The sequence below is a fragment of the Macrobrachium rosenbergii genome, chromosome 45, assembly GCF_040412425.1.
Source record: "Macrobrachium rosenbergii isolate ZJJX-2024 chromosome 45, ASM4041242v1, whole genome shotgun sequence".
Lineage (NCBI taxonomy): Eukaryota > Metazoa > Arthropoda > Malacostraca > Decapoda > Palaemonidae > Macrobrachium > Macrobrachium rosenbergii.
The window spans coordinates 32614385-32758563 of record NC_089785.1 but is presented as its reverse complement, the minus strand read 5'-3'; the positions used below and the strand labels follow the sequence as shown (position 1 = coordinate 32758563).

Sequence of the window (144179 nt, the reverse complement as noted above, 5' to 3'; positions counted from 1 at the left end):
GCCTGTAACTTTGTAGATTCAGCCGGCCTTGTGCTGGCACAGGCTCTTGCTCTTCAGCAGCCTGTAACTTTATAGATTCAGCCAGCCTTGTGCTGCTTTGAGCTCTGCTCTTCAGCAGCCTGTAACTTTGTAGATTCAGCCAGCCTTGTGCTGGCACAGGCTCTGCTCTTCAGCAGCCTGTAACTTTTATAGATTCAGCCAGCCTTGTGCTTGCACAGGCTCTGCTCTTCAGCAGCCTGTAACTTTATAGATTCAGCCAGCCTAGTGTTGCACAGGCTCTGCTCTTCAGCAGCCTGTAACTTTGTATTCAGATTCAGCCAGGCTCTGCCCCTTGTAGATGCAGCTGGCCTCAGCACAGGCTCTTCAGCAGCCTGTAACTTTATAGATTCAGCCAGCCTAGTGTTGCACAGGCTCTGCTCTTCAGCAGCCTGTAACTTTGTAGATTCAGCCGGCCTTGTGCTGGCACAGACTCTTGCTCTTCAGCAGCCTGTAACTTTGTAGATTCAGCCAGCTTGTGCTGGCACAGGCTCTGCTCTTCAGCAGCCTGTAACTTTGTAGATTCAGCTGGCCTTGTGCTAGCACACAGGCTCTTGCTCTTCAGCAGCCCTTTATGATTCAGCCAGCCTTGTGCTGCACAGGCTCTTGCTCTTCAGCAGCCTGTAACTTTGTAGATTCAGCCAGCCTTGTGCTGGCACAGGCTCTTGCTCTTCAGCAGCCTGTAACTTTGTAGATTCAGCCTTGTGCTGCACACAGGCTCTGCTCTTCAGCAGCCTGTAACTTTGTAGATTCAGCCAGCCTTGTGCTGGCACAGACTCTTGCTCTTCAGCAGCCTGTAACTTTGTAGATTCAGCCAGCCTTGTGCTGGCACAGGCTCTTGCTCTTCAGCAGCCTGTAACTTTATAGATTCAGCCGGCCTTGTGCTTGCACAGGCTCTTGCTCTTCAGCAGCCTGTAACTTTGTAGATTCAGCCAGCCTTGTGCTGCACAGGCTCTTGCTCTTCAGCACCCTGTACTTTATAGATTCAGCCGGCCTTAGATTCAGCTAGATTGCCTTTCAGCAGCCTGTAACTTTGCACATAGATTTGTGCTGGCACAGGCTCTTGCTCTTCAGCAGCCTGTAACTTTGTAGATTCAGCCGGCCTTGTGCTAGCACAGGCTCTTGCTCTTCAGCAGCCTGTAACTTTGTAGATTTCAGCCAGCCTTCAGCAGCCTGTAACTTTGTAGATTCAGCCGGCCTTGTGCTGGCACAGCTCTTGCTCTTCAGCAGCCTGTAACTTTGTAGATTCAGCCGGCCTTGTGCTGGCACAGGCTCTGCTCTTGGCAGCCTGTAACTTTGTAGATTCAGCCGGCCTTGTGTTGCACAGGCTCTTGCTCTTCAGCAGCCCTGTAACTTTGGAGGCCTTTCAGACTCTTGCTCTTCAGCAGCCTGTAACTTTGTAGATTCAGCCAACCTAGTGCTGGCACAGCTCTTGCTCTTCAGCAGCCTGTAACTTTATAGATTCAAACCAGCCAGCTCTTCCTCTTCAGCAGCCCTTTGATTCAACCAGCCTAGTGTTGCACAGGCTCTTGCTCTTCAGCATCCTGCTAAGGCTCTTTATAGATTCAGCCAGCCTTGTGCTGCACAGCTCTTGCTCTTGCTCTTCAGCAGCCTGTAGCCCGGCCTTTGTAGATTCAGCCGGCCTTGTGCTTCAGGCTCTTGCCCTTCAGCAAGCCTGCAACTTTGTAATTCAGCCAGCCTTGTGTTGCAGGCTCTTGCCTCTTCAGCAGCCTGTAACTGGAATTCAGCCAGCCTGAGTGTTGCACAGCTCTGCTCTTCAGCAGCCTGTAACTTTGTGATTCAGCCAGCCTTGTGCTGGCACCAGACTATTCAGCTCTTCAGCAGCCTGTAACTTTGTAGATTCAACCGACCTTGTGCTGGCACAGACTATGCTCTTCCTTGGCCTGCTAACTGTGGGTCAGCCGGCCTTGTGCTGGCAGGCTCTTGCTCATCAGCGCCTGTAACTTTATAAATTCAGCTAGCCTAGTGTTGCTGACTCTCTTGCTCTTCGGCAACCCTGTAACTTTATAATCAACCGGCCTTGTGTTACAGACTCTTGCTCTTCAGCAGCCTGTAACTTTTGTGAGATTCAGCCAGCCCTAGTGCTGGCACAGGCTCTCTTGCCCTTTATAGATTCAGCAGCCTGTAACTTTGTAGCTTTGTAGATTCAGCCGGCCTTGTGCTGGCACAGGCTCTAACTCTGTAGATTCAGCGGCTCAGCAAGCCTGTAATTCAGATTCAGCCAGCCTTGTGTTGCACAGGCTCTTGCCCTTCAGCAGCCTGTAACTTTTGTAAATTTGGCCTTGTAGATCTCTTCTTGGCGGCCTTGTGCTGGCACAGACTCAGCCGGCCTTTGCTCTTCTTGCCCTTCAGCCTGTACGCTTTGTGATTCAGCCAGCCTAATGTTGCTACAGGCTCTTGCTCTTCAGCGGCCACAGCATTTTAACTGTGATTCCAGCCGGCCTTGTGCTGCTTCGGAACTATGCTCTTCAGCGGCCTGTAACTTTGTGGAATTCAGCCGTTATGCTGGCACAGACTAATGCTCTTCAGCGGCCTGCTTCTTTATAGATTCAGCCGGCCTAGTGTTGCACGAGGCTCTTGCCCTTCAGCAGCCTTGCTCTTAACCTGTATTTATGGAATTCAGCCAGCCTAGTGTTGCACAGGCTCTTGCTCTTCAGCAACCTGTAACTTTACCAGATTCAGCGGCCCTTGTGCTTGCACAGGCTATCTTCAGCAGCCTGTAACTGTGGATTCAGCCGGCCTTGTGCTGTGCTACTTTGACTCTTGCCCTTCAGCAGCCTGTAACTGATTCAATACGACCTTGTGCTGCGCTAGGCTCTTGCCTTCGCAACTGTAACTATCGTTCAGCCAACCTAGTGTTGCTGGGCTCTTATCAACAGCCTGTAACTTTGTAGATTCAACAATGGCCTTGTGCTGCTTTGACTCTGCTCTTCAGCAGCCTGTAACTTTATGATTCAGCCGAAGCATGTGCTGGCTGAACTATTAACTCTTCAGCAGCCTGTAACTTTATGCGTTCAGCCGGCCTTGTGCTGCTTCAAGGCTCCCTTGCGCTCAGCAGCCTGTAACTTTATGATTCAGCCAGCCTGGTATTTGCACGAGCTCTTGCTCTTCAACAGCCTGTAACTTTGTGGAATTCAGCCGGCCTTGTGCTGGCTGAACTAATATCTTCAAGCCTGCAACTGTGATTCTGGCCAGCCTTATTTGCTTTGAGTCTTGCCCTTCAGCAGCCTGTAACTGTAGATTCAGCCGGCCTTGTGCTGGCACAGACCTGTGCTCTTCAGCGGCCTGTAACTTTGTAGATTCAGCCGGCCTTGTGCTGCACAGGCTCTTGCTCTTCAGCAGCCTGTCAGATTCAGCCAGCCTTGTGCTGGCACAGGCTCTTGCTCTTCAGCAGCCTGTAACTTTGTAGATTCAGCCAGCCTTGTGCTGGCACAGGCTCTTGCTCTTCAGCAGCCTGTAACTTTGTAGATTCAGCCAGCCTTGTGCTGGCACAGGCTCTTGCTCTTCAGCAGCCTGTAACTTTATAGATTCAGCCAGCCTTGTGCTGCACAGGCTCTGCTCTTCAGCAGCCTGTAACTTTGTAGATTCAGCCGGCCTTGTGCTGGCACAGGCTCTTGCTCTTCAGCAGCCTGTAACTTTATAGATTCAGCCAGCCTTGTGCTTGCACAGGCTCTTGCTCTTCAGCAGCCTGTAACTTTATAGATTCAGCCAGCCTTGTGCTGGCACAGGCTCTTGCTCTATAGATTCAGCCGGCCTTGTGCTGGCACAGGCTCTGCTCTTCAGCAGCCTGTAACTTTATAGATTCAGCCGGCCTTGTGCTGGCACAGGCTCTGCTCTTCAGCAGCCTGTAACTTTATAGATTCAGCCAGCCTTGTGCTTGCACAGGCTCTTGCTCTTCAGCAGCCTGTAACTTTATAGATTCAGCCAGCCTAGTGTTGCACAGGCTCTGCTCAAAGCAGGTAACTTTACAGCTCTTGCTCTTCAGCAGCCTGTAACTTTATAGATTCAGCCAGCCTAGTGTGCACAGGCTCTGCTCTTCAGCAGCCTGTAACTTTATAGATTCAGCCAGCCTTGTGCTTGCTCTTCAGCAGCCTGTAACTTTTAGATTCAGCCAGCCTTGTGCTGGCACAGGCTCTTGCTCTTCAGCAGCCTGTAACTTTATAGATTCAGCCAGCACAGGCTCTTGCTCTTCAGCAGCCTGTGCTTTATGGATTCAGCCGGCCTTGTGCTGCACAGGCTCTTGCTCTTCAGCAGCCTGTAACTTTATAGATTCAGCCAGCCTTGTGCTCAGCAGCCTGCTTTATAGATTCAGCCAGCTCTTGCTCTTCAGCAGCCTGTAACTTTATAGATTCAGCCAGCCTTGTGCTTTGCTCTGCTCTTCAGCAGCCTGTAACTTTATAGATTCAGCCAGCCTTGTGCTGGCACAGGCTCTGCTCTTCAGCAGCCTGTAACTTTATAGATTCAGCCAGCCTTGTGCTGGCACAGGCTCTTGCTCTTCAGCAGCCTGTAACTTTATAGATTCAGCCAGCCTTGTGCTGGCACAGGCTCTTGCTCTTCAGCAGCCTGTAACTTTATAGATTCAGCCAGCCTTGTGCTGGCACAGGCTCTTGCTCTTCAGCAGCCTGTAACTTCAGCAGCCTGTAGATTCAGCCAGCCTTGTGCTGGCACAGGCTCTGCTCTTCAGCAGCCTGTAACTTTATAGATTCAGCCAGCCTTGTGTTGGCACAGGCTCTTGCTCTTCAGCAGCCTGTAACTTTATAGATTCAGCCAGCCTTGTGCTTGCACAGGCTCTTGCTCTTCAGCAGCCTGTAACTTTATAGATTCAGCTCTTCAGCAGCCTGTAACTTTATAGATTCAGCCAGCCTTGTGCTGGCACAGGCTCTGCTCTTCAGCAGCCTGTAACTTTATAGATTCAGCCAGCCTTGTGCTGGCACAGGCTCTTGCTCTTCAGCAGCCTGTAACTATAGATTCAGCCAGCCTTGTGCTGGCACACAGGCTCTTGCTCTTCAGCAGCCTGTAACTTTATAGATTCAGCCAGCCTTGTGCTGGCACAGGCTCTTGCTCTTCAGCAGCCTGTAACTTTATAGATTCAGCCAGCCTTGTGTTGGCACAGGCTCTTGCTCTTCAGCAGCCTGTAACTTTATAGATTCAGCCAGCCTTGTGCTGGCACAGGCTCTTGCTCTTCAGCAGCCTGTAACTTTATAGATTCAGCCAGCCTTGTGCTGGCACAGGCTCTGCTCTTCAGCAGCCTCTTTGTAGATTCAGCCAGCCTTGTGCTAGGCTCTGCTCTTCAGCAGCCTGTAACTTTATAGATTCAGCCAGCCTTGTGCTCTTCAGCAGCCTGTAACTTTATAGATTCAGCCGGCCAGCTGTGCTGGCACAGGCTCTGCCTTCAGCAGCCTGTAACTTGTAGATTCAGCCGGCCTTGTGCTGGCACAGGCTCTGCTCTTCAGCAGCCCTGTAGCCTATAGATTCAGCCAGCCCTAGTGTTGCACAGGCTCTGCTCTTCAGCAGCCTGTAACTTTCAGCCAGCCAGCCTTGTGCTGGCACAGGCTCTTGCTCTTCAGCAGCCTGTAACTGTAGATTCAGCCGGCCTTGTGCTGGCACAGGCTCTGCTCTTCAGCAGCCTGTAACTTTGTAGATTCAGCCGGCCTTGTGCTGGCACAGGCTCTTGCTCTTCAGCAGCCTGTAACTTTATAGATTCAGCCAGCCTTGTGCTGGCACAGGCTCTTGCTCTTCAGCAGCCTGTAACTTTATAGATTCAGCCGGCCTTGTGCTGGCACAGGCTCTGCTCTTCAGCAGCCTGTAACTTTATAGATTCAGCCTCTTCTGGCCAGCCTGCTCTTCAGCAGCCTGTCTTTGCAGCCTCTTCAGCTCTTCAGCCAGCCTTGTGCTGGCACAGGCTCTGCTCTTCAGCAGCCTGTAACTTTATAGATTCAGCCAGCCTTGTGCTGGCACAGGCTCTTGCTCTTCAGCAGCCTGCTTTATAGATTCAGCCAGCCTTGTGTGGCACAGGCTCTGCTCTTCAGCAGCCTGTAACTTTGTAGATTCAGCCGGCCTTGTGCTGGCACAGGCTCTGCTCTTCAGCAGCCTGTAACTTTATAGATTCAGCCAGCCTTGTGCTGGCACAGGCTCTTGCTCTTCAGCAGCCTGTAACTTTGTAGATTCAGCCAGCCTTGTGCTGGCACAGGCTCTGCTCTTCAGCAGCCTGTAACTTTATCAGCCAGATTCAGCCAGCAGCCTGCTTGAGATTCACAGGCTCTGCTCTTCAGCAGCCTGTAACTTTGTAGATTCAGCCAGCCTTGTGCTGGCACAGGCTCTGCTCTTCAGCAGCCTGTAACTTTATAGATTCAGCCAGCCTTGTGCTGCACAGGCTCTGCTCTTCAGCAGCCTGTAACTTTATAGATTCAGCCGGCCTTGTGCTGGCACAGGCTCTTGCTCTTCAGCAGCCTGTAACTTTATAGATTCAGCCAGCCTAGTGTTGCACAGGCTCTTGCTCTTCAGCAGCCTGTAACTTTGGAGATTCAGCCAGCCTTGTGCTGGCACAGGCTCTTGCTCTTCAGCAGCCTGTAACTTTGTAGATTCAGCCCAGCCTTGTGCTCACAGGCTCTTGCTCTTCAGCAGCCTGTAACTTTGTAGATTCAGCCAGCCTTGTGCTGGCACAGGCTCTTGCTCTTCAGCAGCCTGTAACTTTGTAGATTCAGCTGGCCTTGTGCTGGCACAGACTCTTGCTCTTCAGCAGCCTGCTCTTCAGTGTTGCACAGGCTCTTGCTCTCAGCTGTAACTTTGAGATTCAGCCAGCCTTGTGTTGCACAGGCTCTGCTCAGCAGCCTTCAGATTCAGCAGCCCTTTATAGATTCAGCCAGCCTAGTGTTGCACAGGCTCTTGCTCTTCAGCAGCCTGTAACTTTATAGATTCAGCCGGCCTTGTGCTGGCACAGGCTCTGCTCTTCAGCAGCCTGTAACTCAGATTCAGCCGGCCTTGTGGCTCTTGCCCTTCAGCAGCCTGTAACCTTGTCAGCCAGCCTGTTGCACAGGCTCTTGCTCTTCAGCAGCCTGTAACTTTGTAGATTCAGCCAGCCTTGTGCTGGCACAGGTCTTGCTCTTCAGCAGCCTGTAACGCTTGTAGATTCAGCCGGCCTTGTGCTGGCACAGGCTCTTGCTCTTCAGCAGCCTGTAACTTTGTAGATTCAGCCGGCCTTGTGCTAGCACAGGCTCTTGCTCTTCAGCAGCCTGTAACTTTGTAGATTCAGCCGGCCTTGTGCTAGCACAGGCTCTTGCTCTTCAGCAGCCTGTAATCTTTGTAGATTCAGCCGGCCTGCTGCTCTTCAGCAGCCTGTAACTTTATAGATTCAGCCAGCCTAGTGTTGCACAGGCTCTTGCTTCAGCAGCCTGTAACTTTATAGATTCAGCCAGCCTTTGTGCTGGCACAGGCTCTTGCTCTTCAGCAGCCTGTAACTTTATAGATTCAGCTGGCCTTGTGCTTGCACAGGCTATTGCTCTTCAGCAGCCTGTAACTTTATAGATTCAGCCAGCCTTGTTGCACAGGCTCTTGCTCTTCAGCAGCCTGTAACTTTATAGATTCAGCCAGCCTAGTGTTGCACAGGCTCTTGCTTCAGCAGCCTGTAACTTTGTAGATTCAGCCGGCCTTGTGCTTGCTCTGCTTCAGCAGCCTGTAACTTTGTAGATTCAGCCGGCCTTGTGCTAGCACAGGCTCTTGCTCTTCAGCAGCCTGTAACTTTGATTCAGCCAGCCTAGTTCAGGCTTGCTTCAGCAGCCTGCCTTGCGGCCTTGTGCACAGGCTCTTGCTCTTCAGCAGCCTGTAACTTTTAGATTAGATTCAGCCAGCAGCCTTGTGCTGTGTTGCACAGGCTCTGCTCTTCAGCAGCCTGTAACTTTGTAGATTCAGCCTGCCTTGTGCTGGCACAGGCTCTGCTCTTCAGCAGCCTGTAACTTTGTAGATTCAGCCGGCCTTGTGCTGGCACAGGCTCATTGCTCTTCAGCAGCCTGTAACTTTATAGATTCAGCCAGCCTTGTGTTGCACAGGCTCTGCCTCTTCAGCAGCCTGTAACTTTGTAGATTCAGCCGGCCTTGTGCTGGCACAGACTCTTGCTCTTCAGCAGCCTGTAACTTTGCCGGCCTTGTGCTGGCACAGACTCTGCTCTTCAGCAGCCTGTAACTTTGTAGATTCAGCCGGCCTTGTGCTGGCACAGGCTCTTGCCTCTTCAGCAGCCTGTAACTAGATTCAGCCGGCCTTGTTGCCCCTTGCTGTAATTTGGAGATTCAGCCGGCCTCTTGCTCTTCAGCAGCCTGTAACTTTGTAGATCTCAGCCGGCCTTGTCAGACTATTGCTCTTCAGCAGCCTGTAACTTTGTAGATTCAGCCAGCTTGTGCTAGCACAGGCTCTTGCTCTTCAGCAGCCTGTAACTTCATAGATTCAGCCAGCCTTGTGTTGCACAGGCTCTTGCTCTTCAGCAGCCTGTAACTTTGTAGATTCAGCCGGCCTGTGCTGGCACAGGCTCTTGCTCTTCAGCAGCCTGTAACTTTATAGATTCAGCCGGCCTTGTGCTGGCACAGACTATTGCTCTTCAGCAGCCTGTAACTTTGTAGATTCAGCTGCCTTGTTCAGCACAGGCTCTTGCTCTTCAGCAGCCTGTAACTTTATAGATTCAGCCGGCCTTGTGCTGGCACAGACTCTTGCTCTTCAGCAGCCTGTAACTTTGTAGATTCAGCTGGCCTTGTGCTGGCACAGGCTCTTGCTCTTCAGCAGCCTGTAACTTTGTAGATTCAGCCGGTCTTGTGCACACTGGCTCTACCTTCAGCAGCCTGTAACTTTATAGATTCAGCCAGCCTTGTGCTGCACAGGCTCTTGCTCTTCAGCAGCCTGTAACTTTGTAGATTCAGCCAGCCTTGTGCTGCACAGGCTCTGCTCTTCAGCAGCCTGTAACTTTATAGATTCAGCCAGCCCTAGTAAATTTGCACAGGCTCTTGCTCTTCAGCAGCCTGTAACTTTATAGATTCAACCAGGCTCTGCTTGTGCTGGCAATGACAGTGCTGCTCTCTGCTCTTCAGCGGCCTGTAACTTTATAGATTCAGCCGGCCTTGTGCTGGCACTGCTGGCTCTGCTCTTCAGCCGGCCTGTAGCTCTTTCATAGATTCAGCCCGGCCTTGTGCTGGCACAGGCTCTTAACTCTTCCAGCGGCCTGTAACTTTATGGAATTCCCAGCCAGCTGGTATTTGCACGAATGCTTGCTCTTCAGCAGCCTGTAACTGGAGATTCAGCCGGCAGCGGTAACAGCGCGAGCTCTTGCTCTTGGCAGCCTGTAACTTTGTAAAATTCAGCCAGCCTTGTGCTGGAGCTCTTATCTTCAGCATCCATAGCAACTTTGCGATTCAGCCGGCCTTGTGCTGGCACGGTGTCTGCTCTTCAACGTACAGCAGCTTTGTAGATTCAGCCAGCCTTGTGCTGGCACAGACTATTAACTCTTCAACGTATAACTGGAGTTAAGCCAGCCTGAGTATTTGCACAGGCTCTTGCTCTTCAGCAGCCTGTGACTTTATAGATTCAGCCAGCCTAGTATTTTACAGGCTCTTGCTCTTCAGCAGCCTGTAACTATGAATTCAATGGCCTAGTGTTGCCTGGCTCTTGCTCTTCAGCAGCCTGTAACTTTACGATTTAAACCAGCCTAGTGTTGCACAGGCTCTTGCTCTTCAGCCTTTGGCCACGCTTTGTAGATTCAGCCGGCCTTGGCCTTAGCACAGGCTCTTGCCCATGTTACGCTTTGTAGATTCAGCCGGCCTTGTGCTGCTGGGCTCTTGCCTTCAACGCCTGTAACTTTATAGATTCAGCCAGCCTTGTGCTGGCACAGGCTCTGCTCTTCAGCAGCCTGTAACTTTATAGATTCAGCCAGCCTTGTTGCACAGGCTCTTGCTCTTCAGCAGCCTGTAACTTTATAGATTCAGCCAGCCTTGTGCTTGCACAGGCTCTGCTCTTCAGCAGCCTGTACTTTATAGATTCAGCCAGCCTTGTGCTTGCACAGGCTCTTGCTCTTCAGCAGCCTGTAACTTTGTAGATTCAGCCAGCCTTGTGCTGGCACAGGCTCTTGCTCTTCAGCAGCCTGTAACTTTATAGATTCAGCCAGCCTTGTGCTGCACAGGCTCTTGCTCTTCAGCAGCCTGTAACTTTATAGATTCAGCCGGCCTTGTGTGGCACAGGCTCTGCTCTTCAGCAGCCTGTAACTTTGTAGATTCAGCCGGCCTTGTGCTGGCTCTGCTCTTGCTGTCTTCAGCCAGCCTGTATTTGCACAGGCTATAGATTCAGCCAGCCTGTAACTTTGTAGGCCGGCCTTGTGCTGCACAGGCTCTTGCTCTTCAGCAGCCTGTAACTTTATAGATTCAGCCGGCCTTGTGCTGGCACAGGCTCTGCTCTTCAGCAGCCTGTAACTTTGTAGATTCAGCCGGCCTTGTGCTGGCACAGGCTCTTGCTCTTCAGCAGCCTGTAACTTTATAGATTCAGCCAGCCTTGTGCTGGCACAGGCTCTTGCTCTTCAGCAGCCTGTAACTTTGGAGATTCAGCCAGCCTTGTGCTGGCACAGGCTCTTGCTCTTCAGCAGCCTGTAACTTTATAGATTCAGCCAGCCTTGTGCTGGCACAGGCTCTGCTCTTCAGCAGCCTGTAACTTTGGAAATTCAGCCCGGCCTTGTGCTGGCACAGGCTCTGCTCTTCAGCAGCCTGTAACTTTAGATTCAGCCAGCCTTGTGCTGGCACAGGCTCTTGCTCTTCAGCAGCCTGTAACTTTATAGATTCAGCCAGCCTTGTGCTGGCACAGGCTCTGCTCTTCAGCAGCCTGTAACTTTATAGATTCAGCCAGCCTTGTGCTGGCACAGGCTCTTGCTCTTCAGCCAGCCTGTAACTTTATAGATTCAGCCAGCCTTGTGCTGGCACAGGCTCTTGCTCTTCAGCAGCCTGTAACTTTATAGATTCAGCCAGCCTTGTGCTGGCACAGGCTCTTGCTCTTCAGCAGCCTGTAACTTTGTAGATTCAGCCAGCCTTGTGCTGGCACAGGCTCTGCTCTTCAGCAGCCTGTAACTTTGTAGATTCAACCCAGCCAGCCTTGTGCTGGCACTTGTAGATTCAGCCGGCCTTGGCTCTCTTGCTCTTCAGCAGCCTGTAACTTTGTAGATTCAGCCAGCCTTGTGCTGGCACAGGCTCTTGCTCTTCAGCAGCCTGTAACTTTATAGATTCAGCCAGCCTTGTGCTGGCACAGGCTCTTTGCTCTTCAGCAGCCCTTTATAGATTCAGCCAGCCTTGTTATCTTGCTCTTCCAGCAGCCTGTAACTGCTTTATAGATTCAGCCTTGTGCTGGCACAGGCTCTTGCTCTTCAGCAGCCTGTAACTTTGTAGATGTAACTTTGTAGATTCAGCCGGCCTTGTGCTGGCACAGGCTCTGCTCTTCAGCAGCCTGTAACTTTATAGATTCAGCCAGCCTTGCACAGGCTCTTTGCACAGCCAGCCTAGTGTTGCACAGGCTCTTGCTCAGCAGCCTGTAACTTTATAGATTCAGCCAGCCTAGTGTTGCACAGGCTCTTGCTCTTCAGCAGCCTGTAACTTTATAGATTCAGCCAGCCTTGTGCTGTTGCACAGGCTCTGCTCTTCAGCAGCCTGTAACTTTATAGATTCAGCCAGCCTTGTGCTGGCACAGGCTCTGCTCTTCAGCAGCCTGTAACTTTATAGATTCAGCCAGCCTTGTGCTGGCACAGGCTCTTGCTCTTCAGCAGCCTGCTGGATTCAGGCCTTGTGACTGGCTCTGCTCAGCAGCCTGTAACTTTGTAGATTCAGCCAGCCTTGTGCTGGCACAGGCTCTTGCTCTTCAGCAGCCTGTAACTTTGTAGATTCAGCCAGCCTTGTGCTGGCACAGGCTCTTGCTCTTCAGCAGCCTGTAACTTTGTAGATTCAGCCGGCCTTGTGCTGGCACAGGCTCTTGCTCTTCAGCAGCCTGTAACTTTGTAGATTCAGCCAGCCTTGTGCTGGCACAGGCTCTTGCTCTTCAGCAGCCTGTAACTTTATAGATTCAGCCAGCCTTGTGCTTGCACAGGCTCTTGCTCTTCAGCAGCCTGTAACTTTATAGATTCAGCCAGCCTTGTGCTGGCACAGGCTCTTGCTCTTCAGCAGCCTGTAACTTTATAGATTCAGCCGGCCTTGTGCTGGCACAGGCTCTTGCTCTTCAGCAGCCTGTAACTTTATAGATTCAGCCAGCCTTGTGCTGGCACAGGCTCTTGCTCTTCAGCAGCCTGTAACTTTATAGATTCAGCCAGCCTTGTGCTGCACAGGCTCTTGCTCTTCAGCAGCCTGTAACTTTATAGATTCAGCCAGCCTTGTGCTGGCACAGGCTCTTGCTCTTCAGCCAGCCTGTAACTGTAGATTCAGCCAGCCTAGTGTGGCACAGGCTCTTGCTCTTCAGCAGCCTGTAACTATAGATTCAGCCAGCCTTGTGTTGCACAGGCTCTTGCTCTTCAGCAGCCTGTAACTATAGATTCAGCCAGCCTTGTGCTGGCACAGGCTCTGCTCTTCAGCAGCCTGTAACTTTGTAGATTCAGCCGGCCTTGTGCTGGCACAGGCTCTTGCCTGTAACTTCAGCAGCCCTGGCTTTTGAGATTCAGCCGGCCTTGTGCTGGCACAGGCTCTTGCTCTTCAGCAGCCTGTAACTTTGTAGATTCAGCCAGCCTTGTGCTGGCACAGGCTCTTGCTCTTCAGCCTGTAACTTTATAGATTCAGCCAGCCTTGTGCTGGCTGAGCTCTTGCTCTTCAGCAGCCTGTAACTTTGTAGATTCAGCCGGCCTTGTGCTGGCACAGGCTCTTGCCTTTCAGCAGCCTGTAACTTTATAGATTCAGCCAGCCTTGTGTTGCACAGGCTCTTGCTCTTCAGCAGCCTGTAACTTTTGTAGATTCAGCCAGCCTTGTGCTGGCACTGTAACTGTAGATTCTCTTTGCTAGCACAGGCTCTTGCCCAGCAGCCCTGATTCAGCCAGCCTTGTGCTGCAGGCTCTTGCCCTTCAGCCTGTAGCTTTAGATTCAGCCAGCCTTGTGCTGGCACAGGCTCTTGCTCTTCAGCAGCCTGTAACTGTAGATTCAGCCGGCCTTGTGCTGGCACAGGCTCTGCTCTTCAGCAGCCTGTAACTTTGTAGATTCAGCCAGCTTGGCTGCTGGCACAGGCTCTTGCTCTTCAGCAGCCTGTAACTTTATAGATTCAGCAGCCTTGTGCTGGCACAGGCTCTTGCTCTTCAGCAGCCTGTCTTTATAGATTCAGCCAGCCTAGTGTTGCACAGGCTCTTGCTCTTCAGCAGCCTGTAACTTTGAGATCCAGCCAGCCTAGTGCTGGCACAGGCTCTCTTGCTCTTCAGCAGCCCTGTAACTTTGTTTAGCTCTTGCCTTAGATTGCCAACCTAGTGTTGCTTGCCTTCAAAGCATCCTGTAACTTTTTATAGATTCAGCCGGTCTGTGCTGGCACAGACTATTGCTCTTCAGCAGCCTGTAACTTTAGATTCAGCCGGCCTTGTGCTGCACAACTATTGCTCTTCAGCAGCCTGTAACTTTATAGATTCAGCCAGCCTTGTGCTGCACAGGCTCTGCTCTTCAGCAGCCTGTAACTTTATAGATTCAGCCAGCCTGTGTTGCACAGCTCTTGCTCTTCAGCAGCCTGTAACTTTGTAGAATTCAGCCAGCCTTGTGATTCTTGCACAGGCTCTTGCCCTTCAGCAGCCTGTAACTTTGTAGATTCAGCCAGCCTTGTGCTTGCACAGGCCTTTGCTCTTCAGCAGCCTGTAACTTTGTAGATTCAGCCGGCCTTGTGCTGCTAGCACAGGCTCTGCCCTTCAGCAGCCTGTAACTAGATTCAGCCGGCCTTGTGCTAGCACAGACTCTTGCTCTTCAGCAGCCTGTAACTGTAGATTCAGCCGGCCTTGTCTTTGGCAGGCTCTGCTCTTCAGCAGCCTGTAACTTTGTAGATTCAGCCGGCCTTGTGCTGGCACAGACTATTGCTCTCAGCAGCCTGCTTTGTAGATTCAGCTGGCCTTGTTGGCACACAGACTATTGCTCTTCAGCAGCCTGTAACTTTGGAGATTCAGCCGGCCTTGTGCTAGCACAGGCTCTGCCTCTTCAGCAGCCTGTAACTTTATAGATTCAGCCAGCCTTGTGTGGCCAGGCTCTGCTCTTCAGCAGCCTGTAACTAAATTGTAGATTCAGCCGGCCTTGTGCTGGCACAGACTATTGCTCTTCAGCAGCCTGTAACTTTGTAGATTCAGCCAGCCTTGTGCTAGCACAGGCTCTTGCCCTTCAGCAGCCTGTAACTTTGTAGATTCAGCCGGCCTTGTGCTGGCACAGACTATTGCTCTTCAGCAGCCTGTAACTTTATAGATTCAGCCAGCCTAGTGTTGCACAGGCTCTTGCTCTTCAGCAGCCTGTAACTTTTATAGATTCAGCCAGCCTAGTGCTTGCACAGGCTCTTGCTCAGCAGCCTGTAACTTTGACTTTATAGATTCAGCCAGCCTTGTGCTGGCACAGGCTCTTGCTCTTCAGCAGCCACCAACTTTATAAGGTCAGCCAGCCTTGTGCTGGCTCAGGCTCTTGCTCTTCAGCAGCCTGTAACTTTATAGATTCAGCCAGCCTTGTGCTGGCACAGGCTCTTGCTCTTCAGCAGCCTGTAACTTTATAGATTCAGCCAGCCTAGTGTTGCACAGGCTCTTGCTCTTCAGCAGCCTGTAACTTTATAGATTCAGCCAGCCTAGTGTTGCACAGGCTCTTGCTCTTCAGCAGCCTGTAACTTTATAGATTCAGCCAGCCTAGTGTTGCACAGGCTCTTGCTCTTCAGCAGCCTGTAACTTTGTAGATTCAGCCAGCCTTGTGCTGGCACAGACTCTTGCTCTTCAGCAGCCTGTAACTTTATAATTCAGCCGGCCTTGTGCTGGCACGAGCTCTTGCTCTTCAGCATTTTCTTAACTTTATGAATTCCAGCCGGCCTTGTGCTGGCACAGGCTCTTAACTCTTCAGCAGCCTGTAACTTTATAGATTCAGCCAGCCTAGTGTTGCGCAGGCTCTTGCTCTTCAGCAGCCTGTAACTATAGATTCAGCCAGCCTAGTGTTACTGAGCTCTTGCTCTTCAGCAGCCTGTAACTTTATAGATTCAGCCGGCCTTGTGCTGGCACAGGCTCTTGCTCTTCAGCAGCCTGTAACTTTGTAGATTCAGCCAGCCTTGTGCTGGCACAGGCTCTTGCTCTTCAGCAGCCTGTAACTTTGTAGATTCAGCCAGCCTTGTGCTGGCACAGGCTCTTGCTCTTCAGCAGCCTGTAACTTTGGAGATTCAGCCAGCCTTGTGCTGGCACGGCCTCTTGCTCTTCAGCAGCCAGTAACTTTATAGATTCCAGCCAGCCTTGTGCTGGCTGAGCCTCTTGCTCTTCAGCAGCCTGTAACTGTGGAATTCAGTCGGCGCTTGTGCTGGCACAGGCTCTTGCTCTTCAGCGGCCTGTAACATAGATTCAGCCAGCCTTGTGGCACAACGAATGCTAATAATGTAAACCATCGTGGCTTTATAGATTCAGCCGGCCTTGTGCTGTGAATATCTGCTCTTCAGCGGCCTGTAACTTTATAGATTCAGCCGGCCTTGTGCTGGCACAGGCTCTTGCTCTTCAGCAGCCTGTAACTTTATAGATTCAGCCAGCCTTGTGCTGGCACAGGCCTCTGCTCTTCAGCAGCCTGTAACTTTATAGATTCAGCCAGCGGTGCTGGCACGAATCTGCTCGCCAACCCAGCGCTACGACTTATAGATTCAGCCAGCGCTTGTGCTGGCACGAATCTTTGCTCTTCGGCGGCCTGTAACTTTATAGATTCAAACTGGCCTTGTGCTGGCACAGGCTCTTGCTCTTCAGCGGCCTGTAACTATAAGTCGACCCGGCCTTGTGCAGCACAGGCTCTGCTCTTCAGCGGCCTGTAGCTTTATAGATTCGGCCAGCCTTGTTGCTGACGCAGTCTTAACAAACTGAGCAAGCGTAACCTCTTCAGCCCAGCCTTGTGCTGGCACAGGCTCTTTCTTCAACGGCACATAACTTTATAGATTCAACCGACCTTGTGCTGGCACAGGCTCTGCTCTTCAGCAGCCTGTAACTTTTAGGTCAGCCAGCCTAGTGTTGCACAGGCTCTTGCTTCAACGGCACCAACTTTATAGATTCAGCCAGCCTGGTGTTGCACAGGCTCTTGCTCTTCAGCAGCCTGTAACTTTATAGATTCAGCCGACCTTGTGCTGGCACGAGTGCTGCTACTGGCCAGCCTGTAACTTTGTAGATTCAGCCAGCCTTGTGCTGGCACAGATCTGCTCTTCAGCCAGCCTGTAACTGTGGAATTCGAATGACCTTGTGCTGGCACAGGCTCTGCTCTTCAGCAGCCTGTAACTGTAGATTCAGCCAGCCTTGTGCTGGCACAAATCTTGCTCTTCAACAGCCTGTAACTGCCAGGTCAGCCAGCCTTGTGCTGGCACTGGTGGCCTCTGCTCTTCAGCAGCCTGTAACTTTGTAGATTCAGCCGGCCTTGTGCTGGCTGTGCCTTCTTCAACAACAGCAACTGTAGATTCAGCCGGCCTTGTGCTGGCACAGGCTCTTGCTCTTCAGCAACCTGTAACTTGCTATAGATTCAGCCAGCCTAGTGTTGCACAGGCTCTTGCTCTTCAACAGCCTGTAACTTTGGAGATTCAGCCAGCCTTGTGCTGCTGGAAAGCTCTGCTCTTCAGCAGCCTGTAACTTTGTATAGATTCAGCCTGACCTTGTGCTGGCTGGAGGCTCTTGCTCTTCAGCAGCCTGTAACTGCCAGATCAGCCCGGCCTTTGTGCTGGCACAGACTCTTGCTCTTCAGCAGACCTGTAACTTTATAGATTCAGCCAGCCTAGTGTTGCACAGGCTCTTGCTCAGCAACCTGTAACTTTGTAGATTCAGCCGGCCTTGTGCTGGCACAGGCTCTTGCTCTTCAGCAGCCTGTAGCAACTTTGCCCCTCAGTGTGGCCTGGTGTTTTGGCTCTTGCTCTTCAGCAGCCTGTAACTTTGTAGATTCAGCCGGCCTTGAGCTGGCACAGGCTCTTATCTTCAGCAGCCTGTAACTGTAGTTCAGCCAGCCTAGTGTTGCACAGGCTCTTGCTCTTCGGCAGCCTGTAGCTTTGGAGATTCCAGCCAACCTTGTGCTGGCACAGATCTGCTCTTCAGCAGCCACCTGTAACTTTGTAGATTCAGCCGGCCTTGTGCTGGCACGAACTCTTGCTCTTCAACTTGGCCTGTAGCTTTGGAAATTCAGCCAGCCTTGTGCTGGCACAGTCTGCTCTTCAGCAGCCTGTAACTGTAGATTCAGCCGGCCTTGTGCTGGCACAGGCTCTTGCTCTTCAGCAGCCTGTAACTTTATAGATTCAGCCAGCCTAGTGTTGCACAGGCTCTTCTCTTCAGCAGCCTGTAACTTTGGAGATTCAGCCAGCCTTGTGCTGGCACAGGCTCTTGCTCTTCAGCACCCTGTAACTTTGTAGATTCAACCGACGCGGTAACTGGCACAGGCTCTGCTCTTCAGCAGCCTGTAACTGTGAGATTCAGCCGGCCTTGTGCTGGCACAGGCGCTCTGCTCTTCAGCCTGTAACTTTGTAGATTCAGCCAGCCTTGTGCTGGCACAGGCTCTTGCTCTTCAGCAGCCTGTAACTGTAGATTCAGCCGACCTTGTGCTGGCACAGGCTCTGCTCTTCAGCGACCTGTAACTTTATAGATTCAGCCAGCCTGGTGTTGCACGAATGTTGCTCTTCAGCAGCCTGTAACTTTGGAGATTCAGCCAGCCTTGTGCTGGCACAGGCTCTTGCTCTTCAGCAGCCTGTAACTTTGTAGATTCAGCCAGCCTTGTGCTGGCACAGGCTCTTGCTCTTCAGCATCCTGTAACTTTATAGATTCAGCCGGCCTTGTGCTGGCACAGACTATTGCTCTTCAGCAGCCTGTAACTTTGTAGATTCAGCCACGACTGTGTGCTGGCACAGACTATGCTCTTCAGCAGCCTGGCTTTATAGATTCAGCCAGCCTAGTGTTGCACAGGCTCTTGCTCTTCAGCAGCCTGTAACTTTATAGATTCAGCAGCCTAGTGTTGCACAGGCTCTTGCTCTTCAGCAGCCTGTAACTTTATAGATTCAGCCAACCTAGTGTTGCACAGGCTCTTGCTCTTCAACAGCCTGTAACTTTATAGATTCAGCCAGCCTAGTGTTGCAACAGGCTCTTGCTCTTCAGCAGCCTGTAACTTTGTGGAATTCAGCCGACACTTGTGCTAGCACAGGCTCTTGCCCTTCAGCAGCCTGTAACTGTGAATTCAGCCGGCCTTGTGCTGCTGAGCTCTTGCCCTTCAGCAACCTGTAACTTTATAGATTCAGCCAGCTAAGTGTTGCACAGGCTCTTGCTCTTCAGCAACCTGTAACTTTGTAGATTCTTGACCTGTGCTGGCACAGTGTGTCTTCAGCAGCCTGCGCACTGTAGATTCAGCCATTGTGCTGGCACAGACTATTGCTCTTCAGCAGCCTGTAACTTTGTAGATTCAGCCGGCCTTGTGCTAGCACAGGCTCTTGCCCTTCAGCAGCCTGTAACTTTGTAGATTCAGCCAGCCTAATGTTGCACAGGCTCTTGCTCTTCAGCAGCCTGTAACTGTAGGTCAACCGGCCTTGTGCTGGCACAGACTGTGCTCTTCAGCAGCCTGTAACTTTGTAGATTATTCAGCCGGCCTTGTGCTGGCACAGACTATGCTCTTCAACGGCCTGTAACTTTATAGATTCAGCCAGCCCTGAGTGTTGCACAGGCTCTTGCTCTTCAGCAGCCTGTAACTTTATAGGTCAGCCAGCTAGTGTTGCACAGGCTCTTGCTCTTCAGCAGCCTGTAACTTTATAGATTCAATAATCAAGTGTTGCACAAACTGCTGCTCTTCAGCAGCCTGTAACTATGGAATTCAGCCAGCCTAGTGTTGCACAGGCTCTTGCTCTTCAGCAGCCTGTAACTGTAGATTCAGCCGGCCTTGTGCTAGCACAGGCTCTTGCCCTTCAGCAGCCTGTAACTGTAGATTCAGCCGGCCTTGTGCTAGCACGGGCTCTTGCCCTTCGGCCGCAGCGCTTTATAGATTCAGCCAGCCTAGTGTTGCACAGGCTCTTGCTCTTCAGCAGCCTGTAACTTTGTAGATTCAGCCGGCCTTGTGCTGGCACAGACTATTGCTCTTCAGCAGCCTGTAACTTTGTAGATTCAGCCGGCCTTGTGCTGGCGAGACCTGTGCTCTTCGGCGGCCTGTAACTGTAGATTCAGCCGACCTTGTGCTAACAGGCATCTTGCCCTTCAGCAGCCTGTAACTTTTATAGATTCAGCCAGCCTGGTGTTGCTGAGCTCTTGCTCTTCAGCAGCCTGTAACTGTGGATTCAGCCGGCCTTGTGCTGGCACAGACTATGCTCTTCAGCAGCCACTGTAACACTAGCCGAATTAGCCAACCTTGTGCTGGTGCAGGCTCTTGCCCTTCAGCAGCCACCTGTAGCTTTGTAGATTCAGCGGCCTTGTGCTGGCTGAACTAATAACCTTCAGCAGCCTACCAACAACTTTGTAGACAATTCAGCCGGCCTTGTGCTTGCTTTGAGCGCTCTTGCCTTCAGCAGCCTGTAACTTTATAGATTCAGCCGGCCTTGTGCTGGCACAGACCTTGCTCTTCAGCAGCCTGTAACTGTAGATTCAATAGATGTGCTGCTGAGCTCTGCCCTTCAGCAGCCTGTAATTTTATAGATTCAGCCGACCTTGTGCTGGCACGAACTGTGCTCTTCAGCAGCCACCAGCAGCTTTATTAATTCTGTGACGCCGTGCTGCTTTGAACTATATGGCAATATAACTTTGTAGATTCAGCCGGCCTTGTGCTAACACAGGCTCTGCCCTTCAGCAGCCTGTAACTTTATAGATTCAGCCAGCCTAGTGTTGCACAGGCTCTTGCTCTTCGGCAGCCTGTAACTGTGAGTTCAATGACACTTATGCTCTTACGAATATATATTCAGCAGCCTGTAACTTTGTGGGTTCAATCAGCCTTGTGCTGGCACAGACTATTGCTCTTCAGCAGCCTGTAACTGTAGATTCAGCCCGATTGCTGCTGGGCTCTTGCCCTTCAGCAGCCTGTAACTTTGTAGATTCAGCCGGCCTTGTGCTGGCACAGACTATTGCTCTTCAGCAGCCTGTGGCTTTGTAGGTCAGCCGACCTTGTGCTAGCACAGGCTCTTGCCCTTCAGCAGCCTGTAACTTTATACATTCATCTAGTCTTGTGCTGACACTGGCTCTACTCTTTAGCAGCCTGTAACTTTATATACATTCAGCTAGCCTGGTGCTGGCACAGGCTATTGCTCTTCAGCTATATTTCTATTGGCCTTTTGCTGGCACAGGCTCTTACATTTCAGCAGTCTGTAACTTTATAGATTTAGTCCAACCTTCTGATGGCACGGGCTCCTCTATAATGTGTAACTATACATTCAGCCAGCCTTGTGCTGACACTCACTTGCTCTTCAGCAGCTGTAAAAAGAAAATTATAGGCACTGAAATGTGTTTCTCCAATATCACCAGATCCATTTTATTTTATAATGTAGTTGAAAAAATTGCGTGTGGTCAATTTACTGTTTTTAAATACAGGTTTATTTTATGTCCTAAAATTGATGAGAATGTAGTTATATATATTTCTTGCATAAAATTATGTTATATAGTGTTATGGATAATTTCAGTGGATGACTCCGTCTAACTCCACATTCCCTACAAATTTTCCATAGAGAAATAATGGCCTTTATGGCGGGATACGTTTGAGTTGCTTTTGAGTTTCCTCAATAATTTTCCATTAACTATCTTAATTATCAGTAATTAGCTCTGATCTTCTCTTGGGTGATTATCATAATTCTCTCAAGGTTGCAGAAGTCTCTCCCTCAGACTCCCCGTCCTCAGCCCAGCGTACAGAAGTGACTTATTATCTAACACTGTACTTGGAACTGTTATATCCAGTTTCAACCCCTATAGTGATTAATCATCAGCGGAGATGTAATTTGAAAGGAACACTTGTGAACGGGCTCCATCTATGATGATTCTGGATGTTTTGCGATTTAAACCGTTCCGCCTGCATTTACAAACGATTTATGAAAGTCTGGTCTAAGTTTTTACTTTGCAAACAGAGGTTAGGAAAGTTATATGACAGCCTGAGTCAAGATATGTGTACTTTGTTATTGGGCTTGTTCATGTGACCAAAAGTAATTTCTTGAATGTCCAAGAAACTACCGGTAAAACTGAACTATTCTGTAAAGATTTAGTATTTGTAAAACCGCCTTTAATTTTATTGAAATAAATTTGGTTCAAGGGAACTTTGTAATGAATTTTGTTTGTGTTCAGATGACTAAAAACAATATGTTTGTGCAGAGAAATGCTTGTAATGAAATTATTTCTCCCCAATTACTGTATGTGTAAATACACAAAATATAGTAGATATTTTATAAATTGATATCATGGCTAAAGATTTTTTTTTTAAAGAAAATGCTGATTAAAAAAAATGATCTGGCAGCAACACTGCTTCGTGGCCAAATCTATATATTCCGCTTTCAGTTTCTCCATTAGCACTCTAATTACAGTAATTAGATGATGTATATAGTGAATTAAAGATATAATAATCCTGGACTAATTCTTCTTAGGAGACTCCAGTCGCTATATAAATAGTGCAGACACATTGGCTAGCTAGATGTACATTTAGGACTTCATGATTCTGGATGTTTTTATGCAAGAATCCTTTTATAGTTATGACCTAGTCATCCGTTTTTATTGCCAGAATAGGAAATTATTGCTATTGCATCAAAGCCATATCCATTTTGAGTTCTGTAAAGATGCCATTTTAAAGGGCATTGAAATAAATTCGGTTCAAGGAAAATGAATCACAAAAATGCAAATATTATCGACGTGAAAAACAATATGTTTGTAGAGAAATGCCATAATGAAATTAATAGCGACGAGTATTAGAAATAAAAGGCACATCTAATTGCAATGTTATATATATATGCCTTCCCACTTGACGCATGTGCAGATCGGCCCTCCTTCAGCTGCATTGTGTAGATTTGTTAAGTCTCCGCTGAGCAAGTTTTCTGTGACGTCCCGATCTTGAATAAAGTAGGTCACGCCTAACGTGCCAGGTCACGCGAATTTTAATTTAAACTGTGTATATTTTGTTCACATGTTGTCAGTTGTGTATCTTGTATTTCTTGTTCACAGGCATCAAAATTATATCCATTTAAGTTCTGTCTATTTTTACATTGTAAATACTCGTTCGCTGTAATTATTGTTAATTATTATCGACCTCAGGAAGATATCTCAATCATTGTCTTTATCATTCAGTCAATTTATCAACTGCCTGGATCTTGAATAAAGTAGCAGTTCTCTTTTACCTGCTGGTTTTTTTGCACCTCTTACAGATTTTTGTACCTAACGATAATCAGTAAGCAAATGGATAGTGTTAAAAAACTGACATTATGCTTGAAGATAATTTATCATTCCAATTTATCAAATAAAAATTGATCTGCCTTAAGTAATGACCTCAGCAGTGTCCGTATAATTAATAAGACTGCTATAATTTTGCATATATAGCAGAAAGTATATCATAGGGCCATGAAATTAATTGATGGGCTATATGTAGGCCTACAACCATTGCAGTGGGAGTACAAGGTTGGGTGGAGAAGACATAGAGTAGACAAGTTCAAGTACTTGGGGTCTAAAGTAGAGGCTGGTGGAAGAACGGGTGAGGAAGTAAAACATTGGATACAAGCAGGTTGGAACAATTGGAGGGCTGCCTCTGGAGTCCTTTGTGACAAAATTGTGCCATTAAGACTAAAGGGCAACTTCCAAAGGCGCAGAATAAGAAAATGAATGCATTAGAGATTTGAACGTTAAGATGGATGTCTGGCGTAAGGAGGGGAGATAGGATTAATTAGGAATGAGTATATCAGAGAGTCAACAAAGGTGGATGTAAATGTCAAAGAAAGCGCAGGAAGTTGAGACAGATGGTACAGACACCTACTGAGAAGGGAGGAAGACCATATTGGAAGGCATGCTATGGAGATGGGAGTGTAGGGTAGAAGATGGAGGGACCGTGTGAGGGAGGACTAGAAAGAAGGGACTTGATGAAGCAGAAGAGCTCCACAGAGGTAGATGGAAGCAGCTCACCCAAAACACGAACCCCGTAAATAAATGGGACTAAGCTAAGCAGACTGATCTACACGAGAGGCTTCAGGGCACCTGTGGAAGGTCTGAGCCAAAGAAATACCCAACTGGAGCTCTGTCCATTGATTGTGAATTAAGGGGTTTCCAGCAAATTCTTTTGAGTCTGATCTGATATTATGCCAGCAGAACTCACTCTTAATGCCTCACAAGTTTGTCATCATTTACATTATTGTTTTCTTAATTCATCATTTTGTGATTCTTACCAAATCCTGGACTGTCTGCCCTGAGGAAAACGAGGACACATCCCTTGAGTGGCACTGGGGATCAACTTCAGTCTCTCTACCCTCGGGAGTTGTCTTGAATTAGGATTTTGGAACGAAGGTTCTTTTTTTTCCCCTACATGACCAAATCAAAAACATATTCCTCTTTTGATGGTTCGCCATTCACATTCTAGTTGAAGGTAAACGAGTGAGCTGAATTAGGCTGCCCGCACACAGGATGCTTTTAGTGCAAAGTGGCTGGCCACTAAAATATAAAAAGGGAACATGTGTCGGTAAGAAAGACCGCAGACGAACCACTAAAAGTGGACAACACTAAAATTAGAGTGGATACAAGTGGCTAAAGGTCTATCTCTTGGCCACACAGCTGTACAACCTGATATTATCAGCTTCCCACTAAGTGGGTGATCATGACCACTTAGTGGCAAGATAATCACTGAGTGCGGGTGACCAATGACCACTTAGTGGCCATCCACTTTCCACTGAAAGTGTCCCATGTTTGCCTGATACTTAAACCTATGTAATTTGAGGTCTAGGAGACTTAAGTCTTTATTTAAAAACCCTGAAATACGCCAAGTATTGACTATTACTACTACCTAGGTTCAGCCAGCTTTGTGCTAAGCTCAGGGTTTTGCTCTTCAGCAGAATGCAACTTTATAGATTCAGCCAGCTTTGAGATGGCACAGGCTCTTGCTCTTCAGCAGCCTGTAACCTTAAAGATATAGCCAGCCTTGTGCTGGGCACAGGCTCTTGCTCTTCAGCAGCCTGTAACCTTAAAGATATAGCCAGCCTTGTGCTGGGCACAGGCTCTTGCTCTTCAGCAGCCTGTAACCTTATAGATCCAGCCAGCCTTGTGCTGGGCACAGGCTCTTGCTCTTCAGCAGCCTGTAACTTTACAGATTCTGCCAGCCTTGTGCTGGGCACAGGCTCTTGCTCTTCAGCAGCCTGTAACTTTACAGATTCTGCCAGCCTTGTGCTGGGCACAGGCTCTTGCTCTTCAGCAGCCTGTAACTTTACAGATTCTGCCAACCTTGTGCTGGGCACAGGCTCTTGCTCTTCAGCAGCCTGTAACTTTACAGATTCTGCCAGCCTTGTGCTGGCACAGGCTCTGCTCTTCAGCAGCCTGTAACTTTACAGATTCTGCCAACCTTGTGCTGGGCACAGGCTCTTGCTCTTCAGCAGCCTGTAACTTTACAGATTCTGCCAGCCTTGTGCTGGGCACAGGCTCTTGCTCTTCAGCAGCCTGTAACCTTAAAGATTCTGCCAACCTTGTGCTGGGCACAGGCTCTTGCTCTTCAGCAGCCTGTAACTTTACAGATTCTGCCAGCCTTGTGCTGGGCACAGGCTCTTGCTCTTCAGCAGCCTGTAACTTTACAGATTCTGCCAACCTTGTGCTGGGCACAGGCTCTTGCTCTTCAGCAGCCTGTAACTTTACAGATTCTGCCAGCCTTGTGCTGGCACAGGCTCTTGCTCTTCAGCAGCCTGTAACTTTACAGATTCTGCCAACCTTGTGCTGGGCACAGGCTCTTGCTCTTCAGCAGCCTGTAACTTTACAGATTCTGCCAACCTTGTGCTGGGCACAGGCTCTTGCTCTTCAGCAGCCTGTAACTTTACAGATTCTGCCAGCCTTGTGCTGGCACAGGCTCTGCTCTTCAGCAGCCTGTAACTTTACAGATTCTGCCAACCTTGTGCTGGGCACAGGCTCTTGCTCTTCAGCAGCCTGTAACTTTACAGATTCTGCCAGCCTTGTGCTGGCACAGGCTCTTGCTCTTCAGCAGCCTGTAACTTTACAGATTCTGCCAACCTTGTGCTGGACACAGGCTCTTGCTCTTCAGCAGCCTGTAACTTTACAGATTCTGCCAGCCTTGTGCTGGCACAGGCTCTGCTCTTCAGCAGCCTGTAACTTTACAGATTCTGCCAACCTTGTGCTGGGCACAGGCTCTTGCTCTTCAGCAGCCTGTAACTTTACAGATTCTGCCAGCCTTGTGCTGGGCACAGGCTCTTGCTCTTCAGCAGCCTGTAACTTTACAGATTCTGCCAACCTTGTGCTGGGCACAGGCTCTTGCTCTTCAGCAGCCTGTAACTTTATAGATTCAGCCAGCCTTGTGCTGGCATTGGCTCCTGCTCTTCGGCAGCCTGCAACCTTGCAGACTCAGCCAGCCTTGTGCTGGCACGGGCTCTTGCTCTTCGGCAGCCTGTAACCTTGCAGATTCAGCCAGCCTTGTGCTGGCACGGGCTCTTGCTCTTCGGCAGCCTGTAACCTTGCAGATTCAGCCAGCCTTGTGCTGGCACGGGCTCTTGCTCTTCGACAGCCTGTAACTTCATAGGTTCAGCCAGCCTTGTGCTTGCTCTTCAGTAGCCTGTAATATTATAGATTCAGCCAGTCTTGTACTGGCACTGGTACTTGCTCTTGAACACCCTGCAAAAGAGAATCTTTTTTTCTAATAATACCACCAGATCCTTTTTATTTCACTTTTGGTGATGAAAAAAAATTGCAGTGAAATTAATTTGTTATTTTTAAATAAAGTTTTTATTTTATGACCGAAAATTGTTGAGAATGAAATTATGTAAATATGGCTTGCATAAAAATGTGTAGAATAGTGTCCTGAATAATTACAACGAGGGAGTGTATTCTAACTCCAGATTTTTTAAATTTTCCCCTAAATAATGGCCTTTATGGCGGGATACGTTTGAGTTTCCTGAACAATTTAAATTGACAATGTTACATAATTTAGTTGAAAGAATCATTGTCGTGCTCTTCTTCTCTTGGGAGATTATCATAATTCTCTCAAGGTTGCAAAAGGACTCTCCGCCCAGTGGGGTCGTGAGGGTTGCTGGCGCCCGGGGGCAAAGTCTTTTATGGCGCCCCCAAAGAGGGGGTTGGGTCCCGGGGCGAGGACTATTTTCATTTGAGTGTGCTAATCTTGGCAGGAAATGTTTGCCTTCATTATTTCAGATGTATTGTGTTGAAAACAAAACATTCTAATTTGCATAATAATATTCTGGAATGATAGAACACAAACCGAATTTGCAAACTGAAATAGTTTATTTTACATATAAAAGATATATGTAAAATAAACCATTTACAATTATTTACATAATTACCACTATTCATCTATTGATGAGTATTTTAAAGGGATAATCCTCATTTATAATTGCATTTAATGTTTGTCTGAAAAATGGAAATATTGTGAAAATCTGGTATATGCGCTAAACCTGTCCGATGGATTTTTATACGCTAGATTTGAAACCAGTACTCTGGATCTGGTGCAAAAAGTTAAGTATACCTTAGTTTTACCAGACCACTGAGCTGATTAACAGCTCTCCTAGGGCTGGCCCGAAGGATTAGACTTATTTTACGTGGCTAAGAGCCAATTGGTTACTTAGCAACGGGGCCTACAGCTTATTGTGGAATCCGAACCGCATTATAGCGAGAAATGAATTTCTATCACCAGAAATAAATACCTCTAACTTTTCATCAGCCGGCCACAGGAATTGAACTCCGGCCCATCGAGTAACAGTCTGAAGCTCAACCGACTCTGCCAACAAAGGGCTAGGACCTGGTTCAAAATGCGGTAATATGGCAACACTGTTTAAGTCAGAATCGAAATAGACTTAAGAACCAAGTATCAATTTCTAGGAGACTCAATTGTTCCTCCCAAAAAGACTAAAGAAACGCGACTTCAACCATACATTACATTGTGTGGTCCTATGACCTAATTCGTTAAAATCATTGAGATCATAATTTAAAATATTTTTATACAAGAATTGATATAGAATTTTGACTTAGTCATAATGTGTTTAAGGCAGAAGAGAAATTCAAAGTTCTAATTCATATGAACATTTTGTTTTATTAATTTTGCTATTGTTTGTCGAGCCATGAAGACATTGAGAAGAATTCTCCAGAGACGCCATCCGTAAAGGGACGCCGCTTGAAATAAATTCGGTTCGAGGAGAAATGAATAACGAAAATGCAAATAGGTGACGTGATAAACAAGATTTTTGTACAGAAATGCCATGATGAAATAAATAGCGACGGGTGTTAGAAAGGAAAGGCACTGTGTAGATTTTTTGGGTAAAACTGAAAACAACTACCGCGCCCGTATAGATTCGGAAACTATACCAGTTTATGAGCAAAATAAGCACCGTGTTTAGTACCAACCTGTTGAGGATGAGCGTAAAAACACAAAAAAGACGGTAAATATCATAAACTTAAAAAAAAAAAAAAAAAAAAAGCATAAATAAAAGGCCGTAAATATTCCGATCAGTGACTGGCTGGGAGCAGGCCGCGGTAGTAGTTCTCAGTTTCACCAAATAATGACCCAAAGAATGCCCACCAAATTAGTAAGACTGACATTACTGTGCATGTGTATGAGGTAGTTTCTTATACGGCCATGAAATCTCTTATTTTAAATTGTCTGTAGAACTATGTAGTAGCTCCGCGTCGGCGACTGCCTCTAACTTGACTTTTTCTACAGGTTTTTGGTTGCTAATTATGAATTTACCTTTAATTTTTTTGGCGCTCGAGTGTAATTAACCCCTGAAGTCCATCCAACAAGAGGTTTCCATACGCGAACTTCACAAGGCAGAGCACGGTTCATATCCCGTCCTGCAAGTGCAATAACTTATTAACGTATGGGTACCCAAACACCTCCTCCCCCTGGGCCAGTACTAAACACGGCGAAGGGACATTCCATTTGGCCGACAACAAACAGATGCACCGCCAGTATCAGAACCCCTAAAAGTGTAGAAAAAAACAATTGAAAAGGAAAAAACAGTCGCGGAGCTAATATATAGAATTACCAAATTGCCTTCATTTAATCTGTCATATTAAATATTATTTACCAAAGTGACGTGTCTAAGCAGCTCAAGTAATTAGAATAAATTTGTTGTCAAAAGTAATTTATGTAATATAAAAAAGTTTTTCTTGTATCATATTTGATAAAGTAAATATTAATAAAGCATTGTCTCAATTCTAATTCTTTTCTATGATCAAGAGCCTATGCTAGCATATGGCCAACTTAATACCCTTATCTTGAATATAGGAAGCCTTATGGACAGAAATCAACTCGTTAGCAACTTTTGGGGGGAATTTCAAGTTTCGTGGAAAAAGGAAGCTTGGAGTTAATGATCTCATCAACTTTTGTCAAAGAATCAAAATCATTAAATGTGAGGGTGTCTAAAGTGGTTTGGCCATAGCCTCTAGTTCTGTGTCCGATTAAAGTACAGGGAGGGGGGGGGGGAATGTTTTGTAATCTTGTAAACAGGACAGGTGAGATCAGTCTTATATTCCACAAAAAATAACATTTTAAATACAGATTGCTAGATTATGTCCTAACCAAGTGAGCCTTATTTTACAGAATATTTCTAAAGGCAACTGACCGGGAATGGAAGTACAGCAAGCACCGGAAAATCGATAACTTAATGACTTTCCATTTAACATTCTAACATGTTTCTAAACAATTCAAGCGTTTTTTTTATCATGTGATAAAGTAAAATGGCCTTTTTACATGTAGCTTGAGAACCGGAGACCAAGTTTAGTCCAGTTCCTTAATCTTCAAATGTAAAAAGGGATAAGATCATTTCTACTTTAGTATACGGTGTGTTTGAATCCTAATCCTATGTAAAATCATCTTGTGCACAGTAATATAATTTTGTTTCTTTTTCCATTGGGATTTATGGCGTAGAAAGATGTCACTAACAAATTAAATAACAAAATGCAAAGAAAAGGAAGCCGTTAGATAGGTTAGCCGTTGAACTTCTGACGTTCAAGAGTCAAGATTGAATTTCATAGAAGAAGAAAAGTAAACATTGGTGACCAACGTGATTTCTCGTTGCTTCAAAAGTCTGCAAGACTCGTTCCTTTTCCCGGCAATTAATTTGCAATTCGTCGCTGGATCAAACTCACGTGCATTCTGATATCGATAACTTTATGTTGGTAGATGTAAGTAATAGATACGCGTCGCGAATTTAGCGTAAAATGGCAGTTTCTTATCGTACTTTGGTTCCTGATCTTCACGAGACGGAGCACGGGTATATTAAATCCGCGCCTGATTTTACCTTTTCAACTGGTCTCTTCTACACTTTTACGGGTTCTGATACTGCGATGCATCTGTTTGTTGTCGGCCAAATGAAATGTCCCTTCGCCGTGTTTAGTACTGGCTCTGGGGGGCGGGTACCCATACGTTAACAAGTTATTGCACTTGCTGGACGGGGTATGATCCGTTCCACACAGACGTACCCGTGCTCTGCCTTGTGAAGGTCGGGTATGGAAACCCCTTGTTGAATGGACTTCAGGGGTTAATTACAGGTTAATTACACCCGAGCGCCGAAAATTAAAGGTAAATTTATAGTTAGCAACCAGAAATCTGTAGAAAAAGTTAAGTTAGAAGGCAGTCGCCACCGCGGAGCTACTATGTAGTTCTATGGGAAAACCAAGCAAATATATGCTAGAGTAAGGGGACAAGACTACTTCCTTAACCTATCCTAACCTCAGATGCCGTTTCTTGCCCTGGGCGGGGGACTTTGCCTCACCTTCTCCCCCCCCCCATAGCGTAAGTTATGACCCTGTATTCGGCATTTTCCCCGAAAAAGGATGTGAAATATAAGAGCTTGATGTGACTTAGGTGGCCGTCTCCTTACATAGTAGCCAAGTTAACTTCACCAACCTTGACATTCTCCACTCCTAACCTGACCTATGTATAGTTAGGTCTTAGTAGTAGCTCTGGGGTGGTAATTTCCTTCTAACTTGACTTTTTATACAGTTTTTTGGTTGCTAATTATGGATTTACCTTCAATTTTTGTCGCATGAATGTAATTAACCTGTAATTAACCCCTGAGTCCATCCAACAAGGGGTTTCCATACACGATCTTCACAAGACAGAGCACGGGTACGTCTGTGTGGAACGGATCATACCCCGTTCAGCAAGTGCAGTAATTTGTTAATGTATGGGTAACCCCCCCCCCCCGGGGCCAGTACTAAACACGGCGAAGGGACATTCCATTTGACCGACAACAGACAAATGCACCGCCAGTATCAGAAGCCCTAAAAGTGTAGAAAAAACCAGTTGAAAAGGAAAAAACAGGCACGGAGCTAATACTTAGAATTGCCTGTGTAAAATTGCAGGCTACTAACGCAGCCCTCTAGCTTGGGTACTACCAGTTCACGTGCAAAATGGGCACCATTTTTAGCACCAATCCCTTCGGATGAATGTAAAAACATAAACAGAAGACAGTAAGGATTATATACATGAACAAAAGACCTAAACATAAACAAAAGTCAGTAAGTAGTACAGTTTTACAGGGATGGTAAATATCAGCTAAAGCAAAAGGCATTAACATAAATAAAAGACTATAAATATCTTGGTTGGTGGGTGGCAGGCCATGGTAGTAGCCCACAGTTTTACCAGACTTTAAGAGCTGGGTTCTTACCTAGACAGGCAGGGTGGCTGTGCCCCACCTGGATCCCCCACTTTGTCTAACTTAGTGCTAAGTCTTTACCAGGCTTTGTCACCCTGCATCCCCACATATAAGCTGTGGTATAGGGTCTTTACCAAGCCTGGGAGGCTTCACTTCTCCTCCCCCGGGTCTCTCACCTAACCTAACCTAGGATGCTTGGTCCTTACCTAGTTTGGGGTCTAACCCCACCACATTACCTAACCTACGGTAATGTAAATTAAAATAAATGTCATTGCAACCTAGCCTAACCACACCTATCCTAGTATAGGGCATCAGGCCTTCGCCTGTCCCAACATTAACCAAATCTAGGTTACCAGTTCCTTACTCAACTATTGTGTGATGTCTTTTTACAAACCTGTAACTAGCCTTACCTTAATCACAATCAAAACATGCAAGTATCATGGATGTATTTGGTGACATCTTTCTATTTCACTCTTATATTTTCCCCCCTACTCAAAAGCTGCACTTTCCTACTGTGGTCTCCATAATTGTAGGATATAAGAGGGACCAATATCTCGAAAAGTAGGCTGAGCCTAATAATTGGCTACCAAAATGAACATCAGAAGCATTCTAAACACAAACAGGATCATATTTTAAACTTCGGAATATAATTAGGGTTTACAGTAAGAATGTACCAATTGTTCAGTAATTCTTACTTGTTCAGAATCAGATTAGACTACAGCCTGTATTTCACTCTTTGTATTTTCCCCCCACCCTGAAACCCCAGTTTCCCACTCCCCCTTAATGGGAGGGTATAAGGGGTTCCATTATCTGTACATGACTAATACATTTTGTTCAAAATAGTAAAAAGAAAGAAGTTATAAAAAAAAATCAATAAACAGGATTTATATTTCTTCACCAAACAAATAATGACTGTGAACTGGACTGGTTTTTTATCAAGTAATGCCTGACTTACAAAATCCAACTTAATTGGTAAAGCTTAAAACAAAAGAACCAATCAGGTTTCAGCATTGTTCATGCACCCATAACACTTGGGGACATACAAAATCTGATCTGGGGCTCCATTTGCATGACTATGAAAAATATACACAAAGAACATAGAAAAAATCAAAGGTCACATTAGTAAATATATTGGTAACAGTAAATTTGCAATAGATTTTAGTATGATATTTGCTTTAGGCATGTTAAGCAGACTGAAGAGTCCAACATAAAACCTCCAGTATCCAAATGTGGTGTTAAATAAGGTAATAATACCCCAGTGGATATATACATACCTAAGATATAGTGTTCTTGAAAACACCAGTTTTAGTCATGCACAAAGCTAGCCATCTTTCTTGATTGTCAAGAGGATAAACAATGAAAGTTAAGCAGTAAAATATGTTCGTATTCTAACTCAAGGTATAATTGTGAGGAAAGTTTGGGATATGGTATTATTTTACTTTAGTACCAATTCTTACCATTGGGTTTTTTGTTTTGTTCTTAGGTCTCTTTAATATGCTTAATACAAAAAGCATACTAAATTGTAATGCAAATTTATCATAATCGAGATTTGCCCTCTTTCTTTCAATATTCATACCCATGGGGCTGGTACCAAACATGGCATTTGTGCAAGTGGGCCTAGTATTAAAGTAAAAATTTACCAAACTTTGTATCTTTACTCCAAAACTGTTTAATCTCATTGCTGTGGTTGATGTACAATAGGCCTAAGCTAACCGAAATAAACTTGGAAACTAGTTTAACAGCATCCCAGTATCAGAAGTTGATTTGGAAAGTAAATTGGAATGAAGTATTGCTTGAGTTCATAGCTTGATTTAAAAGCATATGAATAGGCAAGTTCTAGCTGTACAATTAAAGTAATATACTGGGAAGTATTCCTGGTACCAAGTTATAGACAGTCGACCCCTGGCATTCACGGGGAATGCGTACCACTACCCCCCTGCGAATAGCTCAATTCTGCAAATACTTAAACTTCTAAAAACACTTATAACTGCCTATTTTGATAGTTCAAAACACCAAAAAACCCTCTAAAAATGCTTATGCCTGAATATTTTAATAGTTTTATCATGAAAATTGCTTTTAGTCATGAAAATTATATGAAAATACAGTAATTTGTGAATATTTCTCTATGAAAAATACTGCGAATAATGTGTACATATGTTCCACTGAGAAATCCGTGAATCCAGAACATGAATAGGCGGGGGTCCACTGTATACAGTGTTTGTCCCTCAAATTCAGTTAACAGTTGTATACTGCCCCAAACCAATTGTAGTTCCTGAACATCCTTTAGGAGGGTGTGGGTGTCTATCTTTTAGATGTGGCTGCTTCAAGCCTGTGGTGTCAGGAAGAAAAGGTCAATATACGTCATCTGGAACTGACGGCATTATGTTGCTTCCTTAGTCACTTTTGGGTCACCTGTCCAACAGGTGGCTTACTTATGAAATGAAAGTGGGACCACATCTTCAGCAGTGTCCCATCTGACAGCACATAAAATGTTGGCTGAGAACTATGGGTACTAACATGGTGAGCCGGCAAGACCAGCATGCTCTGGAAGCTGCCTGCGGGAACAGATGAATTACTGAACATGTATATCACACATCCCTAGTCTTTCATATTACTGTTCCAGGATTTCTTGTGCTTATTGCCACTGAGTGGGCTCAATTTCACATAGGATTTGTTTTTTTGTTTTTTTCCTGGGAAAGCTTACTTATATTTTTGGTGGACTGTCATGTTTTTAACAAGTTCCTTTTGCACAGTACTAACCAATTCAATCCACCTTGTGATTGTGACACAAACTTGATTGTATGTCTTGCTTATACTGTAACTTGATATTTTTGGTTTTATTGTTAGTGTATAACTTTGTTTTGTCCTCTTTCAGGTTTCCGATAAGTTAAAAGCCGATTTGAAATGGTAGCTAAAATGCCAAAGGTTAATGGCACAATGAAAAAGATGCCGTACATGAAAACATTGACTAAAACAACATTAAAAAAGAAGAAGAATAAAATTGCTGGTGTTCCCAAAGAAGCCTCTCTCAAAGTTGTCAAAAAGAAGAAAATGAAAGACGTCAAGAAGAAGATCATAACTGAAGGGACTGTTGTGAAAAGTGTCAAGGCTAAACTTAAGGCCAAGACACTGAAAGTAAAGAAAAAAAAAACCAACATAAAGACAGGCCTATCTTCACCAATTCTTAATGAAGATCTGATGAGTTCTCCTCACGCTGTATCTAAAGAAGAAAGCTCATCGGATATGTTCAAAACATCAGGAGGCTTTGAAGGGTAAGATGTCACTTTTTTTTTTTTTATCAGCAACTTTAAAATGCATCTTACATTCAGATGATGCTGCTTTGTTTTGTTAATGCCTCGAAGTTACGCGAGGTTAAGTCCCAGAACCCCTCGTGTTAAGCGAAGATTCATGTAAGTTTGGTACGGTCACTAGAAAATGCTAATACAAACAGTAAATGCTTATTTCTAGATTTGAAACCGTAAGTATGGCAAAATCATGTTAACAAAGCATTTTAATTTCATTTAAAAGTTAGCTTAATATCATACTGTAATTCATATTTCATTACAGTACAGAGAGAGAGAGAGAGAGTGATAGGGGTTGTCTTTACTTAAATATCAAGAGAGTGAAATTATTTATGAATTATTACAGAGACAGAATAACATGAGAGAGAGAGAGAGAGAGAGAGAGAGAGAGAGAGAGAGAGAGAGAGAGAGAGACGGTGTTCTTATATATCAAGAGGGAAGTTATTCATGATTCATGACAAAGAAAGGGAGAATAACTTTGGAAAGAGAGAGAGAGAAATTGTTCTTATGTTAGATATCAAAAGATGGAAATTCATGATTTATGAAGGAAAAAGAAAGAGAGATTTTTCAGTATCCCTATGACCATCTGTGGGCAACACTTTCTCCCCTTTGCTGCCAATATGTCAAGATAATTGACAGTCAGTTACACCCCCCCCCTCGCTCCGAAGAATCCAAGAAAAGACTGGGAACTGATATTTATTTGTTTCAAATTTTAAATACCCGTTATTTACTATACAAGTGCAAAAAGTTGTGATTATAGCATGGAAAATATGAAAAAAATTAATAACAAAGTAACATCATGTTTATCTATAAAACTACAGTATACAAAACAAACAAACATACATGTTGCATATGCATAAAAAATCTCTCTCTTATCTCGGTGAGAGAGAGAGAGAGAGAGAACAAAAATACAACGTATACGTCAAAGCAAACACTAAAGTACCAAGAGAGAGAGATGTTTTCATTGACAGCTGTTTTGTGATTTTGATTGATTTTAGTGTATTTTAAGTAAGGTATGCTAGTATCATACAGTATTTATGTACAAAAATAAAAATAATACAAATTTTACCCATGAAAGCATGAAAACTTATAAATTACAGTACTTCAAAATTAAACAGAACCACTTCTGCAGTGTTTCTTGAAGATTTTGCAAATGTCGCCTATCTGTGAAAAAACCACGTATGCCAATTAGTTAGGTTCCAGTGAAAAGTTCGCGTGGCTGTGAATTCATGCAACTCGAAGCGCGTAAGATCGAGGTATTACTGTATCAACCTAAAATCCCATTGGCTCGGTCTTCATCTGTGCCATTTTTCCATACTTGTCTGGACCTAGGTAATTATTGTTCTTCATCCTGCTACCATACTCCAACATCAGCTAGTTTGATTAAGGGAGCCTTACCCCTTTTCATCACAAGCCCAAACCATCCAGTTGCTCAAGATATCAGTCAGTTCTTTGGTCTCTTTCTCAAATGGGATTTGCTTTACATTTTTGTGGAATGTTTGTATCACAGTCGATAATTGTAGCTGTGCTTTATTACATGTTTAAACCATGTGATCCATATATACTGTATACAGTATAGCTTAATGAAAGATTGCAGTGTTAATTTTTGTTCTTATAGAAATTTCATGTTTATTCAAAAGCAAGTGATTGCCTTCTGACCTAAGAGTTCTTTTATATTTTGAAAAAGATTTGTAAACAGAACCACTTGCATCCAGCTTCATTCATTGCTTTCCAAATAATTGTTTTGCTTCTTTGCCTTGCTCAAATTTGTCTTACCTCTAAGGACAAATACCTTAACTTAACATTATGAGAATATGGAGATAATTCAGTTGGTAGGATAAATAATTATCAAATAATTGTGGCTCTTTTTCCTTACAGGGAGAACATATTAGAAATGAAACCTGTGGAAAGTAAAGCAAGTAAGGTAGAGTTTGAAGTCCCAGCTGAAAAGTGTGTTGTTCATCAGTTGCCAGACTTTTCCAGTGAAAATTTAAAGATGCTGGAAAAAAAGAAAGATAAGGACTCTAAGATAAATCTTGAGAAGAAGAAGAAGAAAGGAAAGAAAAACATTAGAAATAAGAAGCTTTCTGTAAAGGGCTTGTCTGCTCTTCAAGGACCACACACAGGAGATAGTAAAATTAATAGTGGTAGCAATGTGCAAGAAAATATTCCTTTGAAGGCAGATAAATTAGAAGAAAGGTATGTTTTCTCTCTCTCTGTCAATATACATAGCCCTTGAGACTAAATGTGTATGGCTTTAGTGAGGCAGCACAATTTACTGTAGACATTCCCAGAGGTATGCTGCTTCTTATTTGGTCCTGCATTGCTTTGTATCTTTTCACTTTTCTTCCATTCACTCTTGGTCTCTTTCTACTGGGCTGTCCAAATTCATTTCCTTTGTGTTCCCCATTATTCAGAATAAGTTCCAAGGTCTAACCCCTTAAGCCACCTTATTATTGTCGTATAACTCATAGGTATTATTAAACTACTATATAATGAATTGTCTTTCTTAATTTTTTCAGTACTGCTGTTAAGAAAGGGAAGACAAAAAAGAAGAAGAAAATTCAAGGATCTAAGATAAAGGCTCAAGTAAATAAAAAAAATAGCTTAAAGCAAACTGGAGATGCAGGAACTAAGAAGAAAATGAAGAAGAACCTTAAGAAAAAAGCCAAAGGGACTAATATGGACTCAGAGCAGAGATGTGAAAGCCTTGCAGATGCTGAGGATGATCATGAGAGCAGAAACTCTACTTCACAAGAAAATGTGGAACAGCCCTTTGAGGAGTTGCCTCCACTGAGTATAGTTATAGACACAAAAAAGGATAAGAAGGGGAATAATGCCAGCAGCACACAAGGAAGTGCTATTAAATATAGCACCTTTGATGCTGTTTACTTTGATAAACTAAGACAGAGAGAAAGGTTAGTGCACTGCACATAACATTCTTTTCCATGATTGATAGAGTTACTGGGATTTACTGTATATCATTTACATATAATGAAAATTTTCCAATAAAGCCATTAAGATTTATTGACGTCTCTCCATGCTCTTCAATCTTGCGTACATTTTCCTTATTCGTGGTACATCCAGCATCACGAATCTCAGGCTTTCACTGTGATCATCATCTTGCTACGTCCGTGTCTTCTAATTTGACTGACTGTGCTTTTGCAGTTTTTTCTTTTATTTCATCTCTGATCATAAAAATAAATCCTATTTTATCTGCAATGGGTTTTATGTTTTTTTTTTTTCTTTACAGAGAACTTGCTGGAGATCTCTTTGCAGGTGTCAGAGCAGAGGAAGAAGAAGATGAAGACATGGAAGAATCTGTTTTGCCATCCACTCCAGAGGAAGAGAATTCCAGAAAAAGGAATTGTGACTCAAACGTCCCTGATGATCCATTTGATATACATGAAATGGAGGTGTCTCCTCCAAAGAAGAAACCGGCTTGGGTTGATGAGGATGATGAAAATGTTAAGTAAGTGTTACAAAGTGTACAATTCCATGCCTCTGTCCTCTCATATGCATTTGTTGCTTAAAAATGATAAAATTTTTGGCACTTGTTTGCACTTTTTGCTGCTTGTACATTCACAGAGCTTAAACTGCCCTGCAGAGCTGGTTTGTGTGCTAGGAGCTCCACTCAAACTCTATGGTCATTCTTTGTTCAGTTTTGCCCTTTCCTGTCCTTTTTTTAGTACCATTTTTTGAGTTCATTCTTGAAATTATAATTCTTATTCAAAATGACTAAACATAACTTATGGAAGAGGCCCAGATGATTATTAACTTGCAGAGCAAGCTTTTATATATTTATTACAATTCTCATCTGTGTCAAATGAGGAAAAAAGAACAAAAATTAAAATTGAGGAGAAATCAATTCACTAATACTTCATGCTGGAAAAAAGAGAATAGAAGTGAAAAACTAGTTTTTGTACTTTAGTAAGATTGTACTTTATTATTGAGAGAGATGAAAGACTTCTGGCACTTTGGAAGTGTCACAGCATGTCACCTCAACTGAATGTGAACGATGTTCTGTGAAAAGTGTATCACACAGTTTTCAGGGCTACTAATAGAAGTTCCATGTTGACATGGGACTTGTTAAAGATCACCAAACAAGATACCTTTCAGCATTGGTCTGAACAATACTAATATTGTTGGAGAAACAAATCCACAGTTATGTAACTACAAATATACTCAAAAATAAATACAAAACTATACAGAGCTTTTTTGAAAGCTCTCTGTATAGTTTTATTTGTGTTTTAGTATATTTGTACAGTTACATATCTGTGGATTTGTTTCTTCATTCTAGGACTCGAGCTACTCTGAGAATTTTTAACTAGTATTGTTGGTGTTAAGAGTGTTAGTGAAAATGTTACTTAAAATCAAAAGTTCCCTGGAAGCTGCAGATATCTAGACAGAAGAACAGTGTTCCATCAGAGGTATAACAAAAAATCTGGAGTACGTAACCTTAGTGATTGGACAAGACTAGCTTTGCAGCATCCACCCAAGATGATTTAAGAACTGGAATATAAAATGTAGGCCAAAGGCCAGGTGCTGGGGCCCTTGGGGTCATTCAGTGCTGAAAGGGAAATTCACACCAAAAAGGCCTGAAGGTGTAAGTAACAGGAGGAAAACCTCGCAGTTGCAATATGAAACAGTTGTTAGGCGAGGCCAGAAAGTAAGATGGAGTAAAGAAAAAATGAGCAGAGGTACAGTAAAAGGAATGAAAGGGATTGCAGCTAGGGGTCAGAAGGACACTGCAAAGAACCTTACGTAATGCCTACAGTACACTACATGAGGTGCACAGATAGCGCTACTCCAGTACAGGGAAGATCCAAGATGTTTTTAAAAATTTAATGATGAAACTTCATTTGGTTTGCCATCTTTTTTTACTATTGATGTGGGTAAACTTCTTCACCGCCTTTTTATTACCGAAATCTTATTCTACCTGATTTGCAGTCTTAGATCATTTAATGCACTTTTCTGAAATGGGTACTAGATCCATTGCACAGTGGACTTGTTACCATTCAGTCATACTCATGTAAGGGCATCTTCAGGAATGTTCTGAAATTGAAATCCTGTGCTTCTGTTTCAAATTTCCCATGGTCTTGAACACGTTCTATAAACTGAGTCATATTTCAAGTCCCAATTCTTATGAACTAAGTCTTATTTGTAGTCATCTTGTGGTACCATAACACTGCATTATTTAATGAGCAATTTGGGATCTGGAAACGTTCAATTGATTTTTGTTGCAGAATGGAATGGAATATGAAATTTAGGCCAAAGCCAAAGCAAGCACTGAGACCCATGAGGCCATTGAGCACTGAAAGGGAAATTGAGATTTGAAAGGTTTAAAGGTGTAACAGGAAGAAAACCTCAAAGCAATTGCACTGTGAAACAATTGTTAGGAGAGGGTGGAAAGTAAGATGAAAGACAGGGAGTATGAGCAGTTATAGTAAAAGGAATGACAAGGGTTGTAGCTAGTGGCCAAAGGAACACTGCAAATAACCTTAAGTAATGCCTGTAGTGCACCTCATGAGCTGCACTACCCACCTATGGGGGATTTTTGTTAACGTAATGATACGAAGTCAACCATTTTCAGAACCTGAATGACTAGAGATGGGACTTGTATATCGTATTTGATTCTCTTATGCATTTCTTTTTTTCTGCATTGTTTTGAACATTAACCCTTAAGGGACAGATTGAGCCTGAGTGTGAAGTAAAACAGGATTGTGGAGATGGACGGATTGAGCCTGAGTGTGAAACAATATTACACAACACTGATCTGGTAAGAATGGGGCGAGAGAGAGGTGCCAATAGCCAATACTTCTTTATGCTATAAATTCACTGATGGCAACTTTTATACTGACCTGAGAGTCGTACCAGTGTTGCCACAGCCATCTTTCCAGCCATCAGTAATGCTTGTGACTTGAAGGGGGAAAGTGCTGCATCTCTCTCTCACATGAGTCTTTTTGTAAATTTGCTTGTAAATACAGTATATGAAGGGGTTACTGTTGTTTTTTGTTTTTGTCTTTTACGATAATATGTCAGTTGTAAACGTAATTTTACAAAGAAAATTGCAAAGAAATATTAGAAAAAGCATGTAAAAGTAAAAAAAAGTTACTGAATCTTCCTTCTCGTAAATTTATGTAAATATTTTTCAAAAAATATGCAAAAAAAATTTTTACTGCTTTTATTTCTTATCTGTTTTGATATTGTGTGAGTAGTAATAATAATTTTACAAAATACAATAAATTTATCAGAAAAAACATATATAAGTTGATAAAATTTACGATTGTCTTGTAAATGAGGCCCCACAAGGGGTTGTAAATAGTCATTTTCAACTTCTCGTGGAAGGTAGGGAAAATTTTTTAGAATTTTTTATTTATACAGTGTGAATGTACGTGTCATTCTCTTTCCATTGATGTGATTTTTTTTTATTTTGCCAACCTCAGAGTTTCCCCGGTCTGGGGTGCTGCACATTGATAAATTATGCCGACCTCAAAGTTTCCCCGGTCTGGGGTGCTGCACATTGATAAATTATGCTGTGCCTTAAGGGTTTATTCATCTTCCAGGGTAAAGGATGCTGTAGCCAACATGGTTCGGTCACGAGGAAAGCGAGGCATCAAAGAAACGTCAGAGAAGAAATACGAGAGTGAGTTACGCGAAAAGTTCACCAATGTGATCGGGGGAACTCCTGACTGGGCAGATTTAGATAATAAACCAAAGGATGAAGATGAAGAGAATGACTTGGTCAGGGTAAGTGCAAATGAGTACAGTAGAGCCCTGGTCCTCGACGCTAATCCGTTCCAGATGAAGCATCAAGATTCAGTTTAGTCGAATTCTGAATCAATTTTTCCCATAAGAAATAACTGAAAATGGATTAATCCATTCCTGACCACCAGTCATTACCCCAACCTTGCCTTTTTGTACAAAACATTACACAAATTACAATTAAATAAGTTCAGAGTTAAATAACTTACTGTATCAGAAGCACTTTTTACATTTTTATATGCATACTGTATCAAAAAAATTGAACTACGACCAATGCGGCCATATTACCGATGGTAGACCGAGCGCCATAGGCTAGGCTAGGTAGCCTATAGGCACTACCAGAATGTACTGTAACGGGTACACACAAAACTGTTGTTAATAATAATAACATTGAAAAACAAGCCTGATTATTACAGTAAATTAATAATATTTATAAACCGAATTACTGTATATATGTTATAAAATTAAGAAAAATTTCGTAAGTTACGTCGGCACTCGGCAGCTTGTGGCATGAGCAGATGTAAACAAACCAAAACCGTATCGCGGTACTAATCACGTAAATGTTGTTTACGTTCAGTATTTTTGGTAACTTTCATACAGAGTCTACTGGAATAGTGTACAAAATCACTGTAAAACATCTTTCAGTAAATATTATGATACCCTAAACATATTGGGACCCATGATTGGATGAAAATTCAGTGCAGAAAGCAAAAAAAAATGATGATATACCTGTGCAAGCGTGTACTTCTCAAAACAACCGCAGCAGCGTGTGCGAGTTTTAAATGCTTTTAAATATGCATGGGAAGAACGCCACCAACAACGCCAACTAGCGGCGGCTGACCGAAACTTTTTTTTTTCTTTTTTTTGCAAACATCAAATGATTCATCGGGTCGGATTCCGGTTTGTTGTTCGAGCTCTGACGCAAAATTTGCTCAACATTTCGCGTCAAAATCCGATTATGTCGAGTTTTGGTACGGTTGAGGACCAGAGTTCTACTCTAGTTCCTCTTTGCCAGTTGTTTTGGAGATAAGTCATTTACCAAATCCTGACCTTTGATGCAGGTTAATTCAGTACTCATAGTACCAGATATCAGTTTTTTAAAGTAAATTGTATTTTTCCTAACTATACATACCTGAGGTCCTTTACATTAGGAATTATTTCTAGCTTCCCTGTAAGTAATTCCAAATGTAAAGGACCGATGGTTTGCATATCATATAGGAGCAATATTATTTTCATTACAGTATTACATCAACCTTGTCTATAAGCATTTCTAACCCAGTAGTCATCTTTATTTGGGGTGAATCTTACCTTCTCTTAAAGATAGGGGAGGAGATATAAGCTATCTTTAACAGTAAGTATCCAAATAGTAAAATTTATTGTGAAAATTTGGATTCTTTTCCCCAAAGAAAGTAATTGTATCCTTTTGGCTTTAAGCTGTATTGCTTCTTGCTGTTTAATTGTTATCCATTCTTTTTTTGATCCTCTCATATTTACCTGTGTAACTTAAGTCACTCTCTTATATATAATTGTCTTTTCTTATTTCAGAAAACTGGTAATTATTTATCTGGGAAATCATCAGTGCAGCTCCCCAGGAGAACATTAGAGTACAAACAGATGTTGGATCTAAACAGCTCACATACTGAAGGAGCATTAATTCAGGCAGTTGATTTCAACCCAGACCTTCAAGTGGCAATAGTTGCAGGATCACTAAGACACTTAGGATCAGCGTCTCTATTTCAGGTTAGCAGTTGTATTTTTTATGTATTCTCTCATCATCATTCTTCTTCACTGGTTTAAATTTAAGCATTTTATAGTGGATGGATGTGGTTTGGGAAATTGAAAAAAGAAGGAAAGTGAAACCAAATGTAAAACATTCATGATGATTTTAGTCATTGAACAGAAGTTTTATAAGCATGGAGTCCAAGTAGCGTAAGAGTTTTTTTGAAATATTGATTGTAGGTATGTCAGTAAGATAAGTTGAGAATATGTTCATTGTTCTTATGTAAAACATTCACATGAAATAGGTTAAAAGGTTGTTGACCTAATAAATGAAGCCTCCACTGAAGAGAACCATGTATGACAATGAAAGAGCAGTGCATAATGAGGTAACAGAAATACATAAACAGTGACAAACAAGAAAAAAATGTTTATATAGCAAAGTAAGTTTTAGTACAAACCAATTCACCATAAAGTACCCTGCAAGACCTAAATTTCATAATCAGTCATAAAGTAGCCTTCCACTGTGTGGACCACGTTGAGGTGTGCAAAGTGAAATGTTTAAGAGGAGAAAATTCTCATGCATATATTAGGCCAACTCCCCTGTATAAGTAGGAAACTACTACTCAACCAACTCTTTACCCAAGTGAACAAAGAGGTAACATCATGAAAGATAAAACTTAACAAATGGCTTTGACAGTGCCAAGTGCCCTCTCTAAGGGTGACAGGTACCTGCAAGTTATACTGTATGTAAAAGCCAAAGAGGAAGGTACGGCACAGGTTTTTTATTCAGATCCCCTACAGAAAAATAAACTTGAGTAATGTCTTGCCACAGCCAGCAAGAAATAGAGTTCTTTGAGATCGGACAGAGCTGGTGGCCCATATGCATGGACAGGTAAGAGGAGGAGGGATAGAATGTTTATCCCCTTGGGTATAAGACGGAAGGACAGTGATAGCAAGGTATGGAAGAGGTAACTGTCTTTTCTGGAATAAGGAGTCTTGGTTACAAAGTGTTTGGTGAAGGGAAAACCCACAGTTATTCACAGCTGTGTACATTATTAAATTACTGATTGCCCCTTTGTACAAGTGGATGCAACTGAGTTTGGGTTAAATTCTATAAGTAGGTTTACCTGATATAGTGTTTTATTATTCAGTTATTGTACAATTCGATAAAATCCAAAGGATCTCAAAAGTTCACAATTGAATTCAAAAGCAAGATGTGGGTCCAGCAAAGTAGGGTATAGAGTAAACTATTCATATAGAGTTGTAAAGTACAATTGAGCTTCCAATGAAATCCAGCTGTATGATGATGATTTATTGAAACAATAATTTGTATACCATGTTCAACAGATTTTTATGTGTGCTACTATATCTATATTGTATTGGCTTGTACAACGTAGTGTCACTAATAAGGAAGAGGTTTTAAATCATATTCTCTGAGAAGTGAGTATTCCTAGGCCTACTTTGCTTCCTGGATAAAGATTTTAGTGCAGTTACCTTTCATCTGTTTTCCACATTTTGTGCATAAAGTTTGTACTATGATTTTTTGAGGAAATGTAAATACCATGTTGGCAGTTGTTATCATGTTTGCTTCAGCTTCTCATAACACATCTTTATATAGCATGTAAGTTTCCCTTTTAAGCACAAAGGTGATTTCAGACTTTTTTTTTTTACTGCTGATGACTTAGTGTCTAATCTGACACTGCACCCCATACTTTAAAGGTGGGTAGTACATCAGTGCACTGTAGGCATTACTTAAAAGTTCTTTGCAGCATCCCTTCGCCCCCCTAGCTGCAATCCCTTTCATTCCTTTTACTGTACCTCCTTTCATATTCTCTTTCTTCCATCTTACTTTCCATCATCTTCTAACAATTGCTACATAGTGCAACTGCGAGGCTTTCCTCCTGTTATACCTATCCAACAGTGAAATGGTTCCAACAGCACACATTTATAGGTATAAATACTGCTAAATATACCAGAGAAAAAGCTATCCATAATGCCAGGGTTACTACCCTGGATCGATCACCACAATGGTGTCGGTATGCACTAATTTTAGTGGTAGCCACTATCACAGATGCTTTGCCCAATAGATCTCTCCGTTCTCAAAGCCCCCATCATGGGAGAGCCGTTCTACCTACTACCTTCCGCTCGCTACTACTACTACTCGCGCCCGCCATCTTCATCCCAAAATTAGCACCTGTGTCACCCAGTGACCCATCCCTATACTTCCTTTCCCACCTGGATAGCATAACAAGCTTGGAGGGTGCTAATTTTGGGATGAAGATGGTGGGCACGAGTAGTAGTAGTAGCGAGCGGAAGGTAGTAGGTAGAACAGCTCTCCCATGATGGGGGCTTTGAGAACAGAGAGATCTATTGGGCAAAGCATCTGTGATAGTGGCTACCACTGCCCCTTAGTGCATACCGACACCATTGTGGTGATCGATCCAGGGTAGTAACCCTAGCATTATGGATAGCTTTTTCTCTATATTTAGCAATATTTATACCTAGAAATGTGTGCTATTGGAACCATTTCACTGGGTGACACAGGTCTTCCCCCAGAAATAGATTTTTCTGTTGTCAAAATCCCTTTTTTACTCAATATCCCTTGCAGCACTGAATGACCTCATAGTTGTATGTTCCAATTCCAATTCTATACTTTGAAGTGGAGTAAATTAGTGTTATATTGAACACAGGGAGAGATCCTCCTCATATCAGGTAAACTCATAATACCCACCAGTCCACTTTTTCTCACTTGTACCCTGTTAAACAGTAGGACCTATGAAGTCATTCAGTGTTGAAAGGGAAATTGAGAGTAAAAAGATTTTGAAAGTGTCGCAGGAGGAAAACCACACAGCTGTACTATTGAAACAATTGTTAGGAGAGGGTTGAGGAAAATAAGATGGAAGGAAGAGAGTATGAATGGAGGTACACCAAAGGAATGAAAGGGGTTGCAGCTAGGGGCCGAAGAGATGCTGCAAAGAACCTTAAGTAATGCCCACAGGGCACTGCATCAGGTGCACTGATGGCGGTACCTCCCCAAGGGGGCTATTGAAATTAGTAATCTCTAAATTGCACAGTTAGGCATCCTGTCTGGTGCTTTCTTTGGCCCTGGTGTAGATAAGGCCACTGACCTTTGCGCTCAAGTAAAATAATAAGAGGTTTTGTGTTTATGGAACTTGAAATTTATTTTAGATGTTTTAATTTTTTAAGCAAATACATCTGTCCGTAGGTTGACGGCAACAATAACCATCGAATTCATTCTGTCCGCTTGCCGAGTTATCCTGTCACCTGTGCTCGCTTCCTGAGAGATGGCAGGAAGTTTGTTGTTGGATCGGAGGCACACAGCCACTTCTTTGTTTATGATATGGAAACATCAAAAGAAACAAAGTTGTGTGTTAACAAGAAATTTGAGAAAAGTATTGACAAGGTGAGTTACAGGGATCACAAGTTCCCATATACTGTAATTGATATTTGGCATGAAAGCATGGGGGAGCACCAAAAAGTGTATAGAAACATGACAAATTTGTATTTTTCTTAACATAGAAACCTGTGGTCTTTACATTGGTATATACATATTTAACACAAAATTGTACATAAATAGCAAGGGGTACACAGTTCAAGTTAAGTATACCTTAGTTTAACCAGACCATTGAGCTGATTAACAGCTTTCCTAGTGTTGGCCTGAAGGATTAGATTTATTTTACATGGCTAAGAACCAATTGGTTACCTAGCAACGGGACCTACAGTTTATTGTGGAATCTGGACCACATTATATATAGGGAGAAATGAATTTCTATCACCAGAAATAAATTCCTCTTATTCTTCATTGGCTGTTCGGAGACTCGAACACTTGGCCAAAGACATATTGTGCGGACCTAGACTATTATTATTCTTCACAATTTATCATCTTACATAAAGTGTGAGTACTGTTATATACATAAAAAAATGCACATTAACAATGACCAAGATAAAATATGTACGCTGTAAACATAAATATTAATGGTAGCGTTTATCTAAAATTTATGATAACTTAATTTTGACACACCAGCCAGTATGCTTTTAGGGGTGTTCTTTTCACTGTGCTGCAGATTTGCAAAGGTTTGTTAGAGTGTAGGGCAAGGTCTTTTGTGCTGTATTTAACTGGGAATTTTTTATCTCTAAGCTTCTGAATGGCAATATGATATTGTTTATTCTTTACAACCCCCCAATAAATCCTCCGTGCAATGGAGCCAGTGGCATCAGGGTACCAATTAAGATCCAGATACCCTCCCTACTCATGCCCAGTCCTTTTGTGAAAGACTCGGCTACCAGTCATTCTTCCTTGCAACTCTATGAAGTAAACATTCTACTGCAATCTCTCAAGATGTAGCTTTCAAGTGATTTTCACCATTGTGCCTTCAGTTCTCCTTATTCATTTACAGTATATTTGTTTGTTTTGGGGGAATCTTTCATAGGTTAATTCAAATTTTACATTAGTCTGTAGTATTTTGTGCCACCCACTCTTAGTTTGAAAGCAGTTTTAATCCTTAAATAGTGGATGGTTAAGAGAAATCACTTCTATTTTTGTGTTTATCGCCTTTGGTAACGTGTAACATACCTGGCCTTGAAGGTCTTATAGCTCACAACTGTATTTTGTTGTTTCTTTATCATTTTATTATGCTGTGTACCATGCACAGTTGCCGTGACGTAATGCTTGAATGAATATATCGAGTCTTTCTCCTGTCCTTCATCCTTGTATATTATGTTCTTGAATTATGTTGAAGACATACATTATACAGAAGCTATAGTATAGTTGTTACACTCATATCAGTGAACATTATGTTCCTTGGTATTGACCTCGTCGCTTAAAAAAAAAAAAATTTCTTCCAGAACTTGTATGTTAACCCTGATGGCGAAACTTTCATATATCTGGACAACAGAGGCAAGATGTTTGTTTACGATACAGCATCCCTGTCTCTCATAGATATTCTGGAATCCCCATTTCCTCTCACCTCTGCCACCTTCAATTCTGACGGCACAAGGATGTATACGTATGGGAGTGAGTTAAATTCTTTTATTGTATTCATTATGACATAATAATAATAAACTTCAGTTACTAATAAAAGTAGCACCTGTATTATTATAGTAAATTATCAGCTTGTACTAAATGAAGATTATTCTCTGAACAGATAAATACCTTCGTACATAAGCAGATAGTAAATAAATAAACTAAGGCTATTTCTTAGTTTTACAGTATGGTAGTACAGTATGTGCATCTATACGGAAGCAAGACTTTGAAGGCCAGTGTAATTAAAAGAATACTACACAGGTGTTGTGATTTATAACTGAAATGATACTGTAGTTCTTTACAATTTACTCTTATTTTTCAGAAACAGGAGAAGTGTGTATATGGGACATGACTTCAAGAATGTGCATACACAGATTCGTCGATGAAGGATGCATTGCTGGTGATGCCATTGCTATGTCCCCAAACAACCAGTACTTGGCTTGTGGTTCTCGTTCTGGCATTGTTAACATTTACGACTCCTCTGCGATATCAAGCAGAGAACCAGCTCCAGTCAAAGTATTATCCAACTTGACTACGTCTGTAACTGCTCTCAGTTTCAATGCGTCTTCAGAAATACTAGCCTTGGCGTCAAACAGGAAGCCTAATGCTGTCAAGCTGGTAAGTGGTCTTTGCCTTGAAGATTCTGAGGTAATGATTCTGGCAAATTTTTGTTTCTGAAAAGCTGTACAGATAATCTTTATCTTAAACTTAATTCACACTCTCCTCACGTAACAACCTACTTGTATTAAGGTGCCCTGGCTTATGATCAGCATTGCTTTAAGGTGAACTATACTCTCACTGTGAGGTTGCACACCTTTCCATCTTGTGAAAGCTAAGCAAACACACTAAGTGCATAATTTCAATGCATTACCACACTACCACATAATAATTTAAATATGTACTAATAATGTTATAAATGGCACTAAGATGACATTAAAACAATATCTAAAGATGGTTCACACAAACTCATTTTTCAGTACAGAATGCTTGAAATACTGCTAAGGGACAGCCTGATCATAGGAACAGATCTGAGTCATTAAGTGAGGAGTGTCTGTAAACTACTTTGTTTACCAGACCACAGACCCATTAAACTTCTAGACTTGTAGACCTGACAAAAATTATGTTAACATGCAAACAAAAATTATATATGCAGAAGTTATGTTCTTATGAGTTACAAATCTTGGGCAAAGCTGGTCCAGCCATTGAAAGCTTTGTAAGAGGATAGTGAATGAGAGTTTGGAGGTTGTCATCACCCATTCTGTGACTGCTGCTGCTGCTGTTTTCATTGAGTAATTTGTTGATGACGTTTGCTTTCGTTTTAGCTAGTGTTGAGTGTGGTATGAATGGCAATACCTGATTCTCCTGTGAGGAGTTTCATCCATTTAGGAGCTCAGGATGTGTTGGGTCTTTGACACTTGAACTTGGATCCATATTCTTCGTGTTTATTTTGCATGAGTCAGGAGTGTGCGACTCTTACAAACTGTGTTGAGTGTGTTTCCTGGTCTACTGGCCATTGGAAGTAAGGGTACAAGGGGAAGTGATCCATAAATGTACCATTGGTGTCTTCCAAGTGTAACGCAAGCTGAGATCCCAGCGTCTGCCATTGGCCTAGTACCTGACCATTCTCCACCTTTGTGAGCCACATGACATGAGAAGGATTGAACTTGAGCAGGAAGGCAAGGGTCCCCGTAGGGAGGTAGTGCCGTCAGTGCACCTCACAGAGTGTACTGTAGGCATTACTAAAGGTTCTTTGCAGCATCCCTTCGGCCCCTAGCTACAACCCCTTTCACTCTTTTTACTGAACCTCCATTCATATTGTCTTTCTTCCATCTTGATACCCACCCTCTCTTAACCCTTTCCTATCTGTATAGTTATCACATCACTGAGGGTACATGAGTCCCAATGTGTCTGGGAGCGCTCGATAGTGCAAAAAAATAATTATTTCGAAAATTCAGCAAAAATAGAAATTTTATGCCAACAACATAACAATTTTTGAAAGTAAATTGTATTTTTCCTACCTATACAAACCCGAGGTCCTTTACATTAGGAGATACTTTCAGGCGTAGGCTGGAAAACGGCCGTTGAACTTCAACAAGGTGGTTAGGCAGTTACTGTCTGGGAGGCGGGAGTACCGCCTGCCCAGATGTAAACATTCCAATTTGCCTTTCGGCCCATGTACAGATTGAGGGGTGGCATGAGGTGGGCATAATTGTAAAGGACCTCGGGTTTGTATAGTTAGGAAAAATACAATTTACTTTCAAAAATTGTTATTTGTTCCGACACAACATACAAACCCTCGGTCCTTTACATTAGGAGACTTACTGATTGGAGGGAGGAATCTGGAAAAGTCTCTCTGAACTGACTGGAGTTCACCACCTTGTCTTCCCTTCCTGGTCGTAAGAGCGAGGAAGGGAAAACCGCCTCTGACAAAAGATCGGGTTGTAAGAAACGCAAGATCTATTGTCAGACTTCTGGGTCCCTTTGCACGAAAGAGGGAATCGTCAGTTCATGCGAAGTAGGCTAGGAAGAATTGACGTCGGATGACAATAAGGCAAATACAAGCATTGGGTTTGTCTCAAAGTCATTTACTCCTTCCTCCCCTTGCAAGAGGAAGGAGTGGGGTTGCTTCTATAACCTGAAAGGGAATAGAACGGAAGCTCACGTTATGTGCTTACCTGCCTCGATCGCCCGGTCCAGCTGTAACGGCACGTCCGCTCCCTGCCCGTGGGAAGAGAGCTTAGGATAGGGAGAAGGAATAGAGGCCAGTCACTCAACAAACATCTCCCAATCCCTACTGTACAACATAGGCGAGATGCAACCTGTCCCGTTAGGGGAGCTGGATAAGCTACACAACTTGTTGAGCAGCCACCACAGGACCCAAGGAAAAAGTGTCCAAGGACTTGTGTGCAACATCCCAGAGGTAGAAGGAAGTGAAGGTAGTCTGTCGGGACCACACACCTGCCTTCAGTACCTGTGGTACCGACATATTCTTCCGGAATGCGAGGGACGGACCAATGCTGCGGACCTCGTGAGCTCTCGGACGAAGCGTACCGGTGTTGTCTTCTCCTGCAGCAGAGTACGCTCTCCTTATTGTCTCACGAAGCCAAAAAGAGATGGTGTTCTTGGACACTTCTTTCTTGGTCGAGCCAGTGCTAACGAAGAGTCGTCGACACTCAGGCCGGAGGTGCCGAGTCTTCTTCAGATAGCGCCGCAGCACCCTAACAGGACACAGTAGCATCTCGTCTGGATCATTATCTACGAAGTCCTCTAGGGAGGGGATCGTGAAGGACTTGAACCGTGCGTCAGGGACCGAAGGATTCTGAGTCTTCGCTACGAAATCCGGGATGAAATCGAGCGTAACTGATCCCCATCCCCTCGAGTGTTTTACATCAAAGGAAAGTCCGTGAAGCTCGCCAACTCTCTTCGCCGACACCAGGGCAAGCAAGAAAGCGGTCTTGAGGGTCAGATCCCTGTCTGACGACTCTCTTAAAGGCTCGTAAGGTGCACGAGTCAGGCTCCTTAATACGAGAGTCACATCCCACGCAGGGGGCCTGAGATCCCTGGGTGGGCAAGACCGTTCGAAGCTTCTCATGACTCGAAAGAGGAAGAGATGTCTACTCCTTTCAGCCGCAAGACTAGGCCGAGTGCGTGCGCGGTAGCCTTTACTGCTGAAATGGAGAGAAGCTTCTCTCGGCGAAGGAAGACGAGGAAGTCCGCGACCTGCTGAACAGTAGCTCTGACTGGAGAGATACCCCTTCGACGACACCAACCACAGAAGACGGACCACTTTCCCTGGTATACCGCTGCGGAGGATCTTCTGAGGTATCCTGCCATCTCTGTTGCTGCGCGGCGCGAAAAGCCTCTTGCTCGCAAGAGATGGTGGATAACCTCCAGCCGTGAAGACACAGGGAATGCACTGCCAGGTGGAACGCTGTGCGTAAGGTTGACGAGAAGGTTGGGCCAGGGGAATCTCTCTCGGTGCCTCGGAGAGGAGAGCTAGCAGGTCCGGGTACCAATTGGCCTGTGGCCATTTGGGTGCCACCAGAGTCATTCTGAGATTCGGGGTGATCATCACTCGGCTGATCACCCGGCGAATCAGACAGAATGGAGGAAAGGCGTACGTGTCGAGGTTGTCCCATGGGTGTTGGAATGCGTCATCCGCAGCGGCCCATGGGTCCGGCACGACCGAACAGAAGACCTGAAGTTTTCTGTTGTGCCGGGTGGCGAACAGATCTATTACTGGACGCCCCCATTCGGTCCCTACCACCTGGCTCTGGCGGCTGAGCTTGTCCGCCACGACATTCCTCTTGCCTGGAATGTACCTGGCTGACAGCTCTACCGAGTGAGCTACTGCCCACTCGTGCACCTGCATTGCCAACTGATGAAGCTGATGGGACACCAGTCCCCCCTGCTTGTTGACATATGCCACTACTATGGTATTGTCGCTCATCAATACCACGGAGTGTCCCATCACTCGATCCCGGAACTCCTGGAGAGCCAGGAAGGCCGCCTTGAGCTCCAGGATGTTGATGTGAAGGTGCTTGTCGTCTCGGTGCCACACTCCCGAAGTCAGCAACTCCTCCAGGTGTGCGCCCCATCCCTCGGTCGATGCGTCCGAGAACAGAAGCAACCGGAGGGGAGTATGCAGGGATACTCCTATTAAGAGGTTCCTGTCGTCCAACCACCAGTGGAGGTCCTTTCTCACTTCCTCGGAAAGAGGAATGAGGAAGGACTGGGGTCTCGGACTGGGACCAGAGCTCCTTTAGTCTCCACTGGAGAGACCGCAAGTGAAGACGCCCGTGAGGAACTAGCTTTTCTAATGACGACAGGTGACCGATGACGACTTGCCATTGCCGGGCTTGTTGCTCCTGTCGAGACAGGAACAACTGTGCTGCCTCCCTGAACTTGCTGATACGAGAGTCTGAGGGAAAGACTTTTGCTGCGCCGTGTCTATCAGCATGCCCAGGTATTTCGTCCTCTGCTTTGGGGTGAGATCTGACTTCTCCAGATTTACCACGATCCCTAGATCCGGCAAAACTCGAGGAGGCGATTCCTGTCCTGTAGCAACTGCGGCGAGAGCTCGCCAGGACTAACCAGTCGTCGAGATACCTCAGAAGGCGTATCCCGTGCGAGTGGGCCCAAGCTGACACGAGAGAACACTCGTGAACACCTGGGGAGCGGTCGAGAGCCCGAAGCAAAGTGCCCTGAATTGGAAGAACGACTCCCCGAGGACGAAGCGGAGGTACTTGCGCGAGGACAGATGGATGGGTATTTGAAAATACGCATCCCTCAAGTCCACCATAAGCATGAAGTCGTTCTCCCTGATGGAGGCCAGCACCGATTGTGCTGTTTCCATCGTGAACCGAGTCTGGCAAAGGAAACGGTTCAAGGGAGAGAGGTCTATGACTGGTCTCCATCCCCCTGATGCCTTCTCTACGAGAAAGATCCGGCTGTAAAAGCCTGGAGACTGGTCCGACACGACTTCTACAGCATTCTTGCTCAGCATGGCTTGCACTTCTTGCTGTAGTGCGATGTCCTTCAACGAACCTGAAAGATAAGTTTGGAGATGGACCGAGTGTGTAGGTGAGGGGAGGCCGAGACTGAAGGGTAGGAGATATCCCTCCCGAAGGACATCCACTATCCAGGTCTCGGCCCGTGTCGCTGCCCGTTGCCCAGTGGCTCGACAGGCACCCCCACCTTTGGCAGCTTTTGGGGAACGCTGCCCCTAAGCGTTTCCCCTTCTTCTTCTTACCCTTGCCCCCTTTACCGGATTGGAAAGGGGGCTGAAAGGGACGGGAGTAACCCCCCCTTTTCGAGGAAGAAGAAGGCTGGGTGTTTCCTCGGGACCCCTTCGAAGACTGGGACTTCTTAGGGGCCGAGGAAGAGCCAGCCTGGCCCGAAGGCCTGGCTGCAGTGGAACGAGAAGACCCGGAGGTCTTAACCACTGCCTGGTGGACAAGCCGGTCGTTCTCATCGGCACGGCGTTTGTCTACCGCAGCATCCACCAACTCTCTAGGGAAGAGAGAGGAGGAACCCAGCAACGGTCCATTCGAGCAGAGCGTTGCCGACTCAGGACCTATAGACTTGGCAAAGCGAGAGAGAACGGCGTCTCTTCGCTTTAACACCAAGTTTGCCCACAGGTTTGCAGTCTGGTGGGCAAGGTAGGAAATAGCCCTACCTCCAGACTGGCACAGTCTCCCAAAAGCAGAGTCCTCCCCAGGTACGATAGCGCCTGAGGAAGCGGCTACCTTCGATACTGTGAAGGACCACAGATCGAGCCAGGAGACTGCCTGAAAGGCCGCCATGGCGGTGGCTTCCAGGGTTGCAGCTTCTTGTTGGGAGAGAGAAACATTCTTTGCCGACAATTGCTGCAACGAAAGACCCGGATCCAGACGAGTCAGGTCCGGGTCAACCTGTTTAGTCAGCAACGCTCCTTCCGCCAGTGAGTAGAAACGCTTCTGACGAGGTAGAGGGGGAGGAAGAAGCTTCTCCGAGCGGCTCGATCGAAGGGAACTGTCTTGCCCAGACACAAGACCATTCACTTGATCGAGTACCCCCTCGGCAAGCGTGGACCACGGCAGCCCCACCGAAGCCTTGGGTTCCTTCTTAGGTCCCCAGAGGGATTCGAGGCGCGAAGGACAATCCACAGACGAAGCCGTGGTCCCTTCCCCGAGGTCATTGTGCTGACGAATCAGCACGATAACCTCCGAAAAAGTCCTCTGTATTTCGGGGGTGTCCGCATCCTGGGGCAGAGGACCTTCAAGTCCTTCCAGGGTGCGGTCCTCCCGAACTACTCTCCCTGCAGGAGGGAGAACCTCGGCAGACCCCCGAGGATCTTCCTGAACTACACGGCGTGGGACCTGGTCGGAGCCAAGGACCGAGCCAGGTACATACCCCCATGCAGTTGAACTCTGAGGAGAACAATCCCCAGAGTTCCTCCTCTCCGACTCACGCCCTTTGGAGGAGACCGAAGGAGCGGAGGGGACAGGCGAGGAAGATCGGGCGCTCCCACTGCCCTTACTGGCAGAACCAGTAGAGGCAGCAGGCGAGGCGGTCACCAACCAGCGGTGATGACGGGCCCTCAGGTCGAGGAGAACGTTTCAGCCCAGGTGAAACGGTCTCCCAAGGAGAGCGAGCGGCTCGCGAGAGTCGAGCAGCGCATTGCCGCCTCCCTGAGCCAGTCTGGGCGTGGGCGTGGCCGGGGACTGGGCGGAGTCGAAGCAGCGGCTGGCTGGCGCGAGCTTGCACTGTCCTCAGACGCGCGCCCCAGACTTCTTCGAGGCCAAGCCTCTCGGGAAGACTGAGCAGGGGACTTCTTCCCTGTTTCTCCATGCACTCGGCCCCGGGCTGGAAGCATTATCCCGGGAACCTGACCTGGCACTAGATGGAGTGCCAGAAGGAAGAGGAGGGGGCACCTGCATGCCCTGGCTCTTTCTCTTGTCCCACGCCCTGGTCCGTACAGCGAAGTGTCCACCGTAACAGACTGGGGTATCCTGGTCTCCTTGGAGACCCGGTACTGGAGCAACTTCAGCGAACGAGAGTCCGGCGGTCTCGCTGGCCTTAGAAGCAGGAGGTTTCTTAGGCGCAGCAGGGAGAGTGCCGACCTTGGTCTGCACGCCCTTGGCTCCCGCTGCCCCTGGCCCGGATGCCGGAACAGCGGTTCCTTGATCCGGAGATCGGGAAGAACCAACGAGAGAACCCACTGCCTTCTGTGTGGAAGGAGGCAGACCCTTAGAAATCTCAGTACGAGGTTTCTTAGGGGGGAGAGAGACAGACTTCTTCTTCTTCGGCCGCGAAGCCTCGGAAGAAGAAGAGGAAGAAGCAGCAGACGATGAAGACGACGATGACACCTTCCTAGACCTCCTCTTCTTCTTCTTCTTCTTCACCATCTGCTTCAGGAAAGCAGTCAGATCACCAATCCAGGAAAGCGAGGCCGCGGACTCAGGAACAGGAACAGCGGGAGGGGCCACAACAGCAGAAGGTGCAACCCGGGCAGAGACGGCGGAGCTCGGACCAGCAATTGCCTGGGCAGCGAGAGCCGCGTGTCAGCCAGGAACCGAAGTGGGCGGGGCCAGGGATGCAAGCACCGCCCCTCCCGCGTGTAGATCTGGTACGGGCCGCGCCAAGGTCGCTGGGAAGGGAACTGAGGCAGACGAAGGGCCGGGCTGGAGAGACAGACGAGGAACCGTATCCAAGGCCAGGCCATGTTCAGCAACGGGGGCAGCAACAGTCACGTACGGGTACGATGACGTCACCATGTAGGAGGGGCCGGTGCGCGAGAATGGTGCCAGGAAGCCAGGTGGCAGAGGAACAGCGTGCTGGCCCGCGGATGACGCCGATACCTGGGTGTCCAGATGCGAAGCAACTGAAATCGGCATCTGGACAAACCTCGAGGTGACAGTCGTGGTAGTGGCTGTTGCTGCCATGTGGGTCGTGACTGGAGGGGGGGCCATGGGAGCCAAACCTTCCAGAGCCGAGCCAGGTAGGCCCAGGTGCAGCCAGGGTGAGCTTGGGATCATCGTCTGGCTATCGAGCCCGGTACCTGAAGCAAAAGTCGGGTTAATAGAAGAAGTCTCCACTCGCTCCCGAAGGGAAAACTCCTCCGAACGGGAAGAGACTTCCGAGAGGATGCCGCGGTCCAACTCTCCCCCGTGCCCTTCCACAAATGAAGAAATGTAAGAGGAAGGGGAGGGGGAATCCTCACCCAAGGGAGAGGGAGCAAGAAGAGGAAGTTCGCTGGGAGGAAGAAACGAACCTGAAACATCGGCCACCAACGGGGTCGTCGGGGGCGTATTTCCCTCGGACGACTCCTTGGTAGGCTTACGACGGTAAGTTCTCCTCCCTTCGAACTTGCCCCATTGCTCGGAGGACCACAAACAACACTCATCACAAGTAGAGTTGCGTGAACACACCCGCCCCCTGCAAGATGTGCAGAGTGTGTGTGGGTCCACATCGACTCTAGATCTAAACGAATTACACTTTTTTCCTCCCACCCCAGGACACACACGCTGGGGATAGGAGGATTTAGATGATTTATCCATAATAAACAACAGGAAAATTCCCACCAAGAATGATGAAAAGGAAAAGATGCAGTCAGGCAGAGAGCGAAGAACAACGTCCGTGCGCTACGACGGCCGAAAGCAAATTGGAATGTTTACATCCGGGCAGGCGGTACTCCCGCCTCCCGGACAGTAACTGCCTAACCACCTTGTTGAAGTTCAACGGCCGTTTTCCAGCCTACGCCTGAAAGTATCTCCTAATGTAAAGGACCGAGGGTTTGTATATTGTGTCGGAACAAGTTCCTTTTGCTGTCCTTTTTTTCTAAATGTTTATATTTTATGGTGGAATAGTCAGAATAAGAGTCCCAGCCCTCTAAATACGAAAAAATGTGAGTTATTTAACGAAAAAAAAAAATTCTTTACGCATTTTTATATTTTCGTTCGTAACCCAAAAACTATGAAAGTCAGGCGAATTAATTATTTTTTATGAGAAAGCCAACAAAATTCCCTAAATATCGACAGAAAACAATGGAAAACGAATAAGTCCAGATTGTGAAAAAATTGATAGAAAAGAGGGTGAGAAACAGAGTGCTCTGCCCGGCCTATGGTGAGAATTATCGCTAGAAAAATTTTTTTTTTGAAGAGCCCTATCTCGGTTATTTTTCATAGAAATTACTTTGTAAATATACGAAAATGTAAAGGAAAAGTTGAAGAGTAAAGGGAGTCAAGAAAAATGGCTTTGGTAACGGCAACAGTTTCATTTTGACATTATAAGTTGATCGAAACGAAAAAAAATGTTACCATTGTCAACATTATCGTTCGTAGCCCAAAAGCTATAACAGTTAGGCGAATGAATTATTTTTTTATGAAAAAGCCAACACAATTCTCTAAATATTGACATATAAAACAATGAAAAACGAATAAGTCCAGTTGGTGAAAAAATTGATAGAAAAGAGGGTAAGAAACAGAGCGCTCTGCCCAGCGTATGGTGAGAATTATCGCTACAAAAAAATCTTTTTTTGAAGAGCCCTATCTCGGTTATTTTTCATAGAAATTACTTTGTGAATATACGAAAATGTAGAGGAAAAGTTGAAGAATAAAGGGAGAGTTAAGAAAAATGGCTTTGGTAATGGCAACAGTATCATTTTGACGTTATAAGTTGATCAACGAAAAAAAGGGTACCGTTGTCAACATTATTGTTCGTAGCTCAAAAACTACAAGAGTTAGGCGAATGAATTATTTTTTATGAGGAAGCGAACAAAATTCTCTAAATATCGACATATAAAAGAATGAAAAACGAATAAGTCCAGTTGGTGAAAAATTGATAGAAAATAGGGTAAGAAACAGAGCGCGCTGCCTGGCACATAGTGAGAATTATCGCTAGAAATTTTTTTTTGAAGAGCCCTAGCTCGGATATTTTTCATAGAAATTACTTTGTAAATATACAAAAATGTAGAGGAAAGGTTGAGGAATAAAGTGAGAGTCAAGAAAAATGGCTTTGGTAACGGCAAGTTTCATTTTGACATTATAAGCTGATTGAAACGAAAAAAAATGTTACCGTTGTCAACATTATCGTTCGTAGCTCAAAAGCTATAACAGTTAGGCGAATGAATTATTTTTTATGAGAAAGCCAACAAAATTCTCTAAATATCGATATATATAATAATGAAAAATGAGATTCAGAGCCCTGTCTAAAATCCAGACGTCTCTTATGTGATGCACTAACGCGATTTCCGCTAGTTTTACCGTAAAAACTTAGCGAAAGCATGTTGGAAACTGTTCTCTATTGACGTCACTGTATGTCAACAACCACACGTGTTTACCCAACCCCGCACGCATGGTCTCTAACAGAAGTGTGGCCTGCCAGGCCTGCGTGGGTGGGATCAGCTGATGTCATTGTGAGAATTTTACTATGCCAGGGATTTGCGCATGCACAGTACAGGAACTGAAAAATTTATAGAAAAAGAGGGTACGAAACAGTGTGTTTCCAATAATGTAATCCTACATTTTACAAAAAAAAAAAATGTAAGATACGAGAGAGAAGCGTGGGTAGGATCAGCTGATTTCATTGTGAGAAATTTACTGTGCCATGGATTTGCGCATGCGCAGTATAGGAACTGCTTGGCTGGCATATTGATGCCTGAGTTACACGGTCCAAGGTATGCTTTAGCCTATGGAAACCACCAACTGTCCGAAAATTAACAAAATTTACCCCTACCACATGTACGAAAAATTTCGGTAAATTTTACGTAAAATTACGTCAGTCAGGAAAGGCGGGGGGTACGGTGATATTGCGTAATATTACGTCAATTGGATAGGAAAGTGTTAACAATTGTTTCATAGTGCAACTGTGAGGTTTTCCTCGTTACACCTTTCAAACCTATCTACTCTTAATTTCCTTTCCAGCGCTGAATGACCTCATAGGTCCCAGTGCTTGGCCTGTGGCCTAAGCTCTATATTCCTTTCCAGGAAGGAAAGGGGAGCATTACAGAGACAGTGACATGATAGTAGAGAAAAAAAAATGCAGTCCTTCCTTCATATTGCTGCTGTCTCTTGTCCAAAGAACTAGGTAGTGAAGAAGAGCTGGAGGCAGAACAGCAGAGGGACCTAAGATTTACATGAGCAGTAAGGTAAAATGGGAACCTTAGGTACTTCAGTACCACCTGGGTAATTGCTTCATGAACAAAGAACACAGCAGATCAGGAACCCTTGGAAACCTCTGACATGGAAAAATCTGTACCATGGGTCAGGAACAACCTGGGCAAATAATTGATTCTGAAAACAAAAAAACTCCAGACCAGAAGGTCTGACCAAGATGGAGCAGGTGCATTGTTTTGAATATTTATAGGTTAGTATGACTGATATTTCCATGTCAAACAAGGCATCTGGTGACTGATGGGTTTGTATGCCATATCTGTTATATAATAATAAAACTTGAACTTTTATGTAGGAGCAGGTGTCTTTCAAAAAATAGACGGAAGAGATTATTACAACTACTAACTGTGTAACCTAATTTTCGCTTGTTTTACAGGTTCATTTCCCATCAATGACGGTTTTCGAAAATTTCCCAAGACTCAGAAAAGAACTGAAGAGAATTTTGTGTGCGAGTTTTTCCTCCCACAGTGGTTATCTTGCTTTAGGAGATAATGGAGGAGCTGCTACTCTCTTCAGATTAAAACATTTTTCAAGTTATTAATTGTTATTTTTTGAAATTTCTAGTGAACAATAAATTAAATTTTACAAAAAGTGTTTTACTTTCCTATGTACTCGAAAGTTCAAACACATTAACACAGTACGTAGTACAAAGCTTGGTCAGTAATGTGAACTATCCTCCTACCAAATGTGAGAGTCCCATGGGAACAAATACCTGATGCCATGGGAAAAGTGCTTGCTTTTGACAACACTATCTTCAGTTAACTATCTATTTAAAAGATAAACGGATTGAAGTTTTAGTGCTAGAACACTAAAAATTTAATCCATTTATCTTTAAACAGACACAAATGCCTAAATGTAAACTAAAGTCCATAACTAAGAAGAAAATCTCAAAATATTTTTCCCAGGTATACAAACCAGAGCCTTTTTTTGTAGTATTCCTAAGCTCAACCTAGATTCAGTCATAGAAACTAGGTAATGAGGTAGTTAACTGAAGATAATGCTGTCAAAAGCAAGCACTTTTCCCATGACATCAGGTATTTGTCCCCATGGGACTCTCGCCTTTGGTAGGAGGATAGTCCCTTGACCGCCTGGCAAGTTGAATCTCCACCAGGAAATGGCAAGCTGCCGGTCATGAAATGAACAAGGAACCTTCAACTCCTGTAACCTCCTTTACAACAGGCATAGGGGTGCAAGATTGCTAGGGCCCTGAACCATTGAGAGATGTATCTGAACTCTCACTCTAAGATAACCATCAGAGTACAAACTGTTGCCCTAGGGTAGCACAAGCCAGAAGGAAACTAATATGAACCAGTTATAAATTCATGGGGTTCAGGTGAAAGTTCTACCAGTAGTCCCCATCCGTCAGGAGAGCAGAGTTACACATTTGAACCAAAGATAAGATGCCCAATTGTTACAGATACTTGACCTGACTGCAGCCTAGGAGGAGAAAATATAAAGTAAAGGAAAGAGTAAGAGCGCAGTCACCCATTCATCCAACCAAGTTTTATGCCCTCCTAATAACACAAGAGTGATGTTTTGTCAGAGAAGCTTGGATGACTACAAAACCAACACAAGAGGACAAGAAGGAGTTACACACCTGCTTACATCATGCACATTTACATTGTTCCAATCCCTGATGAAAACAAAATGCAAAGAACCATATACATACAAAATGCAGGAGAGAACATATTAACATCTATACTCGACAGTGGCTGAAGGAAACGTGCTTGCATCTGGCAGGTAAGTTAGGTTTACCCCCACTCACCTGCCTACTTCCAATTAACCACCTTGTTACCAAGTTTCAATGACATTCTATTTCATGCTGAGATATACTCCTTCATACAAGGTAATGGTTTGTATTCCCTTAGGAACAAGTCACTTAACATTCCCTAATATCTGCTAACTACCTACTATCCATTTCGGGGACTGCAAGTCATCGTTTTTCTCAAATATTCAAACTAGTTATTTCATCGAAATGGTACTGTGACAGTGTACAAGATACCTTCCACTAATTTTTGGTAATATAGTGCATTGTCAAATGGTTTTAGTTAAGGCATTTACTCTTGACTGACATGGTGGTGCCAAGCGTCATCAAACTATGCATTTGAACATCCTTTATCCCCATCCCATCCCTCCCTCTCCCATCCCCTCCTCATCCCTCCCTCAACCCACTTTCCTGGCCTCCTTGTCTCCATCCCCCTTTCCTGTCTATGGGGAACAGTGGATGTTCGATTGTGTAGATTAGTCCTGCTGACTCGTGACTGCCTTTAAAAATCAAGAGTAAACACCTTAACTAACAATATTTGACACTGCACTATATAACCAAAAATTAGCGAGAGGCGTCTTGCACACGGTCAAAGTACCATTTCAATCAAATAATTAGTTTGAAAGATATTTGAGAAAACGATGACTAGCGGTCCCTGAAACGGATAGTAAACCAGCCTAATAACATTTCGTAAATGTTCATCCTATTTACAAGCAGATGATTCAAACTACAAAATAGGGAATGTTAATTTTCTTATATCAAATATTAAAGGAAACCTACAAAAAGATTACTCTATTAAAATGATTTTAGTGAATACTGAAAACATACTACATTTACATGACAACATTATCATGGAAGCCATGAAAAACAAAATTGGAACAAATACATTTAACAAAAATTCTTTCCTAGGCTTGTGTGACTAAAAAAAATTAACTTGATCATGTCAGGTTCCAGTTTACCTTGTGTACTTCCATGGTAATGGGTCACCTAAGGCATGAGAGACACCCAAGTGAATGTTTACATTTGGCACAGCAAATGTAATTTCTATTCTGTGACTTTATGTAATGTATTACATTAATGATTCAAGATTCAAAAGAATTACAAAATTACATGTTCATTTGGAATAATTTAGTTTTCAATACAATATTATAAATATACATCTGTACAGTCTACAATAAACTGGCTAAAAACAAATCATACACTTTACAGTGGCATAAATTAGTTACATGGAAATAATCTCTCTAATGTATGGTGAATATATTTTCATCCTATAAAAGTTTACTCATAAAAATAGTCATTGAATAAGAAGTGATAAATGCCTTAGACTGTGAAGGAGTTGAAAGACCTACCAACAGTAAGCTGCCGCTTGGATGAATTGGCCTTGGTGAAATTGATAGGCTACTCTACTGGTAAATAATATTCCATTAGGTGAAGAGCTGACTTCATGGGGTATGCAAGGCCTGTACAACTCTGTGGAACTGTTAAGCAGAAAAATGGCACTGAGGAGAAAAATGAAGATACTGACAAGTTTTGACAACGTAATGTTGAGATTCATAGCTGGAATATGGTATTACTGTATTTCAAGGAAGCATTGGTGCAACGATGTGGTACTAAGAGGCTGGAAAAATTTCAGACCACAAATTCCATTCATACATTTACTCATTGACTGTGACAGTTTAGACAAGAGGAGTAAGGATGAAAACCAGCTGGTCAGATAAACAGTAGATATGGTGGTGGCAGGCCAAAGACTGCAGGAAGGCCCAGGAAATTGAGAAGGGGGATAGATGAAGACCTACACCAAAGGGAGTTTGGGACAAATAAGCATATAACAGAAGAATGGCAAGAACTCTTTTGACATCTAAAACCCTTAAGGGAAACGCTGACATGCCTTATAATGATGATATGTATCAGCTACTAAATGTAAAATAATTTTATACTTCAAAAATACGTCTTGAATGTAGCTCTGGGGTGAATATTCTTTGCTATAAGAAAATTCTTGTCTGCTTTTCTACCCATTCTGCTATCCTTAGCCTCTGCACAGACACCTTCAATTTAATCACCTCTACCTCATTCATAAAACAAACTCAATTTTGTTTGTTCTCAAACTTCAATCTCCACAATATTTACTTTCTCACTTGACTAATTCTGCCACAGATCATCAATTGGTATTGTAAAATTTCCTTGCATCTAACACAGCCTTCACATTACAGTACATAGGTTACTATGTGATGCTTTTGCATCATATACAGTGGTCGAAGCAGTGATGACTTTGCTGCCGCAGTATAAAGTTTCCCCTAGTGAAGGAACTTATGATTAGAAACCATTCTTGGTTACAATTCATTAATCATGGGTATACATATGGACAGATGAAAATGTATAATACTAAATGGCTTTTGACCTTCGACCACCTTAAATGTTCAGGATCTATTTAACAAAATAACAAATTTTCAATCAATTTGTAAAATTTTTCATAACTAACAAACCTGAAATCTTAACGTAAGGAGATTTCTCTAGGGCCTTGCTGAAGCCCAGTTATTAATAGCACATAGTTTTGGTGTCAACAGGAGATAGCTAATAGGGAAGGTGGTGGGCAGAGCCCAACCTGGCTTCCCTGAACTTATGCTGTGTCGTACCAGTTTTCTTCCAGCCCAGGTAACTGTATGAGGGATGGCTTGAGGTGGGCCATGTACTTAAGACCTCTGGTTTGTTAGTTATGAAAAATACAAATTGATTTAAAATCTGTCATTTGTTCATATACAGAACAAACCTTTGGTCTTAACGTAAGGGGAGACTTACTTTTGAAGGGAAGATAAGTAAGCTTCAGAACCAACGTGTTTTGTTCACCTGGGCTCACTTACTGTCCAGTAGTTAGGGCATAGAAAAGTGTCGTATGCCTCTGATCTGAAAGGTTACCCAACAGCCAGACATCCAGGCTAGGAGACAATGGGAACTCCTGTCTAGATTGTGTCTTGGAAGAAGGAAAAGACCTTTTAATTTCCGAGACAACAAAACTCACGTTAGCTACCAACCTTGCTCTGTTGCCAGCTCCTCTCTCCCCTGTAAGAGAGAGGAAGGGACTTGCTTCTACTAGTTCCTCATTAGACGAGTCGGTAGAGTTCTTGGCTAGCACTCTGCTAGGCCAGAGTTCAAGTCTACAGCCGGCCAATGAAGAATTAGAGGAATTTATTACTGGTGATGAAATTCATTTCTCGGTATAATGTGGTTCGGATTCCACAGTAAACTGTAGGTCTCGTTGCTAGGTAACCAATTGGTTCTTAGCCACGTAAAATAAGTCTAATCCTTAGGGCCAGCCCTAGGAGGGCTGTTAATCAGCTCAGTGGTCTGGTTAAACTAAGGTATACTTGACTTTTTAACTTGCTTCTACTTTGGAATTTGTATTGTGTAGGAACAATCAAATGTGCCAAATAGAATGGATGCTTACTCATCTGTTTCTAACCTGTTCCAGCAAATGATGGTTCACTTCTCCATGCTGCCAACCGGTAGAGGAGAAAAAGAAAGAAAGGAAGAAGACTAGTCATGTCATTCACTCTCACTTTCATAACAAACATCTTAGGTGAGACACAAACTGTCCCGCTAGGGGCACTGGATGAGCTACACAACCTGTCGAGCAGCCACCACCTGACTCAGGGAAAAAGTGTCCAAGGACCTATAGGCAACGTCCCACAGATAGAACGATGTGAAGGTGGTTTGGCGAAGCCAAGTACCAGCCTTCAATATCCTATGAACTGTCAAGTACTTTTTGAAAGCAATGGAGGGGCCAAGGTCCCTAACATCATGAGCTTATGCTTATACTGTATTGATCTCCGTATGTGAAGAGGTACAGTATGCTTGTCCAATCACTTCACATACCCAAAAGAAGATGGTGTTCTTGGACACTTCTTTCTTGTTCCAGCCTGTGCTAACAAAATATCTTCAGCACTCAGGTCTGAGATGTCGAGTTCTTTTTAGCTATGTAGTACCCTGACAGAACACAAAAATTATTCATCTGGGTCGTCACCTACAAAATCTCCAAGAGAGGGGTTCAAGAAAAACTCAAACCTGTCATTGTGAACTGAGGGATTTTGAGTCTCTGCTATGAATTCCAGGACAAATTCAAAGGCTACAGACCCCAACCCCTCGTGTCTAACTTTAAGAGAGTCTGTAAAGTTCACCTACTCTCTTTGATGAAGCCAAGGCCAGTGAGAAGTGAGAAGAATGTTTTCAGGGTTAAATTTCTGTCTGAGGAACCCCTACGGGTTCATAAGGAGCACGAGTAAGAATGCTAAGTACCAGGGTCAAATTGCAATTAGGAGGCTTAAGATCTCTCGGGGAACTGGACTGTTCAAAACTTTTGAGAAGAATGGAGATTTCCTAGGATGAGGAAAGGTCTGCACCTCTCATGTGCAGAACTAATCCTAAAGCGGCTCTATAGCCCTTGATGGTTGACACAGAAAGTAGCTTCTCCCTTCGTAGAAATACGAGGAAGTTTGCTACTTGTTGAATATAAGTTCCAACCGGAGAGACACCCCGTTGACGACACCAATCACAGTAGATGGCCCACTTCCCCTGGTACATGGCTGTAGATGATCTCTGTAGCTGCTCTGCGAAAAAAGCCTTTCACTTACAGGAGATACTGGATAGTCTCCAGCCATGAAGAGATAGGGACCCTACCGATTGGTGGAGCCTCTCGATGTGTGGGTTGGCAAAGGTTGTGCCAGGGGGGAATCTACCTCGGTGTCTCGGTCAGTAGAGCTAGAAGATCAGGGTTCCATTCTGCATGTGGCCATAAAGGAGCCACTAGTCATCCTGGGATTCTGAGAAGTCATTACTCTGTTGATAACTTGACAGATCAGGCAAAAAAAAAGGGGGGGGCCTAAACATCCAGGTTGTCCCAAGGGTGATTCAAGGCGTCTTCCACCGCAGCCCACGGATCTGTAACGACCAAACAAAATACCTCTAGCTTTTTGCTGTGTCTGGTCGCAGAGAGTTTATTATACACTGTTCACTGAAACTTGACAACTAAATTCAGCTATCAAAGTAAGATCTGTATTTCATTCTCTGCATTCAGTGACTGGGTCACTGAGTCATTCAGATATAAAAGGATTACATGTTAATATTCATTAATACTACATTAATGTCACTGATATCAAAAAGCTGTTTAACTTGATATCATACTTCAAATCAGGAGAAGCTCCCACAGGATTTCTTCTTATAACAAGTGAAATCTGAGAGCTGAAAAATAACCACACAACTAGAGCACTACAGAACACAATACACCTCCATGACCATTATCTTCACTCTCGTAAATGTTCTCTCATGTCCAGCTGGCCATTTCATAATTCTCATGCAAGTAAGTCTGGATTTTTCCAAATCTCCTGGGTCTGGAAGGCCCAAGCTTACACAGTCACATACCATTCTCCCAGGACAACACGAGAGATGTCCTAGCCATCTCCAATTACATTACCATCTCACATATGTAATTTGCCTTATAGTATTTCCCATCCTACCATGCTAGCTGGCTCCCAATATTCTTTCTAAAGCCTTATTTCTGTTCGTCCTTATAACAACAGAGACTGTACTAAGTATGTATATTACATACATGTAAGAAAGCTATAACCTGCATCTCAGTGGTGCATTAGTTTTAACAGTTGTTTCTCATGGAAGTTATTTCCAGTTACAACCTTCTGGGAAAATTATACTGCTGCACTCTTAGGAAAAAGGCCTTGAATAAAATAAATCACAAAAACAATGGAACAGAGGACAACACACGTTGCTTATAAAAGTGGCTTGCAAAAGCTGCAAGCCACTGCAGGCTCTTCTATTTTATGTACTTAGTCCTTTCCTGTGAAACAGCAACTTGTTGGTCTTCCCTTGTGTCTTTTATTACAAGTAATTTCACATTATCTACCTGGTATTTCATTTTAATTTTACTCGGGCACTTCCACCTTGCCAAATGTCTAAACATTAAAATATAGAAATAGTCATGATTTTATGATGTCTTTATTTCTAATTTGAGATATCATAACACTCAAGAACACTACAGTACAGAACCTTAAGAGTACTTAATTCTTCCTTAATATACAGTTTACAAAAGATAAAGCAAAATAAAATCTTACTAAATACATTCATACCTTATATTCATCAGAGTAGAAAAATATTTTCCTCCACTTCCTTTCTACCTATACTTTTCATTTTGGCTTCTGAATTTTTCTCGACCTCCACCCTTCTTTGGTATAAGGACTAAGCGAGGCCATATCCCTTGTCCTTTTACCTTTACTGACTGCTTCTTCCACCCTCACTCCTTCTTTCTGTGCACTTTGATTTTCTGGGACTAAATCAGAATTATCACTATCAGCCTCTGTTCCGAAACTAGTATGGGACTCAAAAATTTCTGGGTTGGATTTACGAATTGATTTGGTAGCCTTCCCCTTAGGTTCAGATCTCTGTTCGCTTTCCCTACTTGCTCGACGTAATCGACTAAATTCAGATTCCTTTGCAAAGGCTTCAGGACTTTGCAAATGTAAAACTAATTTAGGCTGTTCAGTACCTGACTGCAGTGAAACAGCCGAAGAGTTTACAGTTATTGCACTGAGATCCTGGGTTTCATCTATAAATGTAATATTACTAATCACACCAGGTTTGTGATGAGGTGTGCTAATGGCTCTCAATAATTTATCCCTAGTTGACTTTAATGTTTTTGCTTTGGGAGTTCCTTCAATATTTCTAGCAGGAGAATTTCCTCCAATTGGCCTGGGATCAACGTGGGTGTCGTCCTTTTCAGAAGCCTTGTTTTCCAAGTCTTCTTCCTCTTGATCAGGCCTGGCTTCCTTCCTAACCTCCTCGTCAGAACTTGGTCGTCTCTCAACGTCAGATGCCTCTGGTGTTTGAACATTTTCTCTTTCACCATTAACTTTTGGCGTCTGGGCCTGTGCTGCATTTTGGGAATGTGAAGCTCGAGTTTCCAGTGAATTTACGTTTGAATCACTGTCCTGATTGAATGGCACTGGTAAAAGAGAACTCCTCCTCCTATTTGTTATTGCCTTGGAATTCAACAGTGCCAGTTTGTGGAGTTTATTTTGTACAGCAGTTGGTGTCTTTGGTGTCATTCCCGGGCCATTTTTCCTAAGGGACGGTGATGTGCCCAAATTTACAGATTTCTCAAGATCATTGGCACATTCACCAGCATCAGCATCTTGATCATCAGCAGCAACTTCTTTTTCAGCCTGTTTCCTCCGTAGTTCTTCTTCCTCTCTTTCTTTTTCCTCCTGATCAAATCGCTTCAAATCAAACTCAATCTCTTGAGCAAGCTGTTTGTCGCCTGCTAATATTTCTTTTATCTGAAAAAGATAAAAAACTTGACCTCAAAGGATAATATCTACGAGGTTACATGATACCAAAGAAAATATTACAAATTTGCACAATGCATTTCATCAATTATAAATTCCAAATCAAAAAAGGTTAGCCAAATCAAAATTGAAAAAATATTAGCTTAACAATCATGAAACAAGAGAAAACGACAATTCTTTACATAAATTAAAAACTAGTTTGATCAAACAAAATTCATGACTAGTGTAATGTCTGACTGGATATTTAAAATTACTCCAAAGAAATAAAAATAAGTGTCCATATATGCTTTACTTTGAATTTTGAGAACATTAGGGCACCAGACAAGGAAACATGAAAAAATGGTTGATGTGGTACAGCAAAGAGGGGGAGGGAGAGACCAAGGGAGCAATGAAAAGTAAAAGACAGCAATCCAGCTTGGGGCTGAATGAACCCTGCTAGAAACCTTAGTTATTCCATGCTGTGCCTTTTATAACTCAAAGAAGCCACACAATTTACACTCTGATTAAAAGAAACTTAATATCATTTGTTTTATCTAAAATTCAAGGCATGAAATAAATGCAAAATATCTAGAACCTATACACGTAATCCAACTGAGAAATTACTGTCATAAAAACACTTACAAAACTAGCCTCTACATAAAATCAAGCATACCTCGTTTTTGTAATCCTTCATAAGTTCCTTAAAGTAGAGCAGTAAGTGCTTCATTAGAGGTGATCTATGTTCCTCTAATTTATGTTTGACAGCAATCAGGATTGGAACGACATTCTCTATCACACTGCGCTTTACTACCTGTAGGAATGAAAGGATTAATGAGACTTGCATAATTCCAATCGTTATTAGTTTAACCAGACCCCAGAGTCCCATACCTAAATTCTCATGAGGCTGGCCCATAGATTTCATTCTTAATTGAAGGATGAAAACTGAATCAAGGTAAAACTGAACACATTGGACATCTATGTGGGAAGATACACAAGGGAATGGGCAAAAGTTAATGGAAGACAACACTACAGCTTGAGGGCCTAAGTCCCACCACAAAAATCCTTTAGTATTGACTACCAATTAGCCCCATATGCACTTAGGAATATTTCACATGCATACACATTTGCACTGGACTCTTGATCCTGAGAATGGCTACATAACAATAGGGTGTTTTGAGCCAAGTTATATCTTAAAATTAGAATTCTATTCAAGTCCTTCCACTCTACCCAAATCTAGAGTACACAATCCCTTAAGATGAGGCAAGTCTGTGTCTATTTGGAAACACTACAACACACAGCAGCCTTACAATCCAGGGATGTGAAGAACATTTCACTTACAAGGCTAAGAGAGAGTAAATGGCAACATTCAGTTCACCAGACATTCACTCATGAAATCAGTATTTTTGGAGCTGTTCTAGAAGAGAACTTTGGACACCCTTAGTACAAGATTTATGGTTAAGAAACCAAAACAAGCACTTCTGCCTTAAATGAGCTCAACCTTACAGGAAAAGATGGAGTTGAGCTCCTCTCAACTAAAGGCAAGCGAGCTCTTAAACAGAGGCAGATTACAAGATTCAGGACATCTACCACCCACAGCTCTGCTCCATAATACTGCCACGTAGCCCAATGGCTCACCAGGCATCCCCCCACCTCTGCCCCTATTTCCCCTGCCTGGTCTGGTAGAGTGAGACTGAAAGGGACGTTGGGAAGGCTTCTTCAGTGACGAAGCAAGTTGGGAACTCTTGATTGTAGGAGGTCTTATAGGCTTCTTAGGAGGAGGCTGTGGATTCTGCTTGGAGCATTCAGATGAGAAGAAGCTGCTGCTTTACTCACTGCTTGCTGGACGAGATGATCATATCGACACCTGTCGACAGCTGCATCCAATTGAATCCTTGGGAAAAGCAGCTGGGAGTCCAGCATATTGCCATTCCTCAAGGATAACAAGGAATCCACACCGACAGACCAAGCCACTTTGGAGAGGGCTGCGTCTCTCCTCATCAGCGGGATATTGGCCCACAAATTAGGTCAGATGGGTAAGGTAGGAAATAGCCTTAGCACCAGATTGCAATAACCTGATGTAAGTTGAACTACTAACTTTACTCCTTGATGAATGGGAAGAAAAAATCTTGGCAACAGCTGAATACCACAAATCCAGGAAAGAAACAGTTTGGAAGGCAGAAGAGACAGTCGACTCCAAAGAAGCAGCTTCTTGAACGGAAAGGGAAGAACCTTCTGCTCTGACCTGATCCAGAGTCAAACCCAGCTTCACACAGACAACATCAGAGTTGACCTGTCTATTCAGAAGAGGCACAAGAGGAGTTGCACAATACTTCTTGTGGCGAGGAAGAGGAGGAGGGAGGAACTTAAATGATCTGCCAGAACAAAAGGAGTTATCTCGTCCTGAAATCAAGGAATTTGCACGATTAAGGACTGAGTCAGCGTGACTGGGACAAGGCAACTCAAATGATGACCTGAGTCCTTCTTCAGTCCCAGCAAGGCTTCTATTCCTGTCGGAATGATCATAGAAGGAGTCACAGTCTTTTTAGAAAGATAACTGAACTCACAAATGCGATCAATAACCTCTTCATCAGAAAAAAGAAGCTCCTGACTCTCCAAATCCTCTACCTCCTGGACACGAGGATCCCCTTTGCATTATGAAAACAACAATATTACTTAACTGCTAGATTAAAGAGGTTTTGATTTCATCTACTATGCACTGCTTGTCAATTGCAAAGCATACTGTCTTCAAGTAACAATTCAACTGTCCTAAAATTTTAAATCTTAAATAAAATAGAAGTACTACAATTGGAATGAAAACATAGCATAAATTTGATATTACTTGAAAAAACTTTGGATAACTTATATTTCATTTTTCACTTGAGCTTTTTCTGCTGCACTAGCTCTGGAATGTGTAATATTTCTAACATCTTAAATGCCATCAATATCATTCATATATTTCATGAGTTACTAGCCCCATGGTTTTGGTGTACATTTCCATCCAACACAGTAGGGAGAATAGGAAATAAAAAAAATGAATTCACTTTAAATACATTAAGTCATATAGCAAAGCTATTTCACAGAACAAAACCATTTCTGACTGCTACAAATGCCAAGCCGTTGTAGACATTAATAACCTTAAGATTAACATGCAACAAAGACTACAGAATGACAAAATTAAGCACCACTAAAAACAACGATGAAAAAGCTCATAAGCTATTGAACATCAGAAGATAATCATATCAAGATTCTCTTGACATGACAGTCATTACCAACTGAAGGTTTGGAATTACTATGATGCTTTCAACAGATAACATTTGAGGAACACAAAGATAAAACTGATGGCAATTCAGATTATTATAAAAAAATAGTTTAAACAGACCACTGAGTCATATCTCTTGGCTTTTAAAGGGTTAGCTCTTAAATGGAAGGTAGAAACTGGACAAGAATAAAGTCTGAGAAGCTAGACAGTTAGGTGGGAAGAAACCAAAAAGACCACATAAAAAGTAAAAGGCAGAAAGCAATGTAGCTAAGGATTCAAGGGACACAGCAAAGACCGTTTTGGGTTACCTACAGTGTGACTACAAGGCCCACTAAGGATTAATGGATATTCTGAGAAACTTCCAAACTTTAAAACTACTGAAATTTTTTTAAATGCACCATGCAAACACAGAAGATGGTCAACCACCATTAGTAATGATAGAACTATGAATGTTTACTAAGGTCATCAGTTGAAGGCTACATAAATCAGGAAAAACAAAAAGAAAATTAAACATTTTCTACACATGAGCATCCATTTTCTGCATTATTACTTGTAACATAACTGGTTACATCATTATTCACTATCAGTGTCCAGCCACTACAGGCAGTCCTACTAAGACTGTCATTCAGTTTTTCAATAAAACAAAGGCTGTATTTGAGCAAAAATTTGTCAAAATTGTACTGATAGGACAAACTTCTTAAGGGGAGCGTTTGATGAAAAAATCGAAGAATCCAAATTTTTCCTGATATTTCATATACAGACTCTTACACCTCGACTATATTCTCAGCAAATTTTATTAAAAAATTCGCAATAGTTTTTGAGTTATAAGCCAAAACCATAACCCTACTATCACTGAGAAAATTACATTTTTTGTATACAGTAATGTAATGATAACTTCAGTATATCAGTAGTATTTTCAATTTAGCTATCAAAGAAGAATATCTAAATGCGGTATATGGCAACTATATCCTACGCAAGTGCGTAGAGGCCCTGTTGGGCGAAGGAGTGTACCCACTTGGGTGATTAGTGGCAGCTCAGCTCTCGACAAAGCAAGACGTCACGCTGCCCAACCTCGTCCGTGTTTTGACACACTTTTCATTCAGCGCACTTATATTACTTTGCAAGTCAATTTTTTGTATTTCTCTTGGCTTTGTAATACTTCTTTGTTCAGAAGAAACCATGCTGAGACCAAGAAAATTTAACCTGGCCACAGAGAGGAGTGTGGGCAACTCTGACACCCCCCCCCACAATGTGGGATAATACTCTTTCCAAGAGAGAGGAAAATAATAATCACAGATAACACCAATATGATATAACATACAAAATTTGTCATAAAAACCTCAGAGTGTGAGACAACAAGCAAATAAATGGACAGACAAGCAAAAAATGTCATCATAAAACTTTGGAGGCAGGTATCTCAAAACTAAAGTTATCGACCTTCAAATGGAGACTCAGACGTAACGAATTCACCTATCTCAATGAAACAAAATACAAATGAAAGCTACATAAATTGTCTACAAAACTAAAGGTAGTTTTTTTTATTTTGTCCCAAAAATATTTTTCGGATTTATTTTTCCACGAAATCGATCGAAGATTTTTCAAAAATCAAAAATTATTTGTAAAAAAAAAATGTGAAAAAAAAAAACGCTCTATTACTTTATTCTAATCTATAATACTTGTCTACCACGTAAATTTCAGCTCTTAGGTTGCAGTAGTTATGGCTGAATTTTTTTTAAAGAATTTTTTTTGGGGGGGGGTGAGAAGGAAAATATGAATACAGTACTGTACTGACCTTTTCGCTATACATAAACTAACCAATGGCCAAAATTTCAAACTGATTCATGCAAAAAAAAAAAAAAAAAAACCAGAGTTATTAATAAAAAAACAATTTTTTCAAACGCCCCCCTTAATGTACTTTACATATGCTAAGATAATGTCAATGATTAAAACACTGCAACACTCAGGCTGCTTTTGAAAACATCTGGAAAATGGCAGGAAGGCATATCTCTCGGGCAAATGACGAAAGAAAAAGAAGCATTGCATCACACACCTTAGCTCAATGAAGAATGATGAATGATGTATGAGAAAGGGGTTATGCTAGCAGCAGGGATACTCACCTAGGAAAATGATCTCTCTTCTTTTCTCAGGAATTATTTTATCTTTAGGCTAACCATCCCCATTACAAGCAATAATGCATCAGCAAAATAATAAATGTCCACTGGATACAAATAACAAACCTAATACTTAAATGAAAGACAACATGGATATAAAGGATAAGAGATAACTTTACCTTCATCCTAGAAGGGTCCTGAGAAAATAATATACATACAGTACTTAACTTTGACATAGGTACAATGACATGATCAAGATTCAACTTCAATTTTAAAAGGACTACATCTCCAACACTATCATACTCATTTTAAAGTACTGTTTAACTAGACAACCAAGACATTTCTAAACTTTCAAAAGGGTAGCTAAAAAGATTTTTTTTGTTAATTTTTAAAAGAAATATGACATAGGAAAAGTTGAAGAGGTTGGACCCTAGGTCCTGAGGGATGAAGTAGTGTCAAAGGTAGAAAATAATGCAGTTGGGGACCAAAGGGAAGCTGCGAAGACCCCTTTTCTTACTAAATGATATTCAAGTCAATCTATACCTTTTACTGTGCACTGTAATCTTCATTACACTTAATAACTCTAAAGACTTTATATAATTAGTAGATATATTCAATGCTTCTTGATGAATTTTTGCCTTGGCCAACCTACTACCTACTACCTATCTTAATGTATACTTGATCATATTTATAAAAGAACACTTACATGCAGGAAGAACAAGGGAAAATTACTTGAGTTTTTCAAATAGTTCTGCAAAATTAAATTAGCTATACTCATTGATCAAAGTAAACTAAAGTCATTGCAATAATGTATTAGCTCATGCACTGCTCAATGAAACCAACTGACAACATAGTAACCAACTAGAACACTAGACACCTGACTAATGTCTGCCATAATTATTATAAGGCAATTAAACCAGACCACTGAACTCTATTTCTATAGTGATAAGGCTAGTCCAAAGGAATTTTAATTTTGAAAAGGTGGAAATGAGACTAAGAAAAGATAGTTGGACAGCAAAATTGGTATATACCAAAGTGACCAGACGAAAAGTTAAGACAGAAGCAATGTACTAGGGCCTCTTTTTCCTTCTACAGTGTGCCACAGAAAGCACACTGCAGACACTGCCCCACTTTGGAGTAATAACACTTCTAATTATGTACTAAAATTAAGCTTCCTCATCAACACTTACCTGTGATATAATAGTCTTTTTGATCACCATACCAGCCATGGCAGCTTCTTCTGCTTGATCTGCAGGTTGATCTGTGTCCTCGGGTCGTGATTTCAGGGACGCAAGCTTGATCTCGTCGCTTCTCAAGACATTCAGTGTGTCCTCCAGCATGGGCAAGCTTCCAGGAGAGAGCTTTATGCGACCATCAACCAATCCACCTGGAATTTAAAATGTAACTCAACCATTTTTGAGTAGTGTCATTCTGCTTCTACAAAACTATGGGGTTTTCAGTTTCTCAGACTCTTTAAGATGGTCAGACTTCAATTATTTTGACTTGACAGTATAAATATGTGCCCATCGTTTCATCTCTCATATCAAGTTTCTGTTCTTCATTGACAAAACAATGAATATTAACCTAAAACATCCTGAATAAGTCGGTGGGTTGTTGTAAATCTCTGCTCATCCTGCATGTGATCCAGCATGAACTTATAGATCATCATCCTGTCTTCCATATGTTCTTTGCCAGCAAGAGAGAACAACTCCTTTTCTTTGGAGCTCTGGGTGAATCTGTTATAACTCTCGTGTTCCTGCAAAATCAAACAGGAGACTTCATGATTGCATTCCCAAACATGGGAACTCAATGTACTGAGGCTTGAGAACATCTGCATAAAGCAACTTAAAGCAACACCACAGATTGCTCAGCAGCCACAAATAGCATCACAGATATCCCAGTCAACTACACAAAACCTAATCAAAAGAAGGGTCTGCCGAAATGAACACTCACCTCATAGCAGTTATAATGGAAGATACATTCAATAAAGTGCTGGCAGAGAATCTTTGGGAAGCGTTTCAGCAACCTCTCAGTGATGTAGAACAGAACGGTGCTCCGCATTTCTTCGTGATCATCAGTCAGACACTGAAACCAAACATTAAGACATGAACTAGGGTTCAATAAAACAATCAACACCAAATGAAATGTGGGCTATATATATAGGTTTCCTGCTCTTAAATTTTGTCCCTCAGTTAAGAACAAATCCCAAGAGTTTCAGATCAATCAATTCTCTAAATATTAATCCCAACTCTACCCTTTTCTTGTTTTCTTCAGGCATGGATAGCCTGACATACTGCCTCTGTATTAAAAGAAAAATAAATGGTTATCAGTAAAGATGATGTTCCATTTCTCTGTACAATAATTCATATGAAAAACTGACCAAACTGAAACACACATCAGAGAAAAGACCACATGCTCTCTTACATAGTTGTAAATCGGTTTGATGATGATTTTAAATCTGCAAGACAGCTATGCCATTATAGTTAACTAATCTCATTCTCTCGCAACATTTGACACATCATTTTTCACGTTTTCAAAAATAGTCAAGCAAAAATTGAAATACCTTCCTCGTGCAAATTTGTAAAGTTCAAGCAATGAAAAATCTTCCCAATAACCCTTAAACGCCGACTGGACGTATCATACATCGACTAAAATTGTCTGTTGGGTGCCGAGTGGACATACTGTATGTCGACAACAAAAAATTTCAACCTTCGGTCAACTTTGACTCGACCGAAATGGTCGAAAAACGCAATTGTAAGCTAAAACTCTTACATTCTAGTAATATTCAATCATTTACCTTCATTTTGCAACAAATTGGAAGTCTCTAGCACAATATTTCGATTTATGGTGAATTTTTTAAAAAACTTTTTCCTTACGTCCACGCGGTAACTCGGCCGAAAATTTCAGAAATTCTTTCGTCATTTTGTCATAATTTTTGCACTGTTTTATATTAGCCGTTACATAAAGTTTTATATACGAAAATGTGCGCAATTTCATGTAAAATACAGCAAAATACAACCCATGGTTGTAGCTTTTATTAGTTTGGAAATATTTTCATATAAATCATGATAACTGCCAAAATTTCAACCTTCGGTCAACTTTGAGTCGACCGAAATGGTCAAAAAACGCAATTGTAAGCTAAAACTCTTACATTCTAGTAATATTCAATCATTTACCTTAATTTTCCAACAAATTGGAAGTCTCTAGCACAATATTTCGATTTATGGTGAATTTAAAAAAAAAACTTTTTCCTTACGTCCGCGCCAGAAATTCTTTCGTCACGTTGTCGTAATCTTTGCACCATTTTATATTAGTCGTTACATAAGGTTTTATATCTGGAAATGTGTGCAATTTCATGTAGAATACAACACAAAATAACTCATGGTTGTAGCTTTTATCAGTTTTGAAATATTTTCATATAAATCACGATAACTGCCAAAATTTCAAACTTCGGTCAACTTTAACTCGACCGAAATGGTAAAAAAACGCAATTATAAGCTAAAACTCTTACATTCTAGTAATATTCAATCATGTACCTTCATTTTGCAACAAACTGGAAGTCTCTAGCGCAATATTTCGATTTATGGTGAATTTCTGAAAAAAAAAAAAAAAAACTTTTTTCCTTACGTCTGCGCGGTAACTTGGCGAACATCTCAGAAATTCTTTCGTCAAGTTGTCGTAATGTTTGCATCGTTTACATTAGTCATTATATAAACTTTTATATATGAAAATGTGTGCAATTTCATGTAGAATACAACAGAAAATAACTCATGGTTATAGCTTTTATCAGTTTTGAAATATTTTCACATAAATCACGATAACTGCCAAAATTTCAACCTTCGGTCAACTTTAACTCGACGAAATGGTCGAAAAACTCAATTGTAAGCTAAAACTCTTACATTCTAGTAATATTCAATCATTTACCTTAATTTTGCAATAAATTGGAAGTCTCTAGCACAATATTTCGATTTATGGTGAATTTTTGAAAAAAACATTTTCCTTACGTCCGCGTGGTAACTCGGCCGAACATCTCAGAAATTCTTTCGTCACGTTGTCGTAATGTTTGCACCGTTTTATATTAGTCATTACGTAAACTTTTATATATGAAAATGTGCGCAATTTCATGTAGAATACAACAGAAAATAACTCATGGTTGTAGCTTTTATCAGTTTTGAAATATTTTCATATAAATCACGATAAATAGAAAAAATTCGACTTTCGGTCAACTTTAACTCGACCGAAATGGTCGAAAACTGCAATTGTAAGCTAAAACACTTACAGTCTAGTAATATTCAATCAATTAGCTTCATTTTTCAACAAACGGGAAGTCTCTAGCACAATATTTAGATTTATGATGAATTTAAAAAAAAAAACATTTTTTTACGTCCGCGCATTACGAATTCATGCATCATTTTGTGATAATATTTTCTGCGTTGCTTTGATCATTTTACAATTTGTTATATACCAAAATCATCGCAATTTAGTGTACAATACAAAGAAAAAAAAATAACCCGTTAGCTTTAACCGTTTTGCTCACAGCGCGATTTGTATAAAATTATATATGAAAGATTTTTTTTGCGCTGTCATATATTTCAATATTTATATATGATAATGATATATTTTTTCATTTCTGATGGTTGCATACTAAACTTCAGGCAATGACAAAAAAAGGAGCCAAAAATGAACTCTTAATCTTAAAAACTAAGCGTGCTGTGATTTTTTGAAAAAAATTTTTTTTCCGCTTCGGCGCTAACTCCCGAATGCCGCCGGCATACAGGAGACGTTTTTGTAAATAGAGGCTCGGCGTTAGAGAGTTAAGAGGTAGGACTATCATAACCTTCAGGGTAATATGCCACTCTTTTTTTACTGTACGCTACATTCTTGTTGCCTTCAGACCTGGCCTTGCATCAGAAATATGTGCATTGCCTATCCCTTTAATAACTGAAAGGAAATATTTGAAAATATCACCTGCAAGATGCGATAAAAGAAGGACCCCTTGAGCTTGAGATAATCCTCTTGCAACAAGTTGATGAGTAGTGTGAGAGTAGTCCTTCTGACCTCTAGATCAGGGTCACGTAAACAAGCAGTCACTTGTGGCATCAGAGGATCTACAAGAGTTGCATACCTGAAAAGAAATCACCGTTTTTTAAAGTAAATTGTGTTTTCCCTAACTATACAAACCCGAGGTCCTTTACATTAAAAATGACTTTCAGTGAAGCTGGAAACGGCCGTTGAACTTTTGAACAAGGTGGTTAGACCGTTAGACAGTTAACTACCGTCCAGGAGGCAGAAGTCCCACCTGCCCAGATGTAAACATTCCAATTAGCCTTTTGGCCCAGGTGTCAGATTGAGAAGTGACTTGAGGTGGGCATGAAAATATAATGTAAAGGACCTCAGGTTTGTACAGTTAAGAAAAATACAATTTACTTTAAAAATTGATTTGTTCCAACACGATATACTGTACAAACCGTCGGTCCTTTATATTAGGAAGACTCACTGGTTGGAGGGAGGAATCTGAGCGAGTCTCTATGAACTGACTGGAGTTCGCCACACCTTGTGTTCCCTTCCTGGTCGACAGAGCGAGGAAGGGAAAACTGCCTCTGAGAAAATGATCAGGTTGTAAGAAATGCGAGATCAATTATCAGACTTCTGGGTCCCTTTGCATGAGTGAGGAAAATGTCAGTTCAAGCAAAGCAGGCTAGGAAGAACCTTGAAAGTCGGTGACAGTAAGGCAAATACAAGCATTGGGTTTGTCTTATTGTCATGGTCTCCTTCCTTCCCTTGCTAGAGGAAGGAGAGGGATTGCCTCTATGATCCTAAAAGGAAACAGAACGGAAACTCGAGTTGTATGCTTACCTGCATCGACCGCCAGATCCAGCATGTAACGGCACGTCCGCTCCCCGCTTGCAGGAAGAGAGCCAAGATGAAGAGAAGGAAGAGAGGCCAGTCACTCCACAATCTTTCTCCCATCCACAACTGTACATCTTAGGCGAGATGCAACCTGTCCTGTTAGAGGAGCCGGGTAAGCTACACAACTTGTTGAGTAGCCACCACAGGACCCAAGGAAAGTGTCCAAGGACTTGTGGGCAATATCCCAAAGATAAAAGGAAGTGAAGGTGGTTTATTTGGACCACACCCCAGCCTTCAATACCTATGGAACCAACAGGTTCTTTCGGGATGTGAAGGATGGACCAATGCTGCGGACTTCATGAGCTCTTGGGAGGAGCGTACCGGTGTCGTCTTCTCCAGCAGCACTGTACGCTCTCCTTATCATCTCACGAAGCCAGAAAGAAATCGTGCTCTTAGACACCTCTTTCTTGGTCGAGCCAGCACTAATGAAGAGTTGTCAACACTCAGGTCAGAGATGGTCAGTTCTTTTCAGGTAGCGCCGCAGCACTCTAGCAGGACTCAGTAGCATCTCACCTGGGTCATTACCTACGAAGTTCTCTAGGGAGGGGATTGTGAAGGACTCAAACCGAGTGTCAGGGACTGATGGGTTCTGAGTCTTCACTACGAAGTCCGGGACGAAGTTGAGCATAACTGATCCCCATCCCCTTGAGTGTTTAACATCAAAGGAAAGTCTGTGAAGTTCACCAACTCTCTTTGCCAATGCCAGGGCAAGCAGGAAAACAGTCTTGGGGGTCAGGTCCCTATCTGACGACTCTCATAAAAGCTCATACGGTGCACGAGTCAGGCTCCTTAGAAAGAAAGTCACGTCCCACGCAGGAGGCCTGAGGTCTCTGGGTGGGCAAGACCTCTTGAAACTTCTCATCTCGAAGGATGAGGAGATATCTCACCCTTTCAGCCGCAAGACTAGGCCGAGTGCAGCCCAATAGCATTTTACAGCTGAAACGGAGAGAAGTTTCTCTCGGCGAAGAAAGATGAGTAAGTCCGCGACCTGCTGAACAGTAGCTCCGACTGGAGAGATACCCCGTCCACGACACCACCCACAGAAGATGGACCACTTTCCCTGGTATACTGCTGCAGAGGACTGTCTGAGGTATCCAGCCATCTCCATTGCTGCAGGACACAAAAAGCCTCTTGCTCGCAGGAGATGGTGGATAACCTCCACTCATGAAGACACAGGGACTGCACTGCCAGGTGACACTGCTCGACATGGGGTTGACACTGCAGGTTGGGCGGTGGAGGTGGCGGCGGCGGCGGCGGGGGGGGGGGTCTCTCTCTCTCTCTCTCTCTCTCTCTCTCTCTCTCTCTCTCTCTCTGTGCCTCAGAAAGAGGAGCTAGCAAGTCGGGATACCAAACAACCTGAAGCCATTTGGGAGCCACCAGAATCATCCTTAGATTCGGGGCAATCATCACTTGGCTGATCACCCTGCGAATCAGACAGAATGGAGGAAAGGCGTAGATGTCAAGGTTGGAACGCGTCCTCCACAGCCAGATGGCAAACAGATCGATGACTGGATGCCCCCACAGGCCGAACAACCTTTCCGCGATGTCTGGATGAAGGGACCACTCTGTCCCAATCACCTGATTCTGGCAGCTGAGCTTGTCTGCCACTACATTCCTCTTGCCTGGAATGTACCTGGATGACAGCTCTACTGAGTGAGCCAGCACTCACTCGTGCACCTTCATTGTCAACTGGTGAAGCGGGAGAGACACTAGGCCCCCCTGCTTGTTGACATATGCCACTACTGTGGTGTTGTCACTCATCAACACCATGGGGTGTCCCATCACTCAATCCTGGAACTCTTGGAAACCCAGGAAGGCTGCGTTGAGCTCCAGGATGTTGATGTGAAGGTGCTTGTTGTCTTGGTGCCACACCCCCGAAGTCAGCAACTCATCCAGGTGTGCAGCCCATCCCTCGGTCGATGTGTCTGAGAACAGCAGCATGTCCGGAGGGGGAGTATGTAGGCATACTCCTATTAAGAGGTTCCTCTCATCCATCCACCAGTCTAGGTCCTCTCTCACCTCCTTGGAAAGAGGGATGGGAAAGGACTGGGGGTCTCGGGACTGGGACCAGAACTCCTTCAGTCTCCACTGCAGAGACCGAAGGTGAAGACATCCATGAGGGACCAGCTTCTCCAATGACAACAAGTGACTGATGATGACTTGCCACTGCCGAGCTGGTTGTTCCTGTTGAGACAAACAGCTGTGCCGCCTTCCTGAACCTCCTGATACGAGAGTCCAAGGGGAAGACTTCTGCTGTTACCGTATGTATCAGAGATCCAACTTCTCAAGATTTACTATGATCCCAAGATCACGGCTAAACTTGAGGAGCCGATCCCTGTCCTGTAGCAACTGTGAGCAGGAGCTCGCCAGGACTAGCCAGTCGTCGAGATACCTCATCAGGCGTATCCTGTGTGAATGGGCCCAAGCTGACACCAGGGAGCGGTCGAGAGCCCAAAACAGAGTGTCCTGAATTGGAAGACTGTCTCCCCGAAGATAAAGCAAAGGTACTTGCAAGAGGATGGATGAAAGGGTATTTAAAAATATGCACCCTTCCAGTCCACCGTAAGCATGAAGTGTTCTCCTTGATGAGGCAAGCACGAAATGCGCCGTCTCCATTGTGAACCGAGTCTGGCGAATTAAACGGTTCAGGGGAGAGAGGTTTATGGCCAGTCTCCAACCCCCCGAGGCTTTCTCTACGAGAAAGATCAGCTGTAAAAGCCTGGGGACCGATCCGACACAACTTCTACAGCACCCTTGCTCAGCAAGGCTTGCACTTCTTGCATCAGTGAGATTTCCTTCAAAGATCCAGGAACGTAGGTACAGAGACAGACCAGAGTGACGGTGAGGGGTGGCCGAGACCCAAAGGGGAGTAGATATCCCTCCCGAAGGGCATCCACTACCCAGGTCTCGGTTCCGTATCGCTGCCATGTTGCCCAATGGCTTGACAGGCACTCGCCGCCCTTTGGCAGCAGCTGGAGGGGAATGCCAACCCCAGCATTTCCCCTTCTTCTTCCCCTTGCCCCCTTTACCAGACTAGAAAGCAAGCTGAAAGGGGCGTGACTGCCCACCCTTTCCTGAAGAAGAAGAAGGATGGGTATTACCGCGGGATCCCTTCGAAGTCTGGGACTTCTTAGGGGCCGAGGGAGTGCTAGTCTGGCCCAAAGACCAGGCTGCAGTGGAACGCAAAGACCCAGAGGTCTTAGTCACTGCCTGGTGGACAAGATGGTCGCTGTCATCAGCCGGATATTTGTCCACCGCAGCATCTACCAACTCCCTAGGGAGGAGAGAGGCAGAACCCAGCAACGGTCCATTCCATAGGGTTATTGCCGACTTGGGTCCCACAGACATAGCGAAGTGAGAAAGAACAGCGTCTCTTCGCTTGAGAACCCAGACTGGCCCACAGGTTTGCCGTCTGGTGGGCAAGGTAGGAAATGGCACAGTCTCTCGAAAATGGAGCCTCCCCGGGTACAATCGCGCCCGAGGAGGCAGCCACTTTGGATACTGTGGACGACCACAGATCCAACCAAGAGGCTGCCTGGGAGCTGCCATGGCGGTGGCTTCCAGGGTCAACCTACTTAGACAGCAATGCACCTTCCAAGGGCGTGTAGAATTGCTTCTGTCGAGGCAGAGGAGGGGAAGAGACTTGTCGGAGTGGTTCGCATGAAGCGAATTGTCTTGCCCAGGGACAAGACCATTCACCTGATCAAAAACCCCCTCGGCAAGTGTGGACCATGGCAGCCCCACCAAAACCTTGGGTTCCTTCTTCATACCCCAAAAAGATTCAAGGTATGAAGAACCATCTACAGATGAGACTGCGGCCCCTCCCCCGAGGTCGTTGTGCTGACGAATCAGCGCAATGACCTCTGCAAAAGTCCTCTGTATCTTGGAGGTGTCCATGTCCTGGGGAAGCTTCCAAGGCTCGGTCCTCCTGATTTACTCTCCCGGCAGGAGGGAGAACCTCGGCAGATCCCTGGGATCCTTCTTGCACTACGCGGATGTATGATCTGGTTGATCCGAGGACCAAACCAGGAGTGTAAGCCTTTGTTGTCGAACTACAGGGAGACAACTCACCAGAGTTCCTCCTGTCTGACTCGCACCTCCTAAGGGAAGACCAGGAGGTTGAGGGGACAGGCGAGGAGGATTGGGCACCCCCACCAGTCTTGCTGGCGGAACCAGCAGGAGCAGCGGGCCAAGAGAAGTCACCAACCCGCAGTGATGACAGCATCTCAGGTCCAGGAGAATGCTTTTGCCTAAGCGAAGTGTTGTCCCAAGGGGAGCAGAGTGGTTCACGTGAGCTGAGCCAGGCTGGCCATGCAAACGTGACCAGGGACTGGGCAGAATTGAACGTGCAGCTGGCTGGCAAGAACTTGCGCTGTCCTCTTGACGGGCCCCAGTCTTCCTCGAGGTCGGGACCTCGCGAGAAGACTGAGAAGGGAACCTCTTCTCTGTCTCGCCAGGTGTTCAGACTTGAGAGGCCGAAGCACCTACCTGGGAACCTTGCTTGGCATTCGAAGAAGTGCTAGCAGGAAGAGCCAAGACATCTGCATGTCCGGGCTCGCTCTCTCATCCTGTGCCCGAATCAGTACAGAGAGAGGTCTCTCCGGTACTGGTCCGGGTGCCCGAGTCTCCTTAGAGACCCAGGTGCTCGGCACAGCTCACGAACGAGCATCCGACACAGTGCCAGCCTTAGAAGCGGGCTTCTTAGGCACTGCAAAGGGTGTGCAAACCCAGGTCTACACGTCCTCGGCTCCCGAAACGACAGACCCCGGGGGTCAACGATTCGGTTCCCTGGCCCGAAGGCCGGGAAGAGCCGACGAGAGATCCCACTACCTCCCCTGTGGAGGAAGGCAGTCCCTTAGAAGTCACAGGGTAGGATTTCTGGGGGGGGGGGAACAACCTTTTTCTTCTTTGACTGACGAGCCTTGGAAGAAGGGGAAGAGTTAGCAGACGACAGCGATGAAGATGAAAACGATGACACCTTAAGAGACCTCTTCTTCGACTTCTTCTTTGTCATCTTCTTAAGGATGGTGGTCAGGTCCCCCATCCAGGTGGGAGCAGCAGAAGAATCAGGAGCAGCCAGGAGGGCCAGGGTAGCAGGAGCAACCTGGGCAGCATAGACGTCAACAAGAGAGCCAGAGGCAACCAGGGGAGTCAGTGCAACACAGGAGCCAGGGAGGCCAGGAGTCACGACATGAGCAGCCGACTCATGCAGGGCAGGTACAGGAGCCAGGCCGGGCCATGAGCCAGGACCGGAGTGGGGAACGAGCGGAAGTTGGCAACAGCAGGAACCATGAGATAGGGCACGGTTGAATTCACCACACTGGAGGGACCTGGCTGGGATAATGGGGCCAGGAAGCCAGGAGGCAGCAGAACACCATGGTGGGAAGCAGACACGGCTGTTACCTGGGTACCCAGGTGAGAGGCGACAGTCACCGGCATCTTGGCAAAGGCATTCATGGTGATGGTACACGTAGTAGCTGTAGCCACAGCATGGGTCACCACTGGACCGCCAGACAGGTGAGACAGCAGACCCTCCAGAGACCCAGGTGGAGCCAGGTAGAAGCAAGGTCTGGAGCCTGCCCCTCAAGAGAAGCCTCTACCGCCATACCTGAAGACAAAGTCGGGTCAATGAAGGGAGACTCCTCTCACTCCGGGGAAAAAGTTTCCCCCCCCAAAGCGAGGTGAGGCCCCTGAGAGGATGTCCTGATTGTCCACTCCCCCAAGGCTTTCAACACCCGGCAAAGCAAGTGAAGAAGACAAAGGGGAGTCCTCACCCAAAGGAGAGGCAGCAAGAAGGGGAAGCTTGCCAGGAGGGAGAAACGATCCCAAAGGGTCAGCCACCGAGGGAGCCATCGGGGGCATGTAACCCTTGGATGACACAATGGCAGGCTTCCTTTGATGCTGTCTCCTCCCCTCAAACTTCACCCATTACTCTGCAGACCAGGAACAGCCTCAGAACAAGGTGAAGTACGTGAACACACTCGCCCCCTGCAAGAAGAGCAAAGGTTCTGTGGGTCCATGTCAATACTAGAGCGAAAGCTATTACACTTCTTACTGCCCACCCAGGACACACATGCTGGGGGAAGCTGGACTTACGGGGTTTATCAAGGGCTTTCATCATAAAAGTACAAAGCAACAAGAAAAAGATCCCACCGGGAAAAGGCAGCTCAACGGAAGTCCGGGCAGAGAGCGAAGAGAACACGTCTACCCCCAATGACGGTCGAAAGCAAATTGCAATATTTACATCCAGGCAGGCAGGACTCCTGCCTCCCAGACAGTATTTAATTCCCGTTTCCAGCTTCACTGAAGGTAATTCCTAATGTAAAGGACCGACAGTTTGTAAATTGTGTCAGAACAAAAATAATTTAACCAATACACTATATTACATTTGCTGGTTTTTGGATTCATCACTTTTTCTCCCCCTGATTGTATGAAGATAATCTGCAGTGAAGGTATGGGATAGTGACAATAAGCGAAAAATAGGCCACGAGCCATTACCAGGCCATGGTTCCTGGATGCTCATGTTTGTTATGGAACCAGTTAACACAATTTTTTGTTCTCTAATTTTGTTCTCCTATGTCTTTCATTATCCACTTTACAATCTTACATTATTTAATTAATATTTTACTTCACTTTTCACTTATTACTTTTACAATTCAAATATAAGCATCATAACTACATTAATAGTTAACCAATCCAATAAAGCATGCACCCCTGTCCTTATGGAGGTTTTCAAACATCTTTCATCTTCTTTCTCTGATTTACATCCCTGTCATACAAAAGGCCAGCAATAAACTCACCTCACGCACATATCCGAGAGTGTAAACACGATGTTGATCCTCAGTGCTGGGCAGATCTTCGTATCAAGCATTTTCCCAAGAGCAGGAATGATACGCTTCGCTTGTTCCTCATGCTGCAAGCACATTTTACCTAGTGCTACAATAGCAACAGCCTGAAATAAGCAGTGAACAGTTAGTCTGAAGAAAAGAGGCCCTTTTTAATGTCAATTCAATAGAAAGCGCAGCTCTGAAAACTTTGTAATATTGCGCATTCATACTTGCATGATTAAACTAATTTTTTTTTTCAGTTTCCTTTTCCTATAACGAACAAATTTCATCATTAACCAAAGGTAGCATTCTGCAATTACTATATTTACTGGCATATAAGACACATAAAAAAACCCAGAAAATCCACAGCACATCTTATAAGATGAAAGTGAGGTACCTTAGAAGTAGAAGTTGCTTCAAAAGTAAACTGTAGACTTCTTCAGCTGTTACTAATATCCTTTGTTGCCTAACACAACTTAATTATAACAAAACTTACTTTTGCAGGTTATTCCTTCAGCAACTTAAGACTGATACCCTGTATATGTTTATTGTTTATAGTGTTCTTTTACAGCACACTGTACATAGTACCAAAGGTTTTCTGCAGCTTTCCTTTGGCCTCAGTTGCACTGCTTTCAGCCTTGTGCTTGTCATCCCTCCCTTCTAGTCCCTTCTCACTTAGCTGTCTAACTTTCTTAACTTTACCTGGTTCCATCCATCATCAATAAACTTTACAATAAAGTCTGGCTAATAAGCATGCCAGCTACCACAGGGATATATCCTTATGTTGTTCTGAGATCCCTTAGACAGCCACCAAATACATAATTAACATAATTTCTTTCACTTTTCTTATACAATCAGGAATGATGCTTCTAACTCTACATTTTCAAAACCTCAAGTACCACACAATTTTTTTTACAAAGGGCAACCGCTCACCATAAACTCAAGACAAGTGTGTCAATTCTAAAAAATGAAGTAAAAAATATAAAAAATTTAACTTGAAGATAAAAATATAAACATGTTTTGTTACAAAAGGAATATCAAACAACTAACTATAAAAGACAAATCAAACATACAAGCTGATAACTGTATTTTACTGTATGAAACTCTCCTACTTATATCCAATGCCACTTACACCGTATGGCAGAGCACCTAGCTAGATATAAATCAAGTTGAGGTAGTCTGCATGTAAGTAAAAAGTCAACAGAGAATCTTTACCCGAACTCTTGTAGTTGGCTTGTAAGATATAGAAGGTGGCTGTGAACTCTGAGTCTGAGAAGTTGGGATTACGAGAGGCCTCGGCTCTTTCCCAGCTTGTTGAAAAATAATACTCTGAATCAACAAGAACATTCTCTTGTTGACCTTACGAGGACATAACATTGACGCCTCTCCCAAGGTGAAGATACGGCTGTGAAATGACAAAGAATAAATCAAATTGTAAACATACTCAAACTTTGCTTCAATAAATTTTAGAATGCTTCCATTAGCTTTTAAGCTATTGTTTTGTTAGCAATTTTTCTTAATTTTAACATCTTTAATTTTTAAAAATATTTTTAGGTACAGTACTGTAATTCAAAGTACTGGCTACGCATCTACAATGAACAATGTCCAAATCATCAAGAGTTCTGATTCTCTACAAGTCTTGGGCTGCCACAAGTTAAGTAGGATAGGAATACAGACCACTAGCTCAGAGATCAAGATGGCTGGACACATGACATGGAACAAAGCGCAATCCTTTTGGGACAAAGATTAGTGACAGGGCCTAGAGGTCGAGGAGAAAGGGCATAGATGAACACCTGAACTACAATGGAATTATGACAAAGGAACTCACTTGATATCTGACTCAATACTGTAAAGGGAAAACACACAATATTATATGAAGATGATAAAAATTCACTCGCTAATAAATCACTTGGTAAAACATACCGAAATAGTTTCTCTTCTCCTTCAGCATCAAGCCTGGACAGTGACTGATGAAAGAGGACACTTGCCAAATGGTCATCACAAGACTTCAGGATAGGGGCGACCCATTTCTCCAACGCTGCCAGACCTGGGTAAGTATGAAGTTGACAGTAAGTCGCTGATTCATGTTTAAGAACCTATGAGGTCATTCAGCCCTGAAAGGGGGAACTGACAGCAAGAAGCACTGCAAGGCGTAACAGGAGGAAAACCTTGCAGTTGCATTAGAAAAATTTTTTTGAGGGTGGAAAGTCAGATGACAGTAAAAGACTATGAACGGAGATACAGTAAAAGAAACGAGAGAAGTTGTAGCTAGGGGCCGAAGGGACGCTGCAAAGACTCTTAATTAATGCATACAGTGCACCACATGAGGTGCACTGATGGCACCACCCCCCTACCGGGGATTCATATTGAACCCCTTAATAGGAAATCATGCACATACTCAATCTTTAATGCTTTTTTAATGGTTCCAGAAGCCACAAATTAACTCAAGTTTTTAAATATTCAATCTTGGGCTGAACCAGTATTTACTACAACAGAGAGCACTGACTTCATTGAGTATTTGGCTTTACTAGCCAGTGTTCCCAGTCTACAGTTTCTAACAGTACTCAGGCTAAATGCAGACTATACAATTATTCTTACTATAAGAGTATATGTTTATTGGTTACAATAAAGGCAGTTGCCGGCTAACGGAGGGGGCTCTGTTCCCAGCCAAGCGCCGCTAACCAACAATCAATGATAACTGAAAATCGGCAATAATGGCACTGATAAACCACTTAACGGTGCCATTAACCGGTTATGGGTACCAATAATCGGTTATCAGTGCTGATAACCCGTTACTGGTGACCATAACCAGTTAACAGCACCTATAAACCACTTACCGGTGCCGATAAACTGCTTACCGGCGCCAAAAATCCAGTTAACAATGTCGCTAGCCTAGCGCCATAACACCGAGATGTCATTAAACGATGCCGCCCGTAAGCAGGGACTGCCTGTATTCTTAATTTAGAAATGCAATCTGGCCACTTGTGGAGGCTTAACTTAGCATTTGAGAGATGCTTATTATTATTACAGGCTAGATACAGTAAGTCTATATGCTTTAAAGTGTAAACTTGATCATCCTGTCTAGCCGTAGTCTTGCTAGTTTTGAGTTTGTACCTGCAGACTTTGAAGTAAACTGGCAACACTTAAAAAGAATTATTTTCAACTTCAGCCCATATTAGACACTTGTTCATTACAACCCATTAGTCATAAGAAGCCTCCTTTTATGCAGAATGATCCCACTTGCATCAACACGATTCAACTAAACAGAATGCTCCAACTATGTATGGTGGTACAGTACATTCATCCTCATTCCTCTGTGCCAATCTACAGTGAACATCTCATTTCTCAAGTAACTACCGTCCAAAAAAGATAGGTAGCACAAACAAGGCAGAGATTGGTTCAACCAGAAAGGAAGGCGGAGAGTAGCTGCAGGCTTGTGGGCCTTCTCTCTAGATATAGTAAAACAGCAACTGACACAGCAAATAACTCTAGCAACAAAGGAAGCAAAAGGTTGGCTATGTACCATTAGAGATAAGTCACATAAAACTTCCACTGCTCCAATAGCAAGAGCTGTGTGAGGGCTAAAGCCTTATCCTAGGTCTGAAAAGTGCTCTTTACAAAGAATATAACATAGGTTCTTTTTAACATTTCCTACCTTCCTCCTCATTTCCATGCATACTGTACGTGAGCAAGGTTAATGTGTCCATCATCGGGGATATCAGCTGTGCGCCAACATTGAAATGGGTTATGGGACGAAGAAGACGCTCATGAAGAGCCTCCCCTCGGTTGTTGGGGATGTTCTTGATGCTGTTACTCAGAACTTTCAATACCTGTTGAAGGGTGTATGATCCCACCTGCAAAAAATATCACTGGGGATTGTACAGAAAGCCATGAAAAAACTAAATTCTTCTAAGACAACTTCTCATTAGAGAAAAGGTCATTCAATCATGCTAAAATTTAATATTACAAGATTACAAATATCCTAAACTTTCTAATAATATAAAGGTACTCTTTGTCAGACCATGTGTATGACAGTGGTGACAGAAACACTGTGTCATATATAAGGATGCTTTTATATAACTTCTAGATAACACGAGAAAATTAGCACTTCAGAAGTTTACAATAAATATAAGTGGACCAAAACAACTGGAGCTATCACAGCCACGTACAAATCTCAAACCACACAAAACTTCTATCAATTATATCCTTACAGACCTATGTCAACAAATTACTTCCCATCATGAAAAAAACCCATTAATCTCTTGACATACCAGGACATTGCTGCAGTTTTCAGACAGATCCTGTGTAACAATCACAATAACAACTGCATTACTATCAACATTTTGATAGGAAGCAAGTCTGTTTATGGCATAGGTTTGTTTGGTTTGAATTTTATTTGCATCTACATAAAAACAAATGTCTAAGATATTAGGAATGATAAATATTTCTATTAGACGTCAAGCACTAAATACAGCTTCACTTCCAAAGTGTTTAATCACTGTCCAGATCTACCTTGAAAATAAGTTAAAGAAAAACACATCTAGCAATGCAAGATGTCTCTTACCTTTGAACCTTCCTGGCACTGTTCTTCAAAATAATTCACAACAAAAGCAGCATCAGTAACGGTCAAATAGTTGGATAGTGATGCTAAGAGTGTCCACATCTCTTCGTTATGCCCCTTGCCCATATGAGTACGTACTACTTTTACAATCTGGGGCCTGAAATGCAAGAGGACAAGTGTTTACAGTACAATTTTATGTCAAAAGGGGTAAATGATAATGTGGCTGACAAAAGAGAGTGCAATATCTAGTTATGAAAAATATATTAACAAGACAACCAAGCCAAGGATTGGCCCAATAGATTTATTCTCTTAAAATGAATAAAACTGCATTCTCTGAACAATTACAGCTTCGTAAACCTCAGTAACTGGGTACAGTAAAAATGCTGAGGGGTCAGACAAAATCTTTTCAAGGGTTTTGTGTCCAACACTAGTGATTTGCTCTTGATTGCTTTTGACTTACAGCTTCTGAACAAAATATACTTTACTGTTAATATTGTCTTACATTTCCCATAGTTGGAGATTGACGACTACCCTAACTCTGTGGATTTTAAATGTATTATTTTGTTGTCTTTTGTTTGCACATTCCACAACTACTGCAAACTATTACAACTTTTGTTTTAAGTGTTGCAGACTTTTCTCCTTTCTCTGCATTCTTCATTTCCTTTCATGCACACAGGTAGGGATCCAGCATAGCTGACGATTTATAACAGTACAGTATTTGATCTGCTGTTCAGGGGAATTTCTTTGAACAGTAGTTTTCAAGTACTTCTATGGTATTCCTAACACTGCCGAAGAATAAAATTTCTACGATATAAAAATGATATTTTAATGATAAAATAAGGTTTGTTCATACTTACCTGGCAGATATATATATAGCTGTATTCTCCAAGTCCGACAGAATTCACAAAACTTACGACACACGCAGTGGGGAGTCCAGGTGGTTAGTACCCATTCCCGCCGCTGGGAGGCGGATATCAGGAACCATTCCCATTTTCTATTCAGATTTTCATAGTGCCGTTGTCTCCTGAGGGGAGGAGGGTGGGCACTCACGAATATATATCTGCCAGGTAAGTATGAACAAACCTTATTTTATCATTAAAATATCATTTTGTTCATGAAACTTACCTGTCAGATATATATATAGCTGAATCGCACCATTGGAGGTGGGCAGAGACAGCATAGGATTGAGAAACAAAACAATGTAGATGATTACACATCTTGGTTCCTTACCTTTTAGCATAGCTGACTTCGTGATTACTGTCACCCAAGTCTGCGTCTGCTTTACTGGAGTTTCCAACGAGGTAGAGACCTATATGGTTGGAGAGTTCCAGATGATCTGCCAACGGGGACGTGACCACTATGTGACCAGATCATAGCCCTCAAGAAGGAAGCAAAGAGACAAAAATAACCACCTGGCCTACCAAACATCGTGACTAGTTAAAAACTAAGGAAAGGGAAGACTGCCCCCACAGTCTACCCCACAACCATAAAAACACAACCAAAAATTTTTAAAAACTATTCCTAACCATACATTACAGGATAGGATGGGTACTGCCTCCTTCCCCCAAGATCGTACCAGCCGAAACGTAAGGTCCCAATGAACAGCAAGACTCATACACTGTTCTTACGTCCTTTAGGTAATGAGAGGCGAACACAGAATGACTTCTCCAATAGGTGGCATTCATAATATCGTTCAGAGCCATGTTCTTTTGAAAGGCTACTGACGTTGCAACAGCCCGAACCTCATGCGCCTTAACTTTCAAAAGTTGAAGTCACTCTCCTGACAACTTTTATGCGCTTCTTGAATGGTGGGCCTCAAGAAGAAAGCCAGCGCATTCTTTGACATGGGGACGTCAGGTCTTCTCACCGAGCACCATAACCTATCCGCAAGACCTCTTGACTCTTTCGTCTTGTCCAAGTAGAACTTTAGAGCCCGAACAGGGCATAGCAATCTTTCTGGTTCCTGACCCAGAATACCCGCCAAACCTTTCATTTCAAAGGACTTGGGCCAGGGGTGAGACGGGTTCTCATTCTTGGCAAGAAACGACGGTTGAAGAGAGCACACCGCATCGTATCCTTTAAAACCAATTAACTTGGATATTGCATGAATCTCACTGATTCTCTTTGCAGTAGCGAGAGCAACTAAAAATAACGTCTTCTTTGTTCGTCCCTCAAAGAAGCAGCATGAAGGGGATTCAAGGGGCTTTGCATCAGGAACTTAAGAACTACGTCCAAATTCCAAGACGGAACCAAATACTGATGCACCTTAGTCGTCTCGAACGACCTAATGAGGTCATGCAGGTCCGTATTGTTGGCGATATCTATTCCTCTGTGCCGAAAGACCGCCCGACAACATACTCTTATATCCCTTAATAGTGGAGACTGCCAGCTTCGAACTTCCCTAAGAAAAAGAAGGAAGTCTGCAATCTGGCTCACAGTGGTCGAGGAAGAGGAAATCCCTCTGCGTTTACACCACTGTCGAAATACGCCCACTTCGACTGGTAAACCGCGATCGAAGATGTTCTCCTGGCTCTCGCGATCGCTCTTGCCACCTGCTTGAAAAACCTCTCGCTCTCGCCAGCATTTCGATAGTCTGAACGCAGTCAGACCGAGAGCGGAGAGGTTTTGATGGTATCGTTCGAAGTGGGGCTGTCTGAGTAGATCTGGACGAAGAGGCAACACCCTCGGAAAGTCTACCAGTAGCGACATTACCTCCGGGAACCACTCCTTGTAAGGCCAATACGGAGCGATCAGAGTCATCCTTGTGTCTTGCGACGACGCTAACTTCCTGACCACTTCTCCCAGGATCTTGAAGGGAGGGAAAGCGTATAGGTCCAGACGAGACCAGTCCCAAAGAAGGGCGTCTATTGATACTGCTCCTGGATCCAGGACAGGAGAGCAGCAGTAGAGCGGAAGCCTGTTGTTCTTCGATGTTGCAAACAGGTCTACTAAGGGTCGACCCCATAAACCCCACAGTTTTTGACACACCTCCTGGTTCAGAGTCCACTCTGTCGGGAGCAGTTGATGACGACGACTTAGCAGGTCCGCTCTCACGTTCTGAACGCCTGCTACAAACCTCGTCAGGATCGTAACGTTCCTGGAACTCGCCCACAACAGGATCTCTTTCGCAAGGACGAACAGGGAACGAGAATGAGTGCCTCCCTGCTTTTTCAGGTAAGCTAGAGCTGTGGTATTGTCGCGTTTACCTGGACTGTGCGACCGGACACTTGATCTTGAAGAATCGAAGGGCTAGAAGAATCGCCCTAATTCTTTCATATTGATATGCCAGGTCACCTGTTCCCCTCTCCAGGTGCCTGACACTTCTCTCTTCCCCAATGTTGCTCCCCACCCCGACATTGACGGCCGGAGAACAACATTAGGTCGGGTTCGGAAGGCTGAGGGACACGCCTTCTGAAAGCTTCGAGGGATCCAACCACCACCTGAGATGCTCCTTCACCTCGAGGGAAAGTTTGAGAGACAACTCGAGATTTTCCTTGTCTTCCCAGTTGTCTTGCAGGAAGAACTGAAGAGGCCTGAGATGTAGTCTCCTAGGGAAACAAACTTTTCCAGTGAGGAAATGGTCCCCAGCAGACTCATCCACTCCCTCACCGAACATGTTTCTTTCCCTAGGAAGGCTAGGACTTTTCCGTAGCACAGCTGTTGACGTTCCGGGGACGGAAAAGCCCGAAAAGCCACTGAGTCCATCTGAATCCCCAGATACACGATGGACTGTGTTGGGGTCAGGTGTGACTTTTCGAAGTTGACCAGCAGGCGAGTTCTTTCGTCAGGTTCAAAGTTGCTTGTAGATCCTCCAGACACCTCTCCTCGATGACGCTTTCGAATCAGCCAGTCGTCCAAGTAGAGAGCGACACACGCACGCCTGTCAGATGCAGCCACCTTGCTACATTCCTCATGATGACGGTGAAAATCATGGGAGCTGTGGACAGGCCAAAGCAAAGAGCTCTGAATTGATACACCTTTCCCTTCAAGACGAACCTCAGGAACTTCCTTGACTGAGGATGTATCGGTACGTGGAAGTACGCGTCCTGAAGGTCGAGGGATACCATCCAATCCCCTGGTCTTAAGGCTCCTAGAACAGACTGAGCCGTCTCCATCTTGAAAGTTTCTTTCACGACGAAGCGGTTCAGGCTGCTGACATCCAGCACAGGTCTCCAACTTCCCAACTGTTCGGGACCAGGAACAGCCTGTTGTAGAAGCCCGGGGAATCCAGGTCTAAGACCTGTTCTACTGCTCTCTTGACGAGCATTTGCCGCAGCAGGTCGTACAGGATCTCTTGTTTCTCTGGACCGCATTTGACGGAGAGAGGTCCAAGGCGAAAGGCTTAAGGGAGGGGAGAAAGGAAAGGGATCTTGTATCCTTTCTCTAAAACCGAAAGGGACCAACTGTCTGCCCCTCTCACTTTCCAGGCCTCGGCAAACGCAAGAAGCCTGGCACCCACCGGTATCTGGAGGAGAATCACATCACTTCTTGCCCCTACCTCTAGCAAGGGCTTTTCCTCTCGAGAGGTTCTTTCCTCGGGAAGAAGGCTTTGAAGATGATCCGCACGAAGGGCTTCTTCATCTTGGGTGACTGCTGACGGGTTGACGTCGTCGAGGTCACGGAACGGCAGGGCGCCGATGACTGTGCCAACAGGTCCTGTGTGGTCTTCTCTTGCAAGCTTGCAGCGATGTCCTTTACCATCGAAGCCGGGAAAAGATGACTAGAAAGGGAGCAAACAACAGTTCTCCTTTCTGTGCCAAGGAGACGGACTTCGTGGCGAAACCGCAGAAGAGTGACCTCTTCTTGAGCACTCCAGTCGCAAAGTCGCGAGGCCAATTCGTCAGAACCATCTCGGACTGCCTTGTCCATGCAAGACAAGATGCTCGAAAGGTCCGACAAGGAGATCGAGTCCTGACTCCCGCGACTTAAGGTCCAAAGCTCCAAGGCACCAGTCAAGGAAGTTGAAAACTTCTAGCGTCTTGAAAAGGCCCTTCAAAAGATGGTCCATCTCCGTAAGAGTCCAGGGAACCTTGGCCGTCGACAGATGAGACCTCCTACTCGAATCAACGAGAGGCGAAGTCTCCTTAGATGAGGAAGGAAGACGTAAGCCTAAGTCTTCTCCGGTCTCATACCACATCGCCGCTTTACCCGAGAGCCTTGAAGGGGGAAGGGCTAAAGAAGACTTTCCTTGAGCTTTGTGGGAGTCCATCCACAAATGGACTTTCTTGAAGGCCCGCTTAGTGGAAAGCGATTTAGTCATCTTCAGAAATCCGGGGCTTTCCTAGACTTAGTCGAAGTCAGTTGAGAAGGAGGAGAGAGAGGTACTGCCGGCAGAAACTTGTCGGGAAACAATTCCTTCAAAAGCTTGACGAGAATCTGGTAGTCCGGACGACGAGGACTGATCCTTAATCTCTTCTTCAGACTCCGAGTCCTTGAGTCTATCTCCAACATCGGGCGGGAAGTGCAGAGAGAAGTTGGAGAGGAAACACGCCGCAGGGACCTCTGCTTGGAAGAGGAACTGGCGTGCAAAGCAGCAGGAGAACCAGGAACCACCACGAGAGGCGACAGCAACGGCAGGTGGAGCGTCTTGAAGGGAGTCATGAACGTCTATCGGGCGCCACGTCTGGCAGCATGACGAGCTTCTTGAGCGCCCAATCGGCGTCACGTCTGGCAGCATGACGAACGCCAGGATCGTCCCTCAGAGCGCCACGTCTGGCAGCATGACGAACGCCAGGATCGCGTCCCTTAGAGCGCCACGTATGGGAGCCTGACGGCGTCATCAACAAAAAGGTGAACGTGGCGTCTAGAACGAGAAGGGAGAGGAGGACGTCCTGGGGTGACGTCAAGACGGTCCTCCTCAACACCCTCCGGGACGAGTCTAGAGTTCCTTCCACGACGAGCAGGCGAAGCAGACGAAGGTGACGAACGAGGAGCAGGAGAAGGAGAACGCCTAGATCTCTTCACTGGAAGTCTAACATCCTTCCGACGAGTACGGGACCTGGACTCTCTCTGCAATGAATGAGGAGAGTTGCTGCTGCATGGAGGCAATAAGGGTCCTCGTTGGTGGACGCCTCTCTCTGGAGAATTACGTAACCTGGAGGAAGAGGGACGAGGGGACGTCCTAATCCTCTTCTCTTGAGGAGGAGAGCTCTGTCTCTGGAGCGACTTGGGCGCTCAAACACGTCTTCTTCGGATGACGTCCTGTACTTCTTTTGCGGGGGAACGATCCACAAACTCTGGCGAGGAGCACAGAGTAGGAGAGAGAGGACGTGAAGCGTCCTCCTCCCTAAAGCTTCTCTTAAGAGGGCGAGAGTCTACCTGACGGTTCCAACCCCTGCGTGGGGAGGACGTGTCAGAAGACGAGAAGCAGTCCTTCAGGACACGAGCACGAGCTCGCGCCTGGGCAGCCTGGGAAACGTCTTCAGGACCTGCCGGAAGGGGACGCCAGACCGGTGGGGTTCCCGTCACCCTCCTTCGGCTTTCGACATGCTCTCTCCCTGAGTCCTGGGAGTCCAGCAGAGGTCCAGGCCTAGAGGCATGATGGGGCCGGTCTGACGCCCCCTCCACTACACTGGGGGCACTAGTCACTTCACAACACTTTTCTTGGAGAGCTGACACCTTAGATTCTAATGCACGAATCGATTCCATCACGGCGGAAAGCATATTAGTCTCCACTGGCACGATCTCAGGGCTGGAGACAAAACCACAGGGTTAGGTTCTAAAGGTACAGGGAGTTAGGGCCGACATCAACACTTCAAAGAGAAGCACTCCTGGAGGAAGACCTCCTCAGTCGATCACGCTCCAACTTCCTCACATATTTATCATACGCTCTCCATTCATTTTCAGACAAAGAAGCACATTCATCACACCTATCATTCAACATGCATATATGCTTCCTACAGTTAGAACATACAGTGTGAGGGTCAACCGCAGCTTTCGGAAACCTCACCTTACACTCAGACATCACACACACACGGTAACTAGCAGAGCTAGACCCAGACATAATGATAGTCTAATTCAAAACCAAAGAAAAGTCAAAAAAGCGTATGCCGATCTACCGATCCAAAGTCAAAATACCAAAAGACAATCAGATACTTAAGCAAAAAGCAAATCCTATGACGGAGGTGCAGACAACAGGTGTTGACAACACCGGCGACAGAGAAAATCTGAATAGAAAATGGGAATGGTTCCTGATATCCGCCTCCCAGCGGCGGGAATGGGTACTAACCACCTGGACTCCCCACTGCGTGTGTCGTAAGTTTTGTGAATTCTGTCGGACTTCGGAGAATACAGCTATATATATATCTGACAGGTAAGTTTCATGAACAAACATATTTTTACAGCAACTCATCAAAAGCAGTTGCAATGTCCTCAGACATTCCAAAAGGCTTATGGAAGAGTAACAGGAGAGAATTACTTTTATTTTGATGTCATGAAACTAACATTTTCACTTCCACTGCATGGAACTGTTCTGTACATACACAAAATTTGAGCAGAGAGAGAGAGAGAGAGAGAGAGAGAGAGAGAGAGAGAGAGAGAGAGAGAGAGAGAGAGAGAGAGAGAGAGAGAGAGAGAGAGAGATCCCATACACATAAATGAAAACCTTCCACGTTTGTGCCCTCACACACACACACATCTGCTTAGACTGATGCCACACAATGCAGTGATTCAGGCACTTGGTCACAGGAGTATATTTTATGAATATGTATAATTCCATTACTTGAGCAATAGGTACAAAAATGACATTTTTATAATAAAATAACATTTTATATATACTTACCAAGTAATTACATAGCTATTCGTTCACTTACACAGCCGCTTGAATTCAAAATTTCATGGGTAACACTTCACATGTCTGTGTAGGTGACCAATTCTGCCCACTAACAGGAATATTAGGAATACTTCAGCAGATAACTTCAATCTGTTCATGCCTTATGTCCATCAGCGGGGAGGAGGGTGGGCTCCGATCACGTAATTACTTGTTAAGTATATATAAAACTTTATCTTATTATAAAAATGTCATTTTTATATAAGTAACTTACCAAGTAATTACTGTATAGCTGATTCCCACACTGATAAGAGGTTTGATACGTGGACATATTCTACTTCAAAAACATTATGTAATGAATTTGAAAATAGAAAAAACTGCTAGCATTGAAAACCAACTTGTCGTTACTTATCACCTACAAGAGCTACTAGGATACTGCCTCCGGTAGGTGTTCATCTTAACTTGTAGTGGGGTGGCGGTATAACCATGGGTCACCTCCTACTTAGTGGGAACTTTGCAGCGAAGTACTCCTATGGCTAGCAAAGCATGATAGGTGTTCGTCCTTGCCCTGGGTGTAGCACCAAAATAAAAACAACCAGACAACATTGTCACCTACACTAGGATAAAACCACAACCCATCCACTGAGAGTGGTGGGTGCTTCAGGTGCTTACAAGGTGAAGAGACGGTAGGAAAAAACAATCCTATGCTTCCTTCCGTGATACCATACCAGTCACTAGAAATGGTCTCAAGGCACTGAAAGATTCTACACTGTTTAACTTCCATTAAAAATAGTGAGAAACGAAGAACGTTTACATTCCCAGCAGTTCGAAGGCAGAATGGACATACAAGGCATAAAATGTATGCAAAATAAAGGGGTAAAGGCTACTATGGCATCCTTAGCTTTACTTGGAAGAAGGAAAACTGCTCTCCTGATTCTGAGTGTGTCCCAAGTTAGAAGTCCATGAGGGCAATACGTTCTAGTCAGTGAATGAAACGGATCTTGCCATATCACCATATGCAGAGGATGGTCCTTTGAAATACTCCAAAAGACAGAGACCTCCCTATTCTCCCACAGAGCTGGAGAAGGCTTGAATGCTTGGAGAATGACCTGGTGTCAGGCTGTAGCTGGCGCCAGTTGAGCTAAGAGCTCGGGACTGGCAGTCACTTGTGAAAGCTAGCGAGCACCGGTGGTAGCTAGCGGGCACCCGTGGGAGCTAGCAGGTGTCCGTGGGAGCTAGCGGGTGCTCGTGGGAGCTACAGGGCGCTCGGAGCAAGCGCTGGCACCAGGCTGGGCACCAGACAGCGGCTGACATCAGACTATAGCTGTGACAGGCGAGCTAGACGATCGGGATCACTTGATAAGAAAGTGAGGTGCGGAGGACAACTATACTTCCAGTAGGGCTATGTGGAATGGAAGCAGAGACGTGGAGGATGAATATAATTCCAGTAAGACTAAGATGAATAGAAGTAAAGGACAAATGAGCCTGACAGCTAAGGAGGAGGAGGTTGCTCTGATGTCCTTGACTCACTTAAAAGGCAAAATGTTTACTTAAGCATTCAAAAATAAGCCCTTTCAGGATATGATCTTAGTCCAATTGTTCCTATAAAAACCCGAAAGCCGTAGCTGGACAGATGGTTCTCGCTTCTTCTGAGTCAACGATGTCAGTTAACTCCCTAAAGGAGAAGGAACGGAACTAGAGTTTGAATAGATCCTCGTTATGGCTAAAAATCCCTGGGTAAACAAGGAAAAAAGCGTCTCCCTGTGAAAATACCTTCTCTAAATGATGACTTGGATCTCACTAGTGCGTCCTAGTAGAAGTCCGAGGTCCCTCAGAAGGGTGTCTTCCATGTAAGGTTACCAAGAAGAAGAATGCAGGGGATCAAGCAAGAAACTTGTCGGTTATTCAGAATACATCCAGGCTCCAGAAGACTGAATTCCTTCCTCGCTTGTGCGTATCAAAGACCAGATAAGGTCGTCAAAAGCTAGGCCCCGAAAACATAGACCAATACCCTTTACTGATGGAGTACAAAAGATGTAGATCTTCTCAGGTACAGAAGGGGTATTCAAAAATGGGCCATAGATGTCTCCAAGAAGAGGGTTAGAGACTGCAACCCCAGCTTCAAAAAAGGCCCACTTAGCCTGGTAGGCAGGGCTAGAAGAATGACATCTGCAACCACACTAGTTTAAGCAATAAGTCTGGCAGAAAAACCTTGTACCGGTGCTTTCTGAAGCTTCAAAGGTTCCTTGAGGTGGTAAATAGGATCATACACGGTCTGCTCCATAGACTCGACAGTTCCCGCCAGACCAGGGGACGCAAGGAAGTACCTGCTCTCAGTTTGTCTCCAAGAACTTTAGACATCTTGAATGAAAACGAATCCAATCTGTTAACAATAGAGGTTCTCTTGCTTGGAGAGAAAATGAGAGAGAAAACTAGCCCTTCTTCTCTACGTATATGCTAAGAATATAATCTCGTCTACAGAGAACTACCGCAGTCCAGGTGTAAACTCAGGTCAAGAAGCACTGAAGCTCCCAAGAGAAATGCTTACAGCTCTCTAACATATGTGAGAAGGATCAATCATCCAGGGAGCACGACCCGGCAAGTTTCCGGTTCACCTGTGGGTTCCTTGACCAAGATCCAAGGTGTAAAGTAGGAGACTAGGTCTGGGCTTTAAGGAAGAAGGGAGTCCCCTACTTCATTATGTATGTATAGCCACCATTGCAGGTCTGACTCATATGAAGTTTGTCTAACTTGACTAACATCTCGGTGGACGACAGTCCCCAGTCAAGTAGATTCAATTATAGTTTGGGCGTATCAATTTTTACAAAGAAACTTTTCTGCACGAGCCCCACTTTTCCCTCCATAGCATAAGTCACGTACCAGGTAGCGCTAAAGGAAGCCCCGTAAGCGCGAGAGGGTTAAGGCAATAATATAACGACATCTTGCGAACAGTCTACGCTCTGTAAACCCCACTGATGTAAAACTGGACGAAAGGAATGGCGTAAGATGCAAGAATTACTTTTAGGGCAAAACTACATCAGCTGCTTGCAAGCAACCTAAGCAAAAAAAGTTTTGCCTGGATTAGCCTAAAAGAATGATGAAATATTCAAGAATTACTTTTAAAAGTAATTATATCAGCGGCCTGCGAGTACCTATGCCCAGAAAACACCATTCACAAATTAATTTTAAGGCAAAATTATACCAAAGGCTTGCAAGTAATCTAGACAAAATAAACAAAACATGAAAACGTTTCAGCCTAAAGGAATGGTGTAACGCATACGAGGATTACTTCTAGGGCAGAGTTATTATCTGCAGCTCGCAAGCCTAGATGTAAACAAAAGACTTTTAGACAAAATTCTGTCGATGACTCAACTTAATAATAACAAAACAAGGAAAAAACTCATAATGAGATTTCATGAAAGGTCACAAATACGAGTTCCAGTGGATGTGTACACCGCCGAAATCCAGATACAGGTATTATATCTGGAAAATAATGAATACAGCTGCCGCCATACTCGGTGTTCAACTGGGCACGGCAGGAACAGATCGAAGTTATCTGCTAAAGTCATTCCCAATATTCCTGCTACTGGGCGGAACTGGTCACCTACACAGACGTGTGAGGTGTTACCCGCATGATTTTGAACTCAGGCTGCCGTGTAAGTGAACTAATAGCTATGTAATTATTAGGTAAGTTCCTTATATAAAAATTTCTGCACGCTAGTTTTCTCCACCAAGAAGCAATACATAAACAGCAGTGCCAAGCACATTAATAAACCTATTAGTAGCACTGTAGCCTCTCTTAAACTTAAGAGTACTGGTTTTAATGAGAGAGGTGAGAAAGGGGTAAACTGGAATCGGAACATAAAATTAGGCCAAAGGCCAAGTGCTGAGACCTATGAGGTCAATCAGTGTTGAAAGGAAAATAGAAAGTACAGGAGGTTTTAAAGGTGCAACAGGAGAAAAACCTTGCAGCTGCACTATGAAACAACTGTTAGGAGAGGGTGGAACGTAAGGTGGAAGAAAGAATATGAAAGGAGGTACAGTAAAAGACATGAAAGGGGGTTGCAAATAAGGGTCGAAGGGATACTGCAAAGAACCTCAAGTAATACCTACAATGCACCGCATGATGCACTGATGGCACTAGCCCCCTACAGGGCAGATCCAGCTATTGCTTCATTCTACTGACCAATTTTCTGCATCTTTTAACAAACTCGTCATCTACAGAAGGGATGCTGATCTAGGAATGAAACTGATTTACAAATGAAAAAAGAAATATGAATTAAGCATTGAGTCAACAGTATCATAATAGCAAATGACGCAAGCTCTGTGCATCAAGGTGGACTAAGGGGTTACACCACTGACTCTCATGTATCTGTAAAACACTACAACATACAAACTAACTCGTAATGCAGGTTTTACGTGCACAGCATAAAAATGCAAAAAAATTACCACAATCTCATTTACATTCGATGATGTTCTTTTTTTGTAATTAGATGTTATTCACAGAAGCATTTGGAAAATAATTACTGATCAACTAAAGTTCATCCAACAAATGCCATTTCTATACAGTATTCTGTTTATTTCATGAAGCCAATGCCAAATAAAAGGTGTGATTTGACTGATTTGGCCATTACAGTAATACCTCGATCTTGCACAATTCGAGTTTTGCGAATTCACAGACATGCAAACTTATCATTGGAACATAACTAATTTGTCATACACGATTTTTCACAGACACGCAACATTTGCAAATCCTCGAGAGAGGAGAGAGAGAGAGAGAGAGATAAGGGTTCCTTAAGAGAGTGAAATTATTTATCAATTATTATGGAGAAACAGAACACGAGAACAACACAAGAGAGAGAGAGAGAGAGAGTCCTTACTTGAAATATCAAGTTAAATCATTTATGAATTACTACGGAGACAGAGAGAATAAGATATGAGAGAGAGAGAGAGAGAGAGATGGAGAGAGAGAGAGAGAGAGAGAGAGAGAGAGAGAGAGAGAGAGAGAGAGAGAGAGAGAGAGAGAGAGAGAGAGAGGTTATTATGTTAGTTACCAGAAGAAAAAGACAGGGGAGAGAGAGAGAGAGAGAGAGAGAGAGAGAGAGAGAGAGAGAGAGAGTCCCAGAAATCCTTTGACACACTGGGCAACAATTGACATATTTGACAGCTTTGCCCTCGCCCCTCTCTTCAAAGGTTTCAAGAAAGATCGGAAAAGGATATTTGTTTGTTTAAAATATTACATAATTTACTATAGAAATGTATAAATTTTGTAATTACAGTTATATTATTATTTTTTTTGGGGGGGGTCTATCAGTGATCCTATTTGACTGGGTGGTTTTTATAGTGTGGGGTTCCAGGTTGCATCCTGCCTCCTTAGGAGTCCATCACTTTTCTCACCATGTGCGCTGTTTCTAGTAGCACACTTTTCTGCATGAGTCCTGGAGCTACTTCGGCATCTAGTTTTTCCAAATTCCTTTTCATGGATCTTGGGATCGTGCCTAGTGTTCCTATGATTATGGGTACAATTTCCACTGGCATATTCCATATCTTCTTATTTCGATTTTCAGGTCTTGATGCTTATCAATTTTTTCTCTTTCTTTCTCATCTACTCTGGTGTCCCATGGTATTGTAACATCAATGAGTGATACTTTCTCCTCAAGTTCAGTTGGAAGGATAAAACAGCAACATGCAGGAGCAAGGTTTCAGAAGTCAGAATGCATTGGAAAAAGGAAGGTGGAGAAAGTTGATATCAACCAGCAACCTCATAGAAATGGGCAAAGCTGAAGACAAAGAACATGACCTTCACTAACCTTTTGTATTCAGATTTAGACCAGATCATAACAGCCTTATTGAAGAATTTGTGGAAGCTCAGTTTTGTAACAGTAGCTACAATAACCCACGGAAGCTTCTGGTCAAGAGTTTCCTCCTGCCGCTCGCTGTACGGAACCAGTCTTCTGAACACCAGCTGATCGAGGAGCTGAAACAAACAAAAACAAATAAAAGCTCCCATTCATTACAGAAATGAGTTTTTTGGAAGGGTCATACATTCAAAGTCTTACCTTTACAGTACCTATTTCTAAGAAGAGATCTTCAACACTTGCGAAGCTATAGTGCAGTACAGTACTTGTAAATTAGAATTTCTTGATTGCTACAGCAATTAGATAAATTGATTATGTTGAAAATTCTAACAAAAACTTCTTTCAGAGACTTGTCATCTGGTGCTAGTTGAAATTAGGTACGTCGCACAAAATCTAAAAGGGATCATTTAGAACTTTGGTCAATAACTAAGTTAAGGTACATGTTAAACAAAAGTTTGTATTCATGAACTAGCACAGTTTGATAGACTGAGTACTGTATATACATACGAGTCCAAGACAATATTTTTATGCACTAACATAACAATGATTTTTGTAAAATCCCTTAAATTAGTTTAACTGGTATGCATCTACAAACCAAGTTATTGACTACATTATGACGAACAATTTTCCCTACTCCACAATAACATGAGTATGCATACACAATTAAAAATCCACAATAATTTATGGTGCATGTAGATATGAATTGGCATCATATACACAAAAATATGTACTGTTTTTGGTATAAAGAAGCTTCTGCTATTCTGATACTCTGACCTCTTTAGGGTCAAGAGGTCATCTGGCAAGATGCCCTGTACAAAGCTAATATATTTGCACAAAGGACTAATATATGTTCTGCTTACCAACACTTACAAACTTTCATTAAAATTTGTTAAAAGGAATTCATAACTTCTTGCTCTTTTTAACTTTTCATTTATTCTTAATTAGAGAACATACCAAAGAAAGTTGACGAAAACTGGAAGTTACAAACTGTGTGTGACAAACATGACATTTTTATAATAAAATAAGGTTTTATATATACTTACCAAATAATTACATTGCTATTAGTTCCTACTTTTTGCAGCAGCTTACGTCTTTTTAAAATTTCGCAGTAGTGCTCATATTGTTTTGGTGTAGGTAACAGACCCCGTCCACTTTCAGGGAAGAATAGGTACAGCTGGCTCAGTAATTCAATTTATTCATGCATAATGTCCATTAGAGGGGAGGTGGGGGGCTCTGATCGTGTAATAACTTGAGAAGTGTATATAAAACCTTATCTTATTACAAAAATGTCATTTTTATATAAGTAACTTACCAAATAATTACATTGCTGAATCCCACAGAGAAAGGAGGTGGGATACATGGACACTAACTACTCAAAAACACTCGGTAATGGAGGTGAATTTGAAATAGATAGGTAGCCAGCATTGGTCAATGCTTGTTGTAACGTTACCTGTTGAGAGAGCTATGGCAGGCAGGTGTTGCCTCTGGTTGGTGCTCATCATCAATCTGTAGTGGCGTAGCAGTACAACTGAGATTCACCTCTACTTATAGTGGGTGCTTTGCCACCAAGGAGTACTCCAATGGTTGCCAAAGCGTTATACAAAAGGGTATGCCGTTGCCCTGGGCGCAGTACAAGAAAAATTTGACCAAATATATTGTTACCTACACCTTACGTAAAACACCAAACCCATCGATTAGAAGACTGGTGGGTACTCCGGGTACGTAGTATCCCCCCTCTTCACATAACTCCATCACCTAAATTCAAGGCGATGAGATAGAGAAGTAGGAGACATGCTCCTAACCTTCTTCTCCCAGAACCAAGCCAGCCATGGATAACAATCCTAATGTACTGCAATTTTCATAAGTGGTTTCTACATCATGCAAATAATAAGAGGCAAACACAAATCTGCACGTCCAGTATGTACATGGAAGAATAGCCAACAGTGACAGATTGCATTTAAAAGCCAGTGAAGTGGCGACTGCCCAGACTTTGTTGGCTTTAACTTCCAATAAAGGTAGGGCCTCTTTCTGAATTTCCCTGTGGGGTTCAGAGATCACTTCTTTTAGGAAGAAGGATAACACGTTCTTGGACGTAGAATGAGATAGGTTCTTTATGGAACACCAGAGGTTACAAGGGAGTCTTCTGATGCTCTTAGTCCTCTCCAGGTAACATTTTAAGGCTCTGACCAGACAGAGAATTCTCTCCTGGTTCATAGGTCCAAGGATACTCGTAAGGTTCTTGATAGAGAACCATCGGAGGCCTGGATTGGCTGGGGTTTCATTCTTTGCACAAAACCCAAGGGTAAACAAGCAGACCGCATCACCATGCGAAAAGCCAACCTGCTTGTCCAAGGCCTGTAATCCACTAACGCTTTTGGCTTTCGCCAGAGCAACCATGAGTCTTCCTCATTAAGTCTCACAAAGAAGAAGTGTGCAGAGGCTCGAAGGGAGGTCCTGAGAGCCAATGAAGTGCGACGTACAAGTTCCAAGGAACAGAAAAAGGTCTGTGTTCCTTTGAAGTGTTGAAAGATTTAACAAAGTCACTAAGATTCTGACTTGTTGCAAGATCCAAGCCTCTGTGCCCAAAGACAGGATTGAGCATGGACCTAAAGCCTTTAATAGCTGAAGTCGCTTGTCCCCGGGAAGACTTCAGCAAGATTGGAAAATCAACTATTAGGGTTAAAGTGATCTCAGAAGGTGGGATACCGTGTCTTCGACACCAGTTCCGTAGACATTGGATAAGAAATGTTGCCTGCAGTTGGCAATAGCCTTCGCAGCCGTTTTTTGAAAATCCTTTCGCTCTGACAAATTTCCTGACAGTCTGAAGCCTGTCAGAGTGGGAGTGGATAAACCCTGATGATAGTGGAGGAAATGGGGTTGTTTGAGAAGACTTCGGCAAGCGTCACCGATGAGTTGCTGTGAGACTGAAACTTGTCAATGATTTCCCTTACCAAACTAAATAGAGGAAAGGCATACATGTCCAGGTTGGACCAGTTCTGGAGCACTGCGTCTGTTTCCCCAGCCAGAGGGTCAGGGACTGGCACGCAATACAGGGGAAGACAGTGATTCTTAGATGTCACTTACAACTCGTAGGCAAGAACACTCATCTTGCCCTGAAACCGTTGACGATCCAAGTACGGTCATTCTGGGCCCAAAAGAGAAAATCTCTGGCCGCTTTGCAAAGAGAGAAAAAATGCTTGCCTCCCTGGTTCCCTATGCAGGCTAGCGCTGTCATGCTGTCCGAGTGGACTGCAATTGTTCTGTCGTACATCACTGAATCAAAATGCTGAAGTGCCAGGTGTATGGCTTTCAGTTCTTTTGCATTGATGTGGAGCAATCATTCTTCTTGAGACCATGTCCCTGTAACTTCCAAGTCCTGTAGATGAGCTCCCCATCCCAGATCTGAAGCGTCTGAGAATAAAGTTAGGCTTGGGTTCTGAGGATTTAACAACATCCTGACCAAGAATCTCTCGTCTCCCAGCCATCCCCAAAGGTTGTCCTTGATTTCGGGACTAATGGGGAAGAAAAATGAGTCTGGAAATGCCTTCCTATGCCAGCTGGCCTTTGGGAAGAACTGCAGGGGTCTCGACTCTTCTCTGTAACGGAAAAGCCCAAAAACTCTGAGAGTCAATCGTCATCCCTGAGTAGATGATCAACTGAGTCGTGATTAGTTGTAACTTGGAAAAGTTGATCAGGATGCCCAGATCCTGGGCCTTCTGCAAGTCCTCCGTGCAACGAGCTCTTGACAGGGAGCATAGGAGCCAGTCGTCGAGATACAGGCATATAATGATGACATTCAGATGTCACCACTTCGCTAACGGGGTGAGAATCATGGTGAAGACCTGTGTGGCCATTGAAAGACCAAAACAGAGGGTTTGAAATTGGTAGATCCTGCCCTGGAACACAAACCTAAGTACAATCGTACCCCGAACTTACGCAAGGTAAGGTTCCAGACCCCCTCGCGCAAAGTGAATTTCCGTGTAAGTTTGGCACGGTCTCTAAAAATTTAAACACTAAATTTAACATTTAAACACTAAATATGACCCTAATCATGCTCCCAAACTATTAAACTAACTTTTAAATGAAATTAAAGTTACTGTAATTTCATTTAAGTTACCTTAATACATTACCCTTAAAAAAAGAAATAAATGGTTGACGTAAAAATATAGAAGAGTGTGAAGATTAGTATCCTATTTCTCTCTCCCCAACTCCACCGATCTATTTTTAGAAGTCTTCTCAACCTCGTTTTTAAAAACTTCTTTATTCTGTCTCTTTTTCTTTGTTCTCAAATGCTCTATGTCTCTATGTTTTAGAACAGCGCCTTTACAGTTTGTAGAGGGTACAGGTAAAATTAGATCAATTTAAAATTATCTACTGTACAGTTAAAGACATACAGAGAAACAGTAATACATAGGTTGCGCTAACTACAAACAAGAGAGAGAGAGAGAGAGAGAGAGAGATAACAGTTTCCTTACTTGAGTGAATTTTTTTATGAATTATTACGGACACACAGAGAGAGAGAGAGAGAGAGAGAGAGAGAGAGAGAGAGAGAGAGAGAGAGAGAGAGAGAGAGAGAGAGAGAGAGAGAGAAAATTATGTAAGACACCTTTGACCCACTAATCAGCAACACTCCTCTTCTTGTCATGGTAAGTTGACATGTATAACAGCTTGGCCTTTGAGCTTCTTACAAAAGATGATGGAAAGATATTTGTGTTTAAAATACATATCACATACAAATTCTGTAATTACAATTACAGGCGGTCCCCGGTTTACGACGGGGGTTCCGTTCTTGCGCCGCGTCGTAACCCGAAAATCGTCGTAAGCCGGAAAATCGTCGAAAATCGTCAAAAATCATAAGAAAACCTTACTTTTAATGCTCTGGGTGCATTGAAAACGATGTAAACTGCATTATTATTGAGTTTTACATCAAAAAAACCTTCAAATTATGATTATTCTGCCGTTTTGGGGCCATATTTCTTCCGTCGGATCGGCGTACGACACGTCGTAACCCCGGAACATGCGTCGTAAGCCAGGAAATAATTTCTGATGAATATACTTGAAAAGCGTCGTAACCTCGGAACGTCGTAAGACGGAACCGTCGTAAACCGGGGACTGCCTGTATATCATTATTATTACTGAATATTATTGCTGCTTCAGCTACATTTATTTTGTAGAAGACTTTTTCTATTTTCCTCATTGCGGACTTCTCTTCATTGGAGGTGCGTGCTAACAGCCCGCCTATATTTGTCATTTCATGAGGAAAAAGTCAAAGATCTGGATTCTGCTTTTTATATATTCTATACAGTTAGAATATTATGACATATAGTTGCTAAACACTTGTTGCCGCGACGTTTCGACAGACTCTTCTGCCATTCTCCAGCGGGAGCTGGTAGAGGACTGGTAGGTTGCATAGGTCCTTCCGAATTTATACATGGGCTTCAGCAGGGGGTTATGGACAGCGAATGTTGATTGGTTGCAGTCGGCGAAGCTCGATCCTGACAGATCTTCGCAACCTGGGAATATCACTCATTCCAGCATTCCCATTGGCCTGCCGTTGCGTGATGTCATGCCGACTGACATCATCGGTAGTTTGGCTGCTATTGGGTGGAGGATGAATGATGTCATTATTTACTCTTGCTGTTGTAATCGGGAGGTTGTCTCGAAGGGCGCCTCGCTCATCAGGGGCATCTCCATTCTCAGGGTTGTCATTTTCGGGTATTCGTTGGACTTGGTGGGTGTTCAGCATTACTCTTCTCGAATTTGTGGATAGGAGCCATGCCTCCTGTGTTGTATTCATTGTGGGTTTTCTCTCGGCAATGAGGAGTGCCTCCAGCAGGCGCAGACGTCAAGGGTCGATGGTTCTCCCAATTATACTTATATTTTGTATAATACTGTCGTGGGAGATGGAAATATTGTGGGTAGCATGGGCATGGTTCATGATGGCATCCTCCTGGGCGTGGCAGGAGATCCTTTTTGATAGACGCATTGTGGTCATTCCAATATAAACGCCGGGGCATCCTCGGACAGGATATACAAATTGGTAGACCACGTTCTTCTGCTTGAGGGGTTCTCTTGCTGGCGGAGAGGGGTTATTCTTCATCACGAGGTCACGGGTGCAGTGGTTCTTGTAATAAATTACAAGATTTATTTTCTTACCGTCTTCGGTCGGGGTGACGTTTTCCATGACGATTTTCTTCATGGAGCTCTCTTCCTCACAGTACTGGAGATGCATCCGGGCCTTATAATATATCTTGATGTCATCTTGGGGGGAAGGTTGTGTGCTCTCACTGCTATACCATTTTTCCAGGCCAGTTCGAATTTCTTTGTTGACGAGTTTGTTGGTGAAACCATTATTCACCAACATTTGTGCAGCATGTTCAAATTCCTTGTTAGTGTCCTGCTAGGTGGAGCAGTGGGAGAGGACCCTTCTAATGAAGGTCCTGACCGTCATATTCTTAAACCTAGCAGAGCACTCGCTATCTCTGTTCAAAATAAATGCAGCTGAAGCAGCAATAATATTCAATAAAACCCATTTAAAAGAGGATCTGCTGCCAAATTATTATTATTATTATTATTATTATTATTATTATTATTATTATTTAATCATTAATATTCAAAAATTAGTACTTATTATTACGTAAAAAATTTATTTATTATGCAAAACAAATAAACATATACATGTACTATAAAAATTCTCTCATCTCAGTAGAGAGAGAGAGAGAGAGAGAGAGAGAGAGAGAGAGAGAGAGAGAGAGAGAGAGAGAGAGAGAGAGAGAGAGAGAGAGAGAAACTATTGCTTTATTATTTAATGTTATTTAATTTATACATAAAAGCTTGAAAACTTAAAAATTATATAAAAAATTAAACAAACACTCTTGCAGGGTTTCTCAGTATTCACAAATGTTTGCATGTCTGTGAAAAACTCATGTATGACAATTAGTTATGTTCCAATGAAAAGTTCGTGTGTCTGTGAATTCTCACAACACGAATCGCACAAGTTCAGGGTATTACTGTACTTTTTGGATTCTGGGTGGACTGGAATGTAAAAGTATGCATCTTCCATGTCTATCATAACCATCCAATCCTCTTGATGGATGGAGGACAGCAATGACTGATTGGTTTCCATTCTGAATTTTGTGATCTTAACAATGAAATTCAGAGTACATCCAGGGCAGGTCTCCATCCTCCTGATGACTTGGGTACGATGAAGAGGCGGTTGTAAAACCTCTTCAGGCTCACGTCTTTCATAATTTCTATACCCCATTCCTGAGCAGAGAAGTAACTTCCTTTAATCGGGCTAAAAACTTCTACACGCCTACAGAGTAGGCTGTCAAGCTGATGGTTCTGCACCCTTGACTTCTTTTCTCCAGAAATGGAGAAGTCTTGTTCCCACTAAAACACAGAGGACCAGATCCTCACTTGTTAGAGGAAGACCTGGTAGAGGACTTGTTGACCGGGCACACTGCACGGTGCTTGGTACGTGGTCGGGACTGAAGCCCCATTCCACCACCACTAAAGGGCCGCTGCTGCAAAGGAGAGGCCACCCTTACACTGAGGGATGCCGCAGGCATCTGACTTGGCTGCTCTGAACGTTTAGTGGACTGCATTAGCAAGTCCTGGGTAGTCTTCTTCTGAAGCTCAGAAGCTACACACTCCAAAGTAGCCCTGGGAAAGACTTCTGAGAGGAAGTAATTCCCTCGGTGGCAAACTAACACCCCCAACTCTTCTTCTTCAATATGCCTGAGGCAGAGAGCTAATTCTTGTGATCCCTCATGAACCACCTTGTCCGCACAGGACAAAATTCCTAGCCAGTCTGTAGTAAAATTGTCCAGCAGAGCGGCGCAACCGTGTTGAAAGGGAGAAGAAAGTCGGATAGCTGAAAAGGAAGAACTTCAATAGGGAAGTGTAAGCCAAAGTTGGTTGGTCGTTCTCTTGATCTTCCTCTCAGGATGAGATCAAAGAACTAGCTAAGTCCTTTTGCTCCTGAAGTGCAGTCGAAGGCTTCTTTAAAAAGTCAAAGATGTTATCGAGACGACGACGGATTGGATCCAGAGAAGAGTTGCGCCACTGGAACACTGACACTGGTCGAAACTGGCTGTGTTGGGCATTCAGGCGGAGCGGTATGAGATGCCGAACGCTTATCAGGAGGAGGCGCCAAATAAGGCGGAGGGTGAGGCAACTGAATCCAGCAAGACGTCACAGAAGTCGCCAAAACCGATGAACCATCAAAGTCCTGAGAAAACTCAGTTACAGTCTGATCTGGCACAGAACGCTTCCTAGTAAGAGGTTGTTTAGCAGGGCGAACTGATGTAGGACGATCGGCGCCAAATGATGGTCAGAGCATTCGGCTTGGACAGCATCCTCACGTCCATTCGGACACTCGTAATCCACTGCAGCAACGGACATCACTGGGCATTCAAGTGCTATCAAACGCTCAAAACGTACTGTAGTATAGGTAACACCAACTGGCCTTGACGCCAGCTGACCGCCTGGCACCAGATGAGCGATCACCTGCACAGGACGATCGGGCACCAAACGGTGGCTGGAGTGCTAGGCTCGGAAAGCACACTCACTCCACTGGGGTGCTCATAATCCACTACATCAACATACATCACTGGGCATTCAACTGCTACCAAACATTCGAAATATACAGCAGTATCACCAACTGGCCACTTGACGCCAGCCGAACGGCTGGCGCCAGACATGCAACCAGCCATAATACTGCCTCCCCTCACTGGGTGCTCAGCTGACACTAAACACAGGCCCACCAGGTGCTCGGCTGATACTGGCCGATGGCTGATCAGCGCTCTTCTAAAGCGAGAGCTGCGGTACAAGCAACTCAGGAGACATCGGAACGCCTGCCTGGTCCCAGAAGCTGCAAGAAGGTTCAGAATTCTATCCTAGATCTCTGGAATGGTTACACATAAGCAAAGGATTGCGCTCAGGAGCTCCTGACTTTACAACAGTATGACTGCTCCTCCTGCCCACAATGGAATCGGGGTCCCTCGCCTAAACGGCGTGCACACATACCCGGAAGCCTTTTCAATGGCTGTCCATCAAAACCTGCGGACAGCAGAATCTACTGAGAAGTAACTACCTGGAGGGAAAACCCCTACGGACTCCCAAGGACCAACAGTATGCCTCCTCCCAGGTTTAGGGTAGTCTGAGAGGGACTAAGTTTAGGAGATCCGATAGGGCCAGATAGCCACTTTCCAGTGGCTGTCTGTCATTACCTAGGACTGGCAACAGGCTTGACCCCACCGACCTACCTTGGATGTTCAGTTTGCCTCCTCCCAGGTTTAGGGGTCTGGCACGGACCTAGGTCTAGGAGCATCAGTGGGACGAGAAGTCACTTCCTCCACTGAAACAACACTTGCACCATTTCACTTATATGATCCCAATGAAAGCCCCAAGTTGGGTCATGGTATCTACAAGAACATTAAATTTCTTATCTGCCCGGGATTTGAGGTTGGCTAAGGCACTGGGCTCAGAAGGTAGGAAGCCAGGTAAAGGAGTTACAGGTAGAGTGAGGAGACTACGAATTGGGGAAAAACATGTCACAGAGTCAAAGAAACAGCCACATCAGGAGAATGCAGCAAAATAACTTCACCTTTAGCAGGTGCCTTTCTCTCTTTGAAGTCTCGCTAAATGAGAATTTAAAGTTATCCACTTCCCCTGATCCCATTTCTTACACTCATCGCAGTTAATGTCAGGGGAACTAATTGGTCCTCTACAAGAAGTAGAGATAGTATGAGCGTCATACTAGCAGACGTTAGTCTCGTCTTGCAGCCCTTGCTACAGTACCTAATACTCAAACACTCGAGTCTGACATCACAATCAGGGAAATAGCTAAGCTAAAATAGATTAGCACTACCAAAAATCACAATGTACTTCACCAAAAGTCGCCGATGTCAGCAAACAACCAGTGAAAACAAAGTAAAAAAGAAAAGCTGCCCAACAGCAGATGTCAACAGTCGATGAACGGCAGGAACAAATTGAGTACCTGAGCTGGTTGTACCTATTCTTCCCCAAAAGTGGGTGGGGTCTGTTACCTACACCAATACAATATGAGTGCTACTGTGAAACTTTAAAAGACCTGAGCTGCTGCAAAAAGTAGGAACTAATAGCAATGTAATTACTTGGTAAGTTACTTATATAAAAATATACTATATACAGTAGATTTAAGTATACAGCAGTGATTGCCAAGGCTGAGGTGGCTTATTAGGTATATACTGAGAAGGGAAGAAAAACTTTAAGCAAGGACAGCAGTATATACAGTAGCAAGAAAAACACTAGTATTAAGATCCACAAAACCCTAGTTAAAAACTCAAATGAAGATCTGGATTGTATGAATTTAAGCAAAATGTGCAAACTAGTGAAAGTTTTAATGAGCACATCAGAGGTAAAAGTTTGAGGTGAAAGCGAGGAAGAATGAGGCTGCTGTGAGGGTGAATCAAACCCAGGAAGATGGAGCAATGAATTTTTATTGGAATGGAATGGAATATAGAATTTTGGCCAAAGGCCAAGTGCTGGGACATATGAGGTCATTCAACGATGAAACAGAAATTGAAAGTAAAAAGCTGTGCGGGGACCTATGAGGCCATTCAGTTCTGAAATGGAAATTGAAAGTAAAAAGGTGTGAAAGGTGTTAACAGGAGGAAAACCTCACAATTACACTATAAAACACTTGTTAGGAGAGGGTGGAAAGGAAAATGGAAGAAAGAGAATATGAAAGGAGGTACAGTAAAATGAACAAAAGGGGTTGCAGCTAGGGGTCGAACTGACACTGCAAAGAACCTTAAGTAATGCCTACGGTGCACCACATGAGGTGCACTGAAGGCACTAACCCCTACAGGGGAATTTTTACTAAAATGAAAGAAGAATCGAAGCATCTGATTAAAATATTTTTCTGATACACTACTACATTAGCAACATGCATTAGCTGTGCACAAAGAAGTGTCAGCTGACTGAACAGATGGCACCTTCAGGCTGAAAATGCCAACTAACCTCATGGATAAAAACTTGCCTGTACAAAGCTACTTACACATACTGTACAATATCCTGAAGTGGGCTCGTTATCCATTCTTCATATGCTGTTTTTACCAAAAACCATCCTCACTTCAGTTATGAAAAATGCTAAAGAAAAAACACACTCCCAAAGCTTTATCACAAACAGATATAAAACCTACCTCGGTCACTTTCTCTTGGACTTTGACCTCTGGATCAAGGATAAGTGGGAAGACGCCCTTGATCCAACAGACAATTACATCTTCATTTTCTGGGTAGGCTTCTACGAGCGCTGACAATGAAGTGATCATCTGTTTCCTGATCATGAGGGCTGGGTCACGACAGTGTTCCATGAGCACCTGCAATGAACAAGTTGAGCAAAGAATAAAGAGATTCTTCTCTGAAATTAATTTGGCAAAAGAATTTCCATATCTAGATTCTCAGAGGGCTAGCCAAGATTATTTGCTCTTAAACTGGAGATATTCTAGAGTATTGGCTATTAAATAAGTGGAGATATATTCTAGGTCGCTTGCTCTTAAACCAGAGATAATCTAGATCATTTGCTCTTACACTGGTGATAATCTAGATCATGTGCTCTTAAACTGGAGATAATCTAGATCATTTGCTCTTAAACTGGTGATAATCTAAATCATTTGCTCTTAAACTGGAGATAACCTAGACTATTTGCTCTTAAACTAGAGATAATCTAGATTATTTGCTCTTAAACTGGAGATAATCTAGATTATTTGCTCTTAAACTGGAGATGATCTAGATTATTTGCTCCTAAACTGGAGAAAGCCAAAATTGAAGAGGGAGACAAATAGTTAGCAAGAAACTAAAGGGAACACAAAGAGACCATGCAAAGAAACTTGAGTACTGCCTACAAAGGGCTATGAAAGGACCATTGTGCTGAAATCCTCATGTGTCTAGTTGTACTGCCTTCTGCTGTTCATTTTCCTCTTTATTCCCTTTGATTTTGTCCAACTTACATTTTTCATTTAAGAGCAGATACTCCACTTAAAATTATCCCCATGAGATTCTAGAAAAGTACCTTGGGGATCCCATTAAATTACTAATTAACAATAAAAATCATAATAAAGTATGTAGTACATTAATATATACTGTATGACTTGTTAATTTGCTAGTTACTGTACTTAGACATTTTTTCTCTTTAACATTTCAAAAATACCAGTACCTGTCTGGTATGTTACACACTATTCCTAAGCTTATAAAAAAAAAAATTTATTTTCAATGCTCTTAAAGTTAATAGCAAAAACCACTGTTTCCTACTGAGATAAACGTTCAAACCAATATGATTACAAGTGAACTAATATGACCATGTGGCCCCAAAAGGGGACAGAACTTTCAGTAATCACAAATACTATGCAGGTTTTGTTAAACTGATAATTAAGCCATCATTCATAACAAAGAAGATTCTATTAAACTGCTTGGTACACAAGACTTTTTACTCCATCTAAAGCAATATTGTGGATAATTTGCCTCTTCTAAGCAGTGTTTTGGATGCTAATGCTTAAGTTTGCTGGAGAGCTACTTCAGAGTGTTAGGTACCTCAGCCTTCACTTGACTGACATTTCCAACTAATGTTTATATACTGCATATACCTTCTGCTGTTTAGTTTACTTCTTATCTGCTTATTTTCTCCTCTTTGCTATAGTTTCCCTTTTTCTTCACACACGAGCAATATATGCCGTGGAAGTTGCCTTAAGTATTTTATGGCAATGACGTCCTCTTCTCAATGAACAATACGAGTCAAACGTTATTTATTATAGTACTGCTCAAATATATATTAAACTTTTTATTTAATCATAAGTGTGGATAGACACAGTGTCAAATTGCAAGAAAAAGGCAGTCTGTACAGTACAGTACCAGTTTTTTGCCTCTGAATCTACTGTAAGGACAAGTTTGCAGCAAGCTAACAATAAAGATCAGGGGTACCAGATAACAACAGAGATTGGAGTGTTTACAAGACTGACCTCATGAGCTGGTGCAGAATAAATCAACATCAGGAACAGTGGACCCCTTAGCTGAAGCTAGGCTAAGTGGCCCAGGAACAATTGAGAACGAAGAATCTCCAGGAATATTAGGGGTAGGCCAAATCAACTTAAGGGTAATGCAGTCCAAAAACTCTGTCAGCATACCCAGAGCAGCCAGCACAGTAGGAGCATGAGTGGACAGACCAGGAGCACATGCAGATGATTTACCATGGAAGACAGCTGCATGCATAACTGAGCTGCCACTCTCAAGAGTGCTTGCTTGGACACTTTCTCTGTGTGCTTAACCCCTCAAACAGCAAAGCCAGGGAAGAAACACAGCAGGATGAGCAGAAAAAGCAATGGGGACTTAGACATGAAGGACTCAAATATGTTTGGCAGCATCAAAAGTGGGGAAAGGTGGGATTTCCACACAAAGAAACTGGCAAGCACTTCTTGGCCTTCCTACACCTCTTCCCTTTGCAGGAGACAAGCCAGCACTCCTTGCAAAGGCAGTGAGGATCTGCAGTAAAGGGAAACACAAATCCCCCGTACACTCTCAACCAACACATCTCCATTGTTAAGGACCAAGACTCCTTATTCTGCATAGCGTCCACACTAGAACTGCTGAAATGTAATCATTAATTCAGTTTGTTTCATCAACCAAGGAAAGAGCAAGAAAAGTTTCACACAAGTTAGAGGACAATGTAGCAAGACACCTGCACAGGATGGCAGCCAAAGGAAAAAGTGCTGGGTTACTGACATGTAAATGGGCAGTACAGTACCCCCACCGCTCACCTACCTACCACACATTAACCACCTTGATACCAAACTTTAACAACCTATATAAGGGTGATGACTTGAATTCCTATAGGAAACTTCATATGCAATAGGAAATGGAAACTGTACAATGAAACTGCTAATTTTTTCAATTTTTAACAAAAACCAAAGAATGCAATTCTGGACTACAGTATTTATATATTACATCTACAAATGAGCTAAATAACTTTTCTTCTAATCTACCTTTCAGTATTAAGGCTAATTACAAGGTATTGATATGATGCAGTACTCATAACTTTTTGTTTGTGTTACCATAATTCTTTCAACTTACTGTTCAGGTTTTTAGTCTAATGTGCAACATATTTTCAAGTTTCTAGACTGCTGTGCAACATACTTAGATATATTTCATAAATAAAACATGTATGTACCATTATTTATCATGAATAATTTTTTACCAGCAGTTAGCTTCAGCATATTCTGACTGGTTATGATGAGGATCATATAAATCTATTAAAAATCTGTTAAAAATAAACAAAAATAGCAGACCGACAGAAACTTCCGTAATGCGAGGGATGGATCAAGCCATTGACTTCGTGAGCTCTCAGGTGGAAAGCACCGGTATCATCGTTGCCAGCTGCCGAGTACCTCCTTCAATCGCTACACAAAGCCAGGAGAAAGATATGTCCTTAGACACTTCTTCCTTGGGAGAGACAGTACTAGCGAAAATGTCGACGACATCCAGGTTAAGAATGTCAAGCCTTTTCGGAAAGTACCACAGCTGCCTAATAGGACAAAGTAACAAATGATCTGGATCATCGACACAAAGTCCAAGGAGGAGGGGAACAAGAAGGACTCGAACCCGACAATATATGCCGATGGATTCACAGTCCACCTACGACATCCGAGGAGTCGAGGTATGATCCCCATCCCTGTTCTTCCATCTTCTATGCCAAGGCTAGAGCAAGATGAGAGATGGTCCTAAGAGGGCACATCTCTATCCGACGACTCTCATAAAGGCGCGTGCAGAACACAGGACAGGAACCCTAAACGAGAATCACATGCCACCCAGGGAACAGTTCCCTGGGACAGCACGACCGAAGAAGCTTCTCGTCCATAGCTAAGTCTCGAATGAAGAGAAGAAGGCTACTTCAGATAGAAGACTAGGCCACAAGGGCCTAAGTTCTTCACAAATGAAAGGGAGAGAAGCAACCCTTAGCAGAGAAGACAAGCAAGTCCAGACTTGAAGAGCAACTCTAACCCGAGAAGAAGTTCTGTCAACAACCCCCACCAGTGAAGACAGATCCAGCCCCTGGGACAATGTTGCTGAGAACTTCAAGAGATATCCAGCTATATCCGTTGCCGCTCGGCGAGAAAGCCTGTACTTGCAAGGAAACCTGGAAGGTCTCCCAGTCTTGAACACGCAGGATGTACTGCCTCAAGAACTGCTTCTTGTGTAGCTACTACAGGAGGTTGGGTCAAGCAGAACTCTTCTTGATGCCTTGGCTATCAGTTCGGGCAAAAGGCGAAGTCTTCCAGCACTTGTCTGTAACTTGGGGTGAGCAATGCTTGTGAACCCCTAACGAAACAGACAAATGTGGAGGGGAAAAACATAGATATTGTATTTCCCCCAAAAAAGAAAGCATGCCTCACCGTAGCAGCCCCTGGTCTGGTATGAAGGAGCGAGAAAAACTACTGACTTGTTGTCCAGAGAGGCCACAGAAAGACAGTACGGATTTCTCAGTCGAGCAATCTCTTCATGAATCTCTGTGAAGAAAAGAGTGAGCAGCACATTCCGTCCCGATCACTCAAACCCGAGGCCAAGCTCGCCTACCAATACACCCCCACTGGGAATGCATCTGGTTAATTGAGCTGTCAAGTGCACTATAGAACACTCGAGTACCTGCAAATGTCGACATATGAAACAGGAAGAAAAAATTATTACCTCTTGTTTGTTGACAAATGCCACTACTGTGGTTTTGTTGTTCAACGAAACCACTGAGAGTCACAAAACTCATCATGAATTCTCTGATGGCCAAAAGGCTCCCCTGAGCCCAGGATGGTGATGAGAAGGTACTAATCGTCTTGGTCACAAACATCTTCAAGACAAAATCTTACAGGTGCGCACCTGTTCCTCGATCGGTTAATCCAAACATAGACACACAATGTGAGGGGAATATGCAAGCATATTCGAAGGTTTCTTCAATCAAGTATTAACCTAACTCTTTCCTCATACCTTGAAGAGGAAAGGATGGAGGAATGGAAGCAGACCTCCATTCTCCACCATGGGGAAGCTTCTGCAAGATGACAGGATACCGAGACAATTAGCTCTGGCCTGGCTAGCATTTCCCGAACAGGGAGCACGGGAGAGGAAGCGGGATCAAAGTTCGATGAAAAGAATTGCCAAGACCTAAGGGAAATAGATACTTCTCCTGAAGGAATCCACTCCCAGGTCTCGGCAATGTCGCTGCCAGCTCCAGACTCGATAAGTATCAGTTCTTCCAGGCATCAACAGTAGGAGAACTTCTTCCCGGTCAATACTTCTTCCTCTCTTATGGAAAAGAGGGTGGAAAGAGACACAGTTATGTGCACTTTCCTAGAGGGGAAGAAGAGGGCTATGTGTTCCGCAATCTTCCTCCAAAGCCTGGGACTTCTTAGGAGTTGAGGGGGCTGGCTTGAACTCAAGGTCGAGTCAGGATGACTAAGACCCAAAGGTCTTGGCCACTGTCCAAAGGACAAGGCAGTGCCCTGGTACGTACCTTAATTACCGAGGTATCTAGCAAATCTCTGAAAGAGAAAGGCAGAACCAAGTAAAGGTTTGTTCCTAAGGGTCGAGCCAACTCGGGACTTACGAAACCGGAGATCTGAATTGGACAAAGTCCTTCTTCTAGCACCAGAATTGCCCACAGAACTGCAGTCGGCAAGAACCTCCGAGGCAAGAAGAATTCATATTCTGCTGAGGCACAGGAGAAGCTTGGTGTCTCGACCTGAATGAACTCCTCTGAGAAAAGAATTCATCTGGTCAAGAAAGACGCGGTCCCCGACACTCTCGGCCCCTCGGGAACTGCAAGGGTTGTGAGTGATGAAGATTAATCATTGGGGAGTAGCGGTCCTGTCCCGGGGATCCTCACGTCAACGAATCGGCACGAAGTTCTCCGAAAAAACGAGGGTGATTGCAACTTGAAGAGGAAGACCCTTGCTGTTTCCGAAGCGTGAAACTCCTCTACCTCTCCCCTTGGAAGGAGGCCTTGACAGATCCCCATGAAACCCTCCTCGGCTACCTGGTTGTACTACGAGAGATTCGGGGGACCGACAGCCAAAGCACGCCAGGCAGCCGAACTCCAAAGATAAGTTCGTCGGAGCTCTCTCTGTCCATCTCGCGCCTCTCGGAACAACCGTGAGGGAAAGAGAACAGGTGAGGAGAAAGAGTACCCCTACCTGTCCTGCCAGTAAGACCAGCAGGAGAGGCGGACCGTGAGCGATAATCAAACGAAGGAGATTACTGCCACACGGGGGAAGGAGAGCGCTTGTGCCATGGCAATGCGCTTTCCTGGAAAAAGCAGAAAGTTCACTCAAACAGACCCGAGAACCCGATTCGGAAAAACTGAGTGGGGCCGAGACGAGACGCACCGAACCGAGCCAATCACGCGAACGTGATCCGATGTGGCGGAATTCAAACCCACAAACAAAACAACAAACAACACTCACCCTAATCTTCGGTTGCTGGAGATGGATAAAGGCCGCCGTAACAACCACAACCGCAAACAACCACAAACAACAAGGAAATACAAAAAAAAAATGGAACACACACAAATAAACAGCACACCAACAAGAAGACCAACAACTCCCAGAAAAGCATACGACAAAAACTGTCCCACACAAGAACCACTGACCGGCACTAGCTCTGACTAAAGACTCCCTCTAAAACCGAAAAATCCTTCACATATCCCACAGACAGACAGCGCCGTAAACAAACTAACGACCTCATCCCTCTTCCAACAACCAAGCACTCACTTACGACAATTACACACTCTCTCTCTCTCTCTCTCTCTCTCTCTCTCACAAAACGTTGGGAAATGCTAAATAAAAACAAATTTATTCATCCTCTATATTTCTCCCCTTTTTAGCATTTCCCAACCAACACCTTTCACACCTCTTTCAAATCGCCTTCACGCAACACCCACGGATGCTCACTAGCAGGTCCTCTAGATCGCGCGTTCGCGGGCACGCAATCATTCTCTCAGAATCACTCTCTCTTCTAGCAACATTCAAACTCACATCTTCTCCTCCATTCTCTCTCAGATTCACGCTATCTTCTTCACTATTACCACTCTCAATTTCATCCACAATCTCATCTATACCCTCTAACTCGTTCCCAAATACCTCCCCAATTCTTCAACTAACCCATCCCATTCGCTCATTGACCTTTCCAATTCTTGCAACGATTCATTCATGCTCTCAATCACTCGTATATTACTGCTACGCTCTCTTATTCTTACACTTTCGCTCACCTCCAACCGTTCACTAACCCCTACACGTTCAGTCAACTCAGTTATATCAAACCCACATATGCTATACGTTCTATCCATACCATCCCATTCATCCGTATTACACGCTTTATCACTCATTTCCACTTTGGCACTCACACCCCTATCACACAACTTACGACCATTCAGTTTACTTACGTTCTTCCCTTTCTTACGTTTTTACCATACTCTATCAAAACAAATTGCTGATCCTCCATACACAAGCTCTCATGCATACTTGGTTCACCCACATTCGATTTCAACCATTTATACACCCCATTCTCTCTCACATATTCCGGTACATCCTTCCATCTACACAATTGGTTGTGATGCGCTCGCATTTCTCTCACACTACCATCTACACATACTTCCCCTACAACATAACTAAGCCCACTGGGACCAACTTCCAACACTTCATACGGACCCTCAAATTTTTCACGCACTTTATTTACATTCAACCGCCCTTTCTCGATTACTTCTTTCAACACTTTCTCGCCCACCTTGTAACTTTCAAACCTTTCATGCGCCTTCTTCCATACCTCCCTATCATTCTCAGATAGACCCAATCTCGGTCTCACTATCTTTTCAAAATTTAACACATATTTACACGGAGACATACCAATACCCTTATGCACGGTGGCGTTGTATACCTTTCGCCCAACGCTTACATCCCAATCATTATCACATTCACTCATCATACGTAATATCTCTGTCAACGTTCTCACCGTTCGTTCCGCCAATCCATTCGCACTGGGCATATACAGCGAGAGTACACATGTTCTATGCCCCAATCACGCAACATTTGCTCAAACTCCCATCCAACAAATTCAGGCCCATTGTCACTCAACATTCGCGTCGGCTTGCACACACACATTGGCAACATCACTTGACCCACCATTCTCGCCACAGTCTCACTCTTTTTGTTCCGAATCGCTACCGCATATGCAAACTTACTCAAATGATCTACCATTACAACCATTCCCACATGTCCTCTAGCAGTCACAGGCAACGACACACAATCAATCACAACCATCTCAAATAACTCTTTCATCTGCAATCGCAACACAGGTGGATTCGCATGCACACTTTGATACTTACCCTTCTGACAGTCCGCACACGTAATCGCTACATCCCCAATTTCTAACCATTCACACACTCTTCCAACCACTGCTACCCCTAAATTTCCAATCCCTCTTACTTCCCCCTGACAGTTCCTAATCTCACACATATTCCTCAATTTCTCACATCCATTCTTAAATATGACATTCATACTACACCCGGTATCTACTAAGGCAATCAATCTTACTCCCTTACAACACACTTGCACACTCATGCACTCGTCAGTCTTTCCAGCAAAACCTCCCTCATGCAACAACCCCTCACGTACATGCATCACACGCACCGCTTGCATCCTGGAGGATCCACCCATTTGAACCCCCTTCACACTCAGTTTCCCGAATTCGCTGTCACAGTCACCCTCTTTCGTCTACATACACTTGATACATGCCCTTCCATTCCACATTCGTCACACTTCGCTCTCGGTTCTGAACACATTCTCGCATAATGCCCATTCTTACCACAGTTGCCACATATTACATTCACTCGGGTACCCCTACAACCATTAGCAATATGACCCACCTGTCCGCACCTGTAGCATTTAACCCCCCTATCTTTCGTACACTCCCTTACCAAATGTCCCGATTGCCCACACAGAAACACGCTCCTAAAGCCCACCTACACTCATTCTTTGTATGTCCTTCCTTTCCACATTTAAAACACTTCGCTCGACTTCCACTCACCGACCTTCCCCTTTGTACACTACTATCCCTAACCCGTCCAACCCGTTGTTCCCTTACAAACCCATCATTCATCCTCCCAGGCACCTCCACATTACTTGCTCTTACACTCCTATCTATTACACTATCGGCCATTCTCATTGGGCCCCTCAACACTGCATCCCTAAAGCTTCCGAACTCTGGTACCCTCTCATCTACCCCAGCCCTTACACTTACACTTCTGCTCTCTTTTATAACCCTGTCAAGCTCATAATCTTCTACAATTTCCAAAATTTCTCCCCAAGTCAACCTTTCATTCGTCCATCTTTTCTTCTCCTTCCGCTTCAAGTTCACAAATTCTCTAACTCCATCTGGCACTGTCCCTAACAACTTCCGTACTAACTCCTTACATTCATCTATCCCATCATCCCCAAACTTCTTCCTTGCCAACGTCTCCAGCCTACAAGCATACAGTGACAAGGTTTCCCCAGCTTTCATTTTTGCCTCATCAAATTCATTCTTCCTCTTATACTTAACACTCGCTTTCATACGCCTCGCTTGCTCAACTAGTCTAGCTTTCACCTTGTCATACTCAACATCCCCACACTCATAATAACCCTATACATATCAAGCAAAACCCAGTCAAATATTCTCCTAATTCTCGTGCCCACACTCTCTTACTTTCCCCATACTTATCCTGACAAAACCTTTCATACTCCCTAAAGAAATCATGCACATCCCTACTTCCATACTCATTATACTTTTCACACCGGGTACCTCCCTCACATACATAGCCTTTCTCACTTCTTTCTCACTTTCACTCTCACTTTCGCTACTTTCACTCTGTCCTTTCATACCCTCTTCCGAATACAAAGAGTCCACTTCCGCACTTACATTCATCTTACTCATTACACTCTTCTTCCCCCTCTTTTTATCCACTTTTATCCACTCGCCTTCATCCACCTCACTATCACTACTGCCTTCACCCTCTCCCTTCTTTCCGGCCTTTCCCACTTCCTTACCCTTCTTACCAGTTTCCTTTCCCTTTCCCTTCTTCCCTTTTTCTTCCCCTGACTTATCCTTACTTTCCCTCTGTTCATTCCCTTGCTTTTCATTCCCCTTTTCCTTACCCTGCCTCTCATTCCTCGTTTCTTACTTCCTACTCCCATATCACTTTCATCACTCACGCTTCCATTCACTTCTTCCTCCTTTTCTTTCTCTCTTGCCCCTTCACACGTTCCAGAGAACCTGCCTCCAACAGCCCCTTCTCCAAAAACACCCTTGAACATACCTTTCACCATTTCTTCCACACCTTTCATCATTCCCTCCAACTTTTTATCCACCCTCTCTTCCATTCTCTTTTCTGACTCTTTCATCTCCCCTTTCATTTCTTCTTTTGCACTTCTTAGCATTCCCCCCATCTCCTCCAACTGACTCCTCAACTCCTCATTCTCACTCCTCAGCCTCCCATTCTCCTCCTCCAGCCTACCCTGGAGTTCCCTAGCCACTCGGAGTTCCTCTCTCAGTTTCTCTATCTCACTCATCCTGACCTCTTACTCTCACTCTACCCACCACAAACAATCCTAACGGCTATTATACAACAGCCCCACGTTGGGCGCCAAATTTATGTGGCGGAATTCAAACCCACAAACAAAACAACAAACAACACTCACCCTGATCTTCGGTTCCTGGAGATGGATAAAGGCCGCCGTAACAACCACAAACAACAAGGAAATACAAAAAAAAATGGAACACACACAAATAAACAGCACACCAACAAGAAGACCAACAACTCCCAGAAAAGCATACGACAAAAACTGTCCCACACAAGAACCACTGACCGGCACTAGCTCTGACTAAAGACTCCCTCTAAAACCGAAAAATCCTTCACATATCCCACAGACAGACAGCGCCGTAAACAAACTAACGACCTCATCCCTCTTCCAACAACCGAAGCACTCACTTACGACAATTACACTCTCTCTCTCTCTCTCTCTCTCTCTCTCTCTCTCTCACAAAACGTTGGGAAATGCTAAATAAAAACAAATTTATTCATCCCTCTATACCGACTAGGTGGTATGCAGTGGACTGGGAGGCAGGTGGGGTGAGCCGAGCTGAGCCGGGCCAGTCCCGCAAGTGCGACACTGGACAGGGCAGAACTCGTCTGACATGAACTAGCGCTAGTTTCCCGAACTCTAAACTCCTTCAAGGCCGAGGCCCTTTGAGAAGAAGGTTCAAAGGGGAATTCTGTGTCTGCTATCCTGCATGCTTGAATCCTAAGTTTCCAGACACGAGGATGAAACCCGGCCAAGCAACCAAAGCAGCTGGCAGGCAGTATGGAGACACCTGGCATCTCAGTACCCAGACACCTGGGTGTCTTGGCACTTTCTCTTGTCCTGTGCCTCTCGTCAGGAAAGCGCTTGCGATTCATAGAATTCGAGCGACCCACGAGACTCCTAAAACTCGGGAGCGGCTGCTTTTGTTTTCCTAAGAAATCGAAAAGAGCCAGGCACGGAACCAGTCTTAACGCAGACTTCCAAGACTGGCAACGAGGGTGCAGCCTCGAGAGGCTGCGCTCTCGTGGCTCCCGAAACGCCAGATCCCACAGGAGAATGTGAATCAATTCCTGCCTGAGGGTGGGAACAGCCAATGAGAGAAACTTGTCTCCCAGAAGAGTCAGTCCCTTAGAAGTCCCGCAGGACTCCCGAAGGGAATCTCTTCCCTGCTTCTTCTGGTGTTTGAACCGATAGGATCGAGACACCAGACTGGGAACCCGACCGAGCACTGGTAAGCACTCAGGGAGCACTTGTGGTGCTGGCAGGAAGAGCTCAGACACCTGGCTGCCTCGGCCCTTTCTCTCGCACTGCTCCCGAACTGGGCTGGGGAAAGTACTCTCCAGACCAGATCGGGATACTCGATATTCCATAGAATCTCAAGCACTCGGAGCGCCTCACGAGCGAGTGCACGAAGCAGCCCCCGTCTTAGAGGCGGAACCTCTAGGACTGGGAATGGGATCGCAAACCGAGGTCTGCGCATCCGCGGCTCCCAAAACGCAAAACCCAGGGGTATGCCAATTGGTTTCTTAACCCGAAGGTTGGGAAGAGCCAACGAGAGGCCCACTGCCTCCTCGGAAGGAGGCAGTCCCTAGACGTTCAAGGGTATCAAGGGTAAAGAAGCAGCCTTCCTCTCCTTCAGCTGACAAAGGTCTGTCCAGATTCTGGGACGCCCTTGGACCTCAGGAGAGGAAGGGAAGAGGCAGCAGAAGACGAAATCAAAGATAAGTTGAAGAAGACGGCGTCTACTTCCACAGGGCGACTTCCTTCACCTTCACTCCGACATCTTCTACAGGCTGGTGGAGACACATCGTAACCTCCAGCCCAGCTAGGCAGGAACACAACAGAAGCGGCCCAGGACACGACCACCAGGAGAAGCAACAGGCACGATCAGGACAGCCGATGCAGGAGCTACGGAAGTGGTTCGGAAGGCAGGAGCTACAGCAACGGCCAGGAAGGTCACATGAAAGTCACCAGCAGCGACAGGAACGATCAGGGCGGCTGCAGCAGGAGACCAGGAAGAGCTCCCCAGAGACTGTCGTCAAGTCAACAGCAGCACAACACAGGAAACAGCAGGAGCAGATGGACCACAGATACGCCACAGGCAGTGCTACGGCATACATGAAGGCCAGCAATGACAACGATCGATCCACATCGGCAGGAACAGTGTCGGAACAATCCTGACGTGGAACTGTCATTCCAACCAGGTACTGTGGTCGGTTCCGAAGCGACGAATGAATGTTGGGACTCCATCATGCAAGATATCCCCTGAGATATCCAGCCAACTACTGCTGCGTCTGCAATGCTCACTGTCAACCTGAAAGAAAAAGCAAAGATGATTAGTAGAGGGACACTCCTCTCACTAAGAGGGGAACTTCCCTATGCAGCGAGAAGAGGTACTCTAGAAGAGGTCGCCCAACTGGCCCCCCGCCCCCAAGTCTTCACCTGACGGGCGAGCGAAGAGGGCAAAGGAGAGAGATCTCTACTGAAAGAGAGATAAGGAAGAACCTATGGGGAAAGAGGAGGATGGAGGGGAGGCCACCATGGGCACCATGGAAGCATAACTTACAGACGACGCCCACAACCTCCCACCCGCCCCACAACTCTCTAAGTGCAGACGGTGAAAACAACACTCAGCACAAGTAGGAAGGAAGAAGTCATGCCCTTGTACACGGAGGGCGGGAGCCCAGGATGAGAAGCGAACTCTTATGTCCCGATCAATGAAGGGGAGAGAAGATATTACATCCCAATATATCTCTGATTGCACAGGGGAATGCCCTCAGTATCTAAATAAAGGGCAACTGGAAGAGAAGCATTACCACTCGGTTACGCTTCTCTAATACGCCCTTGGCCGTCAAACCCAAGACACAGCGCAGAGAAATGGCGGCTTATGCAAGATTATCACAAATTGTATGTTTGTATTAATAAATATCAAACACACGTAATATATACACAAAAATACAGAAAGATCCCACCGGGATAATAAGAGCTTAACGACAGTCAGGCAGAGAGATCCGAAACCACGTCTGCAATGCATGACGGCCGAAAGCAAACTGGAGTGTTTACATCTGGGCAGGCGGGTATTCCCGCCTACCTGGCGGTAGTTACTGCCTATGCTGAAAGTAATTCCTAATGTAAAGGACCGATGGTTTGTATATCGTGTCAGAACAATAAGAAAGTTCAATAACTCATTCTAGTAACTGTTTGTGAACAAAACCTGAAAAGTGCTCTATGATAAATATGGCAATGTCTCAACAGTAACAAAAGATAACATTTCTGCATCATGCAAATTATCACTGACTATTCATCTGCAAAAGGAGTCACACTGAAGAGAATGTATTTAGCATTAAGCATATTACTTATAGAAATATAGAAATAGTCAAAAGTTATGTTTTATTTTTCTCACTGAACCTACACTAAAATTATACCAAAATCATTCATAACTGACACCTAAAACCAAGTACAGTACTTTATGAAAAAGAACCACTATTAACTATAATTGTAACAGGATTACCCTTCAAGCACAATCACGACTGACATAGTAAATTGCTTCTTACAGTTTGCAATGATATTTCAAAACACTAAATGAGTTAGCTTGCCTGAAGGATTTGTTCCTACATAAAAGGTAAAAACTGAAGGGCAACAAAGTTTTTGCAATTTTTCCAGTTGTGTAAGTGACTTAAATAGAAGAGAAATTAAAAAAAAATTGTGCAGCTTGGTAATCTAACTGATCAAGCAATAATAATTAACTCTGTCAGCGTGTGCTTTACAAGGCAAAGTGTAAGCCAAATCCCTACGTAGACACGGTCTTATAACTCATTAACATCGTACAGCATGAGTGTATAGAATCTACCATCACTGTCACTTATTATAAAAACATTTTTAATAGTCACAGCGGCCCTTATCACTGCAGGTCTCGAATCCAATTATGAAATGAAGATAATTTGGTCTCATAAGATTTAGGCTGTCAAGCCAGGCGCTAGGACACTTTCCTACTCATGCTAGGGGTGAGACTACCACTAAAGAGGCATAGTGGGCCAAATGGTAGTCTCACTACCATGGGTTATTTTTCGTTAGACTCCAGCCACCTTCTACATTAAAATTTATATTTTTCTTGAATAAAAGACATAAAAACTACAAACTTCTTCTCTACGCATTATCTTCGCAAATGATTAATAACAGAGAAAAAAAATACTAAACTTACATAAGTTGCGAGTTTTTTCTAAGTCCATTGTTTATGCTTTCACTATTAAGATGGGTAGCTCTTGTTACGTTCGTATGTTTGTTTTCACTCCTGATAAATGCGCATTTTGACAATTTTCGCCTACATGCGCAATGACTCCACCCACTAAACAAGATTCTTCAATTAGAATACAGTAGCTGTAGTAAAAGCATTACTATTGGCACCTGCTTTTTGCTGGACTTCAGTTGGTGTGTTTTACGACGACAACCCGTTTGCGCATGCGTTCCCCTCAGTTGTTCCTTATCTGTGCTGACCTACTGGAGTTGAATTTTGAATCGTCCAATCAGAATTCAGATATTTTTTATACAGTACTTTTCTTTCGTGTTTCCAAGGATGTCGTTGGAAAAAAGCCGGTTCAGACTGAAAACCAAGTTAGTGTAGCCATGGCTTCCAATTGTGACGGTTGTGCTGTAACTGAATATGAGGCTATTAGCCGGTTTTTTAAGAAAAATGACGAATCTGTACAATTTTTCATAGATCACGGCGTTCTTCCAAAGAAGGTGAAGTGTCCCAAGTGTGGCAAGGATTGTGTTCTACGTTCACCCTGGTGGTGTTGCTGAAACATCAGACTCCGAGTAGTAAGGTAAGGAAACAAAATCTAGTCTAGAAGTGTCATTTTTTAATGCAATGCCTAATTGCTAATGTCCTGTGACCCCTGTGGCAGGCACGCGCAGCGCAATATTACCACTTGCCATATATACGTGCCTGCGACAATCTTTAAAAAATGCAAATAAGGCGCGAAGCGCCGTTTTGCCGCGGCGTACTCGAGACTACCCATTCCTTTTGCATACATATAGAGTAAGGGGGCAAACTATACATTTGCGCGAGATATCATCATCAGAGCACAACTAAACAACAAAAAAACTACCAGAAAATTTGGTTTTCCATGCAAAAACGGCTGGCTGGAGTCTTCCGAAAAATTACCCTACCATGTGCTGGTATGAATCTCACTAAGGAGACAGAGTACATCCTCATTCATCAGGCTATTCATCTGGATTCGAGGCTTGTAGCGAGTGCCACAGCCTATGCAAAAAGTGAGGTAACCAAATCGCTAACAGATCAGTGTAACTTTAAATAGTACTGCAAATCATATAGTATGCATATACATAATACAGTAGAACTTTAAACTACTACCACACCCTTCTAGATTTGGCAACTTCCAGTTTATGTGCAAAATGGGCACCATGTTTAGTACCAGCCCCTTGGGGATGAATGTAAAACATAAAACAATATGGACAAATGACGGTAAATATTTCGGGAACCAGGCCGCGGTAGTAGCTTCAAATTTTACCCATAATACAATACAAACCTCTAAATTCTTGACAGTTAGCAATTCTTTGTCCAGCTTCATCAAATTCTCCAACACCTGCAAAGCAGACCTGCGTACAATCGCTTTGTCATCAAGCGCACGCCGATGGAGCATGGAGACCATCATAGCTGCGTTTGGCAAGTCAAGGTTTTCCTCCCCTTCCTGCTCTAATGGCGACTCGATGTTGATGTTATTCTGATCGATGTGAGGTGTCGTGAACATCAAGGGGCGATTCTGAAAGAAAATCTGCTTCATTGCCAAAATGATGGTTGGATTCTTTGAATAGGTGCACTCTGCCAGCAGAGCTAAAGCTTTTGCACGAACTGTCGCCCCGCTGTCGCGGCACCTGGAGAAAATGATGCCCAAGAGAAACTTGTGGGACAGAACATTGCGATCTGGAGGAGCTTCAACAGGATGATCCACGTTGACCTTCAAGAAGGTGCTGTCTTCGTTTCTTTGCACCCCACAGTCACTGTCACTGTCACTGGAAGAGTCTGAGGAGTCTGCCGAAACCGCTTTCCTTTCCCTTCTGGCAGGATGCTGCACCACCGGAGTTTCTCTGCCCTCCTCCACTCTCTCCTTTTCATCTAGCATCTTGGATATAACTTCCAGCATAAACAATCTGTGGCCTGCCTTTTCATTATGGGAAAATTTAAAGAACCACTTCACAAGCCGCGTATACAGCTGGATGGGAAGGTAACGCAATATCTCAACCACAGACTGAGCCGTCTTCTGACGAAATTCTGCTCTGTCTGGGACACGGATACAGATGTGTTGGATGAGGATATAAACTCCTTCGTGAGCTTCTTCTTTCACTTGTGTTAAAATATACTTGACAAAAATCTGGGAATGATCCCTAATAACACCCAAAGCTCGAGGCGACGCGTCCGAGCTACCTCGAGCGACCATAAGGATATTGTGCATGATATGTTTCATGATGAGGATGACAATTTTGCTCAACTTCCCATGAATAGGGTTACACACACACTGGAGAGCAACGTATGCGTTGTGCGATAAGGCCGTGACGGTGGACGGGCTGTGGCGACTGAGGAAAATGCCCTGGGCATCTTGCGTTTCGCATCGCGACACTTCTATCAAGACGCTGACGGTTTCGTCGAGGCACTCGGCCGAATGCTTCAAGGAGAACCTTTTGGTCAGCCTGAAAAAGTCATTGAAAAGAATATTCAGCGACCTGATCAACTTTGTCGCCTCAGCCTGTGACAACACCGCTGCCTGCGCCTCCTCCCCCTCCTCCTCATCGTCGTCACCTTGAGTGGAGAGTTCGTCGTGCGACTTCCTGCCGTGGCTTCCCCGGCCCCCTGACGGGCGGCCCCTCTGCGCCGACCCGGACGCCCCAACCTTCAACTTGGACGACAACTTGAACACCTCGATGGATTTCGTGTAGAGCACCGAGTGGAAGACCCTGAAGGCGTTGCTGCCGGGGACGCACAGGAGCAGGAAGTAAATACTGGAGGCTTTCAAGGAACACTCTCTGTCGTCTTCCTTGGCATTGTACCTCTGGCCCCTGTGCAGGAAGTAAAAGAGGAACGCTTTCAGGCCCTTGACGCTGAGGTTCTCCGACAACGCCACCCAGAAACCCGCCTGCAGTTCACTGCTCCCGTTCTCCTGTGGGCCATTTGGACTCGAAATATCCCGACTACCCGAAACACCGGCCGCTGACAGCCTCTGCTCTTCGTCGTCCGCTGCGTCGGTAGCTACACTGTCGACGTAACGTCGTAAGGATTCGATGGCGGCATCGAACAGCTCTTTGAAGTTGGTGTCGGAGTGGAAATCCTCGAATTCCGCCGGTAAATCCTCAACTTCGGTGAAATCCCCATCAATCACTACTTTAATCCACCTGTTGTCTAGTCTGTCGACGGAGAATTTCGTCAGTAAGTCCACCGTGTCGCGCATTTGCGCTCCTTGAATCACCATTTTGGCGGTTTGTTGTTGTTTTGAAAATCAAATCGCGACCTCGCCTTCGGTGACGTCATTGGGCGCTGTTACCTTTGTACCGGCTCACCTTCTCCTCTCGCTCCTATCACTATAATTCCGTTGAAAGGAATAGTTGCGTCAGTCGATTCGATTTCACATTCGTATTTCGGTCAGAATTGTTGTCTAAGCTTTACTAATCACCGGTAACGGAAATAGAGAACCAGTAGAATATATGAAAATATATAATAAAAATCAATTCGGCTGTTGCAGGTATTCTTTTGAACAGAACTTGTTAAGAGAGGGTCTCCTCCCTTTACATTATTATTATTATTATTATTATTATTATTATTATTATTATTATTATTATTATTATTATTATTATTATTATTATTATTATTATTATTATTATTGTTGTTGTTGTTATCCACCAAGAAATGGGCTCCAGAGTAAACATAGATGATGGAGGTGATGAGATGGTGGAGTAAACATGAAAAACTAATTACAGACACATTTCCCACGTGTTTATCTTCAGTCAAGAATAAATTAACTTCTAACCCACACCTGTTGGAAGTCCCCCTGGTCTAACACTAACGAGTTTCTGTGTGCCCTTACATTTGGTCTTACTAATAGAAAGATGATTGGTATAAATGCCAGTATTTCTGAGACCAAGTCCCCTAATCTGAGAAAGTGACTATTATTAAGCCTATTTTGAAAGGTGCTCTAGAAAGTTTAGACTATCCAACTCAAGTTCACACAGATCTATTGCCAATATGAAAAATGCTAGAGCATGTTCTTAATGAACAACTAATCGTTCACCTGGAAAGGGTAAATTCTGTATAGTCTGTAGTTAACGGTCTGTTGGAAATGATGGATGAATACACATATATGTTATCTCAGTCTTACTCCATCTTAGTCCGGCTTGTGATGCAGTTGTTCAGGAACTTGTAAAAGTTCTAGAAGTTCATTAGGATTGTTGATGACGCCTTATAAAGTAATTAAAAGACTACCTGTGTGACAGAATATTGAGTACTGACTGGAAAATCACATTTATCTTATAAAACACCTGGGTTTTTTTCAGTTACATGAACTTCTAAATGGTCTACAGTCTTAGGAACTGCTAATTAAACCTTCCAATATTTAAAAGACAGTTTATGTAACAGAAAATAATGTGTACATATTAGTAATTCATATTCTTCTTATGAAACACTGAGAAGAGGAGTACCCCAAGGAAGTGTGCTGGGTCCTAATTGCATATAAAAGACTGAATTGCCAAATGTACTACAGGGACATAGGATAAACCTCATGCTAGTTGTAGATGACACCCAAGTTTATTTCGCCATAAACTATATGAAAGGAACAAATAAGAAATACCAGCTTTAAGTAATGAATGATATTTAAGCAACTAAAACTAAATAAAGATCAGACAGAACTTATGTTTGGGGGGGGAAGAAAAATAACTTAAATGTCCGAGACCTAGATGTGTTGCTGGACATTAATTTGTCCCTTAATACTCAGATCAATAGTGCCATAGGAGAGAAGTGATAACCATACCTCCCTAAGTGCTTCCTGAAGGGTGGATACTGTAAGATTCTGGAGAAACAGAAGCAGGAAGATTAAATAAAACGAGTGGGAAGCGTCAGCATGAATTGGTCTTATGGGGGTTACATAGCCAGTTAACGAGGAGCTATTATACACTGTAATTCTATTTCCGGGAGCAATTTTCGAAGTAATATCTATTTCTATCGTGACACATTCGTCCAGCAGATTTTGCTTTTCGAATTTAAAGTAATATCTGCTGAATGAAATATATCTCGGTGAAAAATGGATAATTTTGAGTCCTAAGGAAAAGTTGGTTTTGGGTTTCTGTAAAATAAAACTATTGTGACGGCTTTGTCTGTCCGCCCGCACTTTATTCTGCCGCACTTTTTCTGTCCGCCCTCAGATCTTAAGAACTACTGAGGCTAGAGGGCTCCAAATTGGTATGTTGATCATCCACCCTTCAATCATCAAACATACCAAATCGCAGCCCTCTAGCCTTAGTAGTTATTATTTCATTTAACGTCAAAGTTAGCCATAATCGTGCGTCTGGCAACGATATAGGATAGGCCACCATCTGGCCGTGGTTAAAGTTTCAAGGGCCGGGGCTCATACAGCATCATACCGAGACCCCCGAAAGATAGATCTATTTTCGGTGGCCTTGATTATACGATGTAGCGGCTGTACAGAAAACTCGATTGCGCCGAAGAAACTTCGGCGCATTTATCACTTGTCTGTTATCATTATTAAGACAACTGAGGTTTTGATTTTGAAGGATAAAATTCGGAGATGGACAAAACTAAAAAAGCTGGTAGGCCTAAGTGAATGGAAAGTTCCAGAAGGAACAGAAAAAAAGAATAAGAAAGTAAGTAGCTACATGCCGTGGGCCCCTCGACGTATAGACAACAAACAAGACAATTCACTTGATCTTAGATCAAGATGGCCTTTTGTCAGCAGAAGATCTTATTCTTGGAACACCTGTAGTCTTGAACAACCCTCTTGGACGGTAGGACCAGTCAAGTCAGCATTTACCCATAAATCAATACCCATAAATCAAAATCCATGCTGATATGTGATATAGGACTTTATGATTTACAAACATGACAGAGAAGATTCAAATAATAATAATAATAATAATAATAATAATAATAATAATAATAATAATAATAATAATAATAATAATAAAGGAAAGTGTGTTTGAGTGGACTTCAAGCAAAGAAACTAACACCTTAAAAAATTTTTTTCTCTGAGAGAATTCTAAATTAAGGCAAAGATAATCGGTTTAGTCTTACATCGACGAATACACCATTAAATTCAGGCAATAACTCGCAAGGATGATGCATATTTAGCATAATAAATAAATAAATAAGAAAAGATAAAGCAAAAGAAACTCAAAATACGAAGACATTCTACCAGACCGTCCAAAGTTCAGGTAAAGATTTTTTTCTTTTGCTCGTCATGAGTACTTTGCATATTCAAGTTTCATTTTCTTTAATTTTCCAGGTTTTTGTCTTTTTCCCATGTCTTTTGGCTTTTCATTTCCTTATTTTTTTCTTTTGCTACCATGTCTTATTTAGACAGAACTAATTTGAAAAGTTCAGAACTATTTGAAATTTTTTTTCTTTGGTGGGATGCACTTGACCATCTGTGAGTGGAGCTGATGTTATCTGGACATCCTTCATTATCTCACGTTTTAGCATCGCTATCGAGCTCGTAAACATAACAGAATTTTAATCAACAGCATCCATTTGAATGACCCACAGCGCCATGGAGATATGCCTTGCTAGAGTGGCACCCGGATGTAAATAAAAAGGTAGCAACAGAGAGAGACCCAGAGCCGGCATCAAATCTTTCTTCAAAACTGGAGTATTGCATTACTGTTCAGCTGAACTTACGTATAGGTTATAGAAAGAAACTTTGGTCCTCGTAACCGTTAATATTGCTAATCTGCTGTTTATTTGTTCGTACTTGCTTATTATCCTTGTCTTCTTTTATGCTGTGCTACAATAAACAACTGCAAAATATGAGTTCAGCCGAGTTTTAGGATATTGTGGCAAATACTTCTAGTATGGCAACATTCGCAACTGCTTGCAGTTGCCAAATGTCACCTGTAAGTGTCTTCGTTCATTCTGTAGTCAAGCAGAGAGCGTCCTTTAGAGCTGTTTGTCCTAAGGTGTAGCCGACAAGTTGTTTTGTAGATATGGACACTTATACTTAATTTTATTTCTGTTCTTCTTAAAAGTGGTCCATATATACATAAAATAATGTTATAAATTTGATGGTGATTTTATTTTAAAGTTTCAGGTCACTTTATGGGAGCGAATGCGTTAACGACGAGAACGATCCAACAGAATCGAACGCAATTAAGTACGTTCTAACAGACAACGTAAGACGTTGAGGTAAAACAGCGACTGAACACACCGCTAAACCCCACTCACTCGTGCCGATATCGCCTTCTCGATTCTCTACGAGACTTGTCAGTTGTGTCCCTGACTTGTGGGAGAGTATGTCGCTCGTCCGGTCGAAATTAAAATTTCCCGTTGATATTTAGTGCTTTAACCCGTCAATTTCTACGACGTGTACGATACCTGTGTCGCGTTGTGTCCCCGTCTCGGTGCTCGTGCGGTTATTCAGGTCGCGAGTTGCTTTAAAGCGGAGGTTTTTGACACTTGTTGATTTTTAAGTGCCGTCTGTCAACCCGACTGTGCAAAGTGGAGAACGGTTTGAGATGTTTTCCTAAACAGAGCTGGAATTGGGATTTATGTTAGACGCCATTTGTGGATTAAAGATCCTTATTAATCTGATTTGTTAGGCGGAAATGTACGTTTCCTTTAGTATTTAGCTTAATATCTAAAGCTTTTGTAAGTGTAGGTTTATGCCTAGAGTAGGTTAGGCAGGTTGACCTCCAGGCCGTCGGGCACTTTGGCCCTGGCTTAGGCTTCGACTGAGCAAATATAATTTATTCCTTCACATCTTCGTTAGAGGCCAAAGTTACATTTAAAATATAATCTCTATACTTAGTCCAAGGGTATTTTAGCTTTGTAAATGAAATGATTGAAGGTGGGCACCCTAGGGCGGGGAAATATGCTCGTAAAATGCATTGCACCCCAAGGAAGACTAGCATAGGCCTTAAGGTACCATAGGCAGCCGTATTTACAGTCGGCAAAGGCTTAGGCCACCCGACAGATGGTCTTTTTTGAGCCTCGCCCAATTTGTGTTCAGTAAGGCTTTACTGTCGAAGTTCGTTGCTTTCGCTAATTCTGCGTCTGCAGACAAGTCGTCGTCGTCGTCAATTTTTACGATCAGTCATTCTGTTGCATTTAGGCTTGGGACTGACTTGAGTCTGTCTGATGCAGGGTATAGGGTGTGCCCATTTATTTGTTAATAGGGTATGCCTGGCATAATTTGTTGATATATATATTTATATATATATATTTATATATCTACGCCCATGTGGTATATGTATAGGCTATGTATTATAATTTCATTCCGCGTAGTTATAATTGCAGTACAAATATCAGTGGTCAGGCTATATCATTAATAAGCCTGTGTAGGAAAATTTTGCATTACTGTATATCCAAGCCTAAAGTTAGTACTGCTGAATGACCTTTTTGGGCCTAGTGCCTTGGGTTTAGCCCTTACATTTACCCATTTATCCAATTTAGTTAACGTATGGCAGGTTATGTAATTTAAACATCAGAATACCATTCCTATACTTAATCATTCCAAACAGTACTGCATTTTTGGTATGCTGGAAATTAATCTTAAGATATACTGGATTTTGTGGCAAATAATATTTAGGCTTCCTACATAAGTTTATAATTCCCCCCCAAGAAAAGCTGTACATTCCATTCTCTTTACGGCAGCTTTCTTGTGTAGGCTAGTTGTAGAGACTTGTAAAGATGTGTTTTAAATGGCTCCTGTTCACAATTCTGCCATGGTTCAGTTACCGGCTCCTGTTCACAATTCTCTCATGATTCAGTTACCAGTTTCTCAGATTTAAACATAATATAATTGAAAGTCATGACAAATACTGTACTCTTATTACTACACAAAAATAATGTCAGAAAATGTACTTTAGTTTCAATTCCAAGTTTGTTTTTGGAGCCCTCAGTGTACAGTAGGTTCTGCTCAAGCTTGTTTCATAATCTGGGTGCTGTGCTCTACATCTGTCATTGATTTTGCCTGTAACCATCAATTATAATTTGTATAAATTCTTTTACTATAAAGTCACTTGGATTCACATGCATTATAGAATGTTGCAATTTGTGACATGTTTTTAAAGGCAACTACTCTAAATAAATTTTTGAGATTCAAATACCTGTTTGCTGATTAAAGGTATGGCATGAATTGTTTGCTTTTGTGTGTTGCATAAGGTTCATAGTGTTTTTTAAACCTGGTGTCCTGTATCACTGCTATTTTTAATGTTTTGTCTTCTTGAATTTATGACTGAATTTTAAAATATTAAAGAGTTGGACATAGAGAATTAAATGGAGAAAAATAGACAAAATAAAGATAAAACAGTGCAAAGTAATAGAATATAAACAAAACCAGAAATAAATTTTGTTAGCTCAATTAACAGTAACTTTGTAACTAGTACAGAAGGACAAATAGTAAAGACAGTTAGGAGCTTGAGAGTGTTAATTGATAAACGCTGAACCTTAATAGGTCATTGTTGAATTTGTTGAAGTAAGGCATTATCATGTAAGGAATGTAGTCATCATAAAACAGGACATTGTCACCTAAGAATTGTAGCGCTCATAAAATTACTTAGAAAATGGATAAGTTAAAATGCTTGTTGATAACTAATTTAATTATAATAATTAAAACACTAGACTACTGTTAAGGTCCCTATGGGTTTACCAGAGTATTTACTGAAGAAGCTAGAGGGATTAGCAAAGCAGCCAGATTGATGAAGAGTAATTGCTGTGGGATAGGGTCATGCCCATCCCTTTTGGAAATTCTTTAGTTACCTGCTGGATATTGAAGTAAAATTGAACTTTAATGTGTGTTGATGCATATTATCATTGATAAAGAATAATAAGCTGAAATAAATAAAAGATCTGTAACAGAAATATGCTGATGAAGCATAAATAGACGATGGAGCTCGGGTAAATACGGATCATTGGAGTCAAAATGCCATAAAGATATTGATAAAGGGCCTTTAAATACATGAGGCCCAGCTGTTGAATAAGTTGTCCCAAGGCTGTGAAGACTTAGAGACATTACAAAAAAAAAACCAAAAGACCTCTCCATTTCAGAGCAGTTATGACACGTAGGACAAGTTACTCAAGCAGCCTGTAAAAGGTAACTAACAAATAAAAGGGACAAAACAGGCAGACAGAATGTGACAGGAAGGAAGCCCTCTAAAAACAAGCGAGGATGGTGCTGATTAGGGATATCTCCCAGTTTTTGCAATGTTTTGCTTCTTGTGATGTTGTTTTAAATAATACGAGTGCCATGTTCCCGGACATCCATTCCTCAATAACTATATGTTTTTTACATCTTTGTTTTATCAGTCCTTATTCATTCATGCTCATATGTATAACTATACTTTAAATGACAAACACAGACACTGCAAATTATATTACAGATATGCAAACAAAGGGCTTGTAATGGTATGTGTAGAGGGAGAGCAGGCCCAAGGGAGCATGGTATGATGGCAAATAGGGAGCCTGGTTTGGAAAGTTGCCCCTCCCCCCCTCCCCAAAATAATAATAAAGATTACAGCACATCATAGATAAGCACAATGAGAGCAACAACTGCAGATATGAAATTTTGAAAGAGCTCTGACAAAAAAAAAAAAAAAAGAATTAGGGAAGGGCTCTGTGCGACTATTCTCCATATTGCTTTCACTCCACTTTGATTCGAAATGGGTTTTTTAGAGGGGTACATATGTGACAGTAGGCAGTACAACCCTAGAAGTTCTTTTGTGCTTCCCTTCAACCTTCGACCCCAGCTGCCTTATCCTCTACCAGACTTTTTGTCAGAGTCCATTTGCCTCTTTCTGCTTATCTGTCTAATATCTTTAACTTTGTCATGCTCCAATTTTCAGGCTGTTGTAATACCATTTCAGAAATACAGACGTGGTGGTCTTGGTAAATTGTCTTATAGTTGAATAATAAACTGCTGCATTAGATCACAAGAGCTCTTAGTTGATGTAAGTTTTCATAATTAGGAGATGAAGCGCTGCAATCTGCCCATGTTAATCAAAGTAGGAAATCATTTTAAGATTTGTTGAGGCAACTGACAATAGTAAGTAAATGCAGTATAGTATGTATACTACTTTTCACTTTGGAAATTGTTCAGGCAGAGATGGCAACATGCACACTTGTTGCACTGCAGTAGAGTTATATAGCCTAATATTTATGATGTTGCAATTGAGTGATATTGTGCAATGGAGTGGAGTGGAATGTACATATTACAAAACACGTTTTACATCCGCTTATCCTTTTATGGTGTTAAACATGAAATGAGTTCTTCACTCTAGTCTGTATTCTCTGCTCTTTCTGCTTGAACTTATATCAGATCTAGGTTTTCATGTATCGCCTTTTCCTATGCTTTCTTGGACCTTTTTATCCGTTCATCCTGCTACTTCTGTATTTGCTTTTGTGACCATCAATACCTCTTCTCTTCTATCCACCAATTTTCCATTCTTAATATGATATCCTGACCATGCATCAGCCATGAACCTAAACATTCCAGGATTATACTTTTCAAAATCCATTTTCCTTGTCAGTGCCCTGGTGTTTTATGTATACGTACAGGCGATGCGTACCCAGTGTAAGACTTTGCTAATGGGATATTTTTATTTACCGGTAATAAAGCTCCTTCCATTTCAGCCAAGCTGCAGCTACTCTCTCTTAAAGTTTTCTCAACTCATGCTTGATAGTCCAGTGTGTCCCCAAGGTAACAAAATACCCTAATTTATCCGAGACCTGCTCTTCTATCACAGCAGGGTTATGAGTCCTCTAAACACCATTTGGTTGTCATACATTTTTGGAGTAAAAAATGTCTTACTTCATGTACCGGGTATATTTTGTAATCATGAATACTTCATGTAACACCATGTGTTACATTCAGTACACTGGAGGGTACATCCCCTCCACACCTATCCCACGACAAGCGTATGGTCACTTTCCATAATGAACTTTTTCTCTGATTCCATTCTCATCACCCCCTGGGGGTAGTTCCATAAGTGTACTTCATGGGGTGCACTGTAGGCATTACTTGAGGTTCTTTGCAATGTCCCTTCATCCTCTAGCTGCAACCACTTTCATTCCTTATTATGTACGTATGTTCATATTCTCTTTTTTACACCTAACTGTTCACCCTCTCCCAACAATTGTTTCATAGAGCAGTTGTGGTTTTTACATCTATTTACTCCCATTAAAACCTTTTTACTGTCAGTTTCCATTTCAGTGTTGAATGACCTCATAGGTCCCAGCACTTGGCATTTGACTTGCATTTTATATTCCATTTCCATTCCCTTCACCAGATGCTCTGTTTTGCTGACATCAGTTTTAAGTTCTGTCCTGTCCATTCTTCCAGTGTTTAATCATATCCACACTTCTCCCTCGGATTTTGCTGTTAGCACTAGGTCATCTGCACAAAGCAGCTCCATGGTCACCCTTTTCTGCCCTCCTTTTGATAATTCTTCCTTTGATATGATGAATTGCAAAGATTTCAGCACTGACCCTTGATGGACACTAAAATCTATCTCTAATTCTTCTGTTGCAGTTGCAGCTGACTTCATCCTAGATGTAGATTTTAAATATAGGGTATTATTCCTCTTAGTGTCCACAATAGTCAAACAAGAATGGCTATCATAGTTGTATAGTTAGTTTATCTGTCTTCAGTATCATTGTATGAAGACATATCTCTCCATTCTCCTCATCCCTAGCACTTGCTGCTGGAATTCTCATGCTGTCTTAAGTTCTCACCCGTGCACTGTATTATTTTTGGGCCTCCTTGATTCTTCTAGATCTGGCATTTCTTGAAGTATTTCATTTTCTCCAGTCTCATTCTGACTAGAATGCCATGATCTTTTATTCAGTTACTAATTATATGTATACCCCATTTCTCCTTTACCTCCTCATTTGTGATACAACCTTCAACCTTCCAGGGGTATGCCTTACATGAAGCTTAGCATTTTGAAGTCTACGTTAGATTGCTTTTCTTGTTAAAACAAGTGTGTGTGAATACTTCTGAATAATGTCAGACCACTTTTGGAAGTCCATAATCTGCTTACACAGTGCAAACACTGTCTTTTTCTTCCACTGCCAAGATTTAGAATATTTCTTCTGGCTTCCATTTTCTCTGAATTATCTTCCCATCCTTCAAAGAGGCATATCTCTAGTTTTCCTCCGGGGTCAGCCCACTTCTGCCCACTTCTTTTTCCTTTCTTCAGGCATGGGCTAGGGAAGGGGAGTGGATTGCTCATTTCATTGCCCTTAATAACGGAAAAATTTTGTATTATAGTATTTCAAAGGTTAAAATAATTTTTGTATGATTCATTGAAACATTGCTATAAAAAATAAACATTCCTAGGTACAAAAAGTACTGTATTAATTATGCCGTTGAATTTTATATTGTAGCTTCTCTGTTGTATGAGATATGCTTTTAGCTCAAACGTTGAATCCTTGTAGGGGATATTGCTTATA

At 43.4% G+C, this 144179-nt stretch overlaps 3 protein-coding genes across 38 annotated transcripts in view; 2 read left to right on the top strand and 1 right to left on the bottom strand.

Moving 5' to 3' along the window:
* The window catches only part of wcd (U3 small nucleolar RNA-associated protein 18 homolog wicked), a 99927-nt gene extending 39856 nt beyond the window's left edge, over positions 1-60071 (top strand). The window contains exons 1-11 of one of the 4 annotated variants that reach the window (XM_067088955.1): positions 29314-29448; positions 33872-34268; positions 36177-36497; positions 36821-37216; positions 37552-37770; positions 40865-41048; positions 42609-42803; positions 46009-46206; positions 47649-47817; positions 48149-48444; positions 59857-60071. In XM_067088955.1, coding sequence (XP_066945056.1) covers positions 33901-34268; positions 36177-36497; positions 36821-37216; positions 37552-37770; positions 40865-41048; positions 42609-42803; positions 46009-46206; positions 47649-47817; positions 48149-48444; positions 59857-60021 — 2511 coding nt within the window. In that variant the 5' untranslated portion in view covers positions 29314-29448; positions 33872-33900 and the 3' untranslated portion in view covers positions 60022-60071. Of the gene's footprint in view, positions 1-29313; positions 29522-33871; positions 34269-36176; positions 36498-36820; positions 37217-37551; positions 37771-40864; positions 41049-42608; positions 42804-46008; positions 46207-47648; positions 47818-48148; positions 48445-59856 lie in introns of those variants that run through there. The other 3 variants (XM_067088954.1, XM_067088957.1, XM_067088958.1) reach the window with 3 other exon arrangements.
* Positions 60072-67229: 7158 nt separating this feature from the next.
* LOC136829895 (condensin-2 complex subunit D3-L-like) lies at positions 67230-134079 on the bottom strand. The gene is made up of 14 exons (XM_067089015.1): positions 132046-134079; positions 116054-116230; positions 104817-104983; positions 91242-91395; positions 90333-90531; positions 88601-88724; positions 87893-88082; positions 86651-86802; positions 78909-79065; positions 75894-76025; positions 75525-75696; positions 75131-75327; positions 69244-69381; positions 67230-68582 (listed from the first exon to the last, which is right to left on the bottom strand). The coding sequence occupies exons 1-14, from the start codon at positions 133978-133980 to the stop codon at positions 67434-67436; spliced, it is 5043 nt and encodes a 1680-aa protein (XP_066945116.1). The 5' UTR covers positions 133981-134079; the 3' UTR covers positions 67230-67433.
* Positions 134080-137985: 3906 nt separating this feature from the next.
* The window catches only part of Itpr (Inositol 1,4,5,-trisphosphate receptor), a 226011-nt gene continuing 219817 nt past the window's right edge, over positions 137986-144179 (top strand). For 28 of the 33 annotated variants that reach the window (XM_067088988.1, XM_067089001.1, XM_067088998.1 and 25 more), the window contains exon 1: positions 137996-138020. The gene's annotated coding sequence lies outside the window, so the exon portion shown is untranslated. Of the gene's footprint in view, positions 138021-144179 lie in introns of all 33 variants that reach the window. The other 5 variants (XM_067089008.1, XM_067089009.1, XM_067089006.1 and 2 more) reach the window with 2 other exon arrangements.

Excerpts from the sequence above, each read along its gene's own strand:
- LOC136829895 (XM_067089015.1), bottom strand. The coding sequence starts at position 133,980 with ATGGTGATTCAAGGAGCGCAAATGCGCGACACGGTGGACTTACTGACG. Across the intron at positions 104,984-116,053 it reads TCCAAGAGAAAGTGACCGAG|CTCCTCGATCAGCTGGTGTT; the intron begins GTAGGTTTTATA and ends TGTTTGTTTCAG. Across the intron at positions 75,697-75,893 it reads TCCATTATAACTGCTATGAG|GAACACGAGAGTTATAACAG; the intron begins GTGAGTGTTCAT and ends TTGATTTTGCAG.